Genomic DNA, 144179 nt, shown 5'->3' with positions numbered 1-144179 from the left:
TTGCTATTCCTATCAGTAAGTCAGAGTACTTTTCTAGTTCATTCATACACTAAGCTGCCTTTTAGGGTCCCAGCTTCTTATGTTGGCTTTTGTCTCCTGTTCACGCAACCAACATGTGGTCATTAAAATGAAGGCTGGTCCTTGAAGAAATGACTGATTCCAGGATTGGTACACCAAAGAAGAGCAAGATAAGACTGGAACATAGATGTACAATAAAGGTAAATAAATGATGATAGATAGATAGATAGATAGATAGATAGATAGATAGATAGATAGATTTAAGAATCTTCCTTGGAGTGGCTGGCTGGCTCAGTTGGTAGAGCAAGCAATTCTTGACCTTGGAGTTGTAAGTTCAAGCCTCACATTGGGTATAGAGCCTACTTGAAAAAAAAATCTTTCTGGGACACCTGGGTGGCTCAGTCAGTTGAGCATCTGCCTTCAGCTCAGGTCATGATCCCAGAACCCTGGGATCGAGACCCATGTCGGGCTTCCTGCTCAGGAAGAGTCTGCTTCTCCCTCTGCCCCTCCCCCTCCCTCTGCTCATGCTCTTTCTCTCAAATAAATAAATAAAATCTTTTAAAAAAATCTTCCTTAAAACATAATGTCCACAAATAAATGCCAACTACAGAAAGAATGATATAATTAGACAATTGGCATTTTGGCAACCATGATAGCAATAATTGTTTCAAGCAAGAATGATAAAGAGATATTGAAACTGATGAGCAAAAGTATGATGAGAAACAGGATATTTATATAGTCTCAAGATATATCACCAGACATACTTAGTAATTACAAAAAGATAAATAGTGTCTTTATAATGGAGAAACTTGGCAGATCCCACCTTCAGCAAGTTTAATCGCAGATGAAAAACTGATACCATGTGCTTCTGTACAGGGTGCACTGAGAAGGGCACAGCATCGCTTCTGTGATATTCTCGCGAAAAATGTGTAAGCCAAATCTAATCACGAGAAAATAGCAGACAAATACAAATTGAGAGAAATTCACAGAATAGCTGACCTATTCTCTTCAGAAAGAAATGTCCAAGACCAAAGAAAGAAAAAGACTGTGGAATTGTTCTAGATTAAAGGAGACAAATGAGACAAGAAAACAGATGCAGCCTGTGACCTGGGTTTGATACTGGATCTGAAGTTTTTTGTTATTATTATTATAAAGGACATTATTGGGACAACTGGAAAAAATTTGAATGAGGTCTATAGATTAACTCATAGTATGTTATTCATGTTAACTTTATGAGTTTGATGATCGTACTATAGTCACATAAGACAATGTCCCTGTTTTTAGAGGAGATAGACAGCTAGCTAGCTAGCTAGCTAGGCAGGCAGGCCTACCAGTCAGTTGGGTGTCTGCCTTCAGCTCGGGTCATGATCCCCGCGTCCTCGGATCAAGCATCACGTCGGGCTCCCTGTTTGGCGGGGAGTCTGCTTCTCCCTCTCCCTCTGTCCCTCCAATCCCCCCACTTGTGCTCTCTCTCTCACTCTGCTCTCTCTCTCTCAAATAAATAAATAAAATCTTAAAGATAGATAGCTAGATTTACACACCTATATGGACATGTAGATTACAGATCGAGATGATAATAGATATAAATACAGATACAGATATAGATAGATACAGGTATATAGAGGGGAGGAGAGAAAAAAAAACAAAGGTGGTAAAACATTAACCACATGAACACATGGGAGTCTGGGTAGAGAACATACTACAGGATCCTTTGCACCGTTGTACTATTTGGAACATTTCTGTAAATCTAAAATTATTTCAAAATGAAAGTTAAAGACATGAAAGCTGATTTGGACAGAGTCCAGAACCAAGACTGGAAGTAGGTCTGGTCCTGGTCTCAGTCTTGCCCACCTCCCAGAGTCAGGCTATGCCAGAACAGAGGAAGACTACGAACGAAGTCAGAGTCAGTGGCGCTGGAGAATGACGTGGACTGAATGAGCTAAGAGGCAAGGGACGGTGAGGGCTGCAGGCAGACATGCCACCAACACCTGGCACTTATGAACAGCATCAAAATCACAAAGATATGCTGACTACGGACAACAGATTAACAGAAGCTCTTGGAGAAACGATAGTCTGTACAATAGTTTCCAAACTATCCACTGTCTCTTATTAACTTCAGATTTCAAAAAAGAAAGAGCAAATAAATCAGTTGCAATGTAATATGAACTCATTTGATTTATTAAGACTTGTTGAAACTCTTCCAACACATGTTGGTCTCAATTCCTCTAGAACTTTACTGTCTAGTACAGTAATCATTACACCCCTGGGGCTATTCTAATTTAAATTATTTTTAAAAATGAAAGAAAATTTAAAATTCAGGTCTTCAGTCACACTAAGCCACTTTTCAAGTGCTCAGTGGCCACATGTGACTACTGACTACTGGCTACTATACTGGGCAGCCTAGATATAGAACATTTCTATCACTGCAGAAAATTCTGGGCATTCTGGAATACTGCAGAAAACACTATACATCACTTCATCACTGATGAAGATGGCTGTGATTTTTTTTTAATTTCATTTTCTTTGACTCACGGAAAATATCAGACAAAACATGAGAAAAAACCCTTCAATAAAACTCAAACATTCCACTTCCTGTAGGATTCAATATTAGGAGAGTTCTTTCTGCCAGATGGAAGAAACTCATCAAGAAGAAATGGGAGTATAAAGAACCTTGAGGAGAGCCTGGCTGGCTCAGGCAGGAGGGTGTGCAACTCTTGATCTCAGAGCTGTGAGTTCAAGCCCCAAACTGCGTGTAGAGATTACTTAAATAAAAAAAAAATTTTTTTTAATTTAAAATTATTCTAAAAAGTCCCTGTTTGTCTGAAATATTTCATAAGAAAAGAAAAGTTTAATAAATTTTAATTTAATTTAAAAATTTAAAAAAACAGGAGCCTTAAGATTGTTGCAAGCATTGTCGAGAAGATTCTGATACTCCTGTGTCCTCTGAATTTTTAGTTGATCTACATTTCCCCCCACCTTCCACACCCACCTCGGCACTGTGGAAAATATTGTTCATGTTTCATTCTTTACACAAATGGTTTGGCAAGAAATGCTTGAGCAAGACAAGCTACCAACAATAAAGCCTGTAGTATTATCTAAGGAAGTAAGGAAATTGACTTAAACACCCAAATTAGGGAGCTAAGGAGTTAGAACTCTGACTTAACAGGACTCGAAGGGAATTGTGAAACACTGAACTTGCAGAGCCTATGATCCCTTCAGGTCAGAGCTAACAAGAGCTGATTGCTCAGTGCAAGCTGAAGTTAACCACCTACAATCTCCAATGGGTATCTTAAATGCACTCACATGGAATCCAGAAAATAAAAATGCAGACTTTGATATCATTCTTGAAACACTTGAAAGCATGCAAAGTAACACCAGAGATTGTTTTTATATAGTATATATAATAAAAATACAAACATTTGCATAGTAATAATAAACATCAACTTCAAAGAGTAGTTACCTCTAAAGAGAGGGAGGAGAAAAAACTTCAGGAAGGGAGACACAGAGAGCTTCAACTGGATTTGTTCGTATTTTCTTTTAAAAATCTGATGCCGGGATGGCTTAAGGTTAAAGTCTTATAGAGCTATCATATGGTATTTTTGGAATGTTCCTGCTTGTCTGAAATACTTCATAACAGAAGTTTAATAAAATAAATTCTACTTCTCCCACTTAGTATTTGTGTGAGCCTGAGTTTCCTTTTTTCCTGGTTGCAAACAAAACCAATACAATATGTACTCGATGGGCTGTCGCGAGAAGTTCAGAAGACCCTCAAACCAATCAAGACACCTGCGCATGGGGGCGCCTGGGTGGCTCAGTCGTTAAGCGTCTGCCTTCGGCTCAGGGCATGATCCCGCCGTTCTGGGATCGAGCCCCACATCAGGCTCCTCCACTAGGAGCCTGCTTCTTCCTCTCCCACTCCCCCTGCTTGTGTTCCCTCTCTCGCTGGCTGTCTCTATCTCTGTCAAATAAATAAATAAAATCTTTAAAAAAAAAAAAAAAAGACACCTGCGCAGAGTCCGGAAGGAGGCCTCCTCAGGAGTGGCCAGGCACGGGGATGTGAGGTGGTCCAGCCCAGCCAATCGGGCATGTGGCACGCAGTTGTCACGCTCTGCTCCAAAATAGGAGACCAGAGATGGCCCATTTTCCTTTGGACTGGAACAGATTGGAGGAATGAAGCTGGGTCCCCACGTTCCAGTTAAAACAGAAAGGAGGTTTGGATTTGTACGCCTCTCTGCTTTCTTTGGCTGGCCACGCTTACTGTTTCCACATCTGTCCTGGGGTCAGGGAAGCCAAATATGTGGATGTAAATGTACACAGTGGTTCTACACATCGGCACTTCGGGGACTCGGGATCCACGTGGTGGCTCTATAAAGGCAGCGACAGTCCACCTGAGCAGACTAGAGGCTGGAAATAGCTCAGAGAACAGAGGCCAGTTTGGAATGGTTCCCAACCCTCCCTCACCCCACCCCCACCCCCCGCTGTGGTGTCCTGGGTCACTGAACTTCAGTCAAGTGGTCTCTCTCCACCCCAACACTTCTGAATGCTATCCTCCCTTTCTTCTGTTCCCCCTGGAGTCCTCATTTCTGGGAAAACCATTCTCCATTCCTGCTTCACCACTGGCCTCCACCCCCTGCCCTTCGGCGACCTGGCTCTTCCCTGAGGCCACCTCCCTTACGGCCCTGGCCCCACACACCAACGCCGCCCAGAGGCAGTACTGGAATCTTCCTAACGTCTCCTGCCACCTCACACCACTCCACCTCTTCTCAAGGATGTCATCAACCAACTTTTTAGGCATGGTCCTCATAAATTCTGATGCTTCCCCAGACTCTGACCTTGGCTTTCTTTATACCACGTATTCTCTTCATATCCATTCCCATGATTTCAATTTTCCTGAAGAGTTAGTGACTCCTAAATCTGTACCACCAACACAGATGTCTCTCCAGCATTCCAGACCCATACTTCCAACCACTCCTGGACATGACTACCTGAATACGGTGCAGTCGCCTCCGTGGCACATCCTCTTTCTCTCCCCTCTCCGAAGCATGCTTACCTTGAACACCAGTGGCTCAACCACTTAATTCGGACCCCATCTTCTCCTAACTGCCACATCTAATTAGTGACCAAGTTCTGTTGATTTTGCCTCTGGAATAAAAAATAACCTCTTCCATTGCAGCCCCGTTTCCCTTCTAACTTCATCCATTCCCTGATACATGGTGCAACCATCCCCTAATTTGCTCTCTGGCTCCCTGACGTTGGCCTTCCAAACAGGGGCTTCAGAGTGATGTCTCTAAAACACAACACTGATCATGTCACACCCCTACAATGGACAATGGAGTTCAATACGTTTCTGAAAGACAGAAAACAATACATAAGGAGCTGGCAAGGGATGAAACAGGATGAAGGATGCTACAGCCTGCAGGACTCATGGAGGGGCTGCAGCTGAAGAGGGAGCCCCCTGCCCTGAATAGCCCCAGAGAGGCTCCTGACTCAGAAATGTCAGGTGTTAGAGAATGGGAGTAAGAGGAAGGGTTGAAAACCAGGAGATTAATGGAAAGTCTATACAGAAGAGCTGTCCCCCAACTTACATCCTGCCTCCATTTTGTGCAGAATTCCTAGCAGACCGGTATTCTCTAATCACCCCATCTCTACTCCAGACAAACAAAACAAAGGGGTTTTCCCTTTTCAGAGTAGACAATCTGGGGAAAACTAGGGTGGCCAGAGTAGGGCATTTGGAGTCTCCTTGGTAAGATTCAGCCACCTGCTCATTGTCCCTCCTTAAAGCAAAGCCTACCAGTTGAAAAGCTCCTCCCTACATGCAGACTTTTTCTATTGCCTCATCCTCGAATATAACTAAAACCTCACTAGACTTTTAAGAGAAGCCTACCTACACTGTAAAAGAGAAAGACCAATATAAACATTAAGAAATGGGTAATTCAGGAGTGCCTGGGTGGCTCAGTCAGTTAGGCATCTGCCTTTGGCTCGGGTCATGATCTCAGGGTCCTGGGATCAAGCCCCATATCAGGCTCCCTGCTCAGCTGGGAGCCTGCTTCTCCCTCTCTTGCTCTCCCTGCTTGTGTTCTCTCTCTCTCTCTCTCTCACTGTCAAATAAATAAATAATCTTAAAAAAAAAAAAAGAAATGGTAATTCAGAGACAAGAAGGTCTCTAACTAGGATCCTCAGTGAGATTTGTGACAATATCACATAAAATAATAACAAGATACTATGAATAAAGGGAACAATCCAAGAAGAAATTTAAAAATCATCAGAATGATTGGAAAACAAAGGTAAGAAAATCTAGCAAAGAGAATAAAAGTAAAGGAAAATGTTAAATAAAAGAAAAAAAGACAAAAGACATAGAAGACCAATCCATCTGACTGTAGAAATCCCAGGGGAAAAAAGGGACAGTATAGAAAACAGAGAAGGGGTGAAATTATTTTTTAAAAAGTACCCCAATATCCCAGAGTTGAAGAATTATTTTTTAAATCTTTTTTAAAATTTCATTTATTTATTTGAGAGAGAGAGCACGAGTGGGAGGGAGAGGCAGAGGGAGAAGCAGACTCCCCACTGACTAGGGAGCCTGATACAGAGCTCAATCCCAGGACCCTGAGATCATGACCTGAGCTGAAGGCAGCTGCCTAACTGACTGAGCCAACCAGGTGCCCCTGAAAAACTATTTTTAAAATAGTATTCCAATATCCCAGAGTTGAAGAATCTTTAGATTGAAGGGTCAACTAAATGCACTGCAAGAGAGGAAAGAGAGGAAAAGAGACAAAGAGACACATGCCACAAAATTTCAGGACCCCCAAGGATAAAAAGAATAATCCTAAAAGCTTTTAGAAAGGAAAAATAAAATTGTCTACAGGGAAACAGGAACCAGACTGGTATCAGAAATTACATCACAGATATGGGATTCTAGAAAACATTGGAACAAAGCCTTCAAATTTCTGAGAAAAATTTAGTTTCAACACAGAATTATATACCCTGCCAAACTATCACAGAATGATTAAAATTAAGATATTTTGAGACCTTTGAGGAAAAAAAACTTTACTACCTTTTTTATTAATACACTTGAGGATGTGTTTCAGAGAAAAAAAAAAGAGAGAGAGAGAGAGTGCAAAACAAGAAAGAAGAAAACACAGGATCCTGGAAACAATAGATTCAACCCCGAAGGTTAAGGATCCAGGATAAAAACTATTCAGCACAGTGAGAATCCGTCTAGATTGGAGCAAGACCGCAGTGACCCCTCAGAGAATGAAAATCAAGGAGAAAGGTGGTTTCTATAGCTGACTATTCTTGGTTAGTTAAAAGAACTGAAGCACGTAACTCAGGAAGACAATGCAAGAAGAAAAGAAAGTCAGTTGAAAATTCCAGGAAAAAATTAAAACTGAGCAACAAAAAAAAAAAGAAAGAAAAGTAATCAGTGCTCTAGTTGAATATGCAATGAAAGTATGTACATATTCATAATATAAACAATTTGTATTATTGACTTTTAACTTTTGCATCAACATATAGGCAAAGCATAAAAATTAATAATGGCTATAGTTCTGAATGTATTAGCCTTAAAAATGCAAAGGGAAAAAATACAGAGGGAAAATTGCAGATGACAAGAGATTTAAGTAAAAGAGACGTAAGCAAAGGAGAGATGTAAATGAAAAGAAGAGAAGCCAATGGGGGCCTGGGTGTTTCAGTCAGTTGAATGTCTGGCTCTTACTTTAGGCTGAGGTCATGATCTCGGGGTCTTGAGATCAAGCCCCATCTCAGGCTCCGTGCTCAGTGGGAAGTCTGCTTAAGATTCTCTCTCTCTCCCTCTCCTTCTGCTCCTTCCTCTGCCCCTCCCCATGCTCACGTACTCCCTCTCAATAAATAAATATTTTTAAAGAAAAGAACGAGGAAAAAAAAGAAGAGATGCTGTCTATAGTTGATAGAACAAGAAACAAAAAGATGACCAAAGTCTTTAAAGTTATAAAGGTAGTTAGTGAAGCAAATAAAAATAGTACTATAACTATATCACTGAGTTTAATCTTCACCTATTATTGCAAGAAGCCCTTAAATAATGTCTAAATTTAATAAATCAAGAAGTGGTAAGTAGACATTAAATAGAAGCTCTGATGAAATATGACAGATTGAATACACATGTTAGCCTCTACTAGCTCCTGAAACCCCACTACAGATACAGTAAAAAAAAAAAAAAGTTTGAAGGCATAAACCCTCAAAGAAAAATAAATCGAAGTGTAAAATAAATTGATTGAAGTGATGGATGCATAACTCTGTGAATATACTACATCCATTGACTTGTACACTTTAAATGGGGGAGTTGTATGGAATATTAATTGTATCTCAATACATTTGATTTTAATACAAGAGAATGGACAATGAGCAAATAGTGACAAAATTTCAGAAATTGGACAACAGATGGATGAGGGATAAATAACCCACAGACCCTCTGAAAAACAAACAAACAAACAAAAACTGTATTCCAAGACCACAATGTAGAGAGCCTTGAAATGATTTACACTGTGGATACCTCAAAACATCTGGGAATCAGCCATACCAGGTACTGGAAGTGGGAGTGCAGTAGGGCGAAAAAATAGGCTGACACACTGAGACTCAGTCAAACCCTTGGAAGTCCTCCTCCACGTCACACAACTGAGCAGCTGCCAATGGAGTGTTTGTTCTCCTACTAATGTAAACACAGAATACTGAGCAAACCAAAATATTAATGACGCTGTATTAGAAAGATGGGGGATGGGAAGTGCGCATTTGGTATAGTGGGGGCCAGGGTAAGTAATATGAAAGAAGGTTAAAACCTCATCTTTTTTTAACAGGAAGTCGGTAAATGACTAAAACCGAACATTCAAGAAATAGCATTGCAAGCAAATTAGTTTAGAAATGTGGAGGAAAAGATCACACTAATTGAAAGCGGTTGCTTCTGTGAAGCAGGAAAGTCGGGGGCGGTCAGGAGACTGCTTTTGTTGGAAGCATTTATTGTCCTTCCTTTTCTTAACAGCTTTATTGAGATATAATTAACATGCCGTAAAGCTCTTCCATTGAAAGCACACAATTCAATGGGTTTCAGGGTATTCACAGAGTTGTGCAACCATCACCACCTTCTAATTTTAGATCATTTTCATCATCTCAAAAAGAAACTTGTGCTGCTGTTTTAAGAACAAGCCTTGTAGGACTATTTCACTCGTTAAACCATGATAAAATAAAATAATACAAAAACTAAATTTAAAAAAGAAACAAAGCCACAATTATGAGTGGTTTCCTTTGGGAAGCAGGGCTTGGGGTGGGTGGCCTGAGAGACAGGAGCTTTTCATTGTTGGTTTTCTGGAACATTGTCTGCTTTTTTATTTTAACAGTGTACACATACTGTCTTTATTTTATCATTTTCTTCAAAACTTGCAGCAATTCCTTAAGCACAATGCCAAGTGAGATCCTGTGTGAGGCAGCGTGTGTTCATGCCCTTCAGAAGCCCCGTGAGGTGAGGACTGTCCCTCCAGCATCACAGCTTCAGCAGGAAGCAGCACCAAGTGGTGATTTGGGGACCATGGCTGGGCAGCATAACACCTGCGCGCTGGGGGGTCACAGACTGGAAGACGGGGCTGTCACCACAACAGAGGCGCTCAGAGATCTCTGGGGCCGGGGCCTGGGGGAGTCTGTCTTTGGTGAGGAGGCAGAGGACAGCGCCTCAGAGCACTCAAATGTGCGGCCTCCACCATCAGACTACCCAGGCCAGGGCTCGTGATGCCGGAAGCGAGCATCTACCTCCTGGGAGGAAAGAGGCACGTGGCATCTGACATCTCAGCCACGGTCTTCTGTCCCCAAAGGGCAGTTTTCACTCCTCTTGAGATTAGGTCCTTTTTAAGTTTTGCATTTTCCTAGACTTAAAAAAAAAAAAAAAAAGACCAAGGAATGGTGCTGGCCACATAGGCATTGTTCTCGCCTCTGCTTTAAGCTCTGTTTCTCATCTGGCTTCTGAGAGAGGTGGCCATTACTCTGCCAGCAAACTGTCTCTGGGAAGAAAGGAATGGAAAATGTGAGGATATTTTCTTCCAAAATCCCAAAGAATCCTCACCTCAGCATAAGCAATGAGGATTAGCTACACAACGAACCACACTGGAAAAAAAGAAAAACAGAGTCCTAATTCCTCAGTGCCTGATGGCATCTGAATTTATAACAAGATCTCTCTTCCTGGACCCCAAGATGTTGCCATGTAAGGGGAGGGATTCCCAAATAGGACCAAAGGAGTGAATCTCTTCAGTGAGGACCCCTCTTGCAGGGCCCTGATGGAGAGCTAGGACTAGCCCGGAAATGACGAGGAATTTGACTTAGATTTGAAGCTGGAGGTGGTAAACTGCTCATAACCTCCAAACCCTCACCAAGCCTGCCCAGTCACGACCACCTCTCACAATACTGAGTATTGCCCAAAGTTGGTACTCACATCTTAGCAGGGCTGCCCTCCTAGTAAGGTCTCCTACTGGCTGTTTTTCTTTTTTCCCCAGTAAAAACTTACCTGTTCTATGTCCGAATCTTATAACAGGGATCTCACCCAGATGTCCTGGTTAAAAAAAATTAATGAAATAAACTTCTGGGGCACATGTGTTATAGCCCTACTGGGTTCCCACAGGTTGCACCACTGACAACCTGGGAAACAGGGGCAGTGGGCTTTACATTTGGGGACAAGTGAGAGGTGGTCGTGACTGGGCAGGCTTGGTGAGGGTTTGGAGGTTATGAGCAGTATACCACCTCCGGCTTCAAATCTAAATCAAATTCCTTGTCATTTCCGGGCTAGTCCTAGCTCTCCATCAGAGTATCGCAGTCTCTTCAATAAATGGTGCTGGAAAAACTGAAAAATCACATGCAGAAAAATGACATTGGACCCTTATCTTATACCACTCACAAAAATGAACTCAAAATGGACTAAAGACTTATATATAATACCTAAAACCATAAAACTCCTAGAAGAAAACATAGGGAACAGCTCCTTGGCATTGGTCTTAGTAACAATTTTTGGCTAGGACACCAAAAGCACAAGCAACAAAAGCAAAAATAAATAGGTGGAACCACATCAAACCCAAACAGTTCTGCACAGCAAAAGAAGCCATCAACAAAATGAAAAAGCAACATACAGAATGGCAGAAAAATATATTGCAAATTGCAAATTATATATTGGATAAGAAGTTAATAGCCAAAACACACAAGGAACTCATACAACTCACAGAAAACTAAAATCCAATTCAAAAATGGACAAAGGAACGGAATGGACATTTCTTTCAAAGAACACATCCAAATGACCAAGAGGTACCTGCAGAGATGCTCAGCATCCCTCATCATTGGGGGATGCGGATCAAAACCACGAGGTGTCACCTCACACCTGTTAGAAGGGCTGTTATCAAAAAGACAAGAAGCGACACATTTGCCAAGGATGTGGAGTAAAGGGAACTCCGTGCACTGTTAGTGGAAATATAAATTGATACGGCCACAATGGGAAACAATATGGAGGTTTCTCAAAAATTAAAAATAGAACTACCATATGATCCGGCATTCCCACTCTGGGTATATATCTAAAGGAAATGAAACCAGACTCTCAGAGAAATACCTCCACTCCTTGTTTATTGCAGCATATTCACAACAGCCAAAACACGGAAACAACCTAAGTGACCATCTACAAATGAATGGAGAAAAGAGATGTGGTACATATACACATGGAATATTGTTTAGTAAAGAATAAGAAAGAAGGAACTCCTGCCACTTGCAACAATACGAATGAAACTTGCATCAATGGAGCAAAGTTAGATCAAAATCTTCGCACCCAGACCTCATGTCTTCCTCTTCCCTCCCATTCCAGTAGTAACCACTATCCTAACACTGGTATTTATCACCCCCATGCATACTATAGGACCTGAAAACATATAATATTGTTTTTCACTTTAATGTATATAAAACAGTGGCTTTTGGACTTTTCTACCATACTCAGTATAAGAAATGTGGTTTGTATTTTGATACACATGCACGTGTACACATGTGTATACGTATCCATACATACCAGTATGTGTGCATGTGTACGTAATCTGAAAGGACACTGTCATGGAAATACCTCCTGTTCAACTACTTCTAGCACATTCTGATGTTTTCTTTCTATTCTAATTTTATTTTATAATGCTGGCAGTGACCTACTAAACAGATTTCACAACTTATGGATGGGTCATAACCAACAATTTGAAAAAAGAATTAGGATGTCATTGTAATATCATCTTAGAGCTTATTTTTTCACTTCTTTTTTGAGAGTTAGAACCATTTTGACATAGTAGATCCAGTTCATCCATTTTTACCTAAGTAAACTCTATGCCCAATGTGGGGCTTGAACTCCTAACCCCAAGAGCAAAAGTCACGTGCTTATTCTACTTATGGATGATTAGATTCTCTATTTTCACTATTCCGAAGTGGCCCGCAGTGAACTTCCTTACATATAAACACCAAAGCTTCTCTAGAATACATAAGTGGAGGTGAAGTTGCTTAAGTGAAACTTACATCTCTTTAACTATAACAGATACTGTAAAATTTTCCTAGAAATTGGTGTATGAATTTGCATTGCCACCAGCACTATTAAAGAGTTTCTATTTCTCCACATCCTAACCACTACTTAATGTTATTGGATTTTGCATTTTTGTCAATCTGATGAAGTGAAATTATTTATTTTATTTTGCATTCACCTCATTACTAACAATGTAAGATTCCTTTCATGTCATCATCATCCACTCAATTTTCCTTTCTATAAATTTCTAATTTTATTGTCTGTATCCTTATTATTCATTTTCAAGGCTTTTTGTATATTCTGCACATTATTTATTAACTATATTTATTGTAAATTTCTCTCATTCTCATGCAATCAAATTTATCAAACTTTTCTCTTTAACTTTTTTCCTATTTTGTCTTATTAATTTTCCAAACCCTGAAGTTATAAAGATATTTTTCTATATTTTCTTATTAAAATCTTCAAGTTTTAAATTCTGCATTTATATTTTAATCCAGCTAGAAATGTGTGTTTGTCTGTGTGGTGAGGTAGGAATCCCATTTTATCTGTTTTCATAGTTTGTTGTCCAAAACCAGTTTATTAAATAGTCCATTCTTTCCCTGCTGCTTTGTAATACTATCAGACATAAGCCAAATTCCTAACATACATGAGTCTGTTTCTACACTCTCTATTCTGTTTCATTGGTAGATTTCTCTATCCTTATGCCAGTATCACACTTTTAAATTACTCTATAGCTTTGTATAATTTTTTTTTTATTTGGTAAGGCAAACCTCTTATTATCATCATGGTATAAGATTTTTTGGATATTTTTGGCCTTCCCTCTTTTGTTTGAATTTTTAGACCTATTTTGTCAAGTTCTATGAAAAACTCTCCTGGGAATTTTCATTACAATTGAATTAACTTTAATTCAATTTAGACAAAAAACTGGCATCTTCTATGCTACCAAGTCTTTCTATCCGTGAATATGATATTTTGTCTCCAACCACTTTGGTCTTATTTTATGTCTTTCAATAAATTGTTTTGACTTTTTTTTTTTTTTAGATTTTATTTATTTATTTGTGAGAGAGAGAGAGAACAAACAAGAGGAGCAGCAGGCAGAGGGAGAGGGAGAAGTAGACTCCCCACTGAGCAGGGAGACCAATGTGGGGCTCAATCCCAGGACCCTGGGATCATGACCTGAGCCAAAAGCAGATGCTTAACCAGCTGAGCCACCCAGGCACCCCTGTTTCGATTTTTCCGTAACAGTTTTGTACTCTCTTATTATATTTATTTCTAAGGGTTCACAGTTTTTTGTTGTTGCTGCTATTATTGTAAATAATATTTTTAATTAAATTTTCTAAATTTGGGGGGCTCCTGGGTGGCTTAGTGATTAAGCGTCTGCCTTCAGCTCAGGGCGTGGTCCCGGCATTCTGGGATCGAGCCCCACATCAGACTCCTCCGCTGGGAGCCTGCTTCTTCCTCTCCCACTCCCCCTGCTTGTGTTCCCTCTCTCGCTGGCTGTCTATCTCTGTCACATAAATAAATAAAATCTTAAAAAAAAATTTTTTTAATTTTGCTACTGATGATTTTGTATATCAATCTTGTTCCCAGTGACCTTTTTTAATTCTCATTATTTCTAATATTTTGCCCATAGATTCTCATGGGTCTTCCATGTCGGCCATCATATAACCTCAAATAATAACAGGTTTGGTTGTTGTTTTTTTTTTCATCTCCACTTTCTGCTTTTTCCTACAACCAAAACAATCCCAAGCAAGCTCAGGGTACTAGCAAGAAAGTGGACTCTACTGTCTCTAGCAATATGTGGTGGAATGTGAGCAGGAAGAGGAGGCAAAGCTAACATCGATTCATTATCCTGATGATGGCTGATTATCAGGCATGTCCAGTTCCTAAGTTCTCTACCATGTATGCTTGAATCGAACAATTGTACAATTTTTTAAAAAACAACACACTAAAAAAAATAATAAAAATAAAAAAATAAGTAACTTTTTTTTCAATCTCATGACTCCACACAACTCCTCCATTCACTCTCTCCTACTGTATGCTCTTATGGGGCTGCTCGCAGGAACCCTGCTGTTCCAGCATTTCCAGTTCTTTCCAGTATCATGTCTTTATAACAGAAAGATTGTTTTGGTGTCCTAGGCGACCAAGCTTAGTGTCTACATTCCTAGCCTCGTGATAACCCTAATGCTAGCTAGCATACTTTACAAGAGTACACAAACCATGCTAAGCTTCAGTGGGCTGAAATGTGCCAGGACAAGATGTACACCTCCCATTTTCTCTTTCCAAGTTCTGGCTTTTGGGCTGTTTTTGTGACTTTTTGGTTTTGTTTTTTTGGTGGTGGGGGGAGTGGAGTTCCAGAGGAAGTTGTTGGGTTTTTATTGTTTTGTTGGTTGATTGGTGGCAACCTATTTTCCTCAGTTTAAGCCTACTTTCTTTTTTTTTTTGAGAGAGAGAGCAAGCATGGGGGATGGGAGAGCAGAGGGAGAGGGAGAGGGACAAGCAGACTCCTCGCTGAGTGCAGAAGCCAACACAGGGTTCAACATGGGGCTCGATCCCACGACACCGAGAGATCGTAACAGGAGCTGAAGGCAGATGCTTAACTGACTGAGCCACCCAAGCACCCCAGTCTACTTATTCTTAAATCTGAACATGAACTCAAATATATGTTTTATTATCAATGTTACTCCCATTTTTCCTCATTAGCGTTATTCTTTCATTGTGGCTTCTATATTTTCCTTTTATCTCTTTAACTGTTTAAACATTCCTATATCAATTGTCTGTTTCAGATTGTATTTCTATGATCTCAAGTTTGGATTTGCTGATCCTCCTTCTTATTGTGTCTGCAAGTTCTTGTTTATTGTGGATCTTTCAACAGGCATTTTATAATTTTTTACTGAAAGTTCATCTTCCACTGAGCTAAATCAAGCTCTCCTATGACCAGAGTGATTTTCCAACTGTTTCTGCATGTGTCCTAGCAGTAACATAACCAAGACTACTTTTTATGTGCATTTCTTAATTTAGTATGTCCACAACTCAAAGGCAAGATACATTCAGTCTCCAGAACCTCTCAAAGCATAATGTTGGGATTTCATTTTTTCTCAAAAGGCTTTTATTTTTTCCACTCAGAACCCAGGCAGAGGCAAACTTTTCTGACATCTTCCTGATTCAATGGCTGGATTTTTTTTCCTAGTCCTCCTTTCATGGAGAGTTCAGCCCTGCAGTTGCCCCACCTTTTTTGCTTTCTTGTTCAGGCCTCCACATGGCACTGGCCCAAGGCCTTAACTCTCATCTCTGCATGGGCCCTACCCTAGCCTAATAAGAGCAGAGACAGACACACCCACACCCCTGGCTCTCTGCGGCGCCGCTCACCACTTCCGGCTATGTTTTTCCATTCCCTCTTCATTTCCAGCAACTGAACTAATTTGGTTTTTGTTTTATCCCATATTTCTACGTAGTAGGAAGGATTGCACATTAGCCCACTCTTCCTGGGTCCCCTTTTCCTTTACAGAGGCCCGGAAACCAACCAGGCCTTAAAACCTCTTATAGAGACCAGAAGCAGAGGCTGCTGGGATCTAGGGTAGATTGTACCTGCAAAGAGTATCTCCAGAATTTGGCCAGAATCTTTTTGGGAAGAAAGGGCTGGGCTTGTCTGATTACTGACTGGACAATTTCTGCTTAACAACCACCTTTCTGTTCTTGTGCTAAAACGAAATCGGAATGCTTCTTCTCTGCCAATTTCAGAGGGTGAGATCATCCTTACAAAGTCCTTGGGGAGACATTCAGTCAGGAATCTTTTACAAAAGAAACGCACGTGGCATGTGAGACTTGCTGAAGGACTGACTGTCGTCTTAAGAAACAAACCGGACAGGTCTCGTTGTTGTTGTTGTTGTTGTTGTTGTTGTTGTTGTTGCTTTGGGAAGGAGGCTCCTCAAGTTTTTGTTTTTATTTTTTTAAAGAAAAATAGCAATAAACCAGGGACCTTGGCTCTTTGTGGAGGGAACACCTACCTTCATGGGTCAACAGGCTGTAGGGCCATAGCAAAGTACTCTGACCGTGTTCCAAACGATCCCTTTCAAACAGGATTGTTGTGGGAAGTCAAGAGGGAAGTCAGCAAGTATCTCAGGAAAGGAGGGTCAAGAAAAACAGACCCCAGGTTTTGAAGTCCATTACAGAGACAAACCCCTTACCAACATTCCCAGTGACGGCTTTCTGCTACATGGACACACATGTTTAAAGCCCAGTGGGCACCACATCTATGTGCCCGGGCTTGAGAATAATCAGCCCAAGACTAAATAGGTAGAAATCTCCTTCATAGAACTCCTGGGCTTTAGCCTTACTAATATCTTCCTCTCGTGGTATTTCTTTCACTCCTGTTCTTCAAAGCTCAATACCATCCTTAGAGTCAGAACTGACTCCAAGGGAAAGTTTGAGTAATCTGTCAATCCACACCTTAGTGGGAATTTAACCCAAGGTAGTATCCAACCTGAGATGCTGTCTCTTGAAAATTGTCATCTCAGTGAGATAAAAATTCACCTGAAATTATGGTGCAGTGTGAGGACTCAGATGAGGCCCTCCAACTCCAAATCCCAACCTCTTTCCAAACCTCACCACTATGCCAGAAAGAGTAGATTGGGGCCTCTTCTCTGAGCTATGAGGCCCAGGCAGGCCTGTAATCTTGAGCTTTCTCTGTCTACAGGAATTGCCGCTCTGGCCAGGCATTAGTGGTGAACACTCACAGGTTTAATTTCTACCAGCTCCTCCACTGAATACACATTCCCACCAGTCAGATCTGTCTGCTGGAGTCATAAAGAAAATAGGAATGATGAGAAAACTCACTTATTTTCTCTTAAGGAGTTCCACCTCACGGGGCAGTATCTTTGGGGAGCCATTAGCTACTTCCTTGCTATCTCTTAGGGAGATTTCAGCATCCCAGAGAAATAACCAAAGGAATTTTCCTGAAACAATTACATTCACATCAATCCAAAGCCTAATGCAGGGTGTTAATCTCATTAAGAGCCTCTTATATAAACTTGCGCATACACCAGCCACAATTTCTGCTGAAGGGTGAGCCTATGGGCCCATGTTTGTAACATTTAACCCCACAGGTGGGCCAGAGCTGATGGAACCATGAGTGGAGACCTGGCCCAGGAGAAACCAACCCCCTGGCTAGGCTGAGCCAATCAGATTCTCCCTTTCAAAAGAGTGGCCCAGAAGGTAAAAGGGGGGTAGGCCTTGCATCTGGAATTCCAGACCAGGCCAGAGTTGTGCCCTGGTGAGCTGAGCGGACTGCAGACAGAAGCAGACAGATGCCCATAGATCTGAGAGGAGGAGGCTGCATCCTCAGGTCAGCCAGAGCCAGCAAGTGAACTGAAGAGGGCTCATGTGCTTCGGCCTGCACCCAGATACCATGTTGGAACAGAGGGGGGAGGGAGGAGAAATTCTGAAGGACAAGTAATTGCCCCACAATGGCAAGAGCCCTCACAAGTACAGTGCACCCACTATTGGACGCTGTGGCAGAAGCCCTGTCAGAAGGGAGTCAATGGGCAAATGCATAAAGGGTGCCCACGTGGCGAAGAGATCAGGGATCACAGAACACGCAAAAGGCCCTCTGGCTGCTCCCCCTCCTTTCATTTTTCTCCAGTGGTTTCTGGTGTCCCTCCTGACAACAGCTTTTACTAAACTTCCTCCCCAGCCCTCCCCACTTCACTTTCAGGAGGAGATCTTCCTCTTCGGTCAGTAAAAAATCAAAGCACCCAAGAGGAGGTGTGTCCATGCCCCTTGCCCTCCACAAACTCCCTGTTTCATCACCTACCCATCCTCGCTTCCTCATCAGAGGAAACATGCCTCCTCTTTACAAAGCTGAATCTTCCACATCGTGTATTGATCCTGAGGCCTTGGACACCTGGGGCCCCTCCACCCATCATCCATCTTCCATCTCTCCCTCTCTGACAGCACCTTCCTGTCTGCCTGTAATTGGGCTCCAGGGTCTCCAGCCCTGCGTTCCCCTTCCTCAATTCCAGGATTCCCTCTGGTAACTGCCTGGCTTCCCTCAGTCTCTTCATAGCTGAACTTCCTGAAGGAGTAGTCTATTCTTCCCCAAGTCTTGTTCAACCCTCAACTAACAATGGGCATCATATTTGGGAATTGGCTCTGGAGAAACAAGGAGAGCTCTCAATTGCCAAACGCTATGTCCTGGTTCCAGGCTTCCTCTGGTAACCTCTGGCACTGTGCACCATCCCCTCCATATTGGTGATGGTCCAAACTAGACATGGATGACACACGGGCTTGGTTGCCTTTCTCAAACCAGTCCAGTCCTCTGTCAGTAGTCCCTTCAGTCAGAAGGAATGGTGCAGTACACTGGGGCCAGTAACAGAGAAGAGCCACCAGAGCAAGTGTGTGTGAGAGGGCGGCCCAGCAGGAGCGGAGGCCTTGATGGAGGCTGAGAGCCTCGCAAATACACTCTCCAACTCTCCTCCTTCCCTCCTCATGTTGCTGCAGTGTGGCAGGCACTCCTCCCAGGGCTCAGGGCACCGTGCAAAGAGTGGGCGTGGAGGGTCTGGAGTGGACAGAAGGACCCAGCACGCCCTCTCCTCCCAACTCCTCTCACTTGGTTGCTGTCCCCAAACCTGGTTGTTCTCCTAATATTCTAACCACTCCTGGTCAGGCTTCACTGGCCTCTTTTCTTCCACCATCTTAGATGTCTTGTCTCAGATCCTGTCCTATTCTTTCTTCTCTTCACAAACTCTCTCTCTCCCTCTCGCTCTCTCTGTCTCTCTCTCTCCCCGCTTAAGCAATTTCATTTCCCACCAGGCAGCCACTACAACCTCCAAGGTGGAGCTGACCCAGATCTGCATCTTCACCTCCGACCTCTCACTGACCTCTTGCTGACCTCTCATCAAATGCTCACCCCACTTGTCATCAAGCAGTTTCCTACAGGAAAAATGTGAGTGCCCCCAGCACAACACATCCAAAACAAAACTCATTCTCTTCTCACTCAGACTCTCGTCCATGTTCCCCTCTTCATTAACTGCGGGTACCTTGATTTCTTTTCCTTTACAATCTTTTGCTACTCACAGTGTGGCCCAACACTGTGGTATGGCGGCCCCAGGGAGTGCGCTAGAAACGCAGCATCTCAGGCCCCAGCCAGGCATTTTAACAAGATGGCAGGGTGGCCAAGATTCACAGTCAAATCCAGAAGTGCTCGTTTACAGCATGTATTGAGACCGTTCCTCCTTCCACTTAACATTGTGTAAACAGGCGCCAGCCTAGAGGCTCCCCATCCAGACAGCTCTGCAGCGCCTGGAATCCGCTCTGTCCCGTCGCTGCTCTGGCCTCTGTCTTCGAGGAAGTGCCGGAAGGAGGGTGCTGTGCCAGTAAACTTCTTACTGTTGTACGAAATCCTTACCTGTCCCCTCAATCCTTCTTGCCTATGTCCTTGGAGGACTCTGAAAGTCACCCAGGTTACCCCCTTGTACGAGAGAGAGAGAGAGAGAGGGAGGGAAACGATTTGGGGTTTCCAAAATGAGAAGCCCATGTGTCTGAAAAGGTCCCAGCTGACGTTTGTCACGGACGCCATGTAGAGTACATGACGCCCCACTGAATCTTACCAGGATTTTTCTCTCTCTGAGCCTCAGTTTCCCCATCTATAAAATAAGGAGATAATACTAACTCCTTTATAATGTTTCCATAAGAACTAAAAGTGGCAAAACATGTAAAATATGCCCTCCAAAATGGAAGGTGATCAAATATTCATTGAATGAAGAAAGGAAGTTATTTAACATATCAGAGCCTCAGTTTACTCCAACCACAATGAAGAACACAATATGAAGATCACTAAACGTCGGCTCCCCAGCTCTCCTCTCTCATCCGCTCGCACAGTCCCCACGCACGCTCGCACACGTGTGCACACACGTGGGTACTCGCACACACTCATACTCGCACAGGTGCACGCGCATACACACGGAACAGCCAGCAGCAACTCGGGCCGCGCTCCCCTCCCGTCTCCTGCATGGCCTGCTTCTCCCCAGATTCTCGCCCGGGCTCCGCTCCAGAGCGTCTACGGGCCTGCGCACTGCTCTCCCGGCCCCCGAGCCCTCCTGCCACACCGGACACAGCGATCGTTCCAAAACACAAGCCTGAATGTTTCCCTCCTGCTTGAAAGCCTCTCATGATAGCCCGGCCAAACCCACGCTGCATGTCCAAACGCACTGCGCAGTGTTGGGCCTCTGGGCTTTCATACATCGTCCATTTTCTCTGTCAAAAATCCTCGGCTCCAAGCAACGAATTCCTACTTGTCGAGACTCAGCTTAAGCGCGGCCTCCTCTGGCTTTCCCTGCTGCCTCCCGCCAGAGGCGGCCCCTCCTCCAGGCCCTGAGCCCCCACAGCAAGGGATGCAAAGCTCTGATGTCACCTTGGCCTCCTCCCCTTAGGCTACGAGCTCCTCCAGGGCAAGGCCCACCACCCGAGACTGTGTGTTTTCCATGTCCACCCTCCCAAAGCCGCGCACGGTGGGTGCCCAGGAAGCGCTCGTTTTAAGTGCTGTGCCCAGGAGAACGTGAGGAATGCTCCAAGCCAGCCCACCCTCCGCAACCAGTCACAGTCACAGGAGCCCCCAGTTCCACCAGAAGGACCACACAGCCTCCTGTTCTCGGCGGCAAACTTTAGGCCCGGTCCCCTGAGTTGGACTTGCAGAGCTGGAGACAATCCACAGGATGAAACTTGCAAGGGGCCCACGCCCCTGTCCCCAGCGCTGCACCCAGACCGCCCCGTCCAGCCCCCGGGCCGCGCCTCCCTGCGGCTCACACACACATTTCCCTTCCACTTCCTCCGAAGCAGAAAAACAACCACCCTTTCCAAAAGGCAGGAATGTTGGGAGTTGCTTGCCCAGAAATAAAGATCCAGATTTCCTTTCCCAGCCGGAGAGATTTCTCCAGACTGGACATCACCACGTGGGCAGTGCACCCCGGGCCCCCAGGACAGCGGGCCTGCCCGAGATGCCCTGCGAGTGCCGGCATCACAGAGACCCTGTGGACCAGGACACGTGAAAGGAGCAGAGTGGGATGAGAGTGGAAGCAAGTTCTGCCCACAGCACCGCTGCCTGAGGGAGAGGCCACAGTCCTCTCTCTCACCCTTCTCCGTACCAGGCGCCATCTCTGCAGATGCCACAGACGCGTGCAACTTCCACTAGTTCAGGGAAAGCCTGCCGCGGGCAGGTACAGTGCAAGGAGCCGGGGGAGGCTCGAAATATGACACCTGACTGAGCCTCTGCCCTCGAATATCAGTGAGTTCTGCCCTAGGGCAGGTACCAGTGTGGGTCCGAAGGAATCAGACAGCAGTTCTTGCCCTGGAGAAGTTGGCATCTCGTTGGAGGCAGAGCGGGAGGCCCATGCGTGGAAAATAAAGAACCTGACGAGGCAGGATGTAACCAGGAGCTAAACCGGGTGGCACAGACATGAAGTGCTCTGCAACTTCAGAGAAGAAATGGAAGGAGCTGTGTAGACAAGAATCGTTGGGAAGGTTCATGAAGGGGCACCTGGAAGGATGGATGGGCAAGGTGGGGAGGCATCCAGATGGGGAACAGCTCATGCAAAGGCACAGAGTATGATCTATCATGGTGCATCTGTAGCAAAGACATGGGTTTCTGCCCATTACATTGGTGATGGCTTATTTTGACTGATGATTCACTTTGCAATCAGCCCTGCCAGCCCTGCCTCCACGCAGCCTAGGAGCCTGGGCGGGTTAAGCCATCTTCCTGCCCAGCCATGCGGACAAACCACAGAGCAAAGCCAAACCACGGGGAGCTAGTCAGACAAGGAGAGGAAAGTCAGCTTGAGAACAAGCACTCTCTCCTTCTTAAAAGTCCAAGGAGGAAACCCTGTCCTTCCAATTTCTCTGCAACCTCGCCATCTATGCTTAAAAACATCAATGTTAGTGGGAGAGACAGCTGCAGAGAACAGGGGAGAGCTGCTCAAAAGATTTGTCAGCTTATGTAACCACCCAATCTTTCATTGGGTTCACTGATCCATCAAAGTTCCCTGCAAGACGAAACGTCCTGGGCCAGGAGAGAACTCTGTGGTGGGCAGCTCCAAAAATGGCTCCCAAAGACCCCCACCTCCCAGAATTGGTGCCCTGGTGGAGCCCCTCCCCTCAAATGTGGGCTATACCTGGTTTCATACTTTTTTTAAAAAAGATTTTATTTATTCGACAGAGAGAGAGAGAGCACAAGCAGGGGGAGCAGCAGGCAGAGGGAGAAGCAGGCTCCCTGGTGAGCAAGGACCCTCATGCAAGACTCGATCCCAGGACCCTGGGATCATGACCTTCACTGACTGAGCCACCCAGGCATCCCCTGGCTTCATACTTCTAATTAGGAGAAAAGAGTCAAAAGTGATGTCACTTCTGAGATTAGAAGATGATATTTCATCTTGCTCACACTTCCGCTGCCTCCTCTAGCTTGCTTGCTCTGATGAAGCCTGCTGCCACGCTATAAGCTGCCCCACGGAGAGGCCCATGTGGCAAGAAGCTGACAGGGGCCTCTGGCGGACTGGCATCAACCAGCTGAATCCTGCCGACCACCACTGAGTGCACTTGGAAGAGGCCCCGGCGCAGCTGAGCCTAGAGACGCCACTAGCCCCGGTGGGACCTTGACTGAAGCTCGAGGGGCCCTGAGCCTGAGGACCCTGTCAAGCCATTCTTGACTCACAAAAACTGCAAGATAATAAATATTGTTGTTTTGAGCCACTAAAGTTTGGGGTCATTTGTTACACAGCAACAGATAACAAATCCACTCTCCGATCTGGCCTTCGGTGGTTATTAATGAAATTGTATATGTCCCTGAGCCGACGCCCACACCTGATACAACCAGAAATGTTCCCCGAAACTAAATCTTCTCCCCCAAACTCACTGTTATCTAGCACGTCTCCCAGGAAATTTAGTACATGGTTTTCAGATGGTTCAACTTGAGAATTAATGTGTGTGTGTAGAAATGGGATGGGGGACGCAGGAAGCTTCACATTATGCCAACTCTTTCATATGTAGGCAGACTCTGGAAGTCCCTTTGGAGAAAACCCTCCTTCTCATAGGAGGCAGTGGGCCACCTGTTAGCAGAGAGCAGGGACCTCCAGACTCAGGCTGGGGTTTAGTCAACACGGCTCGCAGCAGGTGTGGGCATGAGAGCGGAGCAGGACGGACGCTGGCTGACCCATCACATCCCAGGGAAGCCCCCGGTCCTGAGGAAGTGGTGTGCCAGAACTCAGGGAGGCTTGACAAGACTTTCTCCTCTCTGACATTCTGTGACAGGCAGCATTCTGGAAAAGGGGAGTGCTGAGTGCCAAAGGAGAGCCCAGCTGCTTGTCCCAAACCTGGCAACATGGACAGGATGGTCTTCTCTGAAGATCTAATTGGGAAAAGACACCAAGGGCTCCAAAGAGGAACCCACCAAAAGAAAAAGAGGAAGCGGTTGTTTGTTTGCTTGTTTGTATGTTTGTTTGTTGGAGGGGAGATAATCTGGGCTGACTCGAACAAGCCAAGGGCCATAGAGGAGGCTGGTTCCCATGGGCCCGAGGGGGAGGCTGGAGCCTGTCCGGACCCTCCCATCCCCTCTGGCGGGGAGCTCAGAGTTCCAGTCCCTCTGGGCCTGGCATGCAAAGCTTTGAGTGTGAGTGTGTTCTCAGAGGGCCAAAACTTGGAGCACAGTGTGGGACCTCATGAGTTCAGTTCCGAGCAGATTTGGGAGGTGAGATCTCCAAATTAAAATAACCAGAGCCTGAATAAATGGGTCTTGAAATCATGGGAGTTCAAAACTGGAGATAAGGACTTTTTTCATTGTGGTAATATATACATAACACAAAATTTACCATTTTAACCATTTTTAAGAGGACAATTCAGTAACATAAGCACATTCACACTGTTGTGCAAACACCACCATCATCCATCTGCAGAACTCTTTTCATCTTGTAAAAACTGAACTCTGTGTCCACTAAGTGATAACTCCGCACCCCTCCGTCCCCCCAGCGCTTAGTAACTGCCCAGCCCTAGTCTCCCTTCTGTCTGTATGCATTTGCCTATTCTAAGATCTTCATAAAAGTAGACTCATATAATATTTGTACTTTTGTGTCTTTCTTTCACTTAGCATAATGTCTTCAAGGTTCATTTCTGTTGTAGCACGATGAGAACGTCATTCCTTTTCAAGATTTATTACTATTCTATCGTACATATACTGTTGATCTTTGAACAACACTGGGGGTTGGGGTACCGACCCTCAGCACAATAAAAAAAATCTGCAAATAGGGGCGCCTGGGTGACTCAGTCAGTTAAGCATCTGACTCTTGATCTCAGCTTAGGTCTTAATCTCAGCACTGTGAGTTCAAGCCCTGCCTTGGGCTCCATCTGGGTGTGGAGCCTATTTAAAAAAAAAAAAAAATTTATTTTTTTAAATCTGCATACAACTTTTACTCCCTAAAAACTTAACTACTAATAGTCTACTGGTGGCTGGAAAGCTTACTGATAACACGAACAATCAATTAACACATATTTTGTATATGTACTATATACTACATTCTTACAATAAAGTAAGCTAGAGAAAAAAATATCCAGAAAATCATAGGAGAAACTATGTTTACAGTACTGTACCATATTAATTTTAAAACTGCATACAAGCGGACCCACTAAGTTCAAACTCATGTTGTTGGAGGGTCAACTGTATACAATATTTTGATTATCCATGCATCTGTCAATGGACATCTGGATTGCTTCCACCTTTTGGCAACTACGAATAACGTCACTATAAATACAGTTGTACGAATATCTATCTGAGTCCCTGTTTTCAATTCCCTTGGGTGTATACCTAGATAAGTAATTGCTGAATCATATGGTAATCATTTACCTAACTTTTTAAGGAACTGCCATATTACTTTCCACAACAGCTGCACCATTTTGCATTCCCATCAGCAAGGCACAAGAGTTCCAGTTTCTCCACATCCTCACCAACACTTGTGTCTGTTGTTTTTCATTGTAGCCATCCTAATGGGTATGAGGTGATATCTCTTTATGGTTTAGATTTTCATTTCCCTGACAATGAGTGATGTTTACGATTGTTTCATGTGCTTGTTGGCCATTTGCATAGAAATTATGAATTTCTGAGTTGTAAGCAGATAGGTGCTAACGTTGTGAGTGGTGCCCACTGCTACTTTCCCATCCAGTATTCATCTTTTCTCTCTTCCCATTGCATATTCTTGTCTGCCAGTTTGTTTGTTTGTTTTCAGGTCTGTATTGTGCCTGGCTAGACGACTCACTTCCCATGACAGTCTGGTAGCTAGAAGAGGCTGTGGACCTGGTTCTGAAACAGGAGTTCTGGGGGGAATCGGAAAAAGATAGCTTTGGTGAAATGTAACACAGTCAGTCAGCATCTTCTTTTTGCCACTTTCCCATGTTCTTTGTCCTACCTGGAATACAGATGTGATGCCTGAAGATGTGGCAGCCCTATTGCACCAGACAGAAAAGAGCCACGCATGAAGGCTAGCAAAGCAGGCATGTAAAAGTCAGCCCTGGAGTGATGGCCTGCCCCCACACTCCCTGTTCCCTGAGAAAGATGAGCCCCCTGCTTCTATCAGCCACCACTTGTTGGGTTTCTACCACATGCAGCCAAACACAATCCTAACTGACCTATCCTGGGAGTGGATCCACTCAGGTGAGTGTACAGAGGAAAGAAGACAAGAGAGGGGTGCCCTGGGAATTGCTGGGAGATGACAGAAGGCAGCAGATGAGTCACCCAGAGAAGGGACTAATGAGGAGTGATGAAATGAACGTTTTAACATGAGGTTATGAAGAAATAAACCCACAATTATATGGTCCATTAGTCTTTGACAAAGGAGATAAGAATATGCAATGGGAAGAAGTTTCTTCAACAAATGATGTTGGGAAAACTGGACAGCTACATGCAAAAGTGTGAAACTAGACCACTTTCTTACATCATGCACAAAATAAATTCAAAATGGATTGAGGATGTAAATGTGAGACCTGAGGAGCGCCTGGGTGGCACAGCGGTTAAGCGCCTGCCTTCGGCTCAGGGCGTGATCCTGGCGTTGTGGGATCGAGCCCTACATCAGGCTCCTCCACTTTGAGCCTGCTTCTTCCTCTCCCACTCCCCCTGCTTGTGTTCCCTCTCTCGCTGGCTGTCTCTATCTCTGTCAAAATAAATGGGTAAAATCTTTAAAAAAAAAAAAAAGTGAGACCTGAAACCAGAAACATCCTAGAAGAGAGCATAGGCAGTCATTTCTCTGACATGAGCTCTAGCAACGTTTTTCTAGATATGTCTCCTGATGCAAGGGAAACAAAAGCAAAAACAAACTATTGGGACCATAGCAAAATAAAAAGCTTCTGCACAGCAAAGGAAATAATCAACAAAACTAAAAGACAACCGCTATGAGAGAAGATACTTGCAAATGACATATCTGATAAGGGGTTAATAACCAAAATATACAAAGAATTTCTACAACTAGGGGCGCCTGGGTGGCGCAGTCGTTAAGCGTCTGCCTTTGGCTCAGGGCGTGATCCCGGCGTTCTGGGATCGAGCCCCACGTCAGGCTCCTCCGCTGGGAGCCTGCTTCTTCCTCTCCCACTCCCCCTGCTTGTGTTCCCTCTCTCGCTGGCTGTCTCTATCTCTGTCAAATAAATAAATAAGACCTTTAAAAAAAAAAAAGAATTTCTACAACTCAACACCAAAAAACACAAATAATCCAATTAGAAATGGACAGAAGACATGAATAGATATTTTTCCAAAGAAGACATACAGACAGCCAATAAACACATGAAAAGATGCTCAGCATCACTCATCATCAGGGAAATGCAAATCAAAACCACAATGAAGGGTATCTGGCTGGCTCAGTCAGTAGAGCATGCAATTCTTGATTGCAGGGTTGTAAGGCTGAGCCCCATGGTGCTTGTAGAGAGTACTTAAAAATAAAATCTTGGGGTCTGGGTGGCTCAGTCAGTTAAGCATCTGCCTTTGGCTCTGGTCTTGATCCCAGGGTCCTTGGATTGAGCCCCACGTTCAGTTCTCTGCTCAGCGGGGAACCTGCTTCTCCTCATCCCTCTACCTGCTGTTCCCCCTGCTTGTGCCCTCTCTTTCTCTCTGTCAAATAAATACATAAAATCTTTAAAAATAAAGTAAAACCTTAAAAAACAAACCCACTCACAGGGCGGCTGGGTGGCTCAGTTGGTTCAGTGTTCGACTCTTGATTTCAGCCCAAGTCATGAGCTCAGGGTTGTGAGAATGAGCCCTGCATTGGCTCTGCGTGCAGCAGAAGTCTGCTTGAAATTCTCTCTCTCCCTCCCCCTCTGCCCCAACAGCTGCTCAAGCACACACATGTGCTCACTCTCTCTCTTAAATAAACAAAGCCTTTAAAAAAGCATACACACACACACACACACACACACACACACACACACGAGATATCACCTCACACCTGTCAGAATGGCTAAAATAAAAATACAAGAAACAATAAGTGTTGATGAGGATGTGGAGAAAAAGGAACCCTTATACGCTATTGGTGGGAATGCAAACTGGTGAAGCCACTGTGAAAAACAGTATGGAGGTTCCCCAAAAAATCAAAAATACAACTACCATTTGATCCAGTAATTGCACAACTGGGTATTTACCCAAAGAATATGAAAACACTAATTTGAAAGGATATATGTACCTCTATGTTTACTGCAGCATTATTTTTAGTAGCCAACTATGGAAGCAGCCCAGTGTCCATCAATAGATGAATGGATGAAGAAGATGGTGTGTGTGTGTGTGTGTGTGTGTGTGTGTGTGTGTATTTGTGTGTATACATATATTATATGTGTGTGTGTGTATATACACACACACATACACACACACATACACAATGGAATATTACTCAGCCATAAAAAAGAACGAAATCTTGCCATTTGCACCAACATGGACAGATATAGAGGTATAATGCTAAGTCAAATAAGCCAGTCAGAGAAAGACGAATACCATACAATTTCACTCATATGTAGAATTTAAGAAACAAAACAAAAGAAAAATAAAGAGACAAACCAAGAAACAGACTCTTAAATCTAGAGAACAAACTGATGGGAGGTGGAGGGGGGGACAGGGGAAATAGGTGATGGGGATTAAGAGCGCACTTACTGTGATGAGAACTGAGCCATGTACAGAGGTGTTGAATCACTGCACTGTATACACGAAACTAATAGAACACTGTGTGTTAACTATCTTGGAATTAAAATGTTTAAAAATAAAAAACAAATAAACATGAGGTTATGATAGCAAATGAATGAAGGGAAGAAAGAGCATCAGTGAGTTAGAAGCTGAAGAAACATCCAGTAAGGGAAGCACTGGGAAGCATGAATTCAACAGAAATGGGACCCCAGGGCCTCAGAGGCATGTCGGGTTGAGGACTGATTAAGAGGAAAGGGACAGAGTGTGAGCGGTCCAACGAAGTATTTTCAAAGATGAGAAACACTTGAAGTGCCGATGGTTGGAACCAGAAGACAGGCAGGGGTTGACAGTTTAGAAGAATGAGGATCCTGCTAGCTATCTCCTTTTTTGGTCAGTGACAGAATCCTTCAGCTGTTAACTGGGCACTAGTTTCCCAGGATAGTCATGTTTCCCCGCCTCCCATATAGCTAGGTCTGGTCATCTGACTTATTTGAGCCAATACGATACCTGCTAAACTTACATGAGACATTTCAAGGTTATTTCCTTAAGGACACTTATTCCGCACATTCTCTCCCTTCCTGTTTGCTAAGAAGTTGCAGCAGCTACTTTGGACCCAAGAAAGACATCACCGACAGAGGTTGGCAGAATCGGTCCCCTGGCCTGGGTTCCTGGGTGACCTTGACATTGTAGAGTGGGGCCTCACCCGCCTTAACTGCCCACCTAGCTCTGCAGCAGAATATGAGGGAGTAAGAACGCTTCTGTCTTAGTTAAGCCACTGCATCAGGAACTCTGTGAAAGCAGCCTAGCTTCCTAACACAGATGGCAGACGAGCCTGAAGAACAGCCATCAGTGTAGGGGTGAATGAGGCCCTGTATGAATGAATGAAAGTTTGGTTTACAAATTTAAATGTATTCAGTTTAAATGTCACCTTTTATTTTGAGAGGACATCCTTCCTACATTTTTTTATATTCAAATGTACTTCCTCTTAAGCACAACAAAGGTTGAGTGAGGCCCAGGTTGAGAGGAAGGGATTGACTGTAAAGGAGCATGAGGAAACTTTCTAGGATGAGGAAGCCATTTCATATCCTGATGATGGAAGTTAGTATACAATTATTTAGAGTTATCAAAATTGCTCAAATTTTAAATGGATGAATTGTTTTGTATGCAAACAACACTGTGATTTTTAAAAAATCATTACAATGAAAAAGTGCTCCTTCTTCTATAAAAATATTAAGAAGGGGCGCCTGGGTGGCACAACGGTTAAGCGTCTGCCTTCGGCTCAGGGCGTGATGCTGGCGTTCTGGGATCGAGCCCCACATCAGGCTCCTCCACTATGAGCCTGCTTCTTCCTCTCCCGCTCCCCCTGCTTGTGTTCCCTCTCTCGCTGGCTGTCTCTATCTCTGTCGAATAAATAAATAAAATCTTTAAAAAAATATATTAAGAAAAGTAAAAATTGGTTGTCATTTTTCAAGATGTATTTGGGAACATAAAAATGAGGCAACCTTATGTGGATCCCCAAATTTTTTCAAAATTTTCAGGGCTGAAAAACTGACAAGCCTGAGAGCCCCTGTATTGGTTATCTAGAGCTGTCTAATAAATTATTCAAAAAATTAGCAGTTTATAGTTATAAACACTTATTATTTCACAGTTCCTATGAGCTGGGAATCTGGATGGGCTTCCCTAGGTCCTCTGGCTCAGAGGCTCTCAATCAAGGTGTCTGCTGGGGCTGCAGTCTCATCTGAAGGCTTGACTGAGGAAGGGTTTGCTTCCAGGCTGACTCACAGGGTTGTTGGCAGGACTCAGTTCCTCTCAGGCTCTTAGACTGAGGAAATCTGTTCCTTGCTTTACGAGCCTCTCTGTAGGGCAGCTCACTGTATGGCAGCCTGCTTCTAGGAGAGCAAGTAAGTGAGGGAGCAAGAGAGGACAAGACAGAACGAGAGACTTTTTAAAGGCTGCCTCCCACAGCCATCGGTCTCAACATGGGGGAGCCAGGTTTGGCGGAACGGCAAGCCTCCTCCGGTGTGACAGGAGAAGTGGGGGGGGAGGCTGGGAGCTGCTATTCCTACCTGTGTAGTTATATGTAGTTACAGTGTCATGTTACGTAGCGTTGTTATTTGTTGGAAGCTGAGGGGGGTGGATTATTGGTTCTATTTTCTCCCGGAATTAGGGCAGCTGCCAAGAACAGAGGGCAAGGGGTACCATAGGAGGTTGAAGGGAATGGAGGGCTTTAAAATAGCTGGTGTGGGGAAAGGGGGACAGACATGAGCACAGAACCCCGTGTGGTGCTCCAGCTGGGACCTGAGCCTGGAGGCGTTAAGCCCCAGGTAAGCTACACCCTAAGGCTCCAAGCAGCCTGTGTCCAAAGGAGGAGTCCATACTGAAATCCACCCCTGAGGCAGATTTGCCTTTTTCTGAGAAAACCACCTGTGTGCAGCCAAGGCCCATACGTGCTGCCCGCGGGGACGTGGGCAGCCACCAGCATCCTGAATGTGGATGTTCTGAGCAAATGTGAGTTTCCCCTGAGGCTGAGGGGCTGGATTCGTGATGTGCTCCACACATGGATACGGGCTATGCGGCTGCTGCTGCGCTGTGGCCCTGCGGTGCCCACCCTGTCGGGCCGTCCCTGCCGGAGGGGCTGCTGTCCCTCTCCAGAACTGGATGAGCAACCTCTCTGTCAGATGTCCTGGGAAAGGCAGATCCTCGCACAGGAAATGAGAGGATCTGAGTCCCAGGCTGCAGTGAAAAGGCATTTCCTCCAGTGTCTGGGCCTGGGGACAAAGTAAGGTCTGTCCCAAAGGTGAATTCAAGTCTCCACTCTCTCTCCTGCTTGAAGGCCTGGGTGCAGTGAGGACAGACAGGGCCCACCCTTGGGAGGAAAGAGGCTGGCCATTACCACGCTGCAGGGAGGCCCATGCTCCCGAAGACGGGCTGGTAGCCCTACAGAGCCACCGCCTCCGGTGCGGGGTTACCCAGGATGCTCTGCATCTCACTGCCTCCACCTGTCCAGGCCGCCCGTACAGCCCTCTTCAAAACGTCAGCCTGCTCTCAGCTGCACTGCCGGGCATGAAGAGAAAAGCTTCCCCACCCCTCTGCAGGGGACAGCAGGAAAGAGAGCCGAGTCCTGTTTTCCAAGCCAGGGCAGCCTCGTACTGTTGTGATGTGGAGGCAGAACCAGGACCACCGAGATGGGCTCTTCTAGGACGGCGCGCTGAGCAAGGCTCAGGAGAGTGGAGGCTTGCTGTGGGGGTGGAGGCCAGGGCCCCTGTGGGCAGGTGGCTGTGAAGTTGACTGAAACGTGGTTTGACTCTAGTAGGAAACTGCTTCAAGTCACACAATACTGGTCAAACACTGACAAGCCGATCAGGCATTGTGGGGGTCAAGGCCAAGGCTTGATTGACTCATTTGTACCTACGGGTGGGTGTGGCCAGCACTCCCTGCCTCATCTCCTAGCCCAGCTCCTCTCGGCTCAGATCAGCTCTCCCCCAGACCTTCACCAAGCCAGCTCCTCCAAGCCCACCACACAGATGAGCCCACGAGCTGGCCGCCTCAGAGGCTGCACAGCTGCCCTTCTCTCCCCCAGGGCATTGCTCACTGAGCAAGAAGCAAGCATTTGAATGAGCAGACCCAACTTCCAAATCAAGGCAGAAATCCTGCTCACCTTGGACCCTCGTTGTAGCTACAGCCAGAGACTGTAGAACTGTATAAAACTTCTGGACGTAGGAGACTCCATTTTGAAGCTCCATTTTCTTTTCCAACTAATGAACTCGAACTGGGCCAGAAGCGGCAATAGTTTTACAAGCAGTTGCTCATAAAATTTCAACAGAGCAACTGGCATTTAGATCATATGAGGACAGTAAAATTAATTAATACATACCAGGGATAGTTTCATTTGATAGCACCAATAAAATAATCAATACGATCGCCATCAGAAGCAGCCTAACTGGTCAGCACCGAATTAAAAGGAGGTTTTGTTTCTCTTCTATATCTAAATCATGTAAATACCCTTTCCTTCTTTCCCATAAAAAAATATCCTTGCTTTCCTCACATGAGATTCTGGTTACCTCAGAATCTGTGCTCCCTGAACGGCAATCCTGAGACCCCAAATAAAGGCCTTTGCTCTTTTTCAGTGTTGCCTCCTTTTCTCAGTTAATGACGACAGTGGCCTGGTCACACCACAGCCCAGGACCCTGAGGCAGACAGAGCACTTGCCTTGGGGACACCAACATTCTTTCTGGTCCCCACTGGGCTGTGGACTCAGAAATCAGCCCAGCCTAGCTGCCTGTGTTCCTTGTGCCAAAGGGGTAGCAGCCAGGGAGAAAAGCATGAGAACAATTTTAAGGAGAAAGATATTTACAGTTAGATTTCACTCTCTTGCTTTCAACACCTGAACTCGAAAGCCCCAGAAAACTGCAATTTACGATCGAATGGCAAAAGCACAACCTTCTGGCTGGGGGAGGTAGCTGTGTCAGCTTCCTGAAGGCTCTTCTCAACACCAGCTTCCTAAGGATTTAAAATGGTGGGCACGAGATGGGCTTTAGCCAGCAGCAGGGAGGAAAGACAGAGGGCATATGGGGCTTCGCACAACTGCGGGAGGGCGGTTCACGTGTAAACGCAGCGCCAAATTCAGCACACGCACCTGAGTCGGAGCCCACTTCTCTGCTGCTCCTCTTTCCCCAGGAAGCCAGGACTCCTGGATCCGGTCAAGGAGGCAGAAAGCAAGCACAGAAATCTAAAGGACAGAGAGAGACACCGCTTTCAGCCCGGGGGCCAGGGCCCTGCAGACACCAGCGCGGTTACCCCGGCCCTGACCCTGACGCAGGCTGGCCGCACCTTGCAGGCGACTAGGTCTGTGTTCAGAGCACTCCGGGGGACGTTCTGAGCTAGGAGGGGGTAGGGAGCGGGTCCAAAGCAATACGGTGCTTGCCCTGTCACTGTGGCGGGCTGGGGCCTCTGAGAAGCGCGGGTCCCCGCGACCACGGGCCCTGCGGCGTCTCCACACGCCCCCTTGTGGTCACTGCGCGCCACTGCGGCTTCTGTGGCTCGGCCGCATTGCCGGTTGTCCCGGCCACACCCGGGGGTGCGGGAGACAAAAGTATGTGGCCAGACTGGACGCCCCGTCAGCCGCCCTCCCGGAGGCAGGTCTGGGCCGCCTCAGAACCTTCCGCTCGGCCGGGTGCGTCTGGGGCTCCGGGCACAGGTGGTGGCGGCGGCGGCGGCCGCGTGGGAGGAGCCGCGGGGTGACCTCTGCCCCTCCGCTCCTGAACCCCAATCCCGGCCGGCCGGCGCCCGCGGGGCCTGAGAAGTGCCTGACGCCCAGCGGCTGCTCCCCAGTTTTCCGGGAGGAGCGGAGGCCGCGGTGGGGGTGCGCAGCGAGCGGTGACAAGGGCTCCGAGGGCTCCCCGGGGCGGCCCTGCGGTTCCGCTCCAGCCCGGGCTCCGGGCGCACCGCGCCCCGGTTCGGCCGGCGTGCTGCGCCCCGCAGGGAAGGAAAGGACAGAAAGAGGGAGAAAGGGCCTTGCCTGGTGGCCGCATTTGTCTCCATCCTCCCGCCCGACAGCTGGGGGTCCGTGCCCGCTCTGACTGACATAGGCCGGGGAGGTACTGCCCCCTGGTGGCCTCTGGCCGTCACGGCAACTGTCTTCGTCGGCGCACCGTTCCGGGTTCCCCCAGGGAGTTTTATCCGAGCGAGCCTGTGCTTCCCCCCGCCCCGTCCCGGCCCCCTCACACCTCCCTGGGGGTGGTAGGAGAGGGTCACAATAACAGCACAAAATAGCACTTTTCTGGTTCAACCCCATCTGCAGAATTGTGGATACTGTGGATCCGGACAAGTTCCAACCAATTAGTTCAACAAATCCGGGAGGCCCCTCTGTGACATACGCTGACCCTTTCTCTGAGCATTGCACTCCCTCTCTTCCCAGTGCTCTGTTCTGCCCCCTAACATGGCCCCTGGCCGAGGTCCTAGGGGATAAAGCTCTGCTGCTCTGTACCCTCTCAGCTCAAAGCTGCCCTTTCCCTCTCACCCTAAGTGACTTTCCTTGGGGCCCTCATGCAAATAGCCCATCAGTATTATTGCCCCGTCCCCCCACCCCTCCCCGCGGTTCCCAAATTAGAATCTCAAAACTAAAGTCCATCCTAAATTGGCAAGGCACCTTTTTTTTTTTCAACATTTTAAACCGACGGTACTCTCGGATACTATTTTTGACAGAGAAAGTGTTAATTGGCTATAAAGGGAAAAAGCAGAGAATGAGGACATCTGGATCCCAGCACTAGCGGTCACCAACCAAATCCGATTCTGGAGGTCTCTTTGTGCCTGGCTCGTCCCCTGTTAAAATGGCAAGGAGTGAGTGTGGAAGGCTGGAATAGTAGGACCAGTGGTGTTCATGTGGGGAAGGAGGGGAAAGGGGGTACCTGGAGAAGAAACTTGAAAAGGAGATGATGTATCAAAGGATGAGACAGTGGACATCATGGTGGTGTTTCAGGCTCACCCACTTCAGGCGCTGAGCCCTGTAGTACATGGAGGGTCTGGAACTTTGGGGTCACCGGGGAGGAGCTCATGAAGCCAGCATGCTGGCCCCGAGGAGGGGGGCATGACAGACATCCAACCCAGACCTGGCAGAAGACATGAATGGATTTGTTCTCAAAAACTTGAGCAGAACTCCTGAGGACTTTCTGAAATGCCTGTGTCATTCGGGATGTTGGGGGACACTAAGGGACCCTGAAGTTGAAGGAATACAGCTAATGGATAGACCCTGGATTGGCTGCCCCCGGGGATACCCAGGAGACATCTTCGGGGTTCATCTGGATCACGGGAATCCTGGTGCCATGCAGACATACGTCATGCACTCTGGCACCCTTGGAAGAGAACCAGCTTATTCATTAGGGAAATGCGGGAAGGGACATCAGTAGAGAAGTCTGATGCTCATGGTTGGACATGGATCCTCATGCTCCCTGCTGGCTTTGGAGACCCCAGAAGGCAGTGATGAGGCAACACGTGAAGAGACCCCCACAGGCTGCTGAGCCTCTGAACAGGTCTAGAGCCATGTCCAGATATTCAGGAGGGAGAAAAATGCAAACAGCTTGCAGAGAGAGATTCCTCATTACTCCATGTTTCTAGAAAAAGGATGCCTGAAAGCACTCTTCAAGCTCCTATCTCATACCTCAAGTATCTAGGAGGACTGAGTCTTCCTGGAGACTGTGGGGAGCAGTGTCTGATGTGCCAGAATCTGGGACCCTCTAGAGGAATGAGCATGTAAGCTGGATCCAGCCGTTCCTGAGGCCCGCCAGATTCACCCTGCCTTTCCAGGGACATGATCCAATAAATCTGCTTTTGTGCTTCAGGGCAAGAGAGTAAGATTTTTCTTTACTCATAACCAAATGAGACCTCTTACAAGAGCTTGTTAAGACCACAAATGATTGGATGTGGGCTAACAAGAGGGCGACATCTCGGGCAATGGCAATATGAAGTGTGACTGATTGGGCGGGGATGAGGGGAGGCACCAGTGCTCTTAAGAGAGATGAAGAAATGAGGTAGTGGGAGTACTCTGTGCTTCCGAACGCTCAGTGTGGGCCGGTCCAGTAGACTTTAGATCACGAAAGGTCTGTTCTACAGTTTCATGTGGCCGGTCAGTCTCTCTTCCAATCACTAAACACCCCTCACCCTCGCACTTCAGATCTCAGTACTTAGCACTTTGTTTTGAAGGGTATTGAGTACCTCAAGAAAACCCACACAATGATGAAATCCTACCCAAGTCCAAATGGCATGGACTAGCTACACGCAAAGAACAGAGGCCCCTGCGGATTGAGGATTATTAAATATGAAGTAGGTTTGTCAGGAAAGACCTTTGTTTATATAAACAGTAGAAGCACCACCATGGTAACCCTGCTCGGTTTGCTCTGCAGCCCAGAAAGGCCTCCTGGCCAAATTCCCGCCTCCTTTTTCGCTGCTAGCCTACATTTTTTAAAAAACATCCCCAGCCAAAATTCCATGATCTGCCTGCTTGGTTTCCAGGCCCAGAAAATATCATTTTAAAAGTGCTGGGGAACCGGTTGAGACCACTGCCAAAGCTTCTAAATGAAAGCTCATTTCTCACACACACAGTCTCACACACAAAGACACGTTTTGTTTGCCAACTACAGTATGCTTTTCCTTTTTTATGCAACCCAAGTTTCCTTGGGCCCCACAGGCCTCAGGGCCAATGAAATAACCAACATATGGCTGGCAATAACCCTCGTTGGCTCTGGGTTTATCTCCCACCTGCTCCCAGGCCTCCAAGGAAGTGCTGCTGAGTAAGAGGGTTCGTGCGCCACTGAACAGACCCACCGCTAGACGCAGTGTAGCCTGTCTCTGCAGCGGTCTCCGCAGGGCTCCCTTGTCACCTCTATACCCTGCCCGTCAGCCAGGCCATTTGTGTGTGGTGAAGCTGTGGAGAGCCTCTTGACTTCCCTTGTGCTGTGCTCGGTGAATGTGCCCGAAACCAGGCTGCTGTACCCACTGTCTTCTTGACACTTTAAGCAGACGATGCCCCTGCTATCCAAAGAACCCAAGCACATATCCGAGGGCTGGTCCGGGTGGGGGCACCTGGCTCTTCTCCAGCAGCTAAGCTCAAAGTCATCCTGTCGAATCCACAGGAGGCTACGCAGGCCCTTACCCAAGCAGGCTTCCGGGGGAGCCCAGCCCACCGTTCAGACATGTCCAAACTCGTCTGACCCGCTTATACCGAGTGGGGATCCTTGATCCGCCCAAGAGCAACCACGAGTGAATGCAGCAGCGACAGCCACCCTCTTGTCTGCCGCCTGAGGCAGAAGATCCAGGCCCAGGCACTGGGGAAAGGATTGCTCTGCTCCAAAGAGAAAAGTAAATTGACATCAGATCATTTTCCAACAGCTTTTCCCACTTCTTAACATTTGCCACATGGCATTCTACATTCCAGTTTCCAAAAGGACAGGAGCGTTAATAATATAAGAGAAAGAAATAAAATTAGCTGGAATCAAGAACTTAATTATTTTCAAGCATGAGACTTATGGCTGGGCCTCAAGTATGGATTTTACCCAAATGATGTTCTCGAGATACCAGGGAAACCAGACCTGCAGAGATACAGTGATGTTGCAATAAATCGAGTTAAAGTTATTAACTAAGTTTGGTCAAATGTTGGATTTTTTTTTAACTTGTCTTGCTCTAGTTTTTACTTACTTTTAGAAGTTCTTAATATAGGATATGTAGTACCTTCTCTCTCGATTACCTACTTCCCATTCACATTTCTGGTAAATTCCACCTTCCATGTGTTACATATATTACATTTGTTACACATATTACAGGATTAAAGGTCCTTTCCTACACATCCTCTCAAGTAATAAGTGTTTAGGAGCTTCAAGGCCCCAGTTCATTCTCAACTCGGGCTTCAATTCACACATTTCCAACTCAACCCGGGGTAGGTGGGAGCCAAAAATGACTTTTAGAGAACGGCAAATTGGCCTACCCTGGTGTGTTTGAATCCAGGCATCACACCAAGAAAATGATTCCTCTGCTTAGTTCTAGCACCAGCTGAGGAGCGGGAAGAGCAGCTGAGTAACTTTCTGCATAAATCAGGCCTTTTGCATCTTTACTTTCTTCAGTGTTATAAATATTTGAACTATATTAATGATTTGATACCAATTCCAGTGTGTTTGGGGGGGGATAGAGGGATTCCCCACACCACCAAGCAATTGACTCAATTTTTTTTTTTTTTTAAGATTTTACTTATTTGAGAGTGAGTGAGAGAGAGCACGAGAGGGGGGAGGGTTAGAGGGAGAAGCAGACTCCCCCACTGAGCAGAGAGCCCAATGCAGGAGGCTCAATCCCAGGACCCTGGGATCTTGACCTGAGCCAAAGGCAGATGCTTAACCAACTGACACCCCAGGCGCCCCGCAATTAACTCAATTCTGATGCTATCTACCCAGAGACAGCCAGATTCCACAGGGAAAGGGCTCGGTCCCACAAGACTGACCCCACTTCATGTGACAGTTTCGAGCCCAGGCTGTTACCTGTGTTTCTGACCAGACTGGCTACAAATCAGAGGTTCCCCAACACCCTCCTTGGGTTTAATTAATTTGCTAGAGCAGCTCACAGAACTCGGAGAACCCATAAACTCACTAGATAGCCAGTTTCTAACAAAAGATATTAAGGGATATGAATCAGCAGCCAGATGAAGTGATCGGTACATAGAGCCAGGGATGTAGGAAGGGGCCCGCAGCCTCCCTGCCCTCCCCCGGCACGCCGCTCTCCCTGCGCCGCCCTGGGTGCGCCAACCCCGGAGGGTCTCCGGACCCCATCCTTCGTGCTTTTATGGAGGCTTCATCACAAAGCCATGATTAACTCATTCGCCATGGTGACTGGCTCAGCCTCCAGCCCCTCTCCCCTCCCTGGAAATCAAGGGATGGAACTGAAAGTTCCATTCACCTAAGCACACGGTTAGTCCCTATTCTTAGGTGACCGAGGGGCTTTCCAAAAGTCACCTCAATAACCTAACAAACGACACTTTTAGGACACTTATCACGTAGGAAATTCCAAGAATTTTAGGACTTCTATGCCAGAAACTGGACGAACAACCAAATACATATTTCTTATTATAAACCACAATACCACAATATGCAAGGTCCTTCTGCTCTTATTATTTCAGTCAGAGTCACATCTGCAGGGCACACTGTGCTCCTTTCCACACCACCATCCAAACAACAGACTTCAGGAGTTTGGCCCAGGAATATAAAGAGATAAACGGCTGCTGAACACTGTAATGAGGATAAATCTAAATGAATACTGTATAAAATAATAAAGTCTTATGAGGTTAAATAAAAATATAATTAAAATATATGTTAAAAATAACATGTTAACGTATATTAGGAAAAATAGATTAACTTTAGAATTTGATGCCTAATATACGAATATTGTAATTTCTATAGAAACCCCTAAAAGAACAGAAACAGACTGTAACATCCAAACAGAAGTGAAAAAAATGGGACGATGAAAAAATATTTAACCCAAGATGAGGCAAAAAAATAGAGAGAGGGGGAAAGAGAAACCAAACAGAGCTGGCAGGTCAAAAAGAAAGCACAAAATAAAATGACAGATAGGAATCTAAGATATGTTTTTAAATGTAAATTAACTAAATGCTCTATTTGAAAGACAAACATTTCAAACTGGGTTTTTAAAACTCCAATAATATGCTGTTTGCAAGAGTTTAAATCTAAAAAAAGAAAGGCTGAAAATCAAAAAATGAAAAATATGTATCATGCAAATATTAACCAGAAGAAAGTTGGTGTGACTATATTACTAGGTGACAAGCTGAATTTTATTTCGTTTTTTAAAGGTTTATTTATTTATTTTTATTTTATTTATTTATTTATTTTATGGAGGGAGGGAGGGAAGGGGCAAGGGAGAAGGAGAGAGAGTCCCCAAGCCGACTCCCTGCTAAGCACACAGCCTGATGTGGGTGGGGCTCGATCTCATGACCCTGAGATCAGGACCTGAGCTGAAACCAACAGTTGGCCACTTAACCAACTGGGCCACCCAGGCACCCTGACAAGCTGAATTTTAAAGTAAAAGTTTACAACTAGAGGATGAAGGGGGTTCTTTAATAAGAAAAATGTTCATCAACAACAGCTTTAAACATGCATACATCTCATTATAACATCAAAATATGTAGAGCAAATATATGAGAAGAAATCTATAAAGTTGCATGAGAAGAGATGAGAGGATTCCACCACAGCAAATGTTAACACGCCTCTCAGAACTGAATGTATGAGCAAATAAAACAACCAATGAGGGTACAGAAGATCTGACCCACACAACTGACCATCGACCCTAATGGGCCCACTGAATAGCATTCCAGCAACAGCATAATACATTCACTAAATTCAAGCACACACAGAACACCTGGAAAAAACTGACCATATACCAGACTAAAAGCAAGTATTTGAGAGATTAAAATAATTCAGAGCATGTTCTCTGACCATGTTAGATACCAGTAACAAAATGGTAACTAGAATGATATGTTTGAAAATTAAGAAAGAGTCTAAGTAGCCCATGAGTCAAAGAACTCGCAATGGAAATTAGAATATATCTTGCACTGAGTAGCCCAAATACTACACATCACAACATAAAGCAATTTGTAGAGGGAAATTTAAAGCCTAAAAATGCCGGATTGAATTTCTCCTAGGAAGGCAACATAACCCACTTCATTAACAGATTAAAGGAGGAAAATAATGTGATGTCAGTAGAAGCTTTTGATAAAACCTAAGCAGCCATACAGGATCGAAAGACAAACTCTTAGCAAACTAAGAATAGGGAAAAACAAAAAACTTCCTTAACCTGATAAAGGGTGTCTACAAAAATCTACAGCAAATATAATACCTAATGGTAAAATGTTGAAAGTCTTCCTTTGAGATTAGAAGCACGAACAAGGAAGTTCCCATTACCGTTTCTATTCAAATTGTACTGGACGTCCTGGGCAGCCAAGTAAGGCAAAAAAAAAAAAAAAAAATTTTTTTTTTAATGTGTAATGATTAGTAGGGAAGAAACAAACCCAGTATTATTCACAGGCAACATAATAGTGCACATAGAAAATATCCACTAGAAATAAGTGAATTTAGCAAAGTCATAGCAAAACAAAGTCAACATACAGAATTTCATTTTATTTTCTATACCATCCAAAAAAAAAAAGAGCTGGAAAATGTAAGTTTAATTTTTTATTTTTTTGTAAATTTTTTAAAAGTGACATTGATAAGAACAAAAATTATCAAGTACCTAGAAATAAATACAACAAAAGATGTGCAGGTTCTCGGAATCTGTTTCCTTGTGGCTGCTGTAATTAAATTTACCACAAATTCGGTGATTTAAAACAACGGAGATTTATTCTCTTACAGTGCTGGAGGCCAAGTGTCCAAAACCGGTATCACGGAGTTAAAATCAAGGTGTTGGTAGGGCCATACTCCCACTGGAGACTCCAGGGAAAAATCCATTTCTTGCCTCTTCAGCTTCTGGTGGCTGCACCATTCCCAAATCGGCCTCTGGTCAAAATGCTGGACAGCTTCTTGTGCATCAAATCTCTCTCCTACTTAGCATAGTCGTCTTTATAAATTTGATTCTGTCATTTGTCATTTTGTTTTTCTCACTTAGGATAGCATGTTTGTGATTTTGGATTTTGAGCTTGTTTCTTGGAATACTGTGGGAAGGCTTTGAGGCTTACACTGAAAGTTCATTGTTCCAGAAAAGATTCAGGTTTGCTTCTCCTAGGTGCCTGAGGGCTCCATCAATTCGGGGTCACTGTGAATGACCTCTCAGATTGAGGTTTTTTAGGACAAACGGGAAGGGCCAACAGTGACACAAAACCTGCATGGGGTCTAGCTGTGGTAAGGAATTCCCGTGGGAGACTCATCCCCCATCCACCACAACCGAGGCTGAGGCCCGCCTTTTCCCTGGTCGTAACCCTCTCTGACAGACTTCCTGGGTTACTCTTTGCCAAGAATGCTTTCCATTTTGCTGACTTCCCCCCTTTCTCCAGACTGTGGCTTTGCCTCGGGCCCCCACGCACAGCCCATTAGCATTGAAAAGATCTAGCCTCCCGGAGATCAACAGACACCCCCCCCCCTAGGGTTGCCATCAGCGTCAGTACTCCACGAAATGCTTTCTTACTTTTTGCTTTGGAGAATTTTTTTTTCCTTGAGTTTTCTTTTGCCTTTTCTATCCAGCATTAATTTTTCTATCTCGGGAATTTCCTCATGTTATCTCGTCTTCAATATTGCCAGAAACTCCTGCTGCCACCTTTCTACCCAAATGGGCCCCTAATTTAGGTACGAGAATGGAGAACGGAGGAGGGGTCCCAACCTAGCTAAAAGAGAGAGAAGCAGAAAGTTCTGGCCAAGAGCCACAACTACCTGGGTGCTTGCTGAGGGAAAGGGAACACAACATGGGTAACGGAAGAGAAAATGTACAAATCTGTGTGTGTGTATTGCATAGATCTACAGAAACTATGTACTCAACCAGCTGTACACATGAGGGCTTAGTAGTAACGCATGTTGTCTTTCCTTGATATATATACATTTATATAATTAATCAACCTTCCCCCCTTCTAATTACTCTTAGGACCATATGACCTCTTTTCAAGAAAGACTTTGAGAGAGAGAGCACTAGCAGGGGGAGGAAGTAGCAGGCTCCCCGCTGAGCAGGGAGCCCGATGCAGGGCTCCATCCCAGGACCCTGGGATCACGACCTGAGCCTAAGGCAGACGCGTAACTGACTGAGCCACCCAGGCGCCCCAGACTGTATGACTTTTATATCAAGGGGGATTATGACTAAGGGAGAGAAATGAACATCACATAGGGAGAATTTGTGAAATGAATCTTCTCTTCTTGGGAAGAGGGTGTGTCTTTGTTACAACAGGGATAGCTGCAGCATCAAGCAGAACCACCATATTCCTCTTGCTCTTCTGTGGAAATTTAAATATGGATACAAGGGTTGAGTAGAGATGCCAGGTAATCCAGAGGGTGAACTGCACTGACAATATCTAAGTTCCCCCTTCTACTGGATACTTATCCACAGAGATCCAAACAGATTTCACCAGTGACAGCCGCTTTTACAGAATTTGGGAAAGAGAAGTAGAAATAAGTACTCTGCGGTGGTAAACCGCAGACAGGTTAATGGGCCTCAGGCAGCTGCTGTGGGATTCGCCAACAGCTTCCACGTGTCTTTCTGGCAGTGACCCACCCTGGTGCTACAGCAGCCGAGACCCTCAACAGTAGTGGCTCCTTGCAATTCCTACACTGGCGGATGGCACAGTGGCCTCCCTCCCCTGCCCTTCCCGAGGCCTCCTAATGGCTGTGTAAGCCCAATTCCCCATGTTAAATCCTTCCTTACTAGAAATGCCAGTCGGTAGTGATTTATGATTTCCTGATCAAACTCTAACTCAGCAAGTAAAGGCACTGAAAGAAAAAATAAATAATACTATTTAGAGTGTAACTTAAGGTCAGCAAGCATTTTATTAAGCAAGTACTACAGCAAAGTCATTGTGCTTAGACAATGAGAAATATATGTATCATTTAAGCAGAACCCATCTGTCCACAAATCCTTCTCATATTATCTATGGACCTAGAGTACCCAGGATACAGGGCAGTGCAAGGGAAGAAGGGAAAAGTAAGAATTGACTGTTACATTTTGTGAAGGGTTGTCTGTTTAAATAATGACCCAAGTTTTGAGGCATCCTATTTGGGCCTCATTTAAAAAATAACCTAAGGGGCACCTGGCTGGCTCCGTTGGTGGAGCATGAGACTCTTGATCTCAGAGTCATGGGTTCAAGACCCATATGGGATGCAGAGATTACTTAAAATCTTTAAAAATAAATTAATTAAATTAAAAATAACTTAAAAATCAGCCTTATCTTCTGATAGGATTATCAACATTCTCAGAGCTGCCCTTCCCTGGTTTCATCATATTGAGCCCAAAGGAACAGAGGACCATTAACATAGATAGGAATGTCACCCTTCAAGAAGGCCAAGTTGAGGAGACCAATGTGTCTAGAGTCAGCTAGCTTTTTTCTTTCTGGGGAACTCCAGATTCTGTCCCCTTCACTCCTGGAACCAGGCATTCACGAGACAAATATGTCTCTGCTGAGAAAATAACTCAAAGCACTTAAGTTATTAATGTTGTGTCAGTAAAGTCAATTCTGCTTTCAGAGGCCACTTCACTTAAAACATTAAAAAAAAAAACCCAAAACAACAAAAAATACAAAAACCCTACACATTAAGAAGTTTTAAAGTTAATTTGTTTCTTTCAAACAAAGAAATACTTTGAACTTTAATAACAACACATGGGTCCAAGTTAATAACCAGAACATGAGATAAAAATCTTATAAGGATTTCCCACAGTTCCTAGGTTTCTACATAGCAGCAGTAAAAGTAAATTCAATATTGGGTTTACATTTTATTAAAGGATAAATACAAAATTAAGAAAGCAAGAGATAAAAGTCAAAGCAAGTATGCTCAATATTTCAAAACAACTCTCGTACAAAGCAAATGGGGGGGGGAGAAGCCCCCATGAATCAACCTGGCTACCTGCATTCGAATCTACCAGAAACTTGAATTTACTATTTCCCTTCCCTGGGAACCACAAGCCTTCATTGTCTCAGATGTTCTCCATCCCATTAGAGGAACTGTTTGAAGACCAGGCTAACAAGTCCATCTCACATTGAACTTGCCACAGAACATCTATGACTGAGGATGCCACACTGGCATCAGTGAAGACAACATGAGGACAAGAGTGTCACCTGTAAGGGGCTGCTGGCAGAAACAAACTGTAGTGACCCTGGTACATGTGGACCTTTGTGGCCTGGATGTTGTCGGACAACCTAAAATGAATGGACAGCCACCTGTGAGTCCCCAAATGAAGAATGTATTAGCTAAGAACCATGGGGTCATTTGCCCTTTAGGTAGAATGAATCTAGAATTCTCAATGAGTATCTCCTTCTAAGACCTCACCGTATTTACCTCCACCTCAGAACACATAAAGCTGAGTGACAGAGGCAAAAATGAACTCCTAAAGACCCCCGAGGGTGTGCAACAGCTGTGAGTTCCAGGACACACCTTATTATAGGCTCTGGTTTTTAAATTGTTGGATGCTTCTAAATTACTCAGTATATTATAGAAATTAAAAGCATAGGAAAACATGCCAAGAGCTTCATCCTAATAGGTATAAACAGTCTTTTTAATCTTATACAAACAGAGGTAGACTGATAAGTGAGTGGAAGGAAAGAATTGTAACTCTATCCAAAAAGCATTTCTCTAATTGTTTACAAGCTCCATTTTTTATTCCATATTTTCAACTGTACATCCATACTTCATTTTCAAAAATCTCTTGAATTATGAAAAGGAAAATACGGCTACATAACAGCATTACGAGAAATACATATGAGAAAACACATACGTGAACATTGGGATTTAAGCTAATAAATCATGTTAAAGTTCAAAAACGTGGCCTTTCAATCTCGGAAATAATCTCTTGTACACATGCTAACCAAAAAGAGAATAATGAATTTATCTTATTACACACATACTTCCAGGGAAAGGATCAGCTGGTTAAATAACCTGTAACCTGGCAACCTGTCTGCATATTATTACAAGATTAGTTTATAGCTCCAGGACGTTTAAGCTAATAAAGTTCCTACATCATTTTTTTTCCTACATCATTTTGTAAAATGGAGAACTATTTACCTTCAGATTAATGAGAGAAACTTAACCCTTACTTCTTTTCCTCATCCAAAAAAGTCAAAGAACTTCTTTTTCTTAAATGCCACTCCAATGAAAAACAGGCCTCTAAATTTTTAGGGAAATTATTTCTTGGCCTCCAGTAAGTACTCAGTAAACACTTCTGGCCAATTGAGGAGAATTTAAAGATAACTGTTTAATAAAAGTAAAGCTGGATTTTTTGCCAAAATGTGGCCCATGGAAAAAACGATCCATGCTGTGTGGCAGCCCCAGGCTTCGCTGTAGAGCAACACAGAGATGAGAGACTGGGCTCAGTTCTACAGGAAGGCGAAACAGCACAGCTATTCATTCCAACTACCCTGGCATAACTGTCTCCTGCAGAACACAGCGAGTGCTGTAAGCACTAGGGATAGAGATTTTCGCTTGCTGTTTATAAAAGGACCCTGTAAAAGGAATCTTTGTTCTATTATTAACAGACTGCCAGATACTACAGAAACTTCAGAGTACATGCTGTCTTGCTACTCACCCATCTTAAATATCCTTCTTTTGCAACTATCAATTCACTTATGCAAAGCTGTTGATCACTGTATACACTAGAAACTTGCTAGAAACAACACATTCTCACAAAAAAATTGTAAAAGACTTGAGAAGGTATAATATCTATGGAGTATGACATCAGAAAAAGTAGAGCCTTTGTTTTATCTAATGATCCTTTCTAAAAAATTGGCAAATTAGAGTGGAGACATAAACTTTTGATTATATTTATCCAATCATCTCTTCTTTTAAGAAACAATAGTAATGAATTAACTTCTAGCATCAGAAAAGTTTACTAACAACTGAACACTGGCTACATTCTTAGTGCAATATAATCTTTAACACATCTACAAACATGTACACACTTCAAATATTGGCAAATTGCTTCAAAATGCAATTCTCAGTAAGTTTTGGTAATTTATTCACAGTTCAAGGTTTGAGTTATTGGACTTACAAGACGTGAGGGAGAAATGACCAAATGGCTCAGTAAACTACACATTTATCTTAAAGAAGAGAAAACGGAAACAAAGCAAAGATTCTAAAATCTCCAGCTCACAGGCAGTATAATTTAAACAAATACCAAAAGTTTAATTTAAGCAAAAAAAAAAAAAAAAAAAGAAGAAGAAGAAGAAGGAGGAGGAGGAAAGAAAAGGAAAGAGAAAAGAAAAGAAAAAAAGACACAAAGAAATCAAACAAACAAAAAGTCAACCACAGAACATTTAAAAAGCTAACAGGATCATTTCTGGATTAATTCTGAGTACCATAAAAAAGGTAATTTGAGAATTACCTAAAACATTCTCATTAGCTATTATTTATGGTAGATTCCATAACGTTGATACCGAGCTATTACAGACTTACAAGTTAATCTTCCTAGTCAACTACGATTTTCATTTTAACCGTGGAAATTATTGGTTCAAAGTGAATGTTATCAGTCCTATCGGTTGTCGTGTCATAGATCTGAATTTTCGGTTAACCTCATCAAGCTAGGGAAATGCTGATATATTAATAATCCTTAAATATTATGAGAAAAAACTGATGTGTTAATTCCTCTAAACTTGAGATTCTAACGCGAAGAACAAAGAAAGTAATCTGAAGTAAGTTTTCATGAAGAAGACACTCTATCTGGTAGCCTGGTAGATAAAACCCACTAAATATGCGGACATAAGGCTAAAATACCTTCCTTTACCTCGCCCTTCCATGTCTTTGGCCTTCACAAATTCCGTGTGAGCTAGGATTTCTTTGTCAACAAACACTTTTCGATGACATTGTGCTTTTTAGAAAAATCACTTAAGTTGTCACATATGATAGTTAACATTAGTCTTCCCCTTTTATTGCCAGAGTATATCCTAAGTTTTTAAACAGATAAAACACTGACTCCAAAGGACTTCTTAAAATGTTTGTTAAAGCAAACATTTCAGCTGGTCTTCCTTCTTTGAAGACATTATACATAAGGGCCAAATGAACATTGCCAAGGAGCTAAAAGACAAGGGCTCCTTTTCCTCCTGTCCTCATGACTGGCTTAGGCCGAGAGACGTGTATTCAGAAGGATAAGACGGCATCATCTTAGAAACAACTTTCCACAAAACCGAGAGAGAAAGTCTGTGTGAGCTCTCTTACCCCCCCCCACCTGCACACTGCCCTGTGTCCGCTCCCCTTGAGCAGTACCGATGCTTGCTTCTTTCTCCCTTGCGCACCCCACCTTTGCCGCTCCTCAGCACACCACAGATGTGCGGTCTACGCAGCCTGCGGTAACAGCTCAACTCTACAAAATGCATCTTCTACCTCTTTTGATCATTATACGCCCCTAAACTTGGACCATTATTTAACAACCCAGCTCACCCCCCTTTCCACTCCCTCACCCTGTGCCTTGCAATGATCTTAGTCTTCACCAGTGATAAGTCTGCCTGGGGACAAGCAGACTTTGCTTTCGACAAGATGTCCTTTCCAGTTCCTGGCACAGTGACTTGCCCATAATAGGATGCTGACACAATTACAGCCCATTAAAAACAGTGAATGTTAATTTTCCTCTTCCCATTCACTCCTATGGCACAGGGAACTTAAAAAAAAAGACAGAAAAGCCGGCTGACTGCAAAGTAACCATCATTTACTGGGCCATGTGTGAGATGCTACCCATGATCCCAGCCTAAAAAGGGCTCGTGGCGAGGTGCGGAACTCTAAGTTACATATGAGTGAATTTAAACTTTAAATGTACTACAAGAAAGAACTTTTTATATATAAAAAAATACCTTTCTTGCAAAATCAGATATTCGTATATGTTAATATTACATTGTTTTAACTGGGCATGCCACTTTTGAGTGATTTGCCTCATTACAGTATCTTTTTTGTGTTCGTAATTAATACATAAAAGCATTTAAAAAGCACTGCATTAAATAAAGTAGGAAGCAAGAAGGGACAAGAAGGAGAAACCATGTTTATTTGGAAAATATCACTTCTTTGTTCTTTAATATTGGTTTTTGATACCAGTTCAGAACTTATCCTAGCTTGAAGTGTGTGTGTGTGTGTGTGTGTGTGAGAGAGAGAGAGAGAGAGAGAGAGAGAGAAAGAGACAGACAGACATAGAGGAAGAGAAAAAGAGAAATTGAAAACTAATGACTGATTTCACATATTTGTTCACTTAGAATGCTGACTCAAACTTCAGACCATTAAGAAATACTACAAACCCATACAAATCACAGACATAAAATGCTAATTTAACATAAGAAATGACACCATACACATACTAAAACTAGCAGGCCTAAACAAAATAATCTCAGAAACAATTAAAATAGATAAATATAGCTATCATAGCTATATATATAATGTAAATAGTAACCTTATTTTACTTCTAAAAGCAACCAGGTTTCTAGTCTCCATCTAGTACAGTCCTTCCAAAGTACCTCAAAATATGCAAAATATTTTTCTAACCCTAGTACACAAGCAGAATTCTGTGTTCCCCTGCAGCAATAGCTATTAGAAAATCTTAACCTCACCAAGAAATTCAAACACAGAAAAAGAAAAAAGCCTGAATTTAAATAATTATGCTAAATATCTTACCTTCACAATTTAAAGGCAAAAACTTTAGAAACAGAAGGACTTCACCAAAACACAAACACACTGCCCTATAAACCCCCAAGATTTGGCCAAAAAGCCCCGTAAAGAAATTACTACTCACGACATGTGGGTGTCAAACTAATATTTTACTCTATTTTAATCTAAATTGTTAACTTCCGTTTCTGACGTAAGCCAGCTGAAGGCACCTTGATATCACTTTACTTATTGGTATCTTCTTCATTCCTAAATATATTTCAGGGGTAGAACACAGACAATAGAGAAATGCCTAGGGAACACTACTATATTTGAAGCAATCCTTCACGAGCATCAGTGTAAAGCATAGAGCTTTCTCTAAACCTAGCTCAGCACATACATTTACAGTCAATGATTAGTCAAAAGACTTGCTAATCTTCCAAACTACAAAGAACTTCCAACTGGCAGGATGGTACTAGCTTTATGCAACAAGGCAGGAAAGAGTTAAAATTCACTGCAGGAAATTTTTCCTCGGGACAAAAATTAGAGAATTCTGCATATATCAGTACTGACTCAATCTCAGACACTTGATAGCAACTTTGTGTGGTGATTTCAAAGAACAAGTCATTAAAAACACACACACACACACACACAAAACAAAAAAACAAAAAAAAAACTACAGATACAAGGAAATAAAAACCAGCTTTACAAGATGGAAAAACTAGGAGTAGGACACCCCACTTGGAGGTCCCCCATCTTTACATGAAAAATCATGTTGTCAGTTGTCCAAAGCAGCTCAAATTTAAAGTTTCTGCTATGAAATTGTACAAATACTTGCTGTTAAGAATGGAGAAAACCAATGTACTACCATACTCTAGCTTCCTACGTTAACTCGACCTCCAGATAACAAGCAACAGGTCTGAGACACTCAGGATAACTTAACTTACATAGAAATCCCACCAAGAAAAGCTTTCAGTTTTTAAGTTCTACAGTTTGATTTAAAAACAAAACACAAATTTCAAAACAAATCACAGCATCTTCTCTTTATACGTAAACTTAACAAAAACTTAATTAAATGTCCAAGCATTAGCATACATTGCCACTGGCTTTAGATATTCCAATTAAATGTACTACACTTTCTTTGGGCTGAATGAATAGAAGCACGGTAAAACAAAGGCCAGTTACTCTAAAAACACACAATCCTCCCAGATTGAAGTGAAGGGCCCAGAAATCCAACACCCAGCATCCTTTAAAGAAAATGAGAGCTAAATCTTTGTGATAACGATTCCAATATAAATTCCATTATTTAAACTCCCCACAAATTACTGGAAAAATATGAGGTAATTTCACAAAAATCACAAATTGAGTGGAATAATTATAACCGATATATAAATAAGGATTTACTAAAAAAAGGCTTCAAAGGGTGATATTTTAAATCAAGGTGTTAAATACAAAAGGTGTCTTGTGTTGCTCAATCGCCCAGAGCTGCAGATGCTCCTTATTCTACAGTTACAGATTTGGCAAGATTCCGGGGGAAATCAACCTGCAAAAGAAGCAATATTTGAAGGATTGTACAGACTGGGGGGAGAAGAGCAGTGACTCTAAAGCAAATTACTTTTGTGTATAAAACCCGAAAACAACATGTTCATCAACCACCCTAATTACAGACGACAAAAGAACTAAAATTAGAAAACAGTCAAATAATGTATCTTAAAAATCTTGAAGTGAGGAAAAAGAATTCTGAAGGAGCCGATTGAACACAGGAAATGCTTCTGCGGTCCGCTATAAAAGTGGCAGCCCAATCGGAGGTTAATGGGCCTCAGGCAGCTGCTGTGGGATTTGCCAACGGCTTCCACGCATCTTTCTAGCAGTGACCCACCCTGGTGCTACAGCAGCCGAGACCCCCAACAGTAGTGGCTCCTTGCAATTCCTACACTGGCGGATGGCACAGTGGCCTCCCTCCCCTGCCTTTCTCGAGGCCTCCTAATGGCTGTGTAAACCCAATTCCCCATGTTAAATCCTTTCTTACTAGAAATGCCAGTCGGTAGTGATTTACGATTTGCAGGACGCTGGGCTGTCATGATGACTGGGAGACTGGGAATGCTAAGTCCTGCAATGTGTGGGGGCGTCCCAAACAAAGAACTGCCAGCTACCCTGAAGGAAACAGAAAACACATGGAGATTCCCCAAGGAGGTAATCTCCAATCACAGAGCTGGCTCCAAGGTTCCTTCAGGTTCTATGGGTAAGAAAAGGTTATGAGGCAGGTAACCTATGAATTGGGCCGTGCAAATATAACAGGTGACAGATAAATATCTGAAGGATTTCTCAAAGGCTACTGCTAAAAACTGAGAAGAAAAACTACGAATGAACCAGGTAAAAAGTGAGCTCCAGATTTCTCCAGGAGCGCATCGCTTACATCATAGCCTCTCAGCACAGCAAGGTGGAAAGCCAGCAGCTGTAAGGGGATCACACTGAGAATGCCTTGCAAGCAGTCCACTGAGTGGGGCACTTTGATTGTTCTGTTTGTGTTCTTAATGGTCTCGGTATCCTCCTTATCACAAATCACAACTGGGCGTCCCTGGGAAAGAAACACACACACACACACAATCAATCAATCAACGGTAAGCAAAGGCAGAGCTGCTGCACGTGAACGTGCAAATTCTGCACCGTACATATACATGTGGCCTCACCGACTCAGAATCCTACGTGGCAACTCTGATCTCACTTGCAGCCAAGGAAACAGAAACTTGGTGGGATTCCGTAATTTGTTTAAACTCACACAACTGAGAAATACCAAGCTCAGTTACCAGACAGTAATTAATATCTGTGGGGCTTTATTATATAAAAGCCAAATGATCTGACAAAAACTCAGTTAAGCATAGCATCTATATAAACATAAACTCCGTTTCTCCTGAAATATACTTTTAAGAATATTAACTTAAAAGGGAGCAGCATACACTAAGAGATAGGACAGGATCTGGAGACTAGGACCTCAATTTTGGTCTTGGTTCTGCTTATTATGAGATCTATGAGCTGGGTCCTGTCAAACCTCTTAAGTATCTCAGATTCTTTACACATCCACCTCAACATGTTTTGTAAGCCTCCTACTGGGCACTGGTCTATCACTTTAAAATGTCATAAAATTCAAATAAGCTTTAGTGAGCCCCCGGGCCCTCCCAGAAGCCCCTAACTTACCTGCCTGGCCACCACCTGCTGAAGAGCATTCTGGCACTTGGCGTAAGTGTGATCTCTCATGATAATCATGATGACAGGCATCAGCTTATCCACCAAAGCCAGAGGGCCATGTTTCAATTCACCAGCAAGGATGCCTTCAGAGTGCATGTAAGTGATTTCTTTGATTTTCTAACAGGAAAGAACTAGATTAGTCTTCGGTCTGTTACTCAAAAACCCATTCTTATGTAAATATCACATAAAACATCTGCTGTCTGAAGTTACTATTTATCCAAAAGTATAAAAGGACCTCTGACCTGTAAATATAGGTTAATAGATGGTTATTTCTAAACTATCAACAAGTAACTGGAAGTTTGTTTCTTAAGCAACTAGAAGTTTTAAAACCACAAAAACTTTTTGAAGATTTCAGATGATCATGAATATATTCCTGTTACTCTGTAACTGTTCTTTTACTTGCCTCATGTTTACTTCAATGAAATCTCACACCTAGAGAACTTAATCTTTTATTTATTCACATTTGGACAACAAATTAACCCATGTAACTTGCTAAATCCAAATCACAGTGGTAAAATGTACTTTTCTTGATATTCACTTTTGAATGAAGTATTGTGTTGCCCTTTCTCAAGATAACCAGAGTGCATAAATATGTAGTCCCACGTATCTCATTCAATCTAAAAGTATGACTACGTACCAGGTCCTTCAGTGCACAGACTGCGATTCGAAGGGAGAAGACTTACCAGTGCCCCTTCAAGACAAGTAGCATAATGATAGCCACGGCCCATTATCAAGACTGACTTCTGATGATAAAGTTCTGTTGCCAGTTTCTGAATTTCATCATCCATGCTCAGGACTTCCTTAATCAAATCTGTTAAGAAGTAATATTAACAAAGCCTATGAGAAAAGGGCAATAAACTGAACCGAAATAATAACAATAACATATTGGTAGCAACCAACAAAAGACCAGTGTTTCTATTCTGTGATATCAGTGATGAGGGACTTTTAAATACACAGGTGCCAAAGAAGAAAGATCTTTTTGACTAAATAGCTACAAGCCACAGCTTCAAGGACAAGAAGAGACTTCACCCGTTAGCTACTCCCTCAGCAACAAATCTCTACTGTGTGAGATCTTCGTACCAGGCAGCCGCTTCAATCCAAGCATGATCTCTTTGCGTCTCTCCTGCATGGAGATCCTGTCATCACACATCATGAGGGCAAACATGACGAGGGATACAAACTGGCTGGTGTAAGCCTGGAACACCAAGAAAAGCAGCATTAGCTGCAGCTGCATTATAAGAACTCGGAATTTTTACTTTAAAAAAAGATGGAAATAAAGAATTCCCTCCCATTGGTTTTATAAATACATAGTGTCCATTTAAAAAAAACAACAACAACAACAGCGTTAGTTAACACAAAACTGATCCAGTACTCGGAAAATCTATCACTCCTCTCCTTTTCTGAACTTGAACAATGACTTAACCTTTATTTCCAAATACAACACAGAAGTCCCTTATAAGGCACCAGATGCTTACCAAATCCCTACCGCCCTCGGAAAGGAACAGAAATGTGCACAGGAAGGTGAGCAGAGCGTACATCTGCACGGGCATAACCGGACTAGGTTTTTTATATAAGTCGAAAGCCAAGCAGCGGAGGACTTTCCCTGAGGTACTTGCACTGGTTTTGTTGGTTTTTTTTTAAAAAATTGTTCTTTGACTTTTTTTCCATCTTTGCCTATTGCTTTTTCCTCACTCCCACCTTTGTTTTTTGTTTTGTTTTGTTTTCCAGTTTGGCTTAAAAAATTTCTTTTTAACCTCAATTGTAGAGAAGTGGGTAGAAATAAGAATATCATCATTCTTAGGAATAATTACATTTTAATAACACGGTATTAATAACATTTGTGAATACTGCCTCCTCATCTTTACTGCCTTTCTTCTTTCTTTAAATGGCTAAGAAAATTAATTGGTAGGCATAATTTTATAACTTGCTCTTATTCTTAATTTAATCGCAAGCACCTTTCCAAGGAAGAGTGCCTTGTTTCTTGTTTATTAGTGTGTGGTGTGCAGTTCTGAAACCAGAGCAGTTTTTCATCTCTGTAGGTGTCAGATGGCACATCTGGTAAAGTACATTTACAGGATTCTCGCGAGAATTAAATGACACGATGTAAAGCACTTAGCATAATGCCTGACATGCAGGCTCAAAACAAATTTTCAGTGATAAAAGCTTGAACTAAGAGACATTTATTTTCCTAGGCTAGAGAACGGTGACTGTTTTAAAATGTGCAGTCAACTACCAAGACTATTTTCATTCCCATTAGCTGTATGAGAACGTGAGAGAGGAGTGTTTTGCCACATTCTCTGCAATACTGAAAATTATCTTTTTAACAAATTTTTACCATCTCCCTGCTAGACAGTGGTCTCTCACTACTACTTTATTATACATATCTTATATCTGAAAAGACTATTTTCATGTTCATTAGCCATTTATGCTTTCTCTTTTAAGAATTAACTACATTATTCTTTACTTGTTTCTGGACTTGGGGTTTTGGGGGTTTTTTGTTTAGTTGGTGTTAAAAAGGTTTTTACTGTTATGTTTTAAATACTTTTTCCCAGTTTTGGTTAAAGCTTTTATAATGGTGTTTATTAACTTAGAAGTTTTATTTTTTTAACTTTTAAGTAGTACTTTTAAGCTTAATCCTTCCATCCTAACATCAGTTAAGTATTATTAAATTTTCTTAATTCTATTGCTTTCCCTGTCCCTTTTTATTTGATTTTTTCTTTTTAGTTCATCTGAAATTGATTTTAGCGCAAGGTGTTAACTTGTGTTTTTATTCTTATAAATAGCCAATTTTCCCTCCGTTTCACCCACCCCTCTCTCTCCTGGCTTGTGACGTTTCCTGTAGCCTCAGCCCTCTGATGCCCTAGAGTCATGCTGCAGAACTGATTCTGTCCCACAGATCTGCCATTTCTTTACAGAACAATCTTCCATCCAGAAATATGGTATTTCCATCAATTCGTGGTAAAATCTTAGAAGTCTATAAAGTTATATAGTTTTCATCTATTCAACAAGTGTTTTGGAGCATCTTACGCACTGTTTGAAGTTATTTTTAAGCATTTTTATAGCTATTTGAAAACAGAATCCGCCTCCAAACAACCCCCCATATCTAAGTAGTCACTGCCAGTTTATAGGGAAAATATTTTGTATATATTTTATATAAAACCCTTCATACGAATTCTTACTCATTCTAAGAAGTCTCTCACTTGCTATGCTTAAGCTCTACAGGAGTCCGTCGTATCAATTGCAAATAAGGAGAATCTTATTTCATTCATCTCTATTATTAGTCTCCTTCTGCTTTATTGGGTTTCCTTTTCCTTTTTTTTTTTAAGATTTATTTACGGGAGAGAGAGACTGCGCACACGCACAAGGGGGTTGGGGGCAGAGAGAGAGAGGGAGAGAATCTCAAGCAGACTCCCTGCTGAGCAAAGAGCCCAAAGAGGGGCTCCATCTCAGGACCCTGAGATCACGACCTGAGCTGAGATCAAGAGTCAGGCACTCAACTGACTGAGTCACCCAGGCGGCCCTGTACTAAAGTCTTTTTAACAGTAGTTCTGATACCTTTTTCATTCACCAGCCATTTAAAGAAACTAAATTTTACATTTCAGGCGTATGAGTGTTTTATTTATATTTTTATTATTAAATCACTAGGACTATTGTGGTGTGGCCAGCTACAATATTATGTGTAATTTTAATAAGAAATTTATTCTGGGTTTTCTTGTAGATTACACGCTGAATTTCTATTACTCATCTCTGAATAAGGAATCACCTCATTAGGGACTATTTTCCTGTCATAATGTGGATAATGAGCCTCCTGTATAATAAAATCACAATCTGCAAATGCTCCTGACCTTCCCAATAGTTAAATGAGACTCCCAGCGGCCAGCTGCTCATACATTCCTCCACAGCTCCTGCCCCTGTGCTACGATGTGGTCTACCAGCAGGCTGGGATATTTTCCCCATAGCACGGCATAGATTTGCAGTCTCTTGCCTTCAGGCTAACGAGCACATCTATATTCTAAATTCCAGTCCCTTCCAGTCTACCTTTTCCTACTGATGCTTACTTTTCAATAAACCAATCACAAAACATATGATCAGGACAGGGGAAGAGGACCCAATATCTGGGACCCCTGGCATACCTAAACTGTTTCCAACTCAAACCAATCAGATGAATTCCAGTTCCTCCAGCCCATGACTAAAAATGTTATTCTACAGAGTAAAGTTTCCTTATTTGGACTAAAGACATCTCAACACTGGTTTTTAAGTATAAATATTAAAAGAACAGCTTTAACACACACATTTTGTCACTGTGTTTCCATTACAGCTTAATTTCCAATTTCATGTTTTTCATTTCACCTGTATATACCAGAAATCCAATTATGAGAAAAGTAAGTTACACCTCACACTTAGAATTTACTGAGGTTTGAAAGAATTCACCAGGAAAATGTTGACTCTGAACTTCTAAACTCGATTTTACTTTATATTCAGCCAAAAAGTTATATCAGTTTATTTTTAAAAATCAACAAAAGTCAGTACTGTGGTTAAATTTTAAACACCTGCAATAACATAAAAAACTGCTAAATCTGCACACTTACACCCATCGATTCCTACAGAAATATCAAACTGTCTATGGTCTGATATTATGAGAAACTTAGTAATCTCTCTCTCTAACCCTGACAGTTTTTCAGGTGAAGTTGGGGATTTATAATCAAGATTACAGAATTCTTGGTCTAGGTCCATCACAGCCAGGGATCAGGGCCAATGATGGACTTCTTTGATCACCTATTAACATACAAACTTATATTTGCCACTCAGAAACTCTCTATGACCAAACACTACAAAACTTTCATAAACTCCAAGCCCAGAATGTCTAAGGCAGTTGAAGAAAACAATTAGAGTCCAAGAAAAATTAAGACTAAACTGCCATACTTAACTAAAATTTTTAAGGCACCTATTTTTTAAAAGAAATTATGTACGATGTACTATGAAATATGTACTATGAAAAGATGTTTTTCTTCTTATACAAGATGTAACCATTGGAGGAAACTGGGTAAGAAATATATGGACTTCTCTGTACTATCGTTGCAACTTCCTATAAATCTACAGTTCTTTCAAAATAAAAAGATTTTTTTAAAAGGGCCTGCTTTTTTAAAAAAGAGAACGACTGCTAGAAATAACAACATGAAAAAAATCTCAAAAACATCAACGGTGAAGCCCTTGCTTCACCATGTGTTAAACAGAAGGAGCCAGATACAGAAGACATGTATTATACACTCCCATTTATAAGAAATTTCTGGAAGATGACATATATAGCAAGAGAAAGCAAATGTAGCTGCCACAGGCTGAGGCTGAGAGGTAGGAGTGGGGGTTGACTGTAAAAGGGCAAAAAGGAACTTTTTTCAAGTGCGTTAATCTTCTAAAACAGGACTGTGGTGACAGTTACACAGCCAAATTTACTAAAACTATACACCAAAAATTGGTGAATGTTGCAGTGGTGAAATTCATACCTCAATAGAGCTGAAAAAAATGTTAATGGTAGAATCTAGGTGATGGACATATGGGTGTTAATATGAAATTCCTTTAACTTCACTGTGTGCTTGAAAGATGATCCTAATAAAATGTTGAGAAGGGGTGCCTGGGTGGCTCAGCTGGTCAAGCGTTTGCCTTCGGCTCAGGTCGTGATCTCAGGGTCCTGGGATCGAGTCCCACTTTGGGCTCTCTGCTCAGTGCGGAGTCTGCTTCTCCCTCTCCCTCCGCCCCCACCCCCGCTTGTGCTCTCTAATAAATAAAAAAATTTAAAAATAAATAAAATGTTGAGAAAATTGAAGCTTTTGTGAACAGAATTAGAAGTCAAAAAATTTATACTTTCCCTGGCACTCCCAGTTCAAGAAAGATTTTTACAAAGGTAAATCAAGAGCACCCATTCAGTGGTATGGCCCCATATCCCACACATGCCACAGTGAAGCCCTTGTTTCACCATGTGTTGTGAATAAAGGGGCTTTGGAATCCCGATCCGTGATCAAAGCTGTCTGTCTGGATACTGTTCCAAAAATCCATAAGCTGCTGCTGAGGGCAGCTGGTTATTTATTCAGGCACAGAATGGAAACCCAAGCACAAACATCTTACATGTTTTAATTACCACATGGAGAAAATTCAGGTTTCAGCTTTCTGTAAATTATAGTGTTAGCAACATCAAAGTAACCAAGAAACAAAAAAACCTCAGAGATTTTACATAAGAATCACAAATTCCCCCCCCCAAAAAAAAACAAAAAACAAAAAAAACCTGAGGTTCTTTAAAAGGAAAAAAATTCAAATGCGGTTCTGTGCATGTTAACATCATCCTCCACACACCCTTCATTAGAATCAAATCCACCAATATCTAAACGTCTTATTAGACAATCAGCAGAAAATATGCTTAATCCGAAAAACAGAAATGCTGAAATCATGAAGAGTAATACAATTGTGGAGAGAGAACATCTTTTGTATTTTCAGATTCCTATTTTTATTACTAATACTACATTTATGTATATTCCAATTTCAAGGAGCAAAGTGTCTCAATTGGCCTTAAAAAAAGAAAAGGTGCTTTAAGTCTCCACAGATATAGTATCCAAAGAGAAACAGATATTGTCGTATAATAGTCATTTTCATTTTTTTAAATTGGGGAATTTTATACCAAAAGTGTACACCCCCTTACAGACTTTCACAGGTAATATGCATATTTTGGCATATTTATTAGAAGCTATGAGCATATAAGTTAAAATGTCAAAGATTATTGGAATTAAGCTGGATGTTTCTAATCTGTTATTTCTCTAATTCCCTACCATACTCAATAAAAGAAGAGGACGTCAGGCTTACCATGCACCCGCCGCACCGGCAGCAGGAATGTAAGTGATGAATGGAAACAGCCAGCATGTACGTTACATACATTTGTCCCTTTCCACCTCTCAACATGGAAGTGGGACGGAACAGTAAGTGTTTTATCTGTTACTGACCGTTCAACCTTACAATAATTACAATGATTAGTAAACTATAGGAGTTCCATCAGTGCTAACGAATGAACTCTGCGGTATGGATTAGTGTGTTCCACCAGCACTATGAGTAGATAATCAAGAGAACTCGTCAGGAACTTACCTTCGTGCTGGCCACACCAATCTCGGGCCCGGCATTAATGTGGACGCCACAGTCTGTCTCCCTCGATATGGAACTGCCCACGGTGTTCGTGATCCCCACAGTGAGAGCTCCTCTCTCCTTACAGTACCGAAGACCCATCAGAGTGTCTGCTGTCTCACCTATGTAAGAAGGAAGACAAGAGGAACACACAGAGCGGTCAGCAGACACTGTTTCTTAGATGCAAAAACAAAACACTGACTACACTTTGAATAGTATTATTTGTTTTAAGCAAAATTTAAAACATGCACAAGGGGCGCCTGGGTGGCTCAACTGGTTGAGCATCCAACTCCTGCTTTCGGCTCAAGGCGTGATCTCAGGGTTCTGAGATCAAGCCCCACGTCAGGCTCCATGCTCAGCAGGGCGTCTGTTTGAGATTCTCTCTCTCTCTCTCTCTCTCTCTCTTCCCCCTCTGCCCACCCACCCGGGTTGCACATGCACTCTCTAAAATAAATAAGTCTAAAAAAAAAAAAAAAAGAAAAACCGACAACAAAAACATGCACTTTAAAATAATAAATTTGTAAACTTTCAATAGTAAGTTCCTACTTCTTAGGATCTCCTTTCCTTCTGTCTTTGAAAATTCAGCTCCTTGAGTGTAAAATGTGTTACTTTTACTAATTCATAGAGAATTATGTAAGATCAATATAAATCTGTATTTGTCAGGTCATCTGCAATATTCGTTTATCTTTAAATATCAGTTTTTTTGCCAAGACATGCTATAACTATTAGAATGAATGACTTTCCTTTCCTTCAAGTCTTTAAAATTAGCATACCTGACTGACTAATGAAAAAGCAAACATCATCTCGAAAAACTGGCGTGTTTCTATCCAGGAAATCACTGGCAAGCTCCACCATAACAGGCAGCTCGGTCAGCTCTTCAAGAACTTGACGTGTCTGCAAAGAAAAGATGATTCGGTCATATCAACTAACTTCAAACACTTTCTCACTGGACTTCCTTCCTTGGAGTCAACGTACACTTTTCATTTTTTTCTGATTATGAAAATGATACACATGCATTGTTAGAAAATACAAACAATACTGATTAAACCATAAAAAATAATCAAAATCCCACCAGCCAGGATATAAGCGCTGTTAACATTTTAGTACAAGTCTCTTTAGTTATCAATGAATGTATTCTTAAAAGCAAATACACCCACACAAATAAAATGTTTTGAGAAGAAAAGGCACTGTTCTGAGTTAGCTTGTGTATTATTTCTAACTTCCCAATTCCTAATCTTGAAACGACAATTCATATAATACCAGTCACTGAGAGAGTTCAAAGGAGATAACCACAGACACCTAAACACCCCATGAAAAATTAAACACTTCAAAAATACTATGTATTCATAAAGTAGTAACGTTTCCCAAAGAAAGTCAATACACTTTAGGACTCTTGTTTAAGAAAGCTCACTATTTCCAAATTTTGTAGTATGGAGAGTGAAGTAGGGGGTAGTACGCTTCTATTCAAACAGCACGCTAGCATTTCTTTTACTAATTTCCATTCTAATTCAATTCCTTTTGCTCTAAACATCAGAAAATTTAAAACAATAGAAAAAATAAACTTTTAGGCAGGAACAATTTTAGGCCCTACAGATGCATACATTTAGTTGTTGTGAAGACCACCTGCTTCTTTAGGCAAAGGGCCCCACCCATCTCTTGCCCCATCACTGCACTCCTCCTTCACAGGAGTGAAGAACTGTACAGGTGTCCTTTACTTCATATCCCTTTAATTTTCTTGTCCACAAAAGTAAAGTAATTGGTTTTATTCTCTAACTCCGGTTTGGCAATTTTTAACAATGTTATAACATCACTTACAGAAAGTCTTCAAAGACAAAATCTTATTTTTAACAAATCTTTTCCATTGCAGTATTTTACTTACTAATAATACATAAATAAGTTACTGACCCTAAAATACTGGACGTTTTCCCTCAAACAAACAAAAATCAAACTTTATTCCCTCATTTACAATATAAACATTACACTGGAATTCTATTCTTCGAAATAAAAAAAGAAAGATACAAATCTAGCAACTTACCAGATATTTTTAAATATACCCTGCAAAAGAAATCTCAAGGTTTATCTGTGCTAATAAATATCTTTTTCTTTCAGTGGAAGCAACTCTTTATAAATACACAGCATGACATATCTGCATTGTAAGAGACTAATATACTGTCATAAGTTCTACTGTATGTCACTGTAAAAACCCAGAGACAATTAACATTTTGAAAGGCAAACTATACTTAGAATGATTTTAGCTGATTGTTCTTGTTCAGGATACATATTATATATTAAAAAAGAATGTATGCATATGTATCATTCACTTTGGACTCCACCAGAAGAAACACACACGCACGCACAAAAACTAGATAGAATTAACGACACTGTTTTGTATGATAAACCCCAAAAGGACTTGTAATGTTTGTTAAGTATAGTAGTCTCAGCATCTACCAAAAAACAAAACAAACCTTATATTTTCTCAAATTTCATAATTAGAGAATTCTAACATAGCATATACTTTCTGCCCTAAAATTCAGGTTTAGCATTAGATGAAACATTTAATTAAATTTTTTATTTCTGAATAGAGGGCTCACTCAGTAACAACAGATCCAAGCCACCAGGGAACTGGCCAATCCCTTCATTTACATTCATGTCTTTAATTCATTCTTTTTTTCCCCATGTTTGAAACAAGCACTTTCTTAGAACTCTCCCCTTCAATACTGCCTAGACTTTCCTTTTTAGACCACGCGATCTGAGGAGTGGGTGTGTGAGAGAACTGAGATGCAAGGGCTGGACAACCATCCAGTTTCCCTCACTAGTTCCATGACTGGCTCCCACAAATACAGATCATAGATATTTTCGCCCCTAAATCACTATGTCATAAACTTTGGAATCAATTCTAGAAGTAGAAACTGAATGTGTAAGGGTCTTCTGTACTTAATGGGGAGTCGACACCAACTCCATTTGGTGTCTTCATAAGAAACTACATCTGGATCTGATCTATTGGACTAAAAGACCATCATACTCCTATGCTTCTGCACTGACAACCAACACACATCTTTGATACAGAATTTCAGCTTCCCAAAAATTAACTCAAAATGGATTAAAGACTTAAATGAAAGGCCTGAAACCAGGGACTTCCTACAAAAAAACATAGGAACAAAGTTGTTGACATGGGTCTTGATAATGATTTCTTAGATATGACACCTAAAGCACAAGCAACAAAATAAAAAATAAAAAAGTGGAATTACATCAAACCACAGCAAAAGAAACCTGAATCAACAAAGTGAAAAGTCACACTACAGAACAGGAAAAAATATCTGCAAACCATGTATCTGGTAAGGAACTAATATCCAAAACATAAAGAACTCATACAACTGGGAAAAAAAAAAAAAAAACCAAATTGCCCAATTTAAAAATGGGCAAAAGACGCGAATATACATTTCCCTAAAGCCAACAGGTACATGAAAAGATGCTCAACATCACTAGTCATTAGGGAAATGCAAATTAAAACCACATGCGCTATCTCCTCATGTCTGTTAGCATAGCCATCACCAAAAAGACAAGAGATAACAAACGCTGGTGTAGATGTGGAGAAAAGGGAACCCTGTGCACCGCTGGTGGGAATGTAAATTGGTGCAGCCACCATGAAAGACACTACGGAGGATCCTCAAAAGATTAAAAATAGACCTACCATATGATCCAGCAATTCCATTTCTGGGAATACAGCCAAAGGTAAAGAACACCTAACTTGAAAACATACCTGCACCCTCATGTTCAGAGCAACATTATTCACAACAGCCAAGACACAAACAACCTAAGTGTCCATCAATTGCTGAATGGATAAAGAAGTTGTGGTGTGTACACACACACACACACACACACACACACAGAGGACTATTACTCAGCTATGAAAAATGAGGAGATCCCACCATTTGTGACAACATGGATGGGTTTTGAGGGCGTTATACTAAGTGAAATAAGTATCACAGACAAAAACAAATACTGTATGATTCACTTATATGTGGAATCTAAAAAACAAGACAAAACAAAAAGAAACTCACAGAAAAAGGGATCAGACTTGTGGTTACCAGAGGTGGGGGTGGGGGAGAGGGGATTAGAGGAAGGTGGTCAAAGGTACAAACTTCAGTTAGAAGATAAACAAGCACAGGGGATGTAACGTACAACACGACGACTACAGCAAACACTGCTGTCGGATATACAGGGGAGTTGTTAAGACGGTAAATCCTAAGAATTCTCATCACCGAGAAAAATTTCTTTCTTTTATTCTTTCCTTTTATTGTACCTCTATGAAAAGATGGATTTTAACAGAACCTATTGTGGCCATCATTTCACAATATATCTAGGCTGAAGCATCATGCTATAGGTCTTAAAGTTATACAATGACGTATGTCAATTATTTCTCAATAGAAGTAGAAAAAATTTAAATAAAATTTGTTTTAATTTAGCTTCCAAAAAAATAAAGAACAAAGTCTGACAAGAAGCAGACTTCCTTCGTTGGCAGAAATGTGCCTACCAAGTAAAATCCTGTTGAGGTTCGCACATGTTACCAGCCATCTGTCTGAACCAAGAAAATAATGACAAGCAAAACCTAATGACTGCTCCTACAGAAAAACCTTCCCACTCTTTGCCTTCCACGAAGTCTACCTGTATATCTAAGGGTCTTTCTAAAGCAAATCTTCCACTGATAAATAATTCCAAGTAGCTATTAACATTTCCGCCCCCAACCTTCCTGATTTTTGTCTTAACAACATGAAAAGGTGACATCGTGTTTTAAAAAGCGTAAGCGTACATGGTGTGTCACAGACACCTTCTGATGCCCAACATCAAACAGTGAAAATCTTAAGAAGCCACTTACTGCTACACCAGCATGGTAACTTGTCCCACAGGCAATGAGGATCAAACGCCGGCACCTCTGGATCTCCTTAATGTGATCCTTCAAACCGCCCAAATTCACTGAAAGGGAAGTTTGTGAATATAATTTACGAAAGAATATCATTTACGAAAGAACCACAGGAAACAGCTACTTTTCGTGAGTGTCCACTGCCCATCTGGGAAACAACACTACCATTTTAAAGAATTACATAACGGTTTCGAAAACTAAATTAAATAGGTCACAACCTTAACTGTCCGCCCCAAACCTGTAACTAACCTGACGCACCCCCCGGCAGGCCCACACCCCTACGGTTTTTATCTCACTCTACCTTGTCCGGTCATTTTTCCATTCCTCTCTTTAGATGACAATTCATCGCAAAGGCAAAACCACAGGGGCACAGACAAGAGGTGGGGAAGGGACTGACCACAAAGGGGCACAAGGAGGTGTGCAGGGCTTTGGAACTGTGCTTCATCGTGACTGCCGTGAAGGTCAGGGTTATGATCACCTGGCGGAGGTTTGTCAAAACTTAGAGAATTTTACACCAGCAATGGTGAATTTTATTATATCTGATCATATATCTTTAAGCTATCTGGGAAAAAACTGAGTTACGTTCACTTCCCACAGGAACAGTGCTCCCCCCACTCTCAGAACATTACTCTGAACACAACAGAACCCCCCTCTCCTGTCAGTCTTTCCCATCTCAGTAAATGCCACCCCCAGGCACCTGACGGCAGTGCCCCTCGACTGCTCCTGTCCCTCTCTACAGCCACCCTGAGCAGGTCCTGTAGGCGCACCTTCCAAAGGGGACTCTAACGCCATCATGTAGTCCAAAATCTCTGACCCAGACCACAGCAACACTCTCCTGACTACTCTCTCTTCTATCTCCACCTCTTAGAGCCTGTCCTCCACACACAGAATAAAACCATCTCTTAGAATAATTCCTTAAAAACATTAAATGATCACAAAACCTTCCAATGAGTCTGTCCTCTTTCTGTCTCTACGGCTATTTATGGGTTCTTCTAAGGGCATCTTGTGCAGAAATACTTCAACACAAGGCTAGTTTTCTACCTGTGAGAAATTTTCATTCAACATCCATTTAGTTCTTCAACTAATATTTCCTGGGCAGCCACCAAGTGAATATCCTATCTGAGGCACCACGCGGCTGGTCTGAGACAGACATGCATGCCCGGGGCGGCATCATCCTGCATCTGACACACCCGCGGTCTGTCTACTCTGTCCCTGCTCTTTCTTTCCCCACACTTTTTCTACCATAACTGGTTATAATATAAAACCAAGGCATGTGTTTTGCTTTTTATTTTTCTGAGTAACGTTATGTTCTCCCTTTTAAATTTCAATACTAAGAGGGTGTATTATATCTATTTTTAAAAAATCAGCAAAGTAAAAAATAAAACAACCACAAAAAGCTTCAGCAGCTTCCCAAATGACTTGGAATAAAATCTGAACTCCTTATTATGTCTTCAAGTGCCCACATGCCCTGCCGGCTGCTTAACTCTGACCTTACCTCCTAGTACTGTCCCTCCCACCCAAGCGCTGCAGCCAGACTAGCCTTCTTGCTGTTCTGCACTTGACCAAGCGCACCCCTGCCTGCAGTATTCTTCCACAGACCTCGGCAGGCATTGGAGAGGTCTGGGAAGAAAGCAAATAGTGTTAAAAGGGTGGGTTAAAGTCATGCAACGGCAAATCAGTTTGGAGATCACTCAGTATAAAAGCAGACAGACTATTGGAGAAACGTGTATTTTGGGTGATGACCAAGAATGACAGGAAGTAAGATGGGGAAATTAGCTAGCTCGGTGACAGCTATTTCCCTAAAAACTAGCAAATTCCCTACTGGCTGAGGGAGGTTTGAGGTAGTTCCGGATGGAGTCATCCAAGGTCTGAATGGATGATGCTTTCGAGAAAAGCCTAATTCTGATAAGGTAGGCCACAGCTACTAGAAGCAACAAGAGGGCGCCCTGGTGGCTCAGTTGGTTAAGCGACTGCCTTTGGCTTAGGTCATGATCCTGGGATCGAGCCCCTTCTGGGGCTCTCTGCTCAATGGGGAGTCTGCTTCTCCCTCTCCCTCTGCCCCTCCCCCCCTTTCTAATAAATAAAATCTTAAAAAAAAAAAAAAAAAAGCAGCAGCAAGAGTGGCCAGAGGACAGGAGCAGAAAGGAAGCATGTTTAGGAACACGGCTGAATACGGGAGGCTAGCCTGGCTCCATAAGGACCAGCAATGTGACCTCTGGCAAGACGCTCAAACTGACAGAGCCTCAATTTCCTTATCCTAACAATAAAAAAAGATAACAGCTATCGTCTTTGTATTACAGAACTTTTATAAGGAAGGTAACACTGATAAAAGTGCTTTTTAAAATCCCGAACTTCTGAAAGTTTATCTCACTGCCTTTCCTTGTGAAATAAATCTTTTTCCTGATCTTTCTTCCACAAATACCATAGATGGCCCCTACTGCGGCTCTCCCAGTTCTTGCAGCTCAACCACCTTTAACAACCCCCTTTCCCCACACCTGCAGGTGCAGCTCCTGCTTCTCTCCTCCCCTTCCCCATCGCTTCAGCCCAGACAGGACAACATCCTAAGTGGCAACTGCATCTCGGCCTCCCGCCCATCCAGTGCACGCTGCTCAGACTGGTACCCAGTTCACTCCAGTGAAGCTCTGATCGTCCTAACTCCTAAGCCTCCTCATACCTCTGCAATTTCTGCACAAGGAGGTCTCCCCACACCCCCAACGTCAGAGCATTCAAGGACCCCTTTGGCAGCTCCTCCCATCTTCTTTCCCAGACTTACTGCTCCTCACTCCTCTTCAGGTAGTAGGTGTGGCAAACTGGACTACACAGTATTCTGCCAATAGCTGGCTGATGGCTTTCCACTATCTCCCCTTAGCTAACGCTGTTCTCTCCAACTGCAGTGCTCCTGTGTCATCTTCACCTTCCAAATCCTCGAAACTCATGCCTGCCTACTTCATGAAGCCTTCCCTGGCCCCAGAGCCCCTGCCCGCTGACACATTTATTCTTCACTCCAAATTCAACAGTGAACTTTAAACATCTCAACATTAAACTGTATTTCTAATGTCACTGATCATATTTTACCTTTCCTTAAATAACTATATATTCACCCCCCTTCTAGGTTTATGAGAACCTCAAAAAGGAGACCGTATCAGAAATAACTTCCCTATAGTCCCTACTATGTTCAGCATGGTGTTCCGAACACAGATGTTCAATTTATAATTCAGCTTCAACAAATCTCTCCTGTTGAGAAAGTCTGATGCCGCTCAGAAAAGAAAAAGATAGAGAGACAGCATTTACTCAGAGAAATCATTCTCTACCCATTAAAAGAACATGACATAAAAAGACACTTAATACTGCACATACGACACACAGATTCAGGAAGAGATTTTCACACCAGCAATTATTTCTCAAAAACGAATTAATGCCAAGAAGCTCAGCCCAAAGCTTGTTTGTGAAACTGTTTACTAAATTGGTCACAATGAGCGAGGAGTGCTCCCAAAATGGGATTTCACAATAAACAGTTTATAGACACCTTATGACCCCAGAACGTCAATCTCAAACTCATCTCTGCAAGGTGGACAAGCTCCTGTGACACAGGGTCCAGGCAGAATTTCCAGAAAGAAGACCAGGCTGCACTCTCAGCTCATCTTAAATAAGCAGGAGGGTACAGGTTATCCCAGAAGGCATTAAGCAAACAGGTGGAGAGCCTCTGGGGAAGCTGACACCTCCACTCATTTAGAAACTGAGAGAGAAAATCCAGGCTGAGCAGATACATGTAAGCTTCCCAAGGAGAGGACCAGGTCTCACTGCTCTTGGAATTGACAGTGCCCAGAACAGTCCCTGCTACATAGCAAGTGCCTAATAACGGTTTTCTGAAGCGAAAACAAGTTAAATGTTTTTAATCATACACTGGGGGACATCCCCCCCTTCCCAGGAAAATTATGCTAACACTCCTTTAACTGACAATTTTCAAATGTGACTTTCTAGCCAGTTTTCACATTTTTTATAACTACCTTAAGATATGTCACGTACCATAAATTCACCCTTTTAAAATGTACAATCAGTGGTTTTTGGTACATTCAGAGTTGTGCAACCGTCACCACTATCTAATTTTAGAACACTTCATCACCGTCCCAAGCCCCCTAGCATCACTCTCCACCCCCATCCCCTCAGCCTCTGGCAACCATTAGTTATTATCTCCCCTTTTTTATTGCAGTCAACTATATGGAGCATAAGTTTAACATTTTAACAATTTTTAAGTGTACAGTTCCGTGGCATTAAGCACATTCACACTGCTGTGCAACCATCCCTACCAACTATCCCCAGAACTTTTTCTTCTTCCCAAACTAAAACCCTGCACTCATTAAATGACTCCCTCTTCATCCCCTCTCCCTGCCCCTGGCAACCACTAATCTACCTTCTGTCTCTATATACCTAAAGATTCTAGGTGCTCCTCACATCAGTGGAGTAATAAACGGAAGGGCTTGTAACCGATGACCGGGTGCCACTGGCAACTGGCAGCCACAGTTTTCTGTAAGGCTGTAAAGGACAACGAACTTTCAGGCTGCCAATGCCAACCCCCGCAGGAGGCTCCGAAACAATAATTCGTATTTAATTACCAGTATAGTCATCGAAGTTGACTCTTCCTCTCATCGTGTTCACAACGGACTCTGGCTGCTCAAAAATTTCCTTCTGCATAAATGAACTGAAGTTGCCTAAAGTAACATAAATTGTATCATTAAGAAATCCGTACCATTAAGAATCCTATCCCCTGTAACACAATCTTAGTAAACGAAACAAGAGCTCAGGCAATATAGTACAATATTCACATAGGACATTTTACCCCATGTGAAGAAAAATAAGGAGGAAAACTCACTTTATTAACTTCACACCTAAATTATGCAGTTAGAACAAAACAGAGGAAGGGGACACACTTAGGTTTAAGAGTCAGATCTAGGTTCAAATTATGGTTCTACCCTTTAACACCTAAATGGCTCTGGGGAAATTCCTTCATCTGTAAAATAAGAACAGCAACTATTTCACAGCATTGTAGCGTGGATTAATATAGGAGAGACCGGACATAGAGCAGTTATGCAATGAATGTTAGCTTTTAGCCCACCTCGACCCCATGAGAAAGGAGAATAAAAATCATGACCACAATAATCTTAACAGTTAACAACAGCAAATGTGATGTAGGCCTCACTAAGTGTGTCAGACACTGTTCTGAAAGCTCTACCTAAATTAGCTCTCTTCATCCTCAAAGCAACCTTAATGAGGTAGGTCCTATTATCCCCATTTTATATATAAGAAAACTGAAGCACAGAGAGAATAAGAGAGGAATAAGAAACAGAACACAAACTACGCCAATAAGGTATCTTAAAAATATCAAGTACTATTTAAACAATCTCTTTTTTAAAGTTAGAAACAACAAACCAAGAATTAGTTTGAAGAACAACTACGTTAAGACCAGCAGATAACTCTTCCAAAGAATCATCCCTTTTCTTGGGGTTATCCCCTCACTAATCGTGTGGGAGATTTCAGTCAGCGCTGTCATCAGATTCCTACGCTACCACAGGAAGCAGCCCGTCTCCTTTCCACTAAGAACACCGGCCATAACAGGACAAAAACGTCACCCTTCATGATCTGCTGGAGCTCCATCTGGAGGGTCTGCACAGCTCGTCCAGGGTGATCTCCTGCAGTTCGTTTGATTCGATGGATAGAAAGACGGCCGTCCACCACCGCTGCAACATCATCATCTTCAAGAAAGATGACGCGATTGGTATGTTCTATGACGGCACTAGAAAATGTTCAAAGAGGCATTACAGCCAATAATCAAGGATGATTAGTACGAATAAAACTATCATTAGGACACATGGACCAAGTTTAAATATAAACTTGGGGCACCTGGGTGGCTCAGTCAGTTCAGCATCTGACTCTTGATTTTGGCTCAGGTCATGATCTCGGGGTCATGGGATCGAGCTCCTGCTCTCAGCGGGGATTCTGCTTGAGATTCTCTCTCCCCCTCTCCACCTGCCCCTCCTCTCTCTCTAATAAATAAATAAATCTTTAAAAAATAAAATAAAAAATACAAACCTATCATCCTGCAGTATCTCTGATAATTACCTGGTTACCAAAGCCATTCTCTACAGGGCAGTGGGCGGTTACTGTGGACAATGAACAAAAGGATCTCTGTGCAGCACCGTAAACCAAATTAGATTAGATCAAATCAGAAAGCATGGCTATTTCCTCCTCATTCTATCACCAAATCCTTCAATTTTAACTCCTACATACTTCTCGGAGCCTCTCTCTATGTCCACCACCACAAACCAGTTCAAGCTACCATCAGCTCCTGGCTGAACTACTGCAGCAACCTGCTAACTTATCCAACCACATTCCCTCCCTCCATCCGTTCTCCATTTCTGCCAAAAGGAGTATCAAAAGGTACCTCATACCAAGATTTCTCTCTCACCCAACAAACCACTTGATGGCTTTCCTTTGGCTTTTCAGAAAACAACAAAACACCTTACCATGACCCCACCTCCTTCTCCAGCATCACTCCCACCAAACTTCCTCTCTCTAGTCCAGCTACGCTCATACCCATCCCGAGCTCTCACAGACTGATCAATCTGCAGAAAATGCATGTTCTTCCCTCTACCTCTTCCCTTAACTAACTCCTAACATCTTCTCTCTCAAGTGACATTGCTTAAAGAAATTAACCCACCGGAGGGTAAGTCACCCTGTCACAAGCATTCTGTAGCTCTTGCACAGCTGGGATTCTACACCTGTATGATTAAAATGTGTCTTCTCTATTACGAAAAAGTTCCTTAAGGACAAATGTGTATGTGTGTGTACGCACACACACACACACACATCCACACACACATCCACACGAAGTGTATTTTTTTAAAGATTTTATTTTTATGGAGTAATCTCCACCCCCATCATGGAGTTCGAACGCACAACCCCGAGATCAAGAGTCACAGGATCCACCGACTGAGCCAGCCAGGTACTCCTCGGCAAGTATATTTCCTTTTTTTTTTTTTCTTAAAGATTTTATTTATTCATTTGACAGAGAGAGAGACAGCCAGCGAGAGAGGGAACACAAGCAGGGGGAGTGGGAGAGGAAGAAGCAGGCTCATAGCGGAGGAGCCCGATGTGGGGCTCGATCCCATAACGCCGGGATCACGCCCTGAGCCGAAGGCAGATGCTCAATGACTGAGCCACCCAGGCGCCCCAGTATATTTCCATTTTTACTCACCATTATCTCCTAAGCTTAGCACATGGCTTTGCTCAGAGTGTTCAATATGAACGTATGAGTGAATGACCAAAGGATGATAAGCTTCTGCAATTTCCAGTTTATTAAAGCTTCATTTCTGTAACAAACCTACTTAATGACAACAATGACGTATCCTAGCACTGACTACACTTCTGCAAAGATTAGGAAACAGTGAAGTTTCTTCTCCCACTGAGACGATGTATTCCCGGCAGTCCTAAACTACAACACTTTCTCATCTTCAGATCTCCTCACTTTTAGGCACAACAAATGACTCAAATACTTGCTGGCAACTTGAGTGATTCCACTTTATCCTCACCGCTGTTAGTATTCCATTTATAAATGCATCTAAGCATCCCACGGTGTTTCTCGCTCTAAATGTCTTAGTCTAGTACTATTTCTTTAGTAAAAGTGATTATGGCACAAATGACTTCCGAATTAAAAAAGGCAAGTATCCTTATTGGACTAAAACTACAATGGTTTAGCAAGCATACTGTAATTGGTGCGACACTAAGTCATTCTGTTCTCCAATCTAAAATCTCTCCTCCCTATAAAACCTGGGTAAGGCTCCAGAAAGAAAGGGAAAAATAATACAAGAGGTCTGAGTAAATATGCAGGAACAAGTCTCAAGGACTGTTCTCTTTTCTTGGTAAAGTGACCTACATGCTTTGAATTGAGAGAAGTATTCTTAGGACCCCATCTCCTTAGAACCCCATCTCCAAAAAGGACACCTCCATTCTCCCTGACAAAATTCTCCCACACAGGATGACTAGATATGTACAAAATGACTTGGTTTCAGTAACACGAGAAGTTTTATTAAAATACTCTAACCAACGAAGGAAGCTCACCTCGCATCAGAAGCAAAGTAATACTCCACCGCTTTTTCTTCCACAGGGAAAAGGCAAGTTGTACTGTCCACACGAGACAGATTGCAGCTTCCTTTCTTGTCCTTCCCTAGAGCACAGAGTTCACACAAATCAGCAACCATGTAGGAAACCATGGCCGATGTATAAATAGACAAAATGTTCTACAAAATCAACAAAAAACCATAGCAACACAAAATAATCTCAGCAACTTTAAGATGCTAGGTAGATCACCTTATTTCCATGCAATAAGCCAACGAGAACAAGAGACACAAGGTGTAGAGTGAAACAGCAACTATCAAAGAGAGCGTGGCAGATACGAGTGCTACGTTACAACTCTTAAAACAGAATATTTCTTTTCCAGGTAAAAGGCAAATAATTCACTAATATCACTAACTTTTTTTTAATCAAAAGTATGTATCACCTAACTTTAACTTCATACAAAACTTGATAGAGTACATAAGTTTATGTAACTAAACTTATAAAAATTACAAAAATATCAAAATTGTGCAATGAATAAAATGAAGACTAATGGCATATTAATTTTTATTATCTTATAACAAAACTTCTCTAGATTTTAACAGTAAGTCAGCAGAACAAATCAAGTTGTAGTCTACACTAAGTCTTACTTCAAAACAAAAAAAGATACTTATAACTCTCTAACCATCATATACCATGTGTGGCACCTACTGCTAAGGACTGGAAATATCATAAACCTAGAATCTCTTCTTTCTTAAAATTGGGTTTTCTTACATTTCTTTTAAGTTAGGATAAAATGTGGTCCTTCTGCAATAATAACATCCTCTAATCCTAGAACTTTAGAATTCTGGCATCTCTACTTAATTGTCAAGTCATGAATGAAGAATATTTTCCTTTTTGCTCATTCACAACAAAAGTCAAAACTGGAAAGCAAAGTGAAGTTTGACAAATTAGCCAAATATAGGGGGGGAAAACGCTTTAATTAAAGACTATATAAATGTCACAGAGACAGAAAACAAAAAGCACCTTTTTCTGAGATCAGGACATTTACAGACCTTATAACTATGGACATAATGGCTAGAGGACACAATAAATATACTTGTAAAAATTCATACTGTATCTATCCTCTAAAATGCATGTCTATAAAGACTTGCTTATAATTATTCTTAGAAATGTACATCCAAAGTTCTCCACAATCGTGCTAGCATGATGTTTTAGACATGAAAATAAAACAGCTCTTTCCATCCAAATTCAATAGCAAAAAAGGTATCACACTTTAAAAAACACGTGTAAGATGACATCGTAGAAAAAATAACACTACAGAAAGAGAAAACAGATCAGTGTTTGCCAAGGCCTGGGTATGGAACAAGGGCTAACTGCAAAGCTCCAGCTGGAGGGAACGTTCAGGGAGATGGAATTGTTCTGTACTTTGTGGTGGTTATACAACTGTATGCACTTGACAAAACTCATGAAACTGCACATCAGAAAAAGTGAATTTTCCTAATGTAAAAAAAAGTGAATTAAAAAAATGTACAGAAGGATAGCCTAGCACCGATATTTTCAAAATAAATACAACCAGCTTTAGGTTATATAATGCCCTACTGGTGTCAAGTGTCACTATATTCCTTCTCCAAATATTTATTCAAATAACAAGGTATATTATAATATCTCAAAGGATTTAAGATATCATTGCCTATTTAAATGAAAAGAACATTACCACCTATATGACTCTTACAATCTATAAAACGTTTGGCCATACATCACTTTTCTCATCTGATTTGAGTGGAACACAATCATTACCATCCCCCTTTATTTTGTCAGTAGTTACACCTGGAGAAAATCTAAAAGCCAGTCCCGTGTTCTCCCCTTGATATAGCCTGTTCAAAACAGCCTCTTTTTTAAACTAAGTTTTGCTGAGCCACACATTATCTACCTACTAGGAGCTAGAGAAATAAAGGTTACTAAATTTAATTCATGATCTTAAAAAGATGTCTCATGTTAAGTTTTTCTTCTAGCTCCTTAAAACCTTAGCCACTGTTTTTCCATTTTTTTCCCTAAGAGCAGCCTACGAAAATGTACAAGGTAACATAAAAGTAATGTATACAAGAGCAGGATTCTTAACAGAAATCTGGAACTCTGGATCCAAAATTCTGTACTCTCACTGGTTAAACTAGTTTTTCTTCTGAAGCGGGAAGGAGAGGGAGAAGGAAAGAAGAAGAAATCGTAACATTTCATGACTGAAGGCTACGTACGGAACTTTCCACTTTAAAGAGCTGAAGCAGCCACTATCTAAGGAGGGACGGGTTTAGAGTCCTTTGCTAATTTTTTTTCAAGAAACCAAGAATTATACATTAATAATATGGGTTTCAATTTTCTGAATTTACCACTCCCTATCTTTTACTTGGAAAGCTTTTAATAATAAGTAAATGAAAAGAGCATGCCATTTGTTTTCTGTCTAATTATATTAATAAAATGATCCAGAATTTGTATGGCTGAAAGTCCTATAAAGAAAAATAAACTTCAAACAAACAAACAAAAAAAACAAACAAAAAGATTCCAATTTCAAACAAGGCAATCAAGATGTTGAATGTAAATCTAAAAGTAAAATGTCATGCATAAAATAAAGATCTAAAATAAACATAATTTAGTGAAAAGTTAGGATAAATTAAATAACTACCACTGAATTCAATTTACAATAGCCTAGCACACAGTGCTCTTTTCCCAATCTAAATATCTTATTTATAATAATGTATCTTACATGATTTTAATTTAAAACAAAAAATTTTATAATTTTAAATCTCAGAAATTTCAAAGAAACAATTAAAAGCGGTTTTCTAAATGCCAAAAGCAGACAGACAAAATATACTCTGCAAATTAGAAAAATGTCAAAATATGTTTCCCCATAAAAAAGCACATTTTTAGAGGCCCAGCACATTCATTCACTCCAAGAACAAAGAATTAGTAAAGAATGAACAAAAGAGGGTAAGATTCCTCCCCATCCATGCACAGTGCATTTCCCACCTCTTTCTCCCTGTGATCCCCACCGTGTGAATTTTGATCCAATCTGAGTCCTAGCTAAGGATATACAACAGAAAGAAATTCTCCTCGTCAGAGAAATCACAACAACAAATCCTTTTCATGTCTAGACAGAACTATATGCTATACATGAGTGTATCTGACCAAAGAGGCATTTACTTCAATTTAATGAACACAATTCTTTGTATCTACTGCACTCAAATTTATAGTGTCCTCTTGGCATGACATAGGAAGGGTTTTTACCTGTTCTGTAGAGTATTGGAATGTGATCAGTAGAGAGCTTATGTTCACTTCGTACACCAATCAAAAGAGGGCTACCTCGTCTGTTAGTGCAAAATGAGGCAGAATTAAATCATTTTCATAAATAATGCGCAGATATAAGTTTTCATGAGCCAACACTCGTCAAATAATGTTTAAATTTTCCCTCTAAGCGCAACTTCAGGTATAACAAAAGAATAACATAAACAGAATTTTTAAGAAATAGTAACAGGGGTCAGCAGACTCTGCTCCCGAGGCCAGGGCTCTCTATTTTTGTTACACAAGAGTTTTACTGGAACACAGCCATGCTCTTTCTTTTCCTTATTTTCCATGGCTGCTTTCATACTCTAACAGTGAAACAGTGGTGCTACAGAGGCCATATGGCCTGGAAAGGCTAAAATATTTACTCTCTGACCCTTACAGAGAAGTTTGCCAATGCCTGTTCTAGAACAGTGTATCTGAAATGTTTCTTTTTAAAATGTCAAATGGAACCTTCCTTTCAATTGTACATGGAATTCTGATACATGAATGTTTAGCACGTTCTCCTTAGTCACCTTGCCTTCATATTAAAAACAGCTCTTTCTTGCCAAATACTAGGGCTTCCTCCTGTTCTAAAAAGGACGTCATGATGAGGCCTAAATACCTTCGCAAAAGTAGTGACGGCACAGTTATCTAGGCATCTGTTTGGAATATATACTTCCAAAAAATCTGGAGAAAGTTCATGTTTGGGGCCTGAAACTAGAGAATACTCAATATCCAAATTCACAAAGTAACTACGGTGTCCCACTACAGACAAAAAGCCAGTTATAAATGCCAAAATAAATTTGCTTTATTAAGGGATTCTGTTAAATGGAAGAGTGGTGAAAAACAGACAAGAACATATGAAAATAAATATATTCAAATGGCATCTCTAAGAAAGTCTTTACAGTGAAGGGTAATCAATGTGTACAGAAAACACACTTATAATTCAAATGTTTCAAAATACATATAATTATTAGTCATTATTAAATTTGTACATACCTTGTGCCAACTGCTTGGCCAGGAAAATGAACACTTTTAAATACCAGTGCAAAAGCACCTTCCTATAAGAGGGAAAAAATTCATTAGCAATACTTACTATAAACAATTATCAAATGTGAAATGCCTAAAACACATTGGCTTCAGCACAGAAATTTTTTGTCCACATGCTGCTCTTCGGCAGTAGGCTATAAACATGTCTGAAATTTAGGTAGACACTTATTCCTGAGCTTTGGTGTATCCAAGACACATTTTTTAATCAAGCCCACTCCTGAAATACACTCAATAGATAATAGCTCCACAACAGACTATTCTAAAGCACTTTTGTACACATTTCTCAACAGATACATCCTATCTCCCATACTGCACATTAGAATGCAGGGAAGAGAGAATTAGAAAAGATTCCAAGCTCAATATTCAAAACCCATTCTCTGGTCCACTGATCTTACACCACTGCTAACTTCCATGCTTGGTGACCTTGATAACTAGAGATAAATATATACACAACCACAATTATTAACATGCATACCATACGACCTCCCCAACCCAACCTCCTCAGGGACCGGGCCTAAGGAAATCAAGAGTGAAAAAAAGAGAAACAGGAGGTAGGAGAGGTTAAGGGATCACCACAGAACACAAACTGGGTTATATAATGAGTAGAAATAAGAAAAGGCTGGAAAGGCACAATACTCTGCCTTGAGTAAAGGAAAGGAACAGGCCTCTATATTCTCCATCTTCCTGACTCCTCCATTTGCTGCAGGCATCGTGAGATTTGGGTAGAGGGAAGAAGTGAGGGTTAGACCCCATCAGAAAGAAGTATAGGGCTTTTAAATGTGGAAGGTAGAGTTATGAATGGAGATGGGGGCAGATATCACGATGATTTAGACTTTTGTGGATCTCTGGCATCTCTAATCTTTAACTAGGACAATTGGGATGGGATCAAAAAGAATGCCATTTTTTTCTTGGGCTGGGAAATACTTTACTACAGTGTTATGAGGCCAAGGAAAAGTCCCCATAAGGAAAAATAAGGAGTTGACTATACTGGCTCAGAGACATGCAGACATTACCCCAGAATAAAGAGTGCGCATTTTACTGAAGCTACCTTTGTGCTAAGTTACTGACTGAAAAGAATACCTGAGTGAATAGGAAGCAAGAAAGTGATGAACTGTGTCTACTGTATACATGTTTGGGTGGTATGTATGGGTTTGTGTGTCTGTGTGCGTGTGCGTGCACATAGCTTTTGGACAAACTCTTTGACTTTGGATTATTTTTAATTCCCATGACACTAAACTATAGTAAAAGAAGTAGAATTTTAAGTGTGTGGGAAGGGAGGGAGTCAAAGAGTCTCTCAAAATTATTCAAGCTGAGTACTAATATATATAGGAAATAAAAGCCAAAAACACTTAAGAAATTAGCATAGTTTCTGCTTATCTTAATTTTAAGAGTTTGTTGTGATTAACACTGGCAATAATTATCTTTAAAAGTGTGGTTTAATACCAATTGTTGGATAACTCTCTCCACCAAGGTAGTGAAACTGATGTCTTGACTTTCCCGATTGTCATACATGTACTTAACAAGCTTGGCAATTGTCTCTGTGTCTGTTTCAGATTCAAAGTCATAGCCTTTGCTTTCCTGAAATTAGAAAGGGAAGAAAAAAAAATTTGACACATTTAAGGAAACAGTCATGAAATCCAAATCTTTTCTATAGAATTTTTTTCCTCAAAAGTTTCACTAACCAATTTCTAATATTTTTTCAACACCATACCCCATTACCCATTGTTCAAAATTCAAGTTACCATCTAATCATAGTGAACCCAAAATGTTAAGGTATTTTGTGTGATTTTGAATATACACTTAAAATTATATGAATCTATATATGCCACATACAAATTAAGAACATTTTAAATAATTAAAGTCACAAAAGTCATGAAAAGTCACAAAACAACAATGCCATAATGAGTATAATGACTTTCACAGATAATGAAATTGCACTATCCAACACAATAGTCATTAGCTATATGTGGCTATTTTTTTATTTTTTTAAAGATTTTATTTATTTATTTGTGAGAGAGAGAGAACATGAAGGGGGAGGGCAGAGGGAGAAGCAGACTCCCTGCTGAGCAGGGAGCCCGACACAGGGCTCCACGTGGGGCTCGATCCCAGGACCCTGGGATCCTGACCTGAGTGGAAGGCAGATGCTTAATGGACTGAGCCACCCAGGTGCCCCATATAAGTGGCTATTTAAATTTAAACTGATTAGGGGCACCTGGCTGGCTCAGTCAGTACAGCATGCGACTCTTGCTCTCAGGGTTGTAAGTTTGAGCCCCACGTTGGCCGTAGAGATTACTTAAAAATAAAACCTTTAAAAAATTTTTTTTTAATTTAAAAAAATAAAAATAAATTTAAACGGATTAAAATGAAATTAAATTTCAAATTTAGTTCCTCAGTCACAGCAGCTCAACAGCCACATGTGGGTATTGGCTATTATACTGGACAGCACAGATACAGGCTTCCAGCACAACAGAAATTTCAACTGGACCCCAAGAGGCACTCAGGAAGGTCATTACCACGACTATTACTATAGAGCACATGGCTATTTAGGGCAGAGAAACTTCATCTAATCTGTCCTAATTCTTCTTATATATCCCAGAATCTTTTATAAATGACAAACAAGGTCTTTCACAATGCCAAAGATGTCCCCCCACCCCAAATTCCAATTTTATTTGAGCTTTGGAGTCATTTATAATAAAGTCAAATAATTATTTCCTATGCACATAAGAAACAAAAATATCTCACTGTCAACAAAGAAAAGTCCAGTAAACCACATCCCCTTGTAACCATCTCAGGAATTAGCTGATCATCCCTAGATGGTGCTGCACATTGCAACAAACCACCTCACTGCTTCCATTAGAAATTTCTCAAAGCCTCGTGTCTTTTTGGGTCACTTTACTTACCAAAAACTTTTTCAAGTCTTTGTAGTTGGTGATAATTCCATTGTGAATAACAATAAATTCTAAAAGAGATAAAAATTATTGATGACAAAAAATTATAGGTCTGGTAAACATCATAAATAGCCAGTACTGTCAGATTTTTCTCAAGTCAAAAAATTTGTGACATGCTATAATTCCAAGTATAAGCAAGTATCTTCTAGTTTTCATTATCAGACGATCCTCGGGTAGGTCAGCAGCATTATTCATGTGGTTTAGTGGAAGCGCACAGTGCCGGGGACGTGGACATAGAGGGGAAATGTAATAAACTGGGGTCTAGAGACATCAACTTCACTTGTGGCTAAACTACTAACCCAATGTCACCATACGAAAGGGGCAAACTTCCTGGGCCTGTTTCTTCATTTGCAAAACGAGAAGGCTGAATTATATAACTCTTACTCTCGCTTCTTTGTTCATTCGTTTTTATGCAGAAACATTTCCTAAGTTTAAAGTAAAAGACTTTCCAACTAGAACAATCACCTGATTTACATTAAATGAAAAAGTTAAAGAACAAGAAAAAACAGTTATTCAGATTTATAGTGAAATTTACTCAGGTGAGGTCCAGACAACTCTTAAAATGTCAGATAAATTGATGTTAAAACAGTATTCCAAGATCAAATACATATGTAGTGGGATAATTTTCATCTCTTTCGATTAAATAACTAAAAAATATAAATGCAATATTTTAAATCCAGGAGTATATAATAATAATAAAAGAAACTCGTTCATCTTAGAACATTAGAACCACTTCATTTTTGAAAAATGGTAAAGGAAGTGAAAAAAAAATCAAACATTAAGCAGTTAGATGTGAGGAAGTTTCTCTTTGTAGAAGTATGTGAGATAAGTGAAAAAGGAATGAGAGTATTTGACTATCACCATTTTACAAAGCCCTGAAGAAATAATTCATGTTGGCAATGATCATCTACGGACACTAATAACACAAAAAGAAAAATGCCCAAACATCACATACGTCCAGATGTAAATCAGTACCATACCAATTTACAGTGAAGAGAAGGGACAGAAACATGGTAAATGATACCATGGAATGCATACAATTAGCAAGATCTAGACTGTAGGAAAGCCTACAGGACAAACCCCACAGTGATCTGCAAGGAAAAAGGAGACAAAGGGAGAGCTTCCAAAATATCTGGGTGGAGGGGTATAGAGAAATAGAACAGATTGGGTATTAATGCTAAAGCTGGTGAGACACACACCCGGCTCTACATACTCTCTACTTGTCAATCTGTCTGAAACTTTCCAGATTAAAAAAAAATTAAAATAACAAAAACATAAGAGCCTTCATTCTTCTCCCATTATCGACCCCTCTACAATCACTCCAAAGCATGTAGAATGTGTCCATACCATTATTTTTATCAGAGCGCTGGGGATGGCTATTGACAGGATTGGGTTCTCCATGCGTTGCCCAACGCGTATGAGCTATTCCAAGGTGTACATCAAATTCTATATCCAAATCCATATCCTGTTGTTCTGAAGAATATGAGAAATTCCATTATTAAATCACACTGTAGAGATGTTAGAAGCTATATTTAAATATAATTATTACAGTGCTGCTCACCTGGAACACACAATTATTGAAACTGAAAATCAGCCATATTCAAAATAGTAATTAAAAGATTCAGGAGTTAATGCAGTTCAAATATTTAGGGCAAATGAATCCAATAACAACCAGGGAGATAAAGCAAATGTGACAAAGTACTAACAACCAGTAAAACTAGATGAAGTATAGGGGTGGTTGATGCACTGTTCTTTCCACTTTTCTGAAGGCTGGAGAATTTTCAACTGAAGGGTTATAGACAAAAAAAGATAATGTGACTTTTTAAAAAAAAATCTAATCTTTGCCTTGAAAAAAATTCAGTACCACTTTAACTAAACATGTAAAAATAAATTCACATTCTCAATGCCACACAACCTTATGAGTGCAATTTCTTCGGTCCCAGTGAATGTAAACATATCTCACAATATAAACTGCAATTATGGAGAGCTTCTTAAATCAAAGAATAGTCCTTGAGAATAGAACACCATGAAAGTATAGGGGTTATGGACGGATGTTCCTTTATCCTAAAAAGCAGGTATTCTGATTCCTTTTCCCTATAAGCTATCTCTTCTTGCTTTTTCCCAGGAAAAAATAAAAGGCAGTTCTTGTATTTACTAGTAATGCCCTCCTTCTGATTTCCTAAATATAAAATTCATTTGGCAAAGAAACCAGATAACCAAGCCTATGAGAATTAGGCCTAAATTAAGAAGAGCAAATTGCTCAGAAGTCTCAAATAGGAAAGTCCGTGCATTTAATTTAGCACAGTCTTCGTGGTTTTTACACTGGCTAATCAGACATCATTCTAACACACGAATCTGATCAAGAAATGACGCTTAAAATCCTTGAACAGATTCCCATTGCTTAAAAAGTGGTTTGCATCCCTAATTACCCATATGAATCATCTTAATCTTGGTCACAGGGATTTATAAAAAGATCCTCCAATTCTCACAAAGAGCCAGAGAGCCATTTTCTCACAAGATAAAGCCCCAGTTCCTTTCTGTGGGTACGAGGCCCTCCACCATCTGGCCCTAGCTACCTTTACATTCCCATTCTCCCACCTCTCCCACTACCCCTCAAAGCCCTCAACACACCTTTTGCAAGTAACAACAGCCACCATTTACTGAGAGCTTACCTGAAGCTAGGGACTTAAGACTTCCCATTGCCCTATCCCTATCAGTATGACCCAAGCAACCATCAACTAAACTACTTCAACAGAATCCTGACTGGTCTCCCAATGTCCAATCTTCCCTCTGTACAATCTAGTCTTTGCACACTAACCAAATGATCCCATTAAATCATGTCAATCCCCTAATGCAAAATCTTCCAATGGCTTCACGTGGCACATGAAGTAAGATCCATCTTTCTGAAGACCCTACACGACCTGGTCCTCAGTCACCTCTCCAGCTCATCTCCTCCACTCTCCCCCTCACTTACTGTGCTCTAGCCCACCGACATTCAGCTATTAGCAGGCCACACCCACACAGAGTCTTTGCACTTGGGTGTTCCCTCCACCTAGACCGTCCCCCTTCAGATGATAATGCGTTCACTGCTTACATGTCACCTCTACCATACTTTCTCTTCATAGCACTAATCATTACCTAACATTATATATTTATTTGTTATCTGGCCCTCTCACTTAGACAGTAAGCTCCATCAGGCCAGGGAGTTTGCCTATCTTGTTCTCTGTTGTGTAACCAGGGCCTGGCACAATGGCTAGAATAAAATAAGTATTTAAGAAATATTCATTTTGTTATTGAATCTTTACAATGCTCTGTTAGGTACCATTGTCCCTATTTTACAGATAAAGAAACTGAGGCTCTAAGAGCTCGGAGAACCTGCCCTAGGTCATAACTAATAGGAAGCAGAGAGAGGATGTGACCCCAAGTCCGGCTGACTCCAGAACCAGAGATCAAACCCACAATGGCATACTTTGCTGTACTATTATAATATTTATGACATGTGCTAACCAGGCTTCTACCAGGATTTAAGTTCTACAAAAGCAACAGCTTGCCTTATTATCTTTGAATCCCAAGCACTACGCTATAGAGGGCAGTTATTCAAATTTTTGTTAGATGGCTCAATCAACCAACAGATAAAATCATCAATGTATTCTTTCCTGGCTTAACTGTGTCCTGAATAATTAAGGTGACCTGATAAATAACCTCTGAAAAAGTAAAGGATTACTGTTTATCACTACTTAACAGGCTAACGCAAGCAATGAAAACATCTGACTACTTTGTTAGGCTAATTATAATTAAGCCACCCACCCCCACCCCCACCCCCTGGCCACGCTGGCAATAACAAGAGTCTACAGATTGAATCCAATTCAAATTCATAGTAATTATCATACCTATTTCACTGTTGCCAAAAGAACATTATCTAATGCCTATTAAGAAAAAAATCATTGCTAGAACAATAAGCATATTTCTCACAACAAATATTTTATGTTTCATAAACTTATCATGACTCCCAATCCTTGACCCTTCCTATTCACTCTGTTACTCTTTCTAAAGCCCTCTGTTGAACCTTAACTTTAGATAACGTCCACATCCAGTTTTCTCTTCTCCCCACCCACAAACTGACAAGCAACATCGAAGAGAGTTAGAAAATTCTGTAAATTGAGTCCATTTCAAGTTCATGGTAATCACCAAACCTATTTTACTGTGGCCACACAGGAGCATGTCCCCATGTTCCTTATTCATTAAGCCGAAAGCTCACTCAATTCTCCCAACAGCTCATGACATCTCTTCTGTTTTCCTCAAGCCTCAATCCTACTGGACAGTAACTCAATATCCCCTTTACTGAGCTTTTCCCCTTCACCTCCTAACTGCTGTACTTCGCTCTTCTTTTACCTCTGACTCCTATAAAGGCTAACTTCCTACCTGTGCCTTGACCCTTCTGAGCTGTGATCCCTCCATAATTTGCTTATTTGCATCTTCTGTCTTTCCCCCCCTCATGCACCCCTACGGCTCGTGTCCTCTGCATGCCTTTTCTTAGATGTAATCCTTCTTTTTTAAAAAAAAAAAAAAAAAGTTCAAACATATTTAAATTTGTTGGCAATAATAAAACACTCAAAGACCTACATCCAAAGATAACAAATGTTAATGTATAGCCATTCATGGTTTAAATTTTATGATATAAAATATTTTTAAAATCTTAAATTTTTGTTACAAATAGTATCCTTTACTGCCGACACCATGTAATGACAGCACCTACTCCTCTGTGACAGTACTTCCTCCTGTGTTTCAATTTCCTCATCTGCAAAATGAGGATGATAATATTAGCCACTTGACGGGTTATACTGAGGACTACCAAGGCACTTAGTAGAGTGCCTAGGACACAGAATGCAACAATTAATGTTAGCTATTACTATCTAAGTCAGAAGTTACCGACAACCAATCTAATGGCCTTTTCTTTGATGACTTCCTTCTCTTTTGTCTTAACAGGTCAAACACTGAAACTTATGGAGTAACAAAGTGAACACCACAAGCACCCAAATACCCACACCCAGAGTTAACAAATGTGAACATCTAACCATTTTATGCTTTCGATTTTTTTTAAGATCTAAAATAAAAGGAGGCAGTTGATGCCTCCTTTATGCCCTGGCCTCATCCCATCCCCCCCAGGGGATTCTTGAGTTGGTGGAGAGCTTTCCCACCTGTGCCTTTAAACACCCAATACACTAACATGCGTCCACAAATGCTAGTATTCTTTTCTGTTTTCTTAATCTCCCATTCTCTTACTGGTAGACATTTAGGCTGTTTCTACATTTTGCTGCAATGACTCTTGTTGTCATGTCTTCTTGTCCGTAGCTTCTTTCAAGCAGATGCCGAAGAATGGAAGCACCTGGTCACAGGGTACAGACACCTCCCATTCAGACATTGCCAGCTTCCTCTTCAAAGTCATTTATCACAAATTCACTGGCAATGTCTGCGAGTTCCCATTTCTCCACTCCCTTTCTGACTTTCCTTCAGGAGGCCGCGTGTTTCAGTATGTTGATAGGCCAAGATGGTGATTCTGGTTACAGTCTGCCTTCTAGTCTCCCATACTCTTCTACCAGTACTGCAGAGTAAAAGGACTACTCACCATTCCAGCAAATTTGGCTTCCCTATTCTCATCTCTGCCCACGCTATTCTACTCAGAAGGTCCTCCTTTCCCACCTTCACTGCCCAAACGGAACCAGCAGCCTTTCCTTCCATATGCCAAGTCTCCCCAACCCCAACTCCAAGTGCGAACTAGCTCTCCCCTGAATCCTTCAGCAATTTGTTTGTTCTTGCCTATGGGACCTACTATACTCAGCCTGGTGTACAGGATGTAGTACACGGAGCAGACTGAGTATTTATAGGACAGTTATTTGGGTGCCTGCCTCATCCCTAAGCTAATCTTACCCACAATACATGCAAAATAAGTATTGATCTAGCATGTTCAGCAAGTACTACAAAGTTAAAAGTTCTGCTTATGTGAAAAAAAAAAGCGACTAAGCCCATCATTTTCCCCTTCTACCTGCACTCCTTTACCATGATTACAATGGCATCCATTTGAGCAGGTACATAAAAAAACCTGTTTTCTTGGTTTTGTGGAAGATTTTTTTTTTTTTTAAGAGACAGAGTGTGATAGGGGCAGAGGGAGAGAAAGAATCTTAAGCAGTCTTCCACATCCAGCATGGAGCCTGATACAGGGATCGTCTCATGACCCTGAGATCATGACCTGAGCCAAAACCAAGAGTCAGACTTAACTGACTGAGCCACCCAGGTGCCCCTGTAGAAAAAGTTTTTTTAATTTTTTTTCAGTCTATTTATTTCAAAGCTTTTAAGTTTCCTGTGACAAATGAAAATGTATAAGTATAATGTTATGAACTAAATACTGAGAAGTATGTCCTCTTTAATGAGGTATGTATCTCTGGACAACTACTTTATGCCAGGGAAGAAAATCCTGAAGCAAAAACATGACACTTACCTGATTACATCAGATCTACTAAAAAGGGCAACATCTAGGCTGACTATACGTCCAAAGGAGAAGTTTACTCCCAAGTAAAGACAACTAAGTGAAGACACTAGAATAAGGGCACCACTAAAAATACCTTTTGTCCTACGAAAGGCCCTTCCTCAGGAATGGTGGTTACTTCATTTTAGGACACTGAGCTTGCTATGAACACAATGTACCTAACTAATTTCCTTTCCTAGTTAATATGGGCATTTCTGAAGCTAAGGTACATTGTCTGCTAGTAGAGACAATAACAAACTACTCTTCTTCCCTCCTCTCAACTTTAAATACCACTATACTTAAAATGGACCCCAAAATATGGGAGGAACAGGAATTTGGTAGGGAAGGGAGAAGGAAGCAAAGGGAGGGGAGGGGGGACAAAATTCAAACTAAGTACATTACTGTGAACTTCTTCATCCAGTGCCTTAACTTTCCCTTTCTTCTTAATGAGCTGGATCTTGCAGGCATTGGCTTCCCAATCCTTGTCATTGCCTCCATCAACTCCCACACCTAAATCATCAAGAGGCAGAAAAGCAAGACTTAGAAACTTACTTAGATTATCATCGTGAGCCAAAAATTTTAATTAAAAGTTATTTTTTCTAATTAATTCATTTGTTCATCAATTCACATGTACTGACAACTTATTATTATATGTCAAGAAACGGGATAGCTCCTAGAAACAAAAATGAAAATACCTCAATTGTTTCCCTCAAATTTCTAACAGTCTATTCAGAAGACAGGGAAAAAATAATTACAATACAGTGTGGGTTTGGGTTATAACAAAAGTGCTACAGGTTAAAAAAAAAAAAAAAAAAGTACTACAGGTTGGGTGGCAACCGGAGCACAACGGAGAAACACAAAAGGTTGGCACCCATCTCAGAAGGGGAAGAAGGAAGGAACAACAGGAAACACATTTCTCAAAATCCTACTTAAGGTCCTAAAGAATTTGACAAAGTTACCTGCAGGTACTGAAAAGCACGGGGTAGTTTCAAATCAAGAAATCATATGGCAAAAATGTTTAGAAAATTCTCTTTAGAAACAGAGTATAGACTGAAGGGGAGAAAGAGAAGAAGACACCAGCTGTCAGAAGATCTAGCTATCAGGGCGTGATCCCGGAGTTATGGGATCAAGCCCCACATCAGGCTCCTCCGCTGGGAGCCTGCTTCTCCCTCTCCCACTCCCCCTGCTTGTGTTCCCTCTCTCACTGGCTGTCTCTCTCTCTGTCAAATAAATAAATAAAATCTTTAAAAAAAAAAAAAAAAAAGAAGATCTAGCTATAGCAAAGCAAAAATGAGGAGGCCATGAACCAGAAGGGGGTAATGAAGACAGAGATCAGTGATACTGAGGGTAGAACTGTCTGGATGCAATGTGAAAATGCAGCCTGAGTCCGGGATACCTCCTAGGCTCACAGGACTTGTTGAATGATTGCTGAATAAAGGAACCCAGAAAGAACAGAGTGGGGAGTGTATTCAGTTCAATTCTGGACGTGCAAGTTTACAATAGCATGGTTTCTCCAGGAAGAAATTTCTAAGGGGCAGTTGGAAATACAGGTCTGCGGCTTGGGAAATATATGTGGGTTATAAGTCACCAACATATAGGAGGTTGATGAAGTCAGAGCTCACTCATGAAGACACAAAGTAAGAAAAATGGGCCTAGGAAACGATCTTGAAAAAATATTACTATTTAAGCAAAAAGTGGAAGAAAAGGAAACCTCAAAGCAGACAGAAAAGAATGAGCATGTTAGGAAGAGAATACGTGTTGTCAGAAGCCAAGGAAAGAGAATTTTAAGAACAAACGAGGGGAAGAGTTTGCTTTCTATTAACCGAGGAAGGTCATGGAAAATAAATGCCCATTACATTTGGCTATGTCAAGAGTACAGTAAAAACTTAACATAGCAAGACTGACACTGCTTCCTTAGGAAGGTCCGCTTACAAAGCTGGCTCCTGGTTGGCGTCTGGGAACTTGGATTTCAGGGCGGTTACCTAACTGATTAAGAATGGCTTATTGCACCGAACTGTTTTTGCAAGCAATGTGGCTTCTGCTGAACATCTGCTTCCATTCTGGCAGTCCAGAATTTTGGTGTGTGTTAGGCAGAAGGTGTCTATGTGACTGGCCTCCAATAAAAGCGTGGGCACTGACTGTCTAATGAGCTTCTCTGACATACATTTCACACACATTGTCACAACTGTCTGGGGAATTAAGCACATACTCTCTGACTCCACTAGGAGAGAACTCTCAGAAGCTTGTGCCTCCAGACTTCGCCCCATGCACCTTTTCCCTTTGCCAATTTTGCTATGTATTCTTTTGTTGTAATAAATCACAGCTATGAGTTCAACTATATGCTGAGTCGTCCTCGGGAGTCACGGGAACCAACGGTGGTCGTGGGCACCCCGACACAGTTAAGGAAAGGAGCCAGAGTAAAACAAAGTTGACAGAAAGTTCTTTCTATTTGTTTTGTCATTTATTTAAGGTAGCAGAATCTCAGGTTACATGTATATGCCAACAGCAGAGACTCCTCGGAGAAAAAGAAGTTACAGGAAAGAAAAGAGGTAATTTATAAAGTAAGGCCTTCAAGAACTGTTCTACCATGAAAATGCCCCAGGTGATTTATGTTTTTACAGTAGCATTCTTAACAAAGGCAGGTATCTTTAGGAAGTAGTGTAAGTGGTAATACTATTGAAATTATATGTATAAACCCTTTAAACATGATAAAAGACAAAAATTCTTTTTAGCTTTATTCAAAACAAAATAGACATTACTAAAGAATCTAGTCAACTAAAACAAACAAAAAACCTCTTAAATCATGCAAAACCTAGAATATTTTTAAAAAGGAAATACCAGCAGAATCATATCCTCTGTACTCCAGTCTCTGAAGGCCTTTGATTAGGGTCTCCAAGATTTCTCGTCTTGTGCGAGGAACATGGTAGTTTAAGTAAGCAAATATACCTGCAAATGAACAAATATTTAATAAAAAATATGACTAATGAAGCAAAACTGACATAATTATGACAAAATCCTCATTTGCATAATTATGTCTAAGATGTGCAGAAATATGAAGTTAGAATCATCTTTAAAAAAGAAAGAAATTCTCACTTCAAATTATTTAAAGGTGGTAAAACTTTTACAAAGGGGTATTTCTCCTTAGTATAAAAGACTGAAGCAAATATGTCAAAATAAATGTTTAGCTTCTGCAGAGAAGCTTATAAGGCTAGTCACATATCTTCCATCACTGCCGCTTTGTCAAGTAAAATTTAATTTTAAAAAATTAACCAATCAACAAATTTGTGGTTTATGTCTTATGTACTGCACATTGTTTAAAGGAAAACATTTTCTGAAATAAGTATTTTAAGCAACACATGGACCCTACAAAACTAGGCAGATGCAATAATTTTTCGTATTTCTAATGATTATGGTATCGATAACATAAAAGAATAAACATAAATAAATATTAATATGAAAAATACAACCTAAATAATTTAATAATAGGGAAAAATGGACTAAAATATTTGTATAATCCTCTTAAGGGAAAATGGCATTTGTTGAATGAATCGTTTGTTCACCACATACTACTAAAAGATAACTATTATGATAAATGTTAACACCTATTGAGAATTCATAAAAAAGGAGCATTTATTTGGAAAAGCAAAACTAGAATAAAACAACTAGTACAATGTGAATTGAACCAGAAAAGTAAACAGGCAGAACATAGGTAAAGGAAACCCACATTTTAAAAACAGCAGCATGGGGCACCTGGGTGGCTTAGTTGCTTAAGCATCTGCCTTTGGCTCAGGTCATGATCCCAGGGTCCTGGGACTGAGCCCCATGTCAGGCTCCCTGATCAACGGGGAGCCTGCTTCTTCTCCCTGTCCCCCTGCTCAGTGCATGTGCACACTCTCTCTATCATAAATAAAATCTTAAAAAAAAAAAATACCATAAAGTCAATATCCAACAAAAAGCCATCATGTATATGACCACCATGATCGGTACAGTGCAATTTTTTCAAATAAACTATCATGCTCTTAAAAAAAAAAGGAAATCCACATTTTAACACTAAAATCCAAAACAAAATGAAAACTGTCTGAACTTTCCCAAAAAAGGCAGTATGAGATCAAACACTATAGGAATCCTGTGTTTCATTCTTTTTTTTTTTTTTTAGATTTTATTTATTTGAGAGAGTAAGCACGGGAGTGAGTGGGGGGAGTAATGGGGAGAGAATCTTCAAGCAGACTCCCCACTGAGTGTGGAGCCCCACGAAGGGCTTGATCCCACAACCAGTGAGATCACGACCTGAGCGAAAACCAAGGGTCAGTCGCTCAGCCAACTGAGCCACCCAGGTGGCCCCATTCATAAATTTGTTAAGATTTTCTAAGTTATCATGTGTCATACAAGCACGTCACCTGCAGAGCACCACAACCCTGCATGAGGGCTGCAGTTCCTGTTGTTACTGCTGTTCCTTCATAAAATATCTGCAAAATGAACTAAACTAATAACTCAACTATAAATGAAACTTCTATGTGGCTCTACACTTCCGCCCACCATGGGTCACTGGCATTTGATAAAGATTAAATGAACAAAGAAAACTATCAGTTCCAGATAAGTATTTTTATTATATCATTAAAAGACAATTCACAGAAGATGAATCTCTCCCAAAATAAGACTGTAATATAAATGCTCTAATGAAACACTGATTCTCAACTAGTCTACTCTCTACCACAGTGATGAGCACCAGCTAAATAATCTGCTAAAGGAGGATACAATTAAGCTCATTTAAAAGTCATTAAACAGAAAAACACATTACACTGTTAGGAACTGTTTGCCATCTGAGGCGCGCTCTAGGAAATCTTGAGGAGGAATTCCAGAGTTGCCAAATCCCAATAATGCAGCACAAACCAGAAAACTCGCTACTAAGTCATCTCTCTTTTTTCAAGAAATGTAATTCTGATGGTAAAAGTAAAACATACGGAGAATTAAAGATTAAATATAATAAATGAATACCAATTTTTAAAAAGTCAATTTAAATGCTGATATAAAACCAATTGTTCTTGAGACAAATTACAGACTCTACACATTTTTTAAAAGAAAATTCTGAGTGATGCAATACTAAATTCACAATTTTCAATACATGGAACTCAATAATAGCACTTTAACACTGTTTCTAACTTCAATCTCTTTGGTTTACACTGGCTTAGCGTGTGGATCTTGAGATCCTGAGTATCATTTCATGGCGAAAGAGATCCTCTAAACTAATACCCAACACCAAACAAACTTCTAAAATGGTAACTATCTGAGAAACTAATAAAATTCACACTAAACATCTGTTAGCTCATAAAGTACTCTTTCACCGAAGAAACCCTGTGAATCTTTTAACTCATGTATGTCGTCAAAGCTTTCCACCATACCACCCTGCCTCAGCGTCCCCTCTGCAAAATGACTGGGTTTGACTGAGAGGTGGTAAAATAGGTTTCACAGCAAGTACCAAGTTATTAATCGGTAGTGGCTATAGGAAACATTGTTAAAAAGGATTCAGTGGCCCCATTTCCTAAACAGGAACGAAAGCCATGATTGACCAGCAACAGACATTACGAGGAAGTGGAAAGTGATTAGCACAAGGGCAACATATTGCCTGACATTTGAGGACATCTACGGTCCTCGCCAGCTAGATGTTCCGTAATTTCTGAAGACTCTTCTGATTGCTTTAGAACCATTCCAGCTGAATTCTGACATTTTTTGAATAGCTATACACACTACACTTCTCTTCTGGGCCTCATTTCTTTGTTGCAACATTTACATGATTTTGTTCTGTGTACAGCGTGTCTGTCAAATTAAAATCGGAAACCTGGTGAAGAGCCTTATTACTTTCAGAGCAAGTTAACCCTTGACCACAGCTTTGAACTGCACAGGTCCATTTATGGTGTGGATTTGTCCAATAAATACAGTATAGTGCTGTAAATGTATTTTCTCTTCCTTATGATTTTCCTAGTAACATTTCCTTCTCTCTAGCTTTTGTAAGAATACAGCATATAATACATGTAACATACAAAACATGTTTTTGGTGAGCTTTGTTTATATTATTGGTGAGCTTTCCAGTCAACACACGGCTATGAGTAGTTAAGATTTTGGGGAGTCAAAAGTTATACTCGGATTTTCCACTGCAGGAAGGTGAGGGTAGGCACCCCAAACACTCTGTTGTTCAAGGGTCAATTGTATTCTGTTAAGAATAAAAGCAGAGGGGCGCCTGGGTGGCTCAGTCGTTAAGCGTCTGCCTTTGGCTCAGGGCGTGATCCCGGCGTTCTGGGATCGAGCCCCCCATTAGGCTCCTCCGCTATGAGCCTGCTTCTTCCTCTCCCACTCCCCCTGCTTGTGTTCCCTCTCTCGCTGGCTGTCTCTATCTCTGTCAAATAAATAAATAAAATCTTTAAAAAAAAAAAAAAGAATAAAAGCAGAGTAACATAAAACTTGAGGGCTTTTTTCTGCAAAATTGCTTTATTATCATACCTAAGAAGATAATGCTAACACCACCTGTTACAATGTTCATATTTAAAATTTCCCTGGGGCACCTGGGTGGTTCAGTCGGCTAAGCGTCTGCCTTCGACTCAGGTCATGATCCCGGGGTCCTGGGATCGAGCCCCACGTTAGGCTCCCTGCTTGGTGGGGGGCCTGCTTCTCCCTCTCCCTCTGCCCACCCCCCCTCCCAGCTCATACTCGTACTCGCTCACTCTCTCACTCTCTCTCTCAAATAATAAATAAAATCTTTTTAAAAATAAATAAAATAAAATGTCCCAATTATAAAAAGTCTTTTACAGCTGATTTGTTTATTCTAGGATATAATAAAGGATCATACCTCACATTTGACTCTTATGTCTCAGAAGTCTCTTTGAATCCAGAATGGTCTCTCCCCTACTGCCCTGTTTATGCCAAGACACTGGCTTACTGGCAAGCTGAGGCCAATTTTCTTGTTGAATGTCTCATCTTCTGGCTGCGTCTAACAGTTTCCCCACAGTATAGTCTAACCAATTCTTCTATTCCTGCTATTTCCTGTAGACTGGAAGATAGATCTAAACACTTGATTGAGTTAGGTTAAAATTTGGAAGCGAGAATTATGCACAATGGGTGTATGTATTTTATATTGTCTACAGGTCCCTTATTAGTGATGTTAAGATTGTCACTGGTAGGGGCACCTGGGTGGCTCAGTTGTTAAGCATCTGCCTTCGGCTCAGGGTGTGATCCCAGAGTCCTGGGATGGAGCCCCACATCGGGCTCCACTGGGAGTCTACTTCTCCCTCTCCCACTCCCCCTGCTTGTGTTCCCTCTCTCGCTGGCTGTCTCTCTGTCAAATAAATAAATAAATAATCAAAAAAAAAAAAAAAAGATTGTCACTGGTAAAGACAATCAGATCATCTAGCTTAAACTCATCTTCAGAAAGCATCTTCAGAATACTTTTTCAGATATTGACAGGGTTGATTTTAAGATGTTCATACTCTTTTTGATCTACAAAATAATGGTGAATTTCCCAATCAGTGGCAACTTAAATTCAATAAAATATCATATACCATGTTCCAACTCAAAACCTGCCTTTTCCTTGAGAGGAAGGACTATTGCTATCTATAATCATCACTGTCATTTTTCTGGTTCACTCTTCAAACAAAGAAAAGAAAAGGAGGAACAGAGGAAGAAGTTGGAGCAACATTTCTCCCTACATAACCCGGCAGAAATTGAAAGGAAGAAAAGGACAACCTATGTAGAGAAGTTTTCTAAGATCAAAGTAACAGAGTTGGGTGAAGAAAAAACAAGGGGGAGGGGTAAACCTAAATCATCCCTGCTTAGAAAAATGAGAGATAAAGAAGAGACTGAACCTGTCAATTTTACAGACCAGTCCCTTGCCAGGACTGTTGACCCATGACCTCTAGATAGTGCACCTGCTAGGATTAGTGCGTTATGTGTATTCACAGGGTAGCTGGGAAAATATAATGGCAAATAACCAGTCTATCGGGCATGCCGGGAATGTTCACAAGGGAGGCATTCATAATGCAAAATGGTGCTTATTAGAGTAGAAATCACTAGAAGGAGACCCATTTTAGGTCTTCGACTTGTCTTCTCAAGCCTTCCATAAACAGCTCTACTTTAGGTTAACTACTAAAAGCCTAAACATCAACTCTCCACTGCTCCTGGGTAATTGCTCCAATACCACACACAGTAGCTGTATGGAGCACAGGAGTTTCCACTCCTACATCACCATGCACTTCCAGGGTGTAAGTTTTCTTATGAAAGGATATTCTTGAAGTAAATATCTCCCTAAATGATGCAGATGTTTGCACCTACAGGTATCATTCTTGGAAAACTGCAACTTAAATTCAACGACATGAAAGCACTAATGAGCACCTTGCTTAACAAAATATTCAGACATGACCTGGGTCATAGACACACTTGGCTAAAAGGCTATTCAACCTTCCTGAAATGAAAACTGAATGCAACTTAGCTAATTACATTATTAAAGTTCCTATGCCTGGTTGATTTTATGTCCTTGTAAATAAGAATACTTTCACATATTTTTTCCCTTGACAACTTCAATATTTTGAGACTGCAGACATTGTAATTTATCAGTGATAAATTCCCTCTGTAAATTTTATACTTTCTGAATCAAAATCCATCTGCAATGCCACTTAACTTTCATTTTTAAATTTTTCTTATAATGCAAGTTATATTTCATTCATTAGCATCTTTAAAGATTCAAATTATACAAATGCTACAGAATAAATTGTGAAGATCTGGGGCGCCTGGCTGGCTCAGTCGGTTAGGCATCTGCCTTCAGCTCAGGTAATAATCCCAGGGTTCTGGATTGAGCACCACATGCTGAGCAGGGAGCCTGCTTCTCCTTCTCCCTCTGCCTGCTGCTCCCCCAGCCTGTGCTCTATCAAATAAAATAAATAAAACCTTTTTAAAAAAATTGTGAAAACCTCCTTTCTCTACCTCCGTACCTCTCACAGAATTGAAGCTTTCTTCTTCATCTTAACAGTACACACCCTCTTACCCTCCCTACGTTGTTCCAACATGCCAGAGGCTGTTCACCCTGGAGACATGCTGTACGGATACAGCCTGGTGAGACATCTACAACCCTCTCCCACGGACTTTCAAAGGCCAACAGAGCTCACCAGACACTGCTGGAACATCCCAGCTTTCCAAGGCACAGGCCCCTCCCTTCAGGCAAACCCACTGCAGGGTGCCTTATCCTTCCTTATAAGCTCAAAATAGAGAAACATATTTCACGCACTATTCCCTAAAGCCAGTCTCTCCGACCTGTAACTCTTGATAAGCAATTCCTCAACTTTCTAAATACAGAGCCTTTTATTACATCAAAATATTTTGAGGATCCTACACAATAGTGGGTTGAATTTTTATCATCCAGTGATCTAGAACAACTTCTATACAACTTTACAGACAATGCTTAGAGTATGAATCAATCAGTGAAAACCCATAATAACTTCACAGCTCACAGGTCAAGAACCACAGCTCTAGAACTCAACTTTTCATCTCTATCAAGGGACCTCAGTTCCACAATACTCCCTCCTCTGCTGGTATGCATGCCCTCCTCCTCAACACAAACTCAGGTTCCTCTGCCTTCATATACGCAACTTCTCTATGCTTTAAAGCCAATGCAATTAATTTCTCTCTGCAATATTAAACATGAACGACCTTCTACTTCTGCAGATTCTGTCCAAGTCAATACACTACTTTGGAACTCTTCTGCCTCTAACCACTGTTCTTTGGCCCCTTTTCCTGGAATTTTTACTTCTTCTTTCAAACCCCATAGCAATAATTCTCAACCTACTTCTGACTCCATTCATTGTTGGGTAAATGCCATCAAGGATATCTCTCGTAGTGCACTAATTCTCTACCAGCTGGCACTATTCCTCAACATAAGAGTACTGCTGCTGGGGCGCCTGGCTGGCTCAGTCCACAGGGCATGCGACTCTTGATCTTGGGGTTATTAAGTTGGGTGTAGAGATTACTTAAAAAAAAAAAAAAAAGTACTGCCCTGTTACCTGGAACACTCCTCCCCTAACTAGTCTCTGAATTTCTATTCAATTCACTTGTAGTCCATAACATAACAATGAACAAGAAATGCCTAGTAACATTCACACCTGTTGCATTCCTTGTGTTGCACCTGTGTATTCATGGTTTCCTTCAACCAGACAGCAATTCTTTGAAGGCAATTCCCTTATGTTAGTCATCTCTCCAAAGGACAAAGCACCAAGTATAAAGCCATCACTTCGAATATCTTCTAATGCTTTCTAGGTACTTGCAATGTACAGTTAAAAATTCCTAAACCACAGAAAGAGAACACTATTTTGCAGGATGCTAAATAGGGATAAGGTGAAAGAAATGTTCCATAATTAAAGGTTTAAGAAATTCTGAGTTCAAGTTAACAGGTTTATTTGTAGAACTTTCTAGAAACTTTAATCTTGCTAACTGTGAATCTCCAAAAGCAGAATTTCCCACACTTGTGTTATAAAACCCTTTCCCACCTTCTATTGCTCATAACCAGCACCTATTAACTTCTCCCTTTCCAGGAAACACAACTGAGGAAATACTTATTAAGCAATTAATTCTTTTCTTTCACAACTACTTTATATTCAGTATGGTTTCCAAGGAAAGTATTGGTTTTATGATTTATCCTAGCAGCCAGTCAGCATCCCCCAATTACCTCCAAAGCTATTAGGTAGTATTATTACAAAAATCTTTTTAAGGATTCATTTCAGGATACTTTTAAATTATAAGCTCCCTTACCGCTTTTAAATATGGCATCACTTACATAAAAACTCCATTTATATGCACCATTGGACCAGAAGGGTATACCCGCTCTTCCAGGGACAATGTCTAGAGGCATTCAGAATGGTCCCATGATTGACACACCATCCTAGGCTGTCCTATAATACAGCCTCTAACAAAACTAGGCTGTCCCAAACCCCTGGTAATAGAATTGTTTACCTTTACACCAAGGAGGTTGGAAAAGCACCAAAATCCACATGTGGCATGTGCCCAGGCCAACTTTGAGGCGTTTGTGCTGTGAGACCTACAGTTCTTATGAGGTTGTCTAAGACGGAAAAAACACATCAGCAGAGACTGCGGTGATTCCATGTGTGCTGTGTCAGTGACTGGATCAAGCATGCTGTGCTTACTAAGGAGGAGAACAGTGTTTTGAACGTGTTGAAGGAACAAGCACAGAGTCAGAAAGCTAAATTTAAAAATGTAGTTTTGAGTAATAAAAAAAAATCAAAAGAAGAAAATGAACAGTATAACCCTACATTTATTAAAAAAACAAAACAGTACAATTTGTTAAAAGCTGTGGGTAGCTTAAATGACTTGCCATTCTCTCACCAAAACAAAAGGTAGTACAAATAAAAAAGGACAAAGTGTATTCTAGAGAACCAAGAATAAGAGGAAGATTAAATAAATTTGGAAAACAGGCACAACATTATTCTCCGGGAGATTCACAACACTTACTAGCCCACTAAAGGTTCCAAGAAACCCTCCAACAACAACAAAAGCCAGTTCAACACTGTTTAATCTACTGCTTCCCAAATATACTTGACCACAGAATCTTTTTTTTTTTTTCCTGATTAACACATTGTCATCCCAACATAAGCTGGTAAACATTGTGACAGTTTTATCAGTATATCTGATTGGAAAAAGCATTATCACAGAATTTTCCGCCTTCATTCTTCTGCTTCAATACTGTACAGTGTTGAAACAAAATAATCTTTTAGAAAAACTTGGGATAGGCAGCAGGTAATCAGAAGGTAAACTTCTGTGGGTGGGGGATAGGTGAAATAGGTGATGGAGATTAAGGAGTGCACTTGTCCACGATGATCACTGGGTGAGGTATGGAATCCTTGAATCACTACATTGTACATCTGAACCTAAGGTAACACTGTATGTTAAATACACTGGAATTAAACTAAAATGAAAAAGAAGGGGGCGCCTGGGTGGCACAGCGGTTGGGCATCTGCCTTCGGCTCGGGGCGTGGTCCCGGTGTTCTGGGATCGAGCCCCACATCAGGCTCCTCCGCTGTGAGCCTGCTTCTTCCTCTCCCACTCCCCCTGCTTGTGTTCCCTCTCTCGCTGGCTGTCTCTATCTCTGTCGAATAAATAAATAAAATCTTTAAAAAAAAAAAAAAAGAAAAAGAAAAAGAAGGTAAACCTCTAAATTTTCCTATCTAATCTCATTCCCACTCACTTCCTCTGCCTAGAAATTTTATTTCAATGACTGAAATATGGGAAGAAAATAAATACAAAGTCTTATCCTTTTAACAGTTAAGCTTCAGAATTTACATTAAAGAGGAAATAAATTCTGAACTCTATTCCTGGAATCATGCAAAACTCTGTTCTAGGCTAAAAGGACCCTGGAAATGTTTCAAATACTATTTCTTTATAACCGATGTGTTTCCTCAACAGTAAAACTCTATGGAATGGGGATGTTGGCTGTGTAAAAACTCCTACTTAACTAGTCTCCACCCCAAAGCCTCACCCTTATCCGAACCTTTCTAAAGCAAATCTGATTTTTTTCTTTTATGGTACTCTCTTTTTCCTGAAACAAGATGAAGAAATGACCTGCAACCAGAAAGCCACGTACTTAACTAGGCACACACCTCATCATTCAGGAAAAGTTAATTACCAAATGAAGCATCTTGGGGATTAACCAGTTTGCAAATTCACTACTTCACAGCTACGAACTAAATAATGTTTTTCAAAACCACTCTACTAACCAGGCACAGCAAAAGCATAACTGATCCTAAAGTCAGCTCTAATCTAATAATTTCAGAAACTATTTATAGATGTTTCTGTTTTGAGTGTTTTTTTTTAATCTACTCTAAATTTAAACCTGCTCCTCACTTTCAGAAGCTGAAATTATCATGAAGTTAAATACAAGAAAAATAAACACTAATGAGTACAAGCCACCTCCTGCCAGGATATTCTTGCAAAAGGCAATGAAGAGTTAAGTTTCCCAGAGAGCCTCAATTCTATTACAATCCTACTTTCCTTAAAAAAGCGTTCCTTCTTCCAGGTGTAAGGTTGGTTATAAATTTCAATAAAAGAGGTAGGAATGTAATTCTTTTAAGAATTATATAGCCAAGTAAATACCTATTTCAGAGCTTATCGATCATTTCAGATATAATTCTGACAATCCTCTTTACTAAGAGTTTTAAGGAATATTAAAACTACTAAGCCCCAAAACATGGAATAAAAGGACATATGTTGTAACTGCTCTTGTAAAACATTTATTAAATGTTCATAGGTGTTTTAAATGGGTGCACATGCAGGTGATAACGCATGTTACGGTCACTTTCGGGCCTCTTCCACCACAAGATTAGGTCTAAACCCATTTACCAAGTTATTGATTAGCAATGGTTTCTGTTGAAACAGGGGGTGGCAGGAAGTAAGATCATGTGGAATGCCATTGTCGTAGCTCTAGCTATATATAGTTCTGTTTCTAATGGGCCTGCCCGAAAGAAAGCAACTAAAAATAAATATTTTTAAAAAGGTAAATCCTAGAAGAAAGGAAGTTCAAGTGATCTCACCTGATGTTCCACAGGTTGCCTCACTCACCTGACGGACTCTTTTGAAGGCAAACCCCTCCACACCTCAGTTCCCTCGGCCCTCTCTCCTTTTCCAAGACATATTATCTACATTTTGGTTCCCTTCTCCGCGTAAAACCGCCCCCTTTGGCCCCCCAGATCCACTCTAGAGCCCGCCCTCCTCTCAGGTGCCCTCCTAGGTCCACCACCCCCAACCCGCTCGCAGAGGCCAGCCTCCGCACCCCGCACCCAGACTTCACACCCTCACACTCCGGCTCCCGCCAGCGCCTCCGGCCTCGGAGGCGCCCGCACCGCACCCCAGCACCGCCCCGCAACACGCCCCCCGCCCGCAGCCCCCTTACCGCACATGATGCAGAAGGCACGGTCCGCGGGCGAGAGGAGAACGGCTGGCGAGGTCGGGAGCGCACACACGAGCCTCTGGCGCGATCGGCGAGCTTGGGGGCCGGGGTCAAGCCAACACGACTCCCTCGGGGATGCGACGGCCGAAGCAACGAAAGCCTTCTCGGCCTCCCGGGCTCGCCAGCAACTGCCGACGGGCCCCGCCCCTCGGCGCGCACCGCGCCGCCGCCGCCACCTTCCGCGGATCCCATTGGGCCTCGTCCGCGCCGCTCACGCGCAGCTCCCGCCTCCCCGTGCCGCCCCGCCCCGCCCCCGAGCGCACGCAGGCGCTGGCCTGCTGGCGGCGGAGACGTGGCACCAGCCAGCGGCCGCATCCGCTTGGGGTTCCTGGAGCCGCCCGGCCCCCGGGCGAGCAGCTGGAGGAACCACGCCGTGGGGGAGGAAGAAACTCGGTGGCTGGCAGGGAAAGATGGAACGTTAAGGAAAGAGGAGGATGGAACTGTCAGCAAAGCAAATAGCACTGGAGCACGTACCCAATGCAACCCAAGGCCCCAGGCTCCGGCACCCCCCGAAGCAGCGGAAAAAGGAGGAAGAAAGCGGGAGGCCTGAAAAGGGGGTTCTGGGGGACAAATACACAAGTCAGGGTGGAAAAGGACATAAGGCTGGAGAAAAACTGCAAAGAAAATTGAATGAGGTAGGAGGAAAGGTACCAAAATTCTTGATCCAAAGTGCCATTCAGGTTCCTCCAGTCTTTCTGGTGACAGACAATTCAGTTCCGGGCTTAAGCTCTGTGTAATATGCTTGGCCTCTAAACGCCCTCCGCACCCCACCCCACCCCCATTCATTGCCTCCCTAACCCCCAGTTTTTTGGCAGAGGGGATTGGGAGGTGGGAGGATGTAAAGCTCAACGACACAACACTGTGCTCCTGGGCTTATGAAACTCTTCTGGCCCAGACTTCTGATGGTCCACCTGAGAAGAGGAGGAATTGCCCAGATTTGACAGCCTTACGTTTGACTCACTGACGATTAATTCTGTGAATTAATGCACCACTCCTGCCAAGAGAGACTTAATCAGAGAGAGATGATGTTTCTGAGAATTTATTATCCAAGCATTTGCTCTAGGAAGATTTAAATGCTATCTTTAGTCAAATGTAGATGGTTATCATAACTATTAATGGCTCTAGATTAGGATCAAATAAAAACTTGATTGGCATACAGAACATGGCATGGACTTCTGACCCTAGATATCTGGTCTTACCTCACACTATTGCTCTCTTCCTACCCCACCTTTCAGTCCTTTACACTCTAACAGTGCTACACAGTTTCCCTACGCCAACATTCTCAAATATTTTGTACACATTAGTTACTCTTCGTGGAATCCCCACCCCATCTCTACTTAAATGCTACCTCTTGGGGAAAGCCTATTCTGTCTCCCCAGACAGACTTAAGGACATGGATTAACCTCTCATTCTTTGAACTGCCCTCTTTAAATCAAGACACTTATGATATTGTGTGTGTGTGTGTGTGTGTGTGTGTGTGTGTGTGTGTGTATTGCCCTCCTAGGCTGTTTCTTGAGGCTAGAACAAGCCTTTGCATACCCAACACCTAGTATAAACCCTCGCCCAAAATAATGGATCAATGTTTTTGTGGAAACTGGCTGGCTCACTCAGTGAAGCATGTGATTCTTGATCTCAAGGTCATAGGTTTGAGCCCCACATTGGGGGTAGAGAGTACTTAAAAAAAATAAAAGAATAAAATCTTTTTAAAAATGTTTTTGAAGGAGTGAAAAAAGCCATATTAGTGCTTTTCAGATTTTCTTAGAGGGAAAAAAATGTCTTTTTATTACTTGCCTCAAAGAGAGGCTAGAAAAATGTTACATTTAACTAATCAAAGCATTTGTTACCTAAGAGGCCTTTAATATTTCAGGCCCTTAAGCCTAAATGACCCTATAGCAAAGTTTTAAAAAACAGTGATCTGTTTGTTAATAGACAACATATTTCTTAATTCAGGAGGCAAAAGACTGTAGATGTACATCTTAGCCTCAGAACCCTCATCTAAGAGTTTCTAGTAAGACCACAGTGATATTGCCAAGGAGTCAAGGTAACAGAAGAGAAAAGCAAGGGGTTCAATATTTTGGTTTGAGCATGAGAACTTTGGTGCTACTGCTGGCAGTTTCTTGTGGCATCATCAGGTTTGCTAGCAGTGCACAAAGGTGTTGTTCAAACATTGGACTCATACTTCGACTCCTTGGTGATTATAGTTAATAATACTGTGGGTTCCTCATTTTTTTAGATATGCCACTGGAAGCCCAATGGCTTTCTGCCCAGCAGGATGTATGGCAAGGAGGAGGTGGAGAGAAACTTTGAAAGCCAATATTTTCCCAACCGAATCCAACAAAGAGCCCTTTGTAACTATGCTCCAGTCAAGACACTAATATGAAAGAACTCTGTTTGTCTGACCCCCATCTCTACAGAGCTTTGCCTTAGCTGGACCTTTGGGAATAGGGACTGGAGAAGAAAATAAATGGTCTGTGAAGGAAAGGGGACATTTGGGTCTAAATCAAACATTTGAAGAAATGGAAAGTTCTGAACTAACTGAACTTGGAAAAAAAAAAAAGGAATGATGGTAAGGAGGGTGTCATTCATCATCTCTTTATGTAAGTCCATTTCTCTGTTCATAGATTTGTCCTGTTAAACCTGATGGCTCTCAGTCTCTACCACACCATAGAGCCTGATGGACAGAAGGCCATTAGGGCTTCCAGCTGCCATTTCTAAGGAAAGGAAGAACCATAATTAAAATAGCTTTATAAGATTTTTAAACAGGGACACCTGGGTGGCTTAGTCAGTTGAGCCTCCAACTCTTGGTTTCAGCTCAGGTCGTGATCTCATGGGTCATGGGGTTGAGGCCCTTGTGGGACTCCCCATTCATGGGGTAGTCTGCTAAAAGATTCTCTCCCTCTGCCCCTCGCCCCACTTGTGTGTGCACTNNNNACACACTCTTTCTCTCTCAAATAAATGGCTAGAATCTTAAAAAAAAAAAATTTAAACATCCCCATGTTTGTGATTTTTGTTATCCCTTACCTGAATTCCAATGACAAATAGCAATAAACTTATTACAATAAAAAACCTAGATACAAACTTCCAGTTATAAGTAATAGGATGGTATCCATAGTTAATAATACTGCATTGTGTGTTTGAAAGTCGCTAAGAACAGGCGGGGGGAGCGGGAGAGGGAGAAGCAGGCTCCCTGGTGAGCAGGGAGCCTGATGTGGGGCTCGATCCCAGGACCCCAGTTAGTGATGATGACCTGAGCTGAAGGCAGACACTTAACCGACTGAGCCCCCCAGGAACCCCCAAATTAAAAATTATTGACAACTTTGATAAATCCCAAAGGCATTATGTTGAGTGAAAGAGGCTAGGATCGAACGGTTACATAATATATAACTGCATTTATGACATCTTAAAAAGGCAAAACTATACTGATGGAGAACAGATCAATGGTCATCAGGGGTTAGAAGTAGAGAAAAGTGTAACTATAAGGAAAAGCAGGAAAGAATTTGGTGGGTATGGAAATGTTCTGTACTCTTATTATGGTGGTAATTTCAGTAATCTATAAATGTGTTAAAATCCACAGTATTGTACACCAAAAGAAAAAAAAGTTTTTACTGCATAATTTGTAAAATAAATATAGAAAAAGCATTAAAATTTTTTCTCAATGAAGGCAACAAGATTGAGCAATAAACTGTGCAACATAATATAGTAAAAAAAAAAAAAAGAAGAAAGTCGCTAAGAGAGTAGATCTTAAAAAGTTTATCATAAGAAAAAAATTATAACTATGGTGATGAGTGTAAACAAGACTTATCGTGGTGACTATTATACAATATATACATATACCAATCATTCTGTTATCCACCTGAAACTAACACAATGTTATATGTCCATTATATTTCAATTAAAAAAGAAAGGCCTATGCATAACAAGAATATGGGGAGCAGGGATACAAATGTCCCAATTTTTAGGGAGTTTTGTGGAGAAATGTACCCCAGTGGACAGAGAAGATGGTGGTAAATATCAAAGGAAGAAGAAACAGATGGAGCTACTAAGGCCTATGGGATGGAAGAAATGAACACAAGAATAAAAGTCACCCAGTCAGGCCTTCAGTGAACCCCTTTGGTTCCACCACCATCCAAATTCATCCTATACACCTTCATGCCAAAGTGACCTTTCAAAAACACAAATCTGATTGTTTCTCCCTGCTTCCAATTCAGTGGCTACCCTTCACCTGCAGGATTAAGTCCAGACTCCTATGTACACACACAGTTACCCAGGATTTCATTCTTGCCAGTTTTATCAGCATCATTTCCCACCGCTACACTCAAGCAAGCATCTTATGGTCTCGCTATACTGAACTAGTTCCCTAAGAATGGACTACAATACTTTTTCATCTTTGCATGTGCTCTTTTTTGAAAGGAAGCATTAAAAAGGTAACGAGATGTTAAATAGTTGGGGCATGACTATAGAGAACTAGTCCCACAAAATGGGATTTTAAGGGGACGACAAAGTTCCTTCGTCCAAAATCACCTCCACTCCTTACCTATCACATTGCCTAAACTCTTACCTATATTTCTATATTTAAGGCAGAATAGAATACCTCCCCATCCCCCAAGAGGTCTACAGTAAGTCATTATCATCTATTAACACTTTACAGTGACATTACATATAGAGTTTTCATTTGGATACCAGGTTTGAAAAGGTCACTGAGGAAATGAGAGTTTTGATGCACATGAAGTTGATTCTGAAATCAGAAAGAAGGCAGATCTGGACAGATTGTCTTGGTTGATGATACTGGTCAAAAAGGGACAACATAAGGGCCTGTGAAATTGAGTGTGATAATGCAGAAAGAGGGGGCCAAGATATGGAAGAAGGACTCAGAAATAAGTTGGGGATGAAAGCAAACTCTGCCCTCTATAATGGTTAATTTTATGTATGAACTTGGCTGAGCCACAGTGTCCAGATATTTGGTCAAACACTATTCTGGATGTTAGTGTACTTTTGGATGAGATTAATATTTAAACCAGTGGACTCTGAGCAAAGCAGATTGCTCTGTATAATGTAGGTGGCTTTCACCCAATCAGTTGAAGACCTGAATAGAGCACAAGACTGACCCTCCTGGAGCAAGAAGGAATTAGGCAGCAAACAGCCCTTGGACTTCAACTGCAACATTGGCTCTTCCCTTGTGTCCAGTCTGACAGACCACCCTGAAGATTTTGGACTTGCCAGCCTCCATATTAATGAGACAATTCTTTGAAATAAATATAGATAGGTAGAGAGGTAGGTAGATAGATAAAATTCGTTTTGTTTCTCTGGAGAACCCTAATACATCAACTTAATGTTGATAGTACTGATTTTCTCAATGCTGAATATATGAATTTGTTCTAAATTTCTAAAGGATAGAGCTTTTAATGACAAAGAATAGAAATCCACTCAAAGTAGCTAAAGAGGGGATTTATTGGCTAATGTCATTGGAAAGGACAGGGATACAGCTTCAGGTACACCTGTATCCAGGGACACAATGTTGGAATTCCCTTTGATTCTCTCCCTGACCTTATGCACAGGGAAATGACCCTCAAACAGCTCTGGAATCACAGCTTTGTAGTTTGCAGTCCAAGTGGAGAGACGCTATTCCTCCATCCTCACTTTTCATATTCTAGGCAAGGATTCTGATTGGTCCATTGCAGACTCCTATGCCCCACTCACTCCTGTGGCAGAAGGCAGGACACTGTGATTAGACAATTTCACTAGCGTCACACAGAGTCACCAGAGGCACACAGAGTCAGCAAGAGAGCCAGCAAATTCCCCCAGCACCACGTAGACTCCTTTTCCTCAAAGGAAAGAGGAAGGTGTTGCTAAAAAAAAAATGAAGGGACACCTGGAAGACACAAACAGAAGATGCCCGCTACATCAGATGAACACAGCCTTGACTGCCCCACCAGGAAACCTCACGCTTAGGAACAAAGGATGCTGACTTCAACTAGAATTAGTGTATTCCCCTATATTCCTCTTTGGGTGCCTCCAAATGTTCCCAGCAGGCAGAACCTGGGGCAGAGTTTTCTAGCTCTGCTGGAAGGAAACTCATTCTACTGTCAAGAAATTGTCCACAAATAGGAAACCATGAGATTAACTGGTCCTATCTACTATTTCTGTTCTGTAAGATGTGATCAGAGCTGGAATGGAAGCAGACCATTCATGGAGCTGCCTAGAGCTGAAAGGTGACTAGAAATGTAAGGTGGCAGGAAAAAAAAATACTGTTTCCTAGTTTCTTTCAGGGGTACAAAGGCATTTCTGCATAGCCAGCAAGTGCCCTGACTGCATAGATAACTCTGCAGGGGGGAAATGGAGTATAAAGCTGAGTTTTCCCAAAGGATGTAAATTCCCACTGGAATGAAGAGCAGCTATCTTCCTATTGCTGGAAAAAGGGTGTGTGTGTGGGGGGGGGAGGACACACATGCACATATCACTGCTTTGGCCCATTAGAGTCAGGAGCAAATAAAAGATGATAAAGACTTTGGCCCACTAGAAGGCAGCACCTATGAAGGCAAGGAACGCTCTCTCCACCATCAGGTAAGAATACTCCGGTGGGGTATATGGGTCCAATACCCTTAAGACAAAATAGTAATAGAGTAGCAATGTGAATAGGGTCTGCAACCAGAATGCCAGGGTTCATATTTCTGGCTTTTCCACTTAAGTTGTATGGCAATGGAAAATTTACTTCTCCCTGTGCCTCATGGGGACAATAATAGTTACCGATCTCATAGGATTAAATGACTTCATAAATGCAAGGTGCTTAGAATAGTGTTTGTCACATAGTGAATGCCAATGAAAGTTTGCTATTTTTAAATATTTTGCTCCTTGTCATTCTGGATAGCGCTTCATCCTAATTCTCATTAGCAAAAAATCCTCCAAGTGCTTGGCTGACTCTTAGCCAATAATCTTAGTTTCAAATACCTACTGAAATGTCCCATGTTTATAAAGTGTTTTCAATAATACTTGAAAGATTTTATACATTTTGGGGAGCTAATTTTTGTTTTCACCAAACTAATGTGAATGATTACTTCCCTTTTTTGCAGACCATAGAGGAGAAAATCTAGTATAATTTAAAAATTGAAAAGTAAAAACTTTTACCTGATTAAACTATACCTTCTACATTAATCTTTGATTGAAAAAGTGGCTCAATTAATTTAAAAATATGTTGTTTTCATTTTAAGATTGGCATTTGGCACTGCCTGCCACAAATAAAAAAAAGCAGTATAATTAATGTACCAACTCCTCCATGATTTACCAAGGCTCTTTGTTAGAAGGCAATCAGCTTCAGGTGACAATACCTGCTCACAGAGGTTGTTCATAACAAGACAACCTCTTTCTTTCTCACATGATACTCTGAAAATGGGTGGTTCCCAGGCTAGTTCAAAAGTCAATAATGTCCTCAAAGATCCGGGTCTTGTTTCCTTCCTCTTTGCCATTCTCGATGGATTGGCTTTTCATCATGGTTTCATGTTGACTGTCATAGCCTTAGACACTAAGTTTTCACTCTACAGCATACCAAACAGGAAAGAAAGGACTTGAGGGGAAAAGAGTCTTTTTTACATAGATTAATTCACTCTCTCAGGGAAGAAACCTCTTTTAAGAACACTCCAGTAGACCCTCTCTTCCAGCTCACTGGCCAGAGCTGGGTCCTATGTCCACACCTAGACTAATGACTGGCAAAGAGAAAAGGAGTTAAAATGACTGGTTTAGATTAGTTATAATTTATCCCCTCCCTGGTCACATCACAAATGATTATTGACAGGTGGCTCAGTTGGTTAAGCGTCTGCCTTCAGCTCAGGTCATGATCCCTGCGTCCTGGGATAGAGTACCGCATCAGGCTCCTTGCTTGGCAGGGAGCCTGCTTCTCCCTCTCTCTCTCTCAAATAAATAAATAAAATCTTTAAAAAAAAAAACAAAAACAGGGGCGCCTGGGTGGCTCAGTCGTTAAGCGTCTGCCTTCGGCTCAGGGCGTGATCCCAGCGTTCTGGGATTGAGCCCCACACTGGGCTCCCTGCTCTGCTGGGAGCCTGCTTCCTCTCCCACTCCCCCTGCTTGTGTTCCCTCTCACTGGCTGTCTCTCTCTGTCAAATAAATAAATAAAATCTTTAAAAAAATAAAAATAAAAAAAATTTAAAAAAACAAAAACAAATGAGAATTGAAAGGGCCTCTCTCAGTAAGAAGCAGAGGTATATTACGTTGGGTAGGCAACCACTAGATTCTGTAGCACTCTGTTCAGCTCCCTGTTTCCTCCTGAACCATTTCCAGGTAAGGAATTTCACTTTACACTCAGGCCATACTTAGCTTCTTGCAGTTCCCAAATACATTTCACAGTGTCCAGATTTTGTTTACACTGCTCTGTATGCCTAGAAAGGTCTTGTTCCTCCTTGTTCCTCATGGCTGCTCCTTTTTGCAGAAAATCTTCCTGATACCTTGGCCTCTCAGTTCCGTGATTTCCTTTCTTCCAGTAATCTAATTCACCCCCCACTTCAGCCACTTACTTCATGGTTACACCTAAGACTTGTCATTAACTGCATCTCCTCCACAGTTTCAATATCCTGTAGCTTCTTAAGGGCAGGTTAATATGTCCAGTCTACAAGTAGCAATTCCCAGAGTCTGACCAGAATCCATCTGTAATAGCTCAGAGAACAAATTTTCAACCCCACTGTCTGGTTCTATGAACTAAAGGACAAACATACAAACTTTAAATACCAGCATTCACAAACCCTGGAGTTCTTCCTGTTTCCATCCCCCCCCTTTTTTTTTTTTAGATTTTATTTATTTATTTGAGAGGAAGAGCAGAGTGAGAGAGCGCACGTAGAAATGGGGGAGAGGGACAAGCAGACTCCGTGCTGAGCAGGGAACCCAACGTGGGGTTGGATCCCAGGACCCTAAGATCATGACCTGAGCCGAAGGCAGACGCTTAACCGACTGAGCCACCCAGGCGCCCCTCCATTCCCTATCTTAATATTGATACTTTTGGGAACCAGAATTTCAGAAATACAATGTACCACTGCTATTTCCCTCTTTCTTATCCTGATATTGTCTGTGAACTACTATCTCTGAATTATTATAGAAAATGAGAGAGAAGGGTAATTTACTATGATGGGTATCTGAAAAAGCAGTACCTCTATGGTAGAAAGATAACTGACCAAATTTCTGGCACGGCAGAGATTATAAATCTCTGAGTCAGGAGAAGCCAGTGGAAGAAGAACCAAAGCAGTTTCCCATTTTTTTTTTCAGAGATTCTGCTTCATAAAATAAAGCCTGAGCATGCTAAGGCAGCTTTTCCCTCAATTTAGCTTGCTGTGTCTTCTACCAATGGAAATTCTGCCTACATTCTGGAACTTGGTTCTTCATTGGTTTTCAGCATGATGACAGCATGATGACTACTTTTTTTTTTTTTTTTTTTTTTGGTCTTTTAGTGAGAAGTTATGTGCTACTACATGGGGGACTTCTAGCCAGATACTTTTTTTTTTTTTTTTTAAGAGGTGGGGGGAAGAGGCAGAGGGGGAGAGAGAGAGAAAATCTTAAGCAGGCTCCACGCCAGTGCAGAGCACAAAGTGGGGCTTGTTCTCATGACCCTGAGATCATGACCTGAGCCAAAATAAAGTGTCAGACACTTAACCTACTGAGCTACCCAGGCGCCCCTAGCCAGATACCATTTTTAAGCCACAACTGTCTAGTTTTTTAACAAGATAAAAATCCAGTAAAGACAGTTTCAAATATTTCACAAAAAGCTAAGCTACTTTAGAGTATTTTTATAAGCATTCTCCTTATTTACTTCTGCATTAAAAAAGCAAATAAATTAAATGGGGGAAAATGAACTGCTTCACATATTATGCAAAAAAAGAACCATGAGAAATAAAGAACAAACATTAAAATATCCCTGGATAAAATCCATGTGTACAGAAGATGATTCAGGATGTTATAAATAACTCATATGAGGTAAAGCAAACATGCAATATTTATATATCAGTCTCTGAAAAAAGGGCATATTTTATTAATCCTCAAGTTCCTTAGCAGATTAATAATAAAAACTTGGTATATATTATCAATAAGTCCAACTGTTGGGCCCAAAGAAAATTCTAATTATTTTAAGGTGAGTTTGCTTCTTTTTCATCTGATTCATCATCCATAACCTAGAACCAAGAAAAAAATGAGAGAATTTAAGAATTAAGAAAAGGATTAGAAATTGCTATTCTCCTGATTATACCATTATTTGCTTACCTGAAATACTCCACTCTATACTAATGCCTGTCAATCCAATAAGAGTAAGTCTATCAACAGCCCCCAAAGCACAGGGTTTGTCTCATAACCTGGTATCATAACAACATAAAAGCAAATTTAATACTGCAAATTAATTAAGCACTGATCTCTTTTTTTTTTGTCCCATAAAAATCTTCCAGTAGCAGAGTCTCAGCTGGACATTGACTATAACAATTAATTAACTGGTATTTCCTAGCCACAAGACCAATGTAATTGACTCTTCTTGTTGTTTTTTCCAAAAACATTCTATTTACTTAAATATATTCTTAGGAGCTACACCAAACTATTATAAAAATATATATTAGAAAAATGAATCCCTAAAAAAAGTAAAGGAACAAAATATCATACTAGCAACTAATTATTTTGGTCTTACTCAGATAAAAATTCATTTTAAACATTAGAAAAAAGTGAGGACCTTCATTTCTAATAAGTTAAATTATTAGAAAAATACTAATGAATACCTGATTTAAAAATGAAAACATTAATCTTTTTTTAAAGACTTATTTACTTGAGAAAGAAAGCATCCATGGGGGGGTGAGGGAGAGAGAGTGGGGAGAGGGGCAGAGGGAGAGAATCTCGAGACTCCCAGCTGAGTGTGGAGCCCATGTCAGGCTCGATCTCATGACCCTAAGACCAGGCTTGAGCCAAAACCAAGAGTCAGACGCTTAACCAACTATACCACCCAGGTGCCCCAAGATTAGTATCTTTTCATGAGTTAATATATTACTCAGAAAATAAAGAGTTGTCCTTTGGAGAGGAAAAGAGTTATATAAACTCAAGAATTTTTTCAACATACCTACTACAATTAAACATCAACTCAAGTTTATAACCTGACTACCAATTCATCACCCCACCCTGGACAAGTGAAGAAATGTTCCTTTGTCAATCCACCAAAATGTCAAGTAATGCAATTCTTTAAAGAGGTGTATAAGGCATAGATAATGAAACAAAAATAAGCTTGTTTCTTTAAAACCGGAAGAATCTGGTTCTGATCTGAGACTATCAAGGAAAAATAATTCTCTCGTCTTTTCTCTTTTGAGTTGAGTAAAAACAGATTATTTACTTCTAAGGAATTGATATTTTTATAATTAATCTCAGCGACACACAATCCTAAGAATTTTGTCAATCAATTCCTATTTTAGGCAGAACATTCCTAAATTTGGAAACATTCTTCCAAATACTTATTTTAATACGAAGAATGTATATAACATGTACAACACACAGGGCTAAGTGTTGGAAAGGAACACAAAGACCTGGATATGATGACAAGTCTCTCGAGGAACTTACCCATCAACATAGATCTGAAACAGACACACTGAAAGAGGCTTTGGACCAAAGCAGAGCCTAAGTCCAAGGAGAAGACCGATAAGGCCTTCAAAGAGGAGATGCCATGTACTGTATGGAAAGGACAGACTTTAATACTACCCAGAGATGAGTGGTTCTCAAAGGAGGTGAGGAGCTGCCCTTTCCTTAAAGGCACAGAATGATCGGAGAGTTTTTTCAAATTTCTAATTTTCCTCCTTGATAATCTCCTTCCACAAGGCCAAGCCTCTTGGTTGAGAACTGCTGCAGAGAAGGTCACTATTACTGCTGAGAAGGTTCTGTGCTATATTCCTGAGGTACCGTGGGGCAGAAAAAAGCCACTATCAGGCTAGAACTCCGCTCAGTACTCTGTCTTACTGCACAACACAGTATGATTTCTCAGTGAGCTTCTTGCCTGGGTAAACATGGCGCAGTGGAGCTCTTCCCCTGAGGACTTCCAACTCTCACCTATAAAATTCAGGTTTTGAATCCCCTTTTCATAATTCTTCTACAACCAGAGCAGCAGTGTGACCTCTGAGTCTCCATTTCCTATGTACAAAATGGGAACGACTTACTCAATACTGTGTTGTGAGAAGATTAAAGGAGTAATATTTGTAAAAAGGCCTGGCAAGTAGTAGGTATTCATAACACTAAAGTGAATTCTAAAATAAGGAGTCTTCAAGTCTGATAACAGTTCTAACACAGAGATCCAGCCCCTGAAGAATATGTCAGGTCATAAATTTCTTCTTTTTTTCCCCACGTATTTAGTTTAATATTGAATCTCGACTGTCATATAATATTGGCATACCTGTTCTACACCCTCTACTTCCGGAATATAAAACTGCAGCATGTTCTGAATTCCATTTTTCAGAGTAATGATTGAACTGGGGCAGCTGGTACAAGAACCCTGGAGTTTCAGCTGTACAATGCCATCTTCAAAGCCTTTATAGATAACATCTCCTCCATCTTCCTGCACAGTTGGCCTGTGGTCACAGAATATTTGTGATGTATGTAAAAGAACTGAAGTTTCCATCAGAAAAATTTAAAGCAGCTCAGGGTATAGATTTTATATTGGTAAAATTCACAAAGTTAGAGCTACTTATACAATAGAGAATGAGAAATGTAGCTAGTTTCATTTGTCACTTTTAAAAAATTTCAGATAAAATACTAAAATTCATTCATACAAATATTTGCTCCACTTATTATACTTTAATCCTGCTTATTAATAGTCTTTTTAGGCATTTAAGATCTCAAATGTCCTAATAATTACAGCGATTACCTAAGTTAATACTCACTCATTTCTTCTGAATGAACAGAGGCAGACTGATATGACACATGTTGACATGTTGGCTTTTTTTTTTTCCAGGTAAACTTTGCATCGAAATAACATTAATACAGGAAAATGCATAAATCAGGTATGATCAATTAAATGAATTTTTACAGTGAACACACATTTGTCCCAGGCCAAGACACAAAGCTAGCACCCTAAAAGTTCCCCTTGTGCTTTCTGGCAACCAGAGGTAACCATTTCCTAATTGCTATTACCACTGATTAGTTCTGCCTATTTTGTAACTTTGTAATTTATAAATATAAATTCCATTTAAAAAACATATAGCATTTACTCTTTTGTATTTGGCTTATTTTGCTCTTTATGAGATTCTTCCACATCATCACATAGGGCTCCAGTAAGTGAAAATGCCAGAATTTATCCCTGTTGTTGTGGACGGGCATTTGGGTTAAAGTCAGTTTTTGGCTTTTACAAACAGTGCAGCTATGAAGGTTCTTGCAGATGTCTTTTGGTGCGCATATATGACTACTGGGAATACATCTGAGCATGGGATTGCTGGATCAAGAATGTACATCCATTCCCATTTAGTAGCTACAAACAGTTGCCCTCTGCCCAGGTTTTCATACCCTAGCCTCACACCAAGAATCAGCAAAATGACCCCACAAGAAGCCTTCACGAGCTTCCCTCCTCTCCAGGATCTGTGTGCTTTGTTAGCTCGCTTCTGTTTTCAAATGAAAAAAATATTTTATCGTATTTTATTGTATTTCTGGGAGTTCTCAACAGGACCATTGGTCTGCCACAAGCAAAAGTGGTAAGCCTGCAGTTCTCCACTCTCTTAAATTTACTCTTTATGGGCAATAGCCTGAAAAAAAGTATTTCTCTCCTCACAATCTACCCAAACACTGCTTAACTCATTTTTTTCATTTTAAGAAATTTGGTATTAGGGGCGCCTGGGTGGCGCAGTCGTTAAGCATCTGCCTTCGGCTCAGGGCGTGATCCTGGTGTTCTGGGATCGAGCCCCACATCAGGCTCCTCCGCTAGGAGCCTGCTTCTTCCTCTCCCACTCCCCCTGCTTGTGTTCCCTCTCTCGCTGGCTGTCTCTGTCAAATAAATAAATAAAATCTTAAAAAAAAAAAGAAATTTGGTATTATAACAATGTCAAACCTAGATGGTGACTGTGAAGGATAAATTCCTTCACTATGTTTAGACAGATTGTCTTGAAAATTTTGAGTGAATATACAGAATGTACAGGCTTTAAATTCAACTGCCACAGTTACCTACTACAGTTTACATTCACTTATACTTATCAGAGGGTTTTTTTTCCTCCCAGACAACTAAAATATACTGCTCTAATGCAAATATACTGCCTCTGCAGTATATTTCGGGCAAATGATGAGCACATACCGTATTCTAGTATCTAACAATTCCTTAATCATTGCCACAACTTCATCATCTTCTTCAGATCCTAGAAACAATGACAAATAAAATACATCAATGGTAGAAATTTTATATCCATGCAAATACAAGTTTTAAAACAGGATGATTTTAAATTAATGTCTCATTAAAAAAACAATAAATGCATAGAATATGTAACTTGGTATGGTGATATAAGGGAAATGGAAATGATAGTTGGGGAGATGGAAAGATCATTTGATTCTCTAAAGAAAAACTTTTTTTTTAAAGATTTGAGAGAGAGAGAAAGAGAACGCGCGTGAACACACACGCTGGAGGGAAGGGCAGAGGGAGAGGGAAAGAGAGTCTCAAGCAGATTCCTCATTGAGTGTGGGGCTTGATGCCATGACCCTGAGATCACAGACCTAAGCCAAAGCCAAGAGTGTGTCACTCAACCAACCGTGCCACCCAGGCACCCCTTGATTCTCTGAAGAAAAATTAAGGAGCACTGGTCAACTCAACACTTGGCAATAAAGGTGATGTAACTTGATCTACTAATGATGTTAGGGTTTCAATTTTTTTGGTTAATAAATTTATAAACTTTCATCATCCTCAAGGATTGAGAAATGGCAGAGAAAAAAGATTGCCTAGATTCTGATACAAAGTTTGAGACACAAAGGCACACGTACTTCAAAAGTTAAATTACATTTTTAATTCTTCCGTTTAGTGGTTTTCAAAATGACAACCATACTAAATATAAATATAAGCCTTATGGAAATTTCCAAAATGTTCTACATATCTAAACAAAAAAAATCAGTTTTTTCATTTTGTGTCATTTTTGTTTTTCTTTTACTTTATAAGGTTATATACCGATCTTCACCACTACCTTTTTATGGGTTTAAAAATTTTTTTGAGAAATTTACCTTTAGGGAAACTAAAAATACAGAAAACTCAAATTATACTTTAATACACACAAGTTCTGACAACAATGTAAAGAACAATTATCAATATTAAATTATATTAACTTTGAGTCTTTTTTAATAAAAGAAATAAAATATAATAAATCTAAAATTCTCTTATGTCGGGGTGCCTGGGTGGCTCAGTCAGTTGAGCGTTGGACTCTTGGTTTCAGCTCAGGTCACAATCTCATGGGTCATGAGATCAAGCCCACATCAGACTCCACACTCAGCAGGGAGTCTGCTTGAAGGATTCCCTTCCTCTGCCCCTCCCCCCACACATGAGCATGCTTGCTCTCTCTCAAATAAATAAATCTTTAAAAAAAAAAATTCTCTTATGCCAGCAAACCTAAGTTCCATTCCCCACTATCACTTCCATAAACAACCACTATCATAGTTTAGCATATATTCTTCTAGTACATTTACATTAAATTTACATGTGCAAATTTACACAGATGAGATCACATACACTGTTCTATACCTTTTGTCTATTTAATATATCTAAAAGGCCCTTCCATATCAGCATATATAGATATGCCCCAATTTTTAAAATAGGTACACAGTAATTGCATGGATTTATTTTCATTTAGCTAATTTCTCAATTATTTCAGTTGCTTCCAGTTTGTTGTTATTCCTAACAATCTGAAGCATACATGCTTCTGTGAAGTATGATCAGTGTACTTTTACAACATCTATGAGATATTTTTCACATATCTATGAGATATTTCTCACATATCTATGAGATAAATTCCTAGTGGTGGTCAACAGGCTTGCATATTTTTTAATTTGGGGAGGTGTAGTCAAAAGGCTCTACAAACATTCTATCAGTTTTATGTATATACCCACCAAGAACACATATAACGTTTGAGGTATTACTTAAACTTTGCATAAATGGTATATATGTAAGAGTATGTAAATAAATATAGCCTTTAATTTTCCTTAATCAATTAGTATTTTCTTTCATATCTTTATACACTGGTACCTCCCAAACTAGTTCATTCTTTTTACTTGCTGATATATTTTAAAACTGTTTCAATGAACACGCTTCATGTATTGTTTTGTGTACATTTACAAGCCTCATTTAGGGTATATATCTAGAAGTGGAATTATTCATCTAAAGACGACTATACAAATTTGTGTGTGTGTACATGTATACGTGCAAGACACGCACAATGTCTTTATGATACTAGGGAAGGGAAAAACTTCATCAACAACAAATTATAATAGTCCCAGCTAACACTAAGCTCCATGTGCAGTCACTCTCCCAAGTGCTTTACATAAAGTCACTTATTCAAAAGGTACAAAAAGCACACACTACAAAGGAAAAGATGAATATATATGACTACATGAAAAAGAAAAACTTCTGTGCTTGCTTCAACAGCATAAATACTAAAACTGGAATGAAACAGAAGATTAACATGGCCTCTGAGCAAAGTTTACATGCAAATTCCTGAAATGTTCTGCCTTTTAAAAAACTGGAAAAAGAAAAATTTCTAAAAGACAAAAATCCTAAACATAGGGAGAAGATAAGGAATGGTTAGGGAGAAGTTATTTGCAATGAATATACCTAAGAAAGGATTAATACCCAGAATATTTTTCAAAAACTTCCTAAAGTCAATGCAAAAAGGACAACTCAATTTTTAAACAATGGGTAAAGATTATGAACAGGAAATTTACTGACAAGAAAAATAATGGCCAGTAAACATATGAAAACCTTCAGGCTCAGTGCTAATCAAGGAACTGCCATTAAAACAGGATACCATTTACACTAAACATATTGGTTTAAAAAAAAAAAAAGTAAAAGACACTAAGTGATGATAAAGATATAAGAAAGTTCAAATTCTTATATCCTGCTAATTTGCATGTAAATTAAAACAATTTACAATAGCGCAATTCTGCTTTTAGGAACATACCCTAAAGAAACTCTCCACATACACACAGAGACTTGTACAAAGACGTCACTGCAGCAATGTTTGTAACAGAAATGAACACAAACAATTCACTTCACCATAAGGAACAAATTCATTCACTGTAGTTTATTCATATAACAGAATACTATCTAGCACTTAGTTTATTTAACTAGAACAGCGTTTTTTCAAAATGGCTGTATTTCAAAATATTATGCTCAGTGAAAAAAGGCAAGTTGCATATAACACACATCATTTAAAGTTTAAAAAACCAATACCATATTTTCCCCGCAGAGACTTATACGTGTAGAAAAAGTTTAAAAACAAACCAGGTTTACATACAACTCTGGAAATAGAAAGGGGGAAAGCAATGGATGGGGGTTGTGGGGTTTTGGTTGTGTCTTTAATGTTTTATTTAAAAATGGGTCTCGAGCAATTATGGCAAAAAATTAACACCTGTTAAATCTGAGAGGAGAGCAAACTGGTATACATCATATTATTTTCTGTATGTTTGAAAATTTTTACAATTGAAAAATTCAGTTTTGTATAATATATTCAATTTATGGACAAGTTTTCAAAAATGATGGATAAAACTAGTATATGTGAAGTTTTGTTCCCTCTGGAATTGGTTCCAGATCTAAACATGGCACAATGATAAAAATCTATATCATTGTGACTTCCGAAATCAAGACAAATGTGAAGTAGAAAAGTTTTTTTAAAAAATTAAAATAAATATTAATTACCCAACACAGTACCTGCTTCTCCTGAAGATGTTTCCTCAGTAACTAAGGGTAACCCAGAAGCAAAGAAATCCATGATTGTTGCGTAAATATCTGGTTTCAGTAAATTCCAGTCTAACTCTTCACTTTCCTGTAAATATTTAAAGGAAAATGCTACATTTCCAATCAAGAGCAAAGACTAATACAAAACAATACCTTGTATCTTCTAAGAATCTTCTCCTATATATATCCTATACTGTGTAACAAGCAGTCATTTCTGGAGAAGACCTGTCAGTTCCAGTCCTTAAAGGATCTGGTTTATAAGGACTTTTGGAAGATATCATCTTAGAATATTCCTCATCCATTCATCCATTCATTCATCAAACTTATGTTAAATGTGCTGTATGTACCATGCCTTGTGTAGGAGATACCACAATGATTAAAAGATACTTTTTCATGAGGTGAAGAGTGTTAAAATACTGAATGAATTCGGTGTTTAAAGAAAATGATTAAAAGACTTCCCATTCTTTTAAAGAAAACAGGATAGAGTCGCTTGATCAAATATACAGAATATCCCACAAGTATCCAAAAAATTCAACTCACATATATTACTGAAGAAATCCAATGACACTCAACTGTAGAACCAAAACACGTAACATGTCTCACCTATGGTGTTGTGCTAGAGGACTTGTGGACCTCCAACAAGCCCAGTATCCTTAAGAAAGAATCCACAGGGGGCACCTAGGTGGCAAGTGTCTGCCTTGGGCTCAGGTCATGATTCCCAGGGTCCTGGGATTGAGCCCTGCCTTGGGCTCCCTGCTCCAAGGGAAGCCTGCTTCTCCCTCTCCCTCTGCTGCTTCCCCTGCTTGTATGTGCACACTCTCTCTCTCTCCCCATCAAATAAATAAATAAAATCTTTAAAAAAAAATTATTGAAAAAGAATCCGTAACTACGTCACCTCTATGTCTAGCCAACTAGTTGATTCCATTAAAAAAAAAAAGGCACGATTATTAACTACCTAAATAGTACTAACAACCAGAAAGAGAAAGAGAAAATGTTTTCTTTTAGTTTTTTAAAGGAGAGCTCTTGAGGAGGAAAAACTATTAGATGTAGTTCATTTCGATTCTCAGGAGGCTGTTAGCTAGTGGCTATAATTAAATACTATTAAAAATGAGTCTACATGCATAAAAGGGGCTTTTTTTTTTTTATCATGGATTAAGAACCAATTTAGGGGTGCCTGCGTTGCTCAGTCGGTTGAGCATCTAATTCTTGATTTTAGCTCAGGTCATGATCTCGGGGTCCTGGAATGAGCTCTGTGTCAGGCACCTTACTCAGTGTGGAGTCTGCTTGAGATTCTCTCTGCTCACACGCACACACTCTCTCTCAAATAAAATCTTCTTAAAAAACCCAATTTAGACATGGTATATAGAAGAAAGATAAATGGGCACTGCTATGGATACGAGAGCAAAACTAGTGAGTTGCCTTAGTGAATGGGGATGGAAACTGGTTCTGGGTAACATTTTAATAACTTATATAGAAGATGGATCAGAGGGCTATTTTATCTTCAGTAAATAGTGCGCTCTACTGAGTAGGGAAATATTGGTAATAAAAAAAAAGAAAAATATTCTGAAGTTGTATGAATGAGAAATAAATGCAGTACATAAGCTTCAAATACATTAACTCATTTAGAAAAAAATAACTGGGGTGCCTGGCTGGCTCAGACAGTAGAGCATGTGACTCTTGATGTTGGGGTCATGAGTTAAAGCTCCACATTGGGTGTAGAGATTACTTATAAAAAAATTGGAATTATCAAAGTTCTCTCAAAGGATAGAAGAAAAGAAAACTATCCTTACCCTGCTAAAGAAATAAATTACTCACTTTAAATAAATAAATAATAAATTATGCATAAAGAAGTCTCTGAATCATCAATTACAAATCAGAAAAAGGAAACAGGCCATAGCTGAAGATATCAGGTAGATGAGATAGTCCTTAAGAAAGGTAACTGAAAGAAAACAAATCTATTCTACCTTTTAAATTTCAATATATGCCCTTAGATTGTTATTTATTAGTTATGTCATTTCACTTAAGAAAAAATAGTTGGGGGGGGGTTCCTGGGTGACTCAGTTGGTTAAACGGCTGCCTTCAGCTCAGGTCATGATCTCAGGGTCCTGGGATTGAGCCCCGTGTCAGGCTCCCTGCTCTGTGGGGAGCCTGCTTCTCCTCCTCCCCCGCTTGTGCTCTCTCTCTTTCTGTGTCTCTCAAATAAATAAAATCTTAAAAAAAATAGTGGGGCTGGAGAAATTCCAAAAAGAGTAATTAAATTATGAACAAGAAAGGAAATAAAAGATGACTTACCAAATCAAATCAAAGAAAAAAACAGCTCTGTAAGATATAATCACATTTTCATCTAAAAAAAATTTTTATATGCCATAGGCTGTATATAAAAGGACTACAAAAAACCTTGTTAAGTAATTTGCCATTTGTAAAATGAAGACAAAAATACCTAGCTTAAATAATTAAATTAGGAAATATATGTAAAGCACTTCTGCTATCTAAATGCCAAACCAGAGATGTTGGAAATACTAAACAAGAGCTGGTCCTCCCCACTCCCTTAAAAAATATCAAGGGACGCCTGGGTAGCATAGTTGTTAGGCGTCTGCCTTCCGCTCAGGGCGTGATCCCAGCATTCCGGGATCGAGTCCCACATCGGGCTCCTCTGCTGGGAGCCTGCTTCTTCCTCTCCCACTCCCCCTGCTTGTGTTCCCTCTCTCTTGCTGTCAAATTAATAAATAAAATCTTTAAAAAAAAAATCAAAAAAAGCAAACTGAAGAATACCAAAGACAGATCAGATGTCTCTAAGCTGGTAAACACGTGGGATCGGTCAGCATGGATTTACTCACCACAGCCCTTTTCACAGAAGCCTCTTAAAGCCTGAAAATTCAGTCTATGAAATCTTATGTCATTGTTTCCTTTTATAAAAATTTCTTCAAGTGCACACCATGTGCTGGGCATTGTTCTGGGTGAACTTAACAAGACGGGCAATCTCTAGCTTTACAGAGTTTACATTCCAATGTAGGAAAGACACATAATAAAAATAAACCAAAAAAAAAAAAAAAGGGACTAAGTGATAAGTGCAGTGAAGACAACAAACAGGGTAATGAGCTCCTGGAGGGAGAGCCACTTCAACCGATATGGGCAAGAAAGGGCTTCTTGGGAATTTAGAGCCAAAAACACTTTAAAACAACAGGGAAAATCCTTTTACAATTGAGATATCTGCAAGAACAACTATGGCCACTGGGATTGCCGCCACAGAGGAAAACTCTAATTCTCCTCTACACATAGATAGCTACAAGAGCATACTGGACTATTTGTAACACGTCACTAACCCAGTCCATGTTTATCAGTCCCATCAGTGCATCAAGAACTCAGAGTAGGGGCGCCTGAGTGGCTCAGTCGTTAAGCGTCTGCCTTCGGCTCAGGGCATGATCCCGGCATTCTGGGATCGAGCCCCACATCAGGCTCCTCCTCTGGGAGCCTGCTTCTTCCTCTCCCACTCCGCTGCTTGTGTTCCCTCTCTCGCTGCCTGTCTCTCTCTCTAATCTCTCGCTGCCTGTCTCTCTCTCTAATAAATAAATAAAATCTTAAAAAAAAAAAAAGAACTCAAGAGTAATCCTTTCAAATTGCTTAAAAGGAGTTACATGAAAACTTTGGATTTTTTAAAAAGATTTATTTATTTGAGAAACAGAGAGTGAGCAAGCGAGAGAGCACAAGCTGGAGGAGGGGGGAGAGGGAGAAGCAGGCTCCCCGCTGAGCAGAGAGCTCAACACAGGGCTCAACCCCAGGGCCCTGGGGTCATGACCTGAGCCGAAGGCAGCCGCTTAAGGGACTGAGCCACCCAGGCGCCCCGAAAACTTTGGATTTTGACACAGTATTGAACAAGTGATGAAGTTCAGTGTATACGTATCAATTAACAGACCTAAAAGTAAACATACTTCAAATTTTAACAGTTCATTTCTCATTCATCTAGTAGACTTAAAAATGAAACTGCCTTTTCTAGCAGATACCTCCTCAGCTGCTGGAATGGGTAGCACAGTTAGATCGACTTTCGGACAGTTAGAGGGAACCAAATGCTGCAGAACAACACAGTCCCCTGCTCTTATCTGTGAAGTTCTCAAGTATTACAGCAGAGGCGCCACGAGGAAAGAGCCCCCTTTAAAGGAAATACACATTCACTCTGTTGGACAAATATATAAACATTGTTTGTTTGCTTCTCTTTTTACTCTATCATTTTAAATTAAGAACTAGTAAAAATATCAAAACCACCAATAAAGTCTCAATTATGAAAGAAAAAAAAAAGAATTAGTAATAATAACGCTTGGAGCTTAAATTCTAGTTCTGCCCAGATTGAGTCACGGTCCTGCTGTGGGGCAGATACATAATCCTGGACACAATCCTGCACTTAACCCTCTGAAGCTCACGTTTTTCTCTTCTGAAAAATGAGGGATTTGGACTATAGTTAATTTCAACTTGAAAATTCTATTTAATAATTAAATTGAGAAATATGAGAAGTAAACTTAGAGATTTTTAATAACAATATGTATAAAATACATCAAGAAAGGAAATTTCAGAGAGGGATGTTGGACTTGGAAAAAAACTAAAAGAAGTTCATACATTATTTTATATAATCCTATGTTTACCTTTGTAACAGTGATGAAATCTGGTCCAAAAAAGACACTTTTTACTCCTTCAATTCTAAATAACTGCCTGTGAATAAATAAAAAATAAGAGATGATAAAATGCTTTATTACAGAAAAGTTTAACCGTATACACATATACAAAGGTAGACAGAAAAGTAAAAGAACCTTTACATACCCATCACCAGCATCAACAATTCATGGCCAACAATTATCAACTCACAGGCCAATCTTGTTTCATCCTCCTACCCTACGATCTAGCAATCCCACTCTTAGGTATTTACCTAAGAGAAATGAAAACAACCTCCACAAAGATGCGTCCATGAATCTTTATAGCAGTTTTATTTATAAAAGCCAAAAAGAATATCTGGAAATCCCCATCAACTAGTGAATAACTGAACAGACGGTGTGTACCCTTACAATGCAGCACTACTCAGCAATAAGAAGAATAAACTGCTGGTACATGCGAAACCAGGGAGTACTCTCAAACCATTATGCTAAATGAAAGAAGCCAAACACAAAAGACTATATGGTGGCATGTATACGAAACCCTAAAAACGTAAAACTTGGTGGCAGAAAGCTCAACAGTACCCAGGGTGATAGACGTGTTAACTAACTTCACTGTGGTAAGCACTTTGCAAGGCACATGTATATCAAATCAGCACACTGTATACCTTAAACTTACATAATATTTGACATCAGTTATATCTCAACAAAGTTGGAATTCATTGCCATGACACAAAATAGTTACCAGGGTATGGAAGTGAAGCAAGAAGATTGAATGCAAAGAGAAATGAGGGATTTCTGCAGTAATAAAAATGATCTGTATTTTTATTTTAGTGGTGGTTACAGAACTGTATGTATTTATCAAAACTCTGGACTACACACTTAAAATTGGTGAATTTCATTTCATGTACATTATACCTCAATAAAACTAATTTTTAAAATCCTCTAAGAGGAGAAGGGGAGGATTATAATCTGAAAATTCCCTACAAGGGATTCCGAAATGCATCTTCCCTTCCCAATCACTGATATGTGTAGCATACCAGAGCAATTTCCTTTTTCCCTTACCCCTTTTTAGGAATAAAAGCTGACACACTCCAAAAAAGATTACAGTTTACCTTTTCTTTGTCTATCATTGCAAGAGTGTTACTGGAATTACTATTCTGAAATTATTTAGGAATTTGTCTGAAACGATGTCATCTGGGTCCTCTAATTCAATATAAAACTTACAAGAAGTTACGAGGTACTTGGTTGCATACTACGACCCAATAAACCCAAGCACATAGGTCCCCTGATTGGCTCTGTGCATCTGCACTGTTGGCAAAGCTTTTTTCTCCAAATGAAAGGACCATGCGAAAGACTCAACCTGACCTTTGGGTCATGTCATGGGGACTGCTTTAGGCAAGAGTTCTTGGGTTCTGTGCTTAAAGAAAGAAAACGCTGACAAGGAGTTTCAAACATTATTATACATGCTTTGCCATCTAGGTTACTTTCCTCGGGACAATTTCAACTTCTACAACGTCCAAAATAAAGTACAATACCCAGCACTGAACACATATCCTAAATGTAGTCTGACTTACTGAGAATACAAAGACTGTTACCTCTCTTGAGGTAAGAAACTTTTTAAAGTTTGACTTTTTTTAGTACCACATCATATCCAACATAAGGAACTAAAAAGTCAGATTCTTCCATCCCACAATTGAGCTATTCACTTAAAAAATTTCAATAATAAGCCTTAATATTTGTTCCTCTAAGATTTTATCTTACTTGCTTTAACCTATCATTTTGGCCTAATGAAACCTTTAAACATTTCTCTGAATTTTGCCATCTAACATAGAAGCAATTCCTCCCATCTGGGAAACTGATAATCTTATCATCATTAATGTCATAGATAAAGGAAAGTATTGAATAAACACGCCAACTAGAGAGATATTACCGATACCACAGAGCCCTCTTACACGTCACTAGAGACAGATTGACACTCTGCTTAAATTTTTGTCTTGTCCAGAAGGATAGAAAGAAATAGGTCAAATGCCTCTCTGTAGTAAGATACACTACTGTTTATTCATTCATTCAGTTACTCATTCATTCAACAAAGATTTGAAACCTCACTGAATACATGACACTGTACTAAGCACTAGAGATACAATGATGAGCAAGACAGACAGGTCTCTGTTTTCAGGAAGCTTTACATTCTAGCTCACAGTAAAAACATTCTCTGTTAAAACAACAAAAACAAGATTAGTTTTGCTTGACTGAAGATAATAAATTCTGTGAATCCAGGAAACGAGCTACTTTCAAAAGACTAATTTGAAAAGGACTTTTGCCAACTGAACATGACAGAAATAATCTCCAACTAATCTGTAACTGAACACTCTTGCTTATTTTTATATTCTTTTAAATACACAATACATAAATTCATTCTTGACAAACTATTTATAAAAAGTGAAAAACGCCTGTTGAACACCCGTCCCCCAAATCCACAGTTATCAGATGGGTGTACATTCTTTCAGACCTTTATGTTACTGTATTTTTGTTGTTTTGTGTTTTTTGTTTTTATATAGATAATAATCATATTGTACACAGTGTTCTACAGCATGCTTTCTTCACTTAACAGTCTTATTTTTTTATTTTTAGAGGAGAGAGATATGGGGGCAGAGGGACAGAGAGAGAGGAAGAGAGAATCTTAAGCAGGCTCCACGCCCAGTGCAGAGCCTGATGTGGGGCTTGATCTCACAACCCTGAGATCATGACCTGAGCTGAAATCAAGAGTTGGACGCTTAACCAATGGAGCCACCCAGGCACCCCAACAGTGTATCTTAGAGGTCAGTCTATGACAGTAAATGAGGGTTCTCCTCATCCTTTTTTAATAGACTACGGACAAAGTTTGTGGAACTCTTCCTCCTAATGAGTATTTAGGTTGCTTCCAACTTGTTACCACTACCAACAAGGCCGCAATGAACACCCTTGTATCACCTTGTGTATGGAGATGGATGTTCTTTCAGGCAGTGTTTTTCAACTCCACTAGTAACTTGTAAAATCAATTAGGTATTGACCTGGATTTTATCTAATATAATAAAACAGAATAAAGAGAATTAGAAAGAAATAAGAATGTTTTACACGATGTCAGGGTGAAAACTGTCCCACTGAATACGTGCGTGTGTATCTATCCATCTACCTATGTGTGTGTATGTACTGGGTTGTAATATAAAATGTTTCTTACTGTGGCCCATAAAAAAAGGTATGAAAAACAAATGCTCTAAGACATATTGTGAGAAGGGGCATGTGTAGGTCAAAGGAAATGTGCATTTTTATTAATGAGAAATTTAAAAAGGAGAGTCTGGGTGGGTCAGTCGGTTAAGTGGCCAACTCTTGATCTCAGCTCAAGTTTCAATCGCAGGGTCCTGAGTTCAAGCCCCACACTGGGCTCCATGCTGGACGTGGAGCCTACTAAAAAAAACTGAATTAAAAATTAAAAAAACATTCCTGAGATAAGTGTATTTCTGGTTAAGTGTGACATATAAAACAGCTGCACATAAAGAAGTAGTTACCTAAGCTTTACTTTCTAAATACCCTTGGCAATCAGTATCAGGCTTAGGTTACCAAAAATTTAAATTGATGTAGACTGACTCTAATACTTCTTATTATAAATAATTTCTCTAATTATCATTCAAGAGAAGTTCATTCCAATACTTTTATTGTTTGTCCTAGATCATCTGACATACATTTAACATATCTTTAGTGAATTTAAAAATTGTCTCTGACATGTTCTTAAAAAATCATGCCAAATCTAATAACTATTATTATTTATGGTTCTGAGTGGAATATTCTAGAAACTGCTCCATTTTGAAACATCTAAAAAAATTCAGCTATCCTTAAGGAAAAAAATGAACACGTTTTTACTGTTTTTTATGAACAGTTTTAAAGATTTAGAATGGAAATTTATCATACTATCATTTGAATGAACCTTTTTTAAAGTAAAAATATAAATTCTTATTTAGTCCTGCTACAGATCTCTCAAATACATTACTTTTCAGAGAAGGGTTTCCTAATACCAACTGTTACTTTTCTTTTATCTCTTACCTGAAAAGAAAATAAAGCATTCTTTACATTGGAAACAGTGCAGTGTACATAAAATGCAACTACTGAATGAGGCTGCCCTACCCCCAAAGTTAGTTATTTATGTTTCTTGGTGAAAGCAATGAGAAATAGTAATATACCTAGCCAGAGGGGAGCGAAATGCTGCAGCTGGTGTGGGAAAATCCATGGTCCTTGTCTCAAGAACTGGTTTTCCTGGAATAAACTTTAAACTGTTGGGATTTGGAGTATCTTGTGTTTGAATAAACATGTGTCTCACTAAAAGAGAAAAAAAAAGAAAGAATGTTATTCCAGAAAAAATAGTAGTTAAGTTTATGGACTATGAAGTGCTCACTTTCAAAGACTCAAAAGACGTAAGAAAAAAAAAAATAAGGCCTTATTGCCCAAGTCGAAGAAATAATTTGTAAAGACAACAAAGAAGTCTGCTGATATATTTAGCATAATTGCATTGAATTTTACATTAATACTGATTAGTTTTGTTATTCAACGGACTCTAGCAATAGCCTTATTTTAACTAGGAAGGCATATCATCATCCAAGAGTCTTCAATGTATTTTATTTGGTGACTTAGTGCTAATGGCTGTCATAATCATAAATCATCATTGTGATACTAAGAACAGTAAAATGTTACCTTTTCTTCTTTCCAAAGTGCTACCATTCTTTTAAAGAGAGATAAATTTATAATAATAATAATATTACTACTACATGCCAGAGACAGGGGCTGAGTGCTTTAAATATATTTAAGCCTTTAACAACCCCATGAAGAAACCCCATTATTCCATTTTGCAAATGAAGAAACTGAAGCTTAGAGTTAAGTAACTTGTCCAATGGTACAGACTTAGTGACGTTATAAATTACCATGTAGGTGGGAACCTATGTGAATTACTTTCTGGAATATTTTTAAATTATCTTTACAGGTTCTTCCTTTTGTTTCTTCTAAGGCCAGGAATAGATGAAGAATGAATTCATTAAGGGAATAAAGAAGAGAATCTTCAATTTCCTACCTTGCTATTATGATAACAGCTTGTAGGACAAAAGATAGTACTGGGGTTTTAACAGTCTTAAAACTATTAACCAGGTCCTGATTATTTATTACAAAAATAAACCTTCTAACTGAAACAAAATCATTCTTGTCTTAGAGCAGTACTGAAACAGATTAATTTGTTGAGCAGGTGCCATGTGCTGGGGTATGATACTGAGCACTCTCCGTGAATTACACCATTCAGTCCTTACATTCTCCCAAGGAAACACTGTTTTTATCCTACTTTATAAGTGAGGAAACTAGAGCTCAAAGTCACTCAGCTAGCTAAGAAACAGAGACAGGATTAAAGCCCTGCCAATTTCCCACCATGGACTTGCTTAACCGCCATACATACATACGGCCACTCCATACTTACTAGTGCTCAGCATAATAGGAAATACATTGAAAATCCGTCTTCCTATCCTGTCATAATCCTCATATCATATGTCTGAGGAAGAACAGTAAAGTATCAACAAGCAACAGTTTTATTTTAAATTAGAAAGAGATTAAATTTGGCAAAACGTAGGATTTGTATGGAAGTGATTTCTTTTTACCCATTATAAGAGATTCTAATTTCACAGCTGACAGTGGTTTTTGCACCTTGCCAAGCAGCCACCTAAATGACGTTGAGTCATTTCCTTGGTGAAGGAAAAAGTGAAACTAAACTCCCATACATTTTTTTTTTTAAGATTTTATTTATTTATTTGACAGAGATAGAGACAGCCAGCGAGAGAGGGAACACAGCAGGGGGAGTGGGAGAGGAAGAAACAGGCTCATAGCGGAGGAGCCTGATGTGGGGCCCGATCCCATAACGCCGGGTTCACGCCCTGAGCCGAAGGCAGACGCTTAACCGCTGTGCCACTCAGGCGCCCCTAAATTCCCATACATTTTAAGTCACATCACTGTCCTATAAACATATCAATTGGTGACTTGGTCAACAGGAAAATCCTAAAAAACAGAAAAATTTAAAATGATAACCTCAAAGTCCAAATACTTGATTTAAAATATTTATACCTCCAAGACACCTGGGTGGCTCAGTTGGTTCAGCATCTGACTTTGGCTCAGGTCATGATCCTAGGGTCCTAGGATGGAGCCCCACATGGCATAGGGCTCCCTGCTCAGTGGGGAGTCTGCTTCTCCCTCTCCTTCTGCCCCTCCCACCCTGCTCGTGCTCTCTCTCTCACACTAATAAATAAAATCTTAAAGATAAATAAATAAAATAAAATAGGTATGCCTCTAACGAATAAATTCGTCTGAAAATCTGTGTTACATGGGAACAAGTTTGCAGATGGAACATTAAAGAAAGAGCTGCCACCAATTTCTGTAAATATAAAGACAACAAGGTTCTTTTAACCTTGGATCTGACCAATCATTTCTTGAAGTCTTTCTTAATAATTTATTGGTAACCAAAATCTCCACACACATTAAGCACTCTACCACAATATTTGAAGAATTAAATCCGGCATCTTTCTACTCAATCCATTTCTGTAAAACTACACATGCAAAAAGAAAAGGTTTTAGAAATACTTGAAGGTAAAAACTGTAAATGTGGGGTATCTGGCTGGTCAGTGGGAAAAGCATGCAACTTCTGATTCAGGGTCGTGAGTTTGAGCCCCACGTTGGGTGTAGAGATTACTAAAAAAACAAATTAATTTTAAAAAAACTTAAAAAAAGACTACAAATGTAAAAAAAATTTAAGAGAGCATAATCTATGTATACTGTCTGAAGTAGAAAATATATGACATCATGACATAAACTTTCTCTTTTGACAATGAACAAAGCTATTTCAAAATAGTAATTTGACTAGGTATTAACAAAATCATTTCAATTATAGTCTAAGCTGGGCTTAATTAGGTATTTCAGAAATGACTCCCAGGTCCATCATCCAGAAGCATGCCCCTGAAAGTGTCATAAGGGTTATAACAAAATAGAATGACCTAAAACAATTTTTCCCATTATGCTTGGTACTAATAAGTAATAGGTTAATAGGGAGGCAGAAGCTTCCCGAAAAATATACATTAATGGTGCTTAAAGTCAATATCAAAGACTAAGATCAGTGGGTTTCCAATTTGAAATACCTGATGACCACATAATTCCATTCTACAAAATTTAAAAGTCCAAGTAGCTTAACATGCTAACGCAATATTTATGCCTAAATTTTTATTCTGTGATTCAAGGAGGTAGGCAAGGTTTTCCTCTTCTTGCCCCAGTATACAGGAGAGGTAAGGTCTTTACCCTAATCCAACTCATGTGGCTAGCCAGAGTCAGCCACCTGCCAGAGTATGGCCACAAAGTGTTCAAGGTAGTGATGGAAATGGGAGAGGGCCCAAGAGCTGAATCCAAACTCTTATACCTCCATAAGCACACACAGGCAGACATTTACACACAGACACACAGAGACAATTCCCAAGGTTCCCTAACCATATGACACTGGTCACATTTCAATATTTTCAAATCCTGTCTTCATACCTACTTCCAATATTAATGAAAATAAAAGCATGTAACATCAGCAAAATCATCAATAAAGCCCATAACTAATTAATTTGAACCCCCAAAAAGAAAAATGACATTGAAAGTACTATTTTCTAAGGCCTGGATGAAAGCTAGAAATTTACTGATTTTAGGTGTATTCCTTTTTTTTTTAAACACTTTCTTTTTTTTTTTAAAGATTTGATTTATTTATTCCTGAGAGAGAGAGAGAGAGCACGAGCAGGGAAGGAGCAGAGATAGAGGGAAAGGAAGAGGGAGAAACAGACTCCCTGCTGAGCAGGCAGCCCAATGTGGGGCTCGATCCCAGGACCCTGGGATCATGATCTGAGCCGAAGGCAGACACTTAACTGACTGAGCCACCCAGGTGCCCCTTTTAAGTGTATTCTTAACAAAATAAGGAGGACAGCAGCTTAAAGTACATACGTTTTTTTTTAAACAAACCCATTTGTACATTCTTTTTATAATATTTTCATTTGAGAAATCATTCCTTGAGCAATGTTCCAGAAGATGTGTTAGTCAAGATACTGAGATTTCATAAGTCTATTGGAACGATGCTTACGATTCTTTTTTTTTTTTTTAAGATTTATTTATTTGAGAGAGGTGCACACGAGCAAGCGTGTGCGTGCGAGTGGGGGGAGAGCCAGAGGGAGAGAGAATCTCGAAAAGACTTCCCGCAGAGTGCTGAGTGAGGTGCCCAATGATGTGGAGCTCATGGGGCTTGATCCCAGGACCCTGGTGATCACGACCTGAGTTAAAACCAAGAGTTGGATGTTCAACCGACTGAGCCACCCAGGTACCCCTGTGCTCTGGATTCTTGCAATCTAATGCCAATATGTGTAAGCAAATAATTACAGTAAATGTTATGTTATGACACAAAAAAAGCTATGTTCTTTTTATGCACCTGAATAGAAAATTTACAAATTCTTATCTTTTATGATCCACCAAATTGTATTTAAGCACAGTTTCATTAGCTTCCGAAACATAATTTGTTCTAAAAGGTGAAATTTTACCTGTGTTACATAAGGTTGCAGGCAATGGGAAAAGTGGTCTTTGTACAAAATGATGCAGAAGCTGTTTCTTAATGGTGTATGGATTCATCATAGGACAAAATCTATATTTAAAAACAAATAAAAATGACATTTCAAGAGATGATCTTTTAAGCTCAGTTTCTACTTCATATATATATATATGTGTATATATATATATATATATATACACATATATATATATAACAATGAAAACAATAAAGTTTAGTTTCATTCTCCATCCACATTATTTCCACTTCCTTAGGCAAGCAATATCTGCAAACAACTTAAAAACAAGACTTCAAGTGGAAATTTGTAGCCTTGATAACTGATGTACACAGGATAGTGCAACATCCAGTGTAAGAGACAAATGCAACTACATTTGTGATTTACAAACTGGATTCCCAGACTCTTAGCTATGCATGAAGGATGCAAAGAACTACCAACTGTTTTTTTTTTTCTTCTTTTTAAATTTTAAAAAACTAGGTAACAGAGTCACACAGTTCGAAATTCGAAGGGAACAAAAGTAAATACTGTGAAGTCTCCCTCCCTTTTCTGTCTCTACCACCATGTTTCCCTGGAAACAGAGAATCAATACCACATGTTTTGAAAGGTACTTCAACACTTCAAAAAATCTACTAGAAAGTGTACTATTCCCCTCCAAACTGCTAAAGAAGCCAACAATCTATATATGCTTTTTGACTGGAAACCTCTTAAGCCAGTGTTTGTAACTTTGGTTATTTCACTGTAATAGAGAAGTGCTGATTGGCTATTTTTTCATGGCTTCTATTTTTTCATGGCTTCTATTATTTTTATTATTATTATTTAAAAATAAAGGGAGAAGGGAAAAACAAATATTATTGGAAGAGGGGAAAAAAACTTCAGTAGTGAAAAATTTTAGAAATCTGATGCAAGTTACTTTAAAAATCTAGGCTACTTTTTTTTTTTTTTTTAAACTAGGCTCCACACCCAGCATGAAGCCCAATGCGGGGCTTGAACTCAGGACCCTGAGATCAAGACCTGACCTGAGATCAAGAGCCAGATGCTTAACCAACTGAGCCACCCAGGCACCCCAAAATCCAGTTTACTTTAAAATATATTGCTAGCATTACAATTTTCATTCCGCTAAGTCGCTGAAGAATTTTAAATATATATATGATCATTTTTAAAAACTTTCTATTTTTATCTACAAACTCACTGAGGAAAAGGAGCACCTTCATTTCTGTGACCCTCAGCAGCTAGAACGATGGCCTCAGTTCCTCGTCTCTAAAATGAATATTTACAGCTACCTCAAAGACTGGGCCAAAGAAGGACCCAGATAATCCACGTGAAGTGCTTAAATCAGTGCCAAGCACTTGTGGCAAGAGTTCAATCAATATTAGCTACCGTTATTATTATTATGTGATAGGTACCCAATAATTAATTACTGAATGAAGTTTAAGGTTTGGGGTGAAAACATTTTTATCTATAGCTCACTGCCTAAATCTTGACTACACTGGAATGTGGAAATACACTGAAGACCAGTATTCCTGTCCCTTCTGCCCAGGGAAAAGGCAACAGACTGGATGAATACGGTGACAGAGATGGGTTTAAAGTGACAACATAGTAAATATGAGTTAAATTATTCCAGTGAGACATCTATCCAAACACAACAGAGGAGGCCAGGAGGTGACCAACAAAAAATCTTCCAGCAAACTTAATGCATTTACACTTCAGGGGCGTCATTAGCCCTAAAACTCCTTAACATTCACTAGGCAAAACCCTGTTAGGCCCTTCTGTCCCCTGGTTCAAGAAGCAAAATCAAGGTACAGCACCTACTTAAGTCATCATTCCTTTCCACCTAACCAATGGTGACAGATGTCACTGGGAGGCCAAACTCAAAGGCGGGTTGCACAGAAGGGGAAAAAAATAAGAGAACAGAGTGGGTTTCGGCGATGGGAAGGAAATCTAGGGGTCTGGATGCTCATCAGAGTTCCATAGCTTAGAAGCTGTGTGACCTCATACAGGTCACGTCCCCTTTCTGGGCCTACTGAGAAAATGAAGTATCTCCTCTCCCATTCTGTAGACATTCTGATTTGTGTTTAAAAAGCAGAGGGAATGCACGTGATGGAAGGGCTGGAGGGGCCACGAGATTTTAAAAAACAGCTCCTCCGTGGGGTCTCTACAGCCAGTCTTTGCGGGCCTCCCCACCGTTGGGACCCAGGCGCCGGGTTTCAGAGCCTGGGACAGGGCGCTGCAGACCCCGCCCGAACTGGGGGCGCAGAGCCGCCTCATGGAGAGCCGCCCACCGCAGGGCGAAGCCCCCGACAGCGGGGACGCGGGCGGACCCGAAGGCTCGGTCAAGGGTACTACTCCCCGTCCCGTTGGGGAGGGGTGGGGACGACCGCTCTGCTAAGCCCAGCGGCACCCTGGTGCGGAGCTCCTGGCTCGTCACCTACCGCCTACGCAGCCCCGCGGCAGCAGCCGCAGCTCCCCAGCCCAGCCGGGCCGCCGCTGCCATCTTAGTCCCGGCGCGCAGCAGCGGAGCAGCTCTCCCCCTTCGCCGAGCGGCGGAAGCCCCGCGTAGGCGCAGGCGCAGGCCGGCCGGGAGCTGGACAGGCTCCGCGGAGAGCGTACCCTGCCGGCGGCGGGCGGCGTTGCTACGGACGAGCGAGAGGAGCCGGCTCCAGGCCGGCGGCCACCTTTGCCCACCTACACAGTAAGCCTGCGCCAGGGCTGGTGGAAGCCCCGGCGCCGCTTGCGCAGGCGCCCTCGGTAAGGCACGCGGGACTCTGCACGCACGCGGAGCCCGGCATCACCTTTCCTTCTTGATGGGTGCTGTGCTTACAGGGACCGAGGCCTGCAGGTAGAATACTGTTCCGCACCCCTAACCCTGCCACATGGCCGCTTGGAGCATCCTGCTCGCGCTCCAGACCCAGCTCAATGGCTGCCTCGGAAGACTCCCTGGAGCGCCCCCATGGAAGAGTTTCCGCCTTTCTCCAGCAAGATGCCTGTCCTTCGACCATGGGGATGAGGTGGACCTGTCTTATCCTTCTGTTAAGCTGGGCTTGTAGACGCTGTCATCTTGGACCGACCCCACGGAGGACTCACCTACTGCCGTGCTGCCCTTTGCCGTATAAGCCTGAGTGTTGGACTAGTTTTCAGAGCAAAGTACAAAATCCCATTAACTACTGTTCCAGAACTTTTCTTGAGTAGTCCGCTTTCTCTAGGATAAGGGTTCTCAACATGTGGACTGGGGGCAGCAACGGATGGGAACACATTGGAAAGACCAATTAGCAGGCCCCGCCTTAAATTTACTGAATCACAATCTCTGAAGGTGGGGTCTTGTAATCAGTTTGGGTTTGTTTTTGTTTGTTTTTGTTTTTTCTAAGATTTTATTTATATATTTTAGAGAAAGAGAGAAAGCATGAGCAGGGTGAGGGGCAGAGCGAGAAGCAGACTCCCTGCTGAGTAAGGAACCCAATGCACGACTGGATCCCAGGACTCCGGAGTTATGACCTGAGCCGAAGGTAGATGCAACCTACCAACTGAGCCACCCAGGCCCCCCAAGTAGTCGGTTTTAATACGACCTCCAACTAAAAATTGAGAACCACTGCTCTAGAAGGTAAGCACAGTACTGGTTTCTGGACTAGGAACACACCTGTTGTTGGGCAGATTGAAGCCACACCCGATATAACCCGGGTGGTTGCTATGGTCCAGAGAAGCGTCTAAGGGGGCGGGTCGGCTGCAGGCCAGCTGCAGGCGTGGGCTTGGACGCTGAGCAGGCCGTGGCTCCTGAGTGCACTTTGTATGCTCGACGCTCTTGCCTTCAGAGCCAAATGGCATAAAAAGAGTTTTAATCTTTTAAACACTTTTGATTTTAGTTTTTCACCTCCCATTCCTCAAACCACTGAAACCACACTTCTTGTGCCCCAAATTATTTCCCACCTCAGGGCCTTTGCATAAATTGCTCCCCTGTGGGGAATGCCTTTTCCCCTCTCTCTTTCTCTTTTTTTTCTTTCCCCCTCTTTTTTTCTTTAATCGCTTGTATTAATTCCCCCAGGTCTGAATATAAGGTAGGGATATTCTCCCTAAATATCCTGACTTAGGGGGCCTTTCCTGACATCTCTTTTCTTCCCCCAACCAAATAGTCTCCTTCATTATTCTCTCTCAACATACCTTCTCCTTTTCCTTCATAGCGCATTGTCTCAAGTTAAAATTATAGATTTGAGTATTAGTTTTTCTAATGACCATTTCCCTGCTTTATCCTAAGACTTACGAGGGCATGTCTGTCTCTTTACTCTTGTACGCCAGCACCGACTGTAATACCTGGCACATAGTAGGTGCTCAGTAAGAAGTAGTTGAGTGAATGTAGTCACCTCAACCCTTTTGTCAAGTCCGATACACTCGTTCACTCTGTGTGATAACTGTGTGGATAGCAGAAAGAGAGGGCCCGGCCTCAACCACCCCTTAGCTGGTGCTATGCCAAGGGCAGGGCGTAGCATCTTATGGAGAGGACTGTGGCCATTGGCACATGAAACTGGGGTCAGCAGCCAGGTGGACAACTCAGGAACAGATGTGAAACAGCCTTCATTTTTTCCCCGAAATATACTAGAGGGAGGGTGACTCTTTAGGAAAAAGTAAAACTACTACTTGAGATATCTGGATCCATTTACACCCCGCTTATTCCTCTATCTCCATACCACACATGTACACACACACACACACACACACACACACACATTCATTCACTATGATAACTGATAAACAACTGATATTTTCCCCAATACTATTTCAATAAAATGTTAGCTCTGTTTTAATTCTTGGTTAAGATTACCAGACCATGTGACATGGACCAAAAAATCATTTATTTACTCATCACCATTTATTCAATAACTATTTTTTAAGAATGAAACCTTTTCATTTGCAACGACGTGGATTGAGCTAGAGAGTATAATGCTAAGTGAAATAAATCGGAGAAAGACGAATACCATATGATCTCATTCATATGTGGAATTTAAGAAACAAAACAAGCACAGACAAAAAATAAGAGAGAGAAATCAGAAAGTAGACTCTTAATTATAGAGATCAAACTGATGTTACCAGAGGGGGGTGGGGGGTGGGTGAAATAGGTGATGGGGATCAAGGCGTGCACTTGTCGTGATAAGCACTAGGCGAGGTATAGAATTGTTGAATCACGACGTTGTACACCTGAAACTAATATAACACTGTATGTTAACTAACTGGAACTTTTAAAAAACTTTTAACAATGATTTAAAAACTTTTTTAAATGATTTAATAATAACTTTTTAATTAATAATTAATTTTCAGAATTCATGTGTAATTAACATACAGTGTTCCATCAGTTTCAGGTGTACATGTCGGATTCAGCACTTCTGCACACTACTCAGCACACACCAGGGTGAGTGTACTCTTAATCCCCTTTTACCTGTTTTACCCATCTCCTCACCCACCTCCCCTCTGGCAACCACAAGTTTGTTCTCTATAATTAGGAGTCTGTTTTTTCCGTTTGTCTCTTTTTTCCTTGTCCATTTGTTTTCTTTCAATGACTATTGAGTGCTTTCTCGATAGCATGGTGCCAGGCACTCTTTGTCTTGGGGAGTGAGGCAGACAATGCTAGTTACCTTCCGGTGTTCACTTTCCCCTTCTTTACTAGCCAACACTGACTTTGCTCCAGTGGCAATGTGTTCAGTCTAAAAATAAGAATTCTCCTAGCCTCTCATGCAACTATGGCTTGTCATGGGGCACAGTTCCATCCAATAAGATTAATGTGGAAGACAGCCCCAACTGTCTGAGAAGGTTTTGCTTTCCCGCCCTCAGCACGGGCCCTTCTTCCTGCTTGCCCGGGGGCGGGAATGCTGACGTGAAGGCAGCCATGCTTCAACCATGACATCCCTGAGGCAATGAGCCAACAACCACCAGCAACCACCTTCTTTCAGACTACTGTGGCGCGAGGAAAAAAAAAAAACAGCCACAGTTTTGCTGATGCCATGGGTTAATCAGGTTTCCCGTTACTCACAAATGATCAAAATCCCTGGTACAAGGATATAAAGGTGAACAGAACAATTCGTGGTCTCAAGGAGCTCCTAGAGGACAGACGTTGTAAGTCTGCAAAGGCAGCCCCAGAACAACATGCTCCACAAGGGCTCGCTGGTGGCCCCCTGGTGGCCAGGGCCCACGGGTGGCAGGTGGGAGAAGCGAATGAGGACATACGGGTGAGAGGAGAGCCCTAGGAAGGCTTCACGTAAGAGGAAAGTCTTGTGTTGAGTGTTGAAAGAAAAAGAAGCGTTAAGATGTTCCAGCAGTGGCTGGCAGCGCCCGTGCGGAACCGGACCACCAGCTCCAACTCCTGGTTCTGCTGCTCACTTCGTGGCCTCCCTGGACTGTGAACTGCATACAGGCACGCAAGTTTATCTTCTTGAGTTAGTTCCCAGTGCCTGGCATTTAGGAGCAGCTCAAAATAACCTTGCTGAATTGAAACCTCTCTGAAGTCCCATAGAACCGGGCACCTTCTACCATATTGTATTTCATGATTATGCTAATTATTTATAGTCGTTTACCCCCTCTAGAAAGCATACGGCACAAGGGTGCCTACATTGGTAACTGAGGTATCTCACATGCCTAGAACAGTGCCTGGCACACAGTAAGTACTCAATAAATACTTGTTGAATGAATGAGCCCTAAATTTTCTAATCTGTAAAATGTAGATAATAATATCTATCAAGGGTACCTGGGTGTTTCAGTCAGTTAAGCATCTGACTTCGGCTCGGGTTGTCATCTCAGGGTCCTGGGATCGAGTTCTGCGGTGAGCTCCTTGCAGGGTGGGAATCCTGCTTCTCCCCCCCCCCCGCTGTGTTCTCTCTGTCTCTCTCTCAAATAAATAAATAAAATCTTAAAAATATATATCAAAAATGGTCGAGTGGATAAGAGAAAAATGTATTTCAAGTGTCTTGCACTGAACTTGTCACGTGGGTAGCTGTAACGATGCTATCATCTTCTGTAAAACTTGGAGACCCATTCCTGACACATCTATAAGCAGCAACACCTGAGGTCAGCAGCCTGGTCTGTTTTTCTCAGAACTGAGACAGGTTTGAGCATTTCTGGGGACCAGTGACAATTCCAGCAGAAAAGTGTTCACCTTAAGTACCGAAAAGCCTGCCAGGAGAGAACTGGTCCTGGGAAAGAATTCCTCTCTGGGGAAAAAGTCAGTATTCACGAATTTGGTGCAGGATCAGTGAGCTCTGCTGCTCAGACTGTCTTTGGCCCAATAACTGTAGACTCTGGCTGAGGTTCAGGAAGGGGGCTTGAAACCAAGGAGACCCACAACATAAGAGGGCTGCTTTGTTAAAACATCCCAGACTGTGTGAGCCCTGAGCCCTGGGTCCTGCTGCTTTATTAACAGGCTGCAGCAGCCCCAGTCTGGACAGGGGAAGTCCAGGATGTGACACCATGGGTGCCTTGGCCTTCTGGGGCTGATCTGGCAGCAAGTGGCAGAGCAGTTGAAGTAAATATGTAAATGATAGCAGAACAGAATCTATTCCAAGCACATGTGATGCCAGGAATAGCTGGGAAGAGAGGGAGGTCATTGGAGTTTCTACGAGAAGGTGGGAAAAGAGAAACATTGTATTGTGACCCTATTTTTCCCAAGAGATCAGTTAAGGTCTCAAGAAATGTTAACCAGGTGACAACAGAGATCGTGCCTTCTAATTATCACTCTAATTACATACAGCTCTCTCCACACTCTCTTTGGTTGGTTGCCCAAGAGAAAAAAATCTCTTCCTCTTTCTTAGAAATTCTAGAATAAACATTTTAAAAGCAAAAGTCCCTGGGCGCCTGGGTGGCGCAGTTGGTTAAGCGTCCAACTCTTTGTTTTGGCTCAGGTCGTGATCTCAGGATCGTGAGACTGAGCCCCGTGTAGGGCTCCATGCTGAATGTGGAGTCTGCTTAAGACTCTGTCTCCCTTTCCTTCTGCCCCTCCCCTCTATGTTCTCTCGATCACTCTCTCAAATAAATAAATAAAAGCAAAAGGTCCTACTTTAGTATTTCCCCAAATCACTTCTTAGAACTCCTCTGCTATTTTATGCTTGAAGGCTTATACCGACAACCACCAAAACCTTGGCTTCCTTCATCACACTGCACCTGTCTGCTTTCACCTCCAAAGCCAGGAAGGAGTCCTTAGATTTGAGATCTAAGAGGACACGGGCTCATTTGGGTTTGTTGTTGTGTGTCCGTAGCCATAGGAACATCGCCTCTGGCCGTGCAGGTTGTGCCCTTACAGCCCTAGCGGCCACGGTAACGCAGGCTGCAGTGTGGATCATGACCCCTGAGGTTGTACCGCAGCATAGCCCTGTGCCACAGGGTATGGTCTGGAACTTTCCCTGTGGTTTTAGAGTTTGGGGTAAAGCCTCAAAGTCAAAGACATAGGGTGATAAGGGCTCCAACATTTTAAAGTGATTAGAGACAGCCCTGTAAGCTTCCTGAAGATGTAGAAAAACGGTGACCACCCCCTCAACCCATCCTGGCTGTATAAGACAGGCCAACTGCAAACCCAGTGTTAGGGCCGCAGGGTGCCTGTACGGGAGGGTGGTGCTGTCTCACCTGATGGGTGCAGGCTTCCTGAGCTATAGGAACTCTAGGTCTGCCTCCCCAGTTACTGGGGTAAAACATGAGGAGGGAGTCCTTGCAGTGGCCCCAGGAGATTGGGGGTGAAGCCTAAAGATAGGAGGCTGACCGAAGCATCCCACAATGGCATAGCAAAGAGGGAAGGAACTGGGGACCAGCCTGCACTTGTGGCATTTGGAGGAACAAGGATGTAAGACTTTCCCATGCAATGAGGTGATACTGCAGAAGCGAGCCAGGCTGAACTGTTCTGGAGGGCTCCCGCTCACCAGGGTCCCCAGGAGGGCAAGGGGTTCCAGCTTACCAGTGGGGTATACCACCAGCGGTAGAAGCGGAGGGGAGTGCGTTGCTGGAGTTAGAACAGGGGTCAGCAAACTTATCTGTAAAGGGCCAGAGTAAATATGTTAGTCTTCCCAACCATATGGTCTCTGTCACAACCACTCTACCTTGCCCTGACAGAGCTAAAGCAGCCGTGGGCGGTACACACGTATATGGCGTAGCTGTGTCCCAATACAACTTTGTTTATGGACACTACCGTGTTCATTTCCTATAATTTCATGTCATGAAATATTATTCTGATTTTTTTTCCAGACATGGAAAAATGGAAAAACCATTCTCTGTAGCTTGGATTTGTCCCACAGGTCATTGTTTGTCAACCCCCCAAGCTGGAGTTTTAACACCCTGGACAGGAACAGTGCAGAAATCCACAGGCTGCCCCAGCCAAGGAAGAGGACTGCTGCATGCACCCTAATCCCGATGCCCCACCTCCTGCCCCAACCTGCAGGAGGCAGGTGTAGAAGGAGGACGCTGGTCCCTGAGCCCAACCTAAGGAAAGGAGGGAAGCTCTGAGGCAGATGTGAGATGGAAGTCGTAAAGACTTGGCTGGATTTTTTAATACTTGAGAGTACTTTGGAAAGTAACCAGTAAGCGATGGGATCTGCAGGAATTTCATCAAGGAATGAGGCAGGACATTGAAGCCCTTTCCTGAACTCTTACTTACCTTACTGAACTCAGTCTATTTAAGACACTGGTTGCAGGGGCACCTGGGTGGCTCAGTCAGTTAGGTGTCTGCCTTTGGCTTGGGTCATGGTCCCAGGGTCCTGGGATCGAGCCCCATGTCGGGCTCCCTACTCAGTGGGGAGCCTGCTTCTCTTTGCCCAATTTATTATTTTTTAAGTAATTTTTTTAAAGTACTATTAGGTTTACAGAAAATTTGCGAAGACGGTGCAGACTGTTTCTGTGTGTCCCTTAACCAGTTTCCCCTGCTGAGAGCATCTTACATTATCATTATACGTTTGCCAAAACTAAGGAACCAGTGTTACTATTTATTACAGTTGAGGAGCCAACATTAACCAAACTCCACAGTTTATTTGGATTTCACTACTTTTTCTCTAATGCTCTTTTTTTGCACCAGGATCCTATCCGGATGTATTGCATTTACTTGTTGTATCTCCTAGCATCTTCTGGCCCATACCAGTTTCTGAGACTTCCCTTGTTTTTGATGCGTTTGAGAGTTTTGAAGAGTGGTGGTCAAGTATTTTATAGAATGTCCCTCAGTCAGGATTTGTATGATGTTATTCTCTTGGCTAGACTGGGGTTCTGGGTTTTGGAGAGGAAGACCATGGAGGTGACGTACCCTTCTCATCACATCATATTAAGGGTACATATCATCGACATATCACTGTTGATGTTAACCTTGATCGGCTGGCTGAGGTGCTGTTTGTGAGGTTTTCCACTTTAGTAAAGTTACTCTTGCCACCTCCCCTTTCCATACACTATTTTTTGGAAGCACAGCCAACACTCAAAGTGTGTGGAATTAAGCTCTACTTTGGAGGCAGGAGGGCCTACATAAATTACTCGAAATTCTCCTATGTGAGATACGTCTTTTCTTCCCATTTTTTCAATCACCTTTATATCAGTATGGGCTGTGTGTATTTATTTTATATTTTGTTATAATCTACTACTATGTTATTTATTTTGTTGATCTCATTGTTCCAGCTTGGACCATTGGCAGTTTTCAAGCTGGTGCATGTGTCCCTGTGGCTTTATTTATTTATTTATTTATTTATTTATTTATTTATTTAATTTTTTAGCACTTCTTTACTCTCTAGCAGTACGAGATACTCCTAGGTCACCTTGTGTATTTCCTGCCCTCAGCCACTTCTCCATGGAGTCCTGGTTCCGTCCCTTTAGAAACCAAGATCGGGGTGTTGGGTATGCTGGTTATCCATTTTCTTTTCTCTCTCTTATTCCTTCATCTCCGTCTGCTCCCTCTCTGCAGAGTGTTTCTCCTCAGCTGCTAAGATGCGACCATATCCAAGTGCTTCCCCCATGAATCCTTCTGCACCCATATCCCCCACTGGCAGGCTCCCTAGCACTCTTCATTTCCATTCAAGCTCATGACATGGTCACATTTTTTAAAAAAGATTTTATTTGTCAGAGAGGGAGAGAGAGCAAGCACAAGCAGGGGGAGCAGCAGGCAGAGGGAGAGGGAGAAGCAGGCTGTCTGCTGAGCAAGGAGCCCGGCGTGGGACTCAATCCCAGGACCCTGGGATCATGACCTGAGCTGAAGGCAGATGCTTAACCAACTGAGCCACCCAGGAACTCCTTGGCATGGTCACATTTTTATATGAATTTGAAAGTATTACATGAAAGATTAATAAAATGCCAACTCCTGTGCACAATATGAAATACATGCAAATATGAAAAACTGTCAGGTAAAGCACAACTTCAGAGCAGGCAGTCTGAGGGAGCTGTGCCATCACCACATGCGGGAGTCCAACAGACATCACTCACGCTGACTGAGCACCCAACATGGGCGCTCTCCCGAGTACAACTCCTAACAATGTATGACGGGGGCATTTAATGTTACCCCGTTTTACAGATGAAGAAACAGACTCGGAAGTTCAGTGATTTGTTCAAGGTGACACAGCTAGGAAGTGATGGACGAGGGACGTAAGCCTAAGCAGTTTGAACCCATGTTCTTCACCTCCAGTCCTCCACACGAGGTATCTGTTGCCCTTTGTCAGTAAGAACAGTGCTTTTGTCAGCTTGTCTTGGAACTTTGGCGAGTACCTTCAGTGACTAGTTTGCTACTGCTGCTGTGACAAATTCTCACAGACGTGGTGGCTTAACACAGCAAACTTCCTCTCTTATGGTCTGGAGGTCTGACACGGTCTGGTACAGGTGCAGGGAGTCTGGAGTTGGTTTTCACTGGACTAGAGTCAAGTTGTTGGCAGGACTGGTTCCTTCTAGAGGCTCTCGGGAGAATCTGTTTCCACGTCTTTTTCATCTTCTAGTGGCTACCTGTATTCTTCGGCTTCCTCCGTCTTCAAAGTAGCACTCCAGTCTTTGTGTCTGTCACCAGATGGCCACCTTCTCTGACTTCTCCTGCATCTCTCTTACAGGAAGCTGTGATGAGGTTGGGCCCACCCGGATAATCCCAAATAGTCTTCCCATTTCAAGATCCTTAATTTATTCATTGTAATTTTTTAAAGATCTTATCTATTCATTTGAGAGAGAGAGAGAAAGTGAGCACAAGCAGGGGGAGAGGCAGAGAGAGAGGGAGAAGCAGACTCCTCC

General features: G+C 41.2%; 2 protein-coding genes, 1 non-coding gene and 1 pseudogene across 5 annotated transcripts; 2 read left to right on the top strand and 2 right to left on the bottom strand.

The window, feature by feature from the left end:
- Positions 1–43731: 43731 nt before the first annotated feature.
- Positions 43732–100935, bottom strand: GFPT1 (glutamine--fructose-6-phosphate transaminase 1). The gene is made up of 19 exons (XM_040623390.1): positions 100738–100935; positions 89640–89747; positions 87204–87311; positions 81626–81751; positions 80231–80289; positions 78774–78908; positions 77280–77341; positions 76245–76324; positions 72972–73077; positions 70484–70647; positions 69470–69565; positions 64812–64909; positions 60709–60829; positions 59900–60057; positions 53855–53969; positions 53458–53585; positions 52724–52891; positions 51945–52106; positions 43732–51071 (listed from the first exon to the last, which is right to left on the bottom strand). The coding sequence occupies exons 1-19, from the start codon at positions 100742–100744 to the stop codon at positions 51027–51029; spliced, it is 2046 nt and encodes a 681-aa protein (XP_040479324.1). The 5' UTR covers positions 100745–100935; the 3' UTR covers positions 43732–51026.
- Positions 97195–98817, top strand: LOC103671358 (annotated as a pseudogene).
- A 9861-nt stretch (positions 100936–110796) lies between the features above and the next one.
- Positions 110797–134572, bottom strand: NFU1 (NFU1 iron-sulfur cluster scaffold). 3 transcript variants are annotated; one of them, XM_040623387.1, is made up of 9 exons: positions 134417–134572; positions 131964–132064; positions 127566–127701; positions 123346–123412; positions 118685–118799; positions 115079–115139; positions 113195–113369; positions 112855–112935; positions 110797–110957 (listed from the first exon to the last, which is right to left on the bottom strand). In XM_040623387.1, the coding sequence occupies exons 1-8, from the start codon at positions 134476–134478 to the stop codon at positions 112864–112866; spliced, it is 789 nt and encodes a 262-aa protein (XP_040479321.1). In that variant the 5' UTR covers positions 134479–134572; the 3' UTR covers positions 110797–110957; positions 112855–112863. The 3 variants fall into 3 exon arrangements, with proteins under 3 accessions (XP_040479321.1, XP_040479322.1, XP_040479323.1); XM_040623388.1 differs by lacking the exon at positions 112855–112935 and having other exon boundaries at positions 134417–134571; XM_040623389.1 differs by lacking the exons at positions 112855–112935; positions 113195–113369.
- LOC121101144 lies at positions 117388–117492 on the top strand. The gene has a single exon (XR_005833087.1). It is a non-coding gene; the product is annotated as a U6 spliceosomal RNA (small nuclear RNA).
- Positions 134573–144179: the final 9607 nt, after the last annotated feature.

Source organism: Ursus maritimus, unplaced genomic scaffold (assembly GCF_017311325.1).
Source record: "Ursus maritimus isolate PB19 unplaced genomic scaffold, ASM1731132v1 scaffold_6, whole genome shotgun sequence".
In the NCBI taxonomy this organism is placed as follows: domain Eukaryota; kingdom Metazoa; phylum Chordata; class Mammalia; order Carnivora; family Ursidae; genus Ursus; species Ursus maritimus.
This window is presented reverse-complemented; position numbering and strand designations above follow the sequence as displayed.

Excerpts from the sequence above, each read along its gene's own strand:
- NFU1 (XM_040623387.1), bottom strand. The coding sequence starts at position 134,478 with ATGGCAGCGGCGGCCCGGCTGGGCTGGGGAGCTGCGGCTGCTGCCGCG. Across the intron at positions 132,065-134,416 it reads GCCGCGGGGCTGCGTAGGCG|ATTTTGTCCTATGATGAATC; the intron begins GTAGGTGACGAG and ends TTTTAAATATAG. Across the intron at positions 115,140-118,684 it reads AACATCTTCAGGAGAAGCAG|GATCTGAAGAAGATGATGAA; the intron begins GTACTGTGTTGG and ends CATTGTTTCTAG.
- GFPT1 (XM_040623390.1), bottom strand. Across the intron at positions 78,909-80,230 it reads AAGACTTGAAAAAGTTTTTG|GAAAGCAAAGGCTATGACTT; the intron begins GTAAGTAAAGTG and ends TTCTAATTTCAG. Across the intron at positions 60,830-64,811 it reads GTTACCATGCTGGTGTAGCA|ACACGTCAAGTTCTTGAAGA; the intron begins GTAAGTGGCTTC and ends TTTTCTTTGCAG.